We start from the raw sequence: 144,179 nt of genomic DNA on the forward strand, positions 1-144,179 counted from the left end.
AGGATCAAGGAAGGAAGTTTGGTGTGGGCTACTGGACTATAATAGGAGCAGCAAGAGTTGTTTAACACAAACAACGTAGCCAGAGAAGATAGAGGCAATAGTTAGAGACTTTTTATTCAAAGTCTCAAAGGCAAGTTTCTGTTCTATTCTTTCCCATGAATCTGTGTTCTGTGCATGTTTAGATGGACTCTAGGAGTTTAATAATTCTTATAAAATCTATATTGCATGCTTGACTAATAATTAATTTTGTTTAGCAAAACTGTTATTCAAAATTCTGTAAATCTCTGTTAGTTTGTTTTCTTCGATTTATGCGTTTTAATGTTTGCTATTTGAAATTAATGATGCATATGGGTGCCTTGTAAGTAGTCTAGAATGTTAATTAGATACTAGAAAAGGAATTTAATACAGTGCAAAGGGCTGGAACATCACTGGAGTTGAAGAAGACGAAGCTAGACTGGACGAGACTACTAGGAGGAGGGAGAGAAGGCTCCCAAACCTCTTAGAGCCGGCTCCCAAAGGGGAGAGCCGGCTCTTGGTGTCTTGGAGCCGGCTCTAAGAGCCTAGAGCCAGCTCTAGGTAGAAAAAATGGAGCAGGCTCCCATTTTAAGAGCCTGCTCTCTTTTGAAAATACTGTAACGGGTTGTTTTAAGGGGCTATTTGGTGTTTCTGGGTTTATACACTTAATATAAATTGTTTTTAAATGATGTGTAGGACTGAATAAGGCTAGTATTATGGTGAAAAAAATATAAATTCATAATTAGATTGAAAATTAGAGCAAGGAAAATTCAAGAGGAAATTGGTAGCTTGCACACTGTTTTGTTAATTTTATTTTACTGGAACTTGGTAAGGTTTTTATATATAATCTAATTATATATATTCATGTTTTTTTTTTTCCAGTGTTATAAGTATGGTGAATTAATTATATTTAACTATGCTTAGTTAGATTTAATTAATGCATAAATTGTCATAATTGTATCAGTTTATCGATTGTTTTGGAGAATTGGAATGCTATGATTTATTTTAGCAAATTAAATAATTGGAGCTTGATTTTTAAGGTGTGTAGTGAATACCTAATGCCATTATATATGTGTTAAACTGTACTGATGCATATTTGGAGAACTGTTGATAAATAAATTAAATGTTATTTTTATCAATTTTGTGGATTGGAGGACTGTATGCACCGGTATGGGACAGTGGCATACCAGGGATGGATTAGTTCAGACACTAGCCTACCTAATCTGGATTGGGGTTCTGATAAACAATAAAAGTTAAGTCCGACTTCTATCATTGTCAGGTTAGTAAATAACTGAATGACATAATTGGATTTCTGGAATGAACTGTTGTACAGATATCAAGCCACTATATCAGATGGATGATATTTTGTATTAGGAGGACACGGATTTTATATATTTATGTTATGATGCCATGGTATGAGTTTGAGTCTCACAACCATGGTTAGGGTGCGTATATCACCTAGGATGGATAACTAGACATAGGTGTTGTTCCCTGGTAGGTCTAGGTACACATGACCACGTAATGTGCGATTTGCATGGTATCTCTACTCAGGCTGAGACAAACCTATTGGACTAGTGAGTGTCCTATAGTGTGTAATATATACATATATGGACTACTCTAGATATTGTTGAGTCTATCTAGGATGTATTTGCGTATCGAATTCCTGTTTGGATCATAGTAGATCAGGACTTGCATGTGAGCCTGACATACTCTTTTATTTTTCAGGTGCTTGTCAGTTCCAGGGTTAGAGCTTGGTTGTGCAGAGCAGATACAAACTTCTATTCCACTGACTACGTAGGACTGCTTCTTTATTAGTTCTGGATTTTTGGTTATAGTTATGTTATTTTACAGTTGGAATTTTTATTAGAGGTCTACTAGGTGGATTCCCGAGTTGTTAATTAATTGGAGGTTTTTATTCTTTAAATTGTGTATTCTGTGTTCGCATTGCGTATTAATTGTTTGATATTTCCCTCGGGTTTGGGCCTGGGCCTGATCAACCCGTGTCTCGGATCCGAGAGGTATCACAATCACCTCTCTTTGTCGGTTCCCTACCTGGTTTTGTTCCACTTCGGTCTAATTTCAGGGAATATGATTATCCCGCTCCTCAAGATTCCCATTACCTTTGTTTGGGTTCGAGAGGTCTTGTCGTGGCAAGTTCTGTTGAACAGGTGGAACAAGATGTTCAGGAGCAGTGCATTTTGCTAGACCAATTGGTCTATACCCTAATTCAGAGTTTGGACCTGTAGTTCCAACGCTGCAAGCCGTTCCTGGTCGTTTGGGACGTCTAGGTTTTCACCCGACTCTTTCCCTTGACCAGATCCCTGCAACGATGTTCCTTCGGTAACCATATCGGACCGCAAACGCATATACCCAACTGAACAATATTTAAGGAAATCGTAGTTCCCACAGACGGCGCCAACTGTTAGGGAAGAAATCCACGCGGTACGATACGACACTGTTTTCCTGCAAAAAAGAGAGTAGAAGATCGATAAATCTTGACGGCACTAGTGTGGTGCCTGTCAAGAGCTCTCCAACGATCAAGTTAGTCACGGGATGTCTAAAAGAAAGGTAGGGATTTAATAATAGTTTTTTGTTATACCTGATTGACTGGTAGGATCTCATTCTTATAGCCGCTCTTCCTCCGTTCGTTTGCGAGATCAGAGGAGATCCGTTTGCGCGAGGTCAGAGGAGATCCGTATGTTGCCAGATTTGTTGGGGATATGATTTACCCCTTTGACTTTCAAATTGTAACAAGGTTATCCTTACCCTATTGAACCACGTCATCTAATCTTTCATTTAAATTCTCCTTATCCTAGATAATGAAATATTATCATTCTTATCCAATGGAAATATCATCGTTCGAAAGTCGAAGAGGTGTGGCGGCTGGTCAACACTTTGTTGTCTCTATCGTTAGGTCAAGGTAGATTAGGTTTATTTTTCCCTAACAATTATTATTGTTTCAAATTTTTATTTTTTTCATGGTAAGAATATTAGAGTAGACGGAGAGGGTGCAAGGTTCGAATACAAACTCCACAAGATAGTAACCCAACCACTCGGTAAACAAGACACTGGCACCGGTAGCCTCTCATTATATTAGTGCTGCACTTCGCAGTATGTTCACTCAAATTCTCATTGGTTTGAGTAATCTCGCTCAACTTCTTCTTCTTGATCATAGCATTGAACACTTGCACCACCCAATTTTATCAACCCAAACATATTGCGGGTAATTATTCAAAAAAATGTTCGAGGCCCAAAATTAATAAGCATTTTCATCATATTCTTTTGCTTATATATATACATACACAGGGGCGGAGCTAGGATTGCAAAGTGAGGGGGGCTAAAGATATAAAATTTAAAGATGAACACAATAATTTTTATGACAAAGATATGTTATATATATTCAAAAATAGCAAAAAAATTAATAATAATAATAATAATAAATAAGTGATGGGCTTTGTAACTTTGGTTACACTAAAAGAGCTATTTGTATGGAATGAATATTCTCTTATAAGATAAGTGAGATTTCATCAGCATGTTACTTCTTAATTTTGTTAAGAGAGTTACTCATTGCTGGGTTGGGCCATTTGCTATTTTTGTTTTATTATGGATTGGGCATGAGCATGGGCATGGGCATGGGCTGGGCTATGATTGATTGGGTTGGACTATGGCAGATAGAAAGCAGTAACACTAATTATTTTATTTTTTATTTTTTTATTTTTTTGAACTAGCCCAGGTTAGCCCACACTAATTTACGCCCTTGTACATACATAAATGGATATAAAAAACTAACATAAAACTTGTACAATTAATTACTCATGGAAAGATTTTCGTATAAGTCGATCAATAAATATTCTTCAAACCAAACTAACAAAATTAATAAGTTTGCAATTTTCAACCTGCCAAGACAAAGTACAAACCAAAATAATTTTCTTCCAAACCAAAAGAGTTCCATAAAAATCACTGTCGATCATGTCTGTTCAAAGTCTTTCCATGAATATTCCACGAGTTGTAGAGCTGAAAAGAAAATGATATAAAGGCTAGACCAAATTAAAGAGTTTAAATTAAAGAAGAACATGACTTGTTTAATTGCAAAGTATATATCTGAAAAAGAAAATTAAGAAAAAGAAAATAGAGAACTAAAAGAAGAGAGGCTAAACTTTACATATATTAGTAAATATAACATTCAAGCTAATACTACAGTATACTAGAGAGACCACTTGAAATTATCACAAGAAGAAGAAGAAGAAGAAGAAGAAGAAGAAGAAGGAGCACGCCTGACGGTTGTTAGTAAGGTTTAAGGGGTGGATTAATTTGGGAATGGGAGTGTCTCTAACAATTGGGGTACTGAGCATAAATATGAGCTGAGATTAGGATTTAGGTACCCAAAATCGGTACCTAAATTAGTTTAAATGGGGTGAGTTAATTTGTCATCCCATCATGTAACATGAAAAGTAGCCCTAAGCCCATCCCATGAATCAAACTAAACAAAAATCTTTAAAAATCATGTTTTAGATTAGCCCTTCCCAATTGGAAGTTTTCTAGGGTCCCATGCAACCTACTACATGATTTCTTCAAAACCACAATAAATTACATTAATTTAATACAATTAACCATGTTAAATGAGCACTACAACACTAAATTCATCAAATAATATAATCAATTATACAATCCTTTTTTTTTTTTTTTTTTTTGTCATTCAAAGGCTGAAAGGCCTAAAGCCAAGATGGCAGTACAGAGACATAAAGCCAAGCTAGAAAAGGCATATAAATCTTGAAGCAAAGTAAATAAATAAATAATAGACTCCAGATTTTGGAGAGAAAACAGAGCAAAACAATCTACAAATAGAACCACCATGAGAGAAAACAGCAAACTAGAGAGATTGAAAGGTCTGGCTATCAGCACGACAATCGCTCCAAAGGTACAATCACAAGGTGCTCCGACACACAAAACCCGGCACAAGATCCAATTAAGGAGAAAATGATCAAATCTAACCGGCCTAGATCAGAGATCTAGCTGTAAAAAAACAGCAGATCTGTCCAGGTGAGCCGAAAACAAAACAAACAAAAGCCGAACTAGCCGAACAAAAACAAAAATGGCGTAAAACAACATCCACGGAGCCCACTTATTTGAATACGTCGAGTTTATTGCAATCGTGCGAGGCAGCTAGCAGGTCCCACTCTCATAGATGAGAGCACAGAAAGAAGAAGAAGACAACTGGCATAAAGAGTGAAAGGTAGAGAGAGGTGGGAACGTTTCTGTCGGTGGCTTTTTTCCCAAAAGCATTTTATACCATCCTCATCAAATGCCTACAATTTCATCAGATCTAACAAGACGTACCACAAGTGGGTTATATATTTAAAAACCATGGTGTTGACTTGTTGCGACTTCTGATAATCGCCATGATCTTGTTGTACCCCATCTCTATATCACCGCGACATTTATAAATATGTTTTCTCAATTCCTCAAACACACGCAGCTTCTCCTGGATCTCATCTATAGTCCGCATCACAGCAACCTCTTTTTCACCATAAAAATCAGATGTATCTAACAGTGACTTCACCTCAATTTCCAATTCATCCACAAGTACTCCAATGCTGTCCAAGTCACATTTCCCAATGGAAGTCCCATAAACTTTTGAACTCGTTTTCATCTTGCTCTGTCCTTCCACCTCATTCTCATACTTCTTCCAAAGGGAATTAATCCATCCACCCATTGACGCCAAATTCGACCCAGCCGCAGCCACAGCCGCCAACGCTGTCACAACCAGCGGTGAAGTAAGCGCGGTCGCCACAACAGAACATATCAGCACAGAGGCAGAAGTCACCCCAAAAATGACATTGGATACAATCTTCCAAGCCTTTGTTTTGTTCAACTTCTTATCAAGCCTAATCTTCATAGCTTGCACATTCTTTAACATACAACTTTGCCTTTGATAAACTTTGTCTAACAAGGAGGACAACCCCCCTTGCGTAAATGGATCAGCTGCAGTCTTGAAATCCTCCAGCTTCTTTAGCGTCCCCGAGTAGAATTTTTCTTTTTCCCACCACGTGCATTTTCTGTGTTCATCGTCAAATTGAATCATCAAATGGCTGTTGAGGTACTCGTCCAGAGTATTACAGTCATTCACATCCTGAAGACTGTTTTCCAGGTAGCATTTCACGAATTCGAAAAGCTCTTCCTTATTGAACATGTCCTTTTCGTTTTCGAGAATGAAATTGACCACCTGTTCATTGGTTTTGAGGATGCAGTCTGTGAGCTTTCTCAGTGAGCCCAGAGAGACTGACCGAGCACCGACGTCCACTGCGATGGTGTGGATGACTCCGGTGAAGCGTTTTTGGAGGGTGGAATCGAATGACTGAAGAAATGGGTCGAGTTGACACGCGTCCATGTAGGCGATCAGATCAGACGCGATGTCTGAATATCGATGTTGTTGCTTTAGTTTGCTAGAATCACCACCCATTGTTGTTGTTGGCCCTAAATCGAAATTTGAAAGATTGGGTTAGATATATAGGTAGGGGCAGTGACGGACCCGGCTTTTTAATTTGTGGGTAAAAAATTATATGATGGGTTTATTTTTGTAATTTTAATAGGATTTTTTTCATAAATTTTAAAACTTTTAAAGTATAAAATGAAAAAAAAAAAAAATAATAATTAGTGGGGTAAATTATAATTCTAGTGAGAGCATCTTCATAAATTATCAAAATTTGATGTATAAAATGCTAAAAAAAAAAATCTAGTGGGGGCGAATTGTAATTTTAGGGGGGTATTTTCATAAAATTTTAAAAAATTAGGGTATAAAATGAAAATATTAAAAATCCAGGTGGGGCAGATCCCCCCCTGGTCACCTGTTGGGTCCGTGCCTGGGTAGGGGGTGTCTCTGTCATCAGTGAGGACTAAGAAATTTTTTTGAGTGGGAAGAAAAAAAAAAAATTGAAGATAATTTTTTAAAATAAAATAATAAATATAAAAATTTATTAGACAAATTTTAACCCGTCACCGATCCATTATCCCACGGATCGAATCCGTATAATAACAGAACGGATCGAATCTACGAATTAGGTTTTATCTAAATTATTCATTATTATTTTAATAATAAATATTATATATTTATCTTTTAACCATAATAGATAAAATTTTAATTTATTAATATTAATTCATATATTTAAATAATTATTAAGTAATACATCTTTAGAATCCATTAAATTATCATTAACTAATTAAATCAATATATTCTTTGAAAATATATATATATATTTCACGGATTGGACTTACGGATTTTTAACAGCCCAATACGTGAGTTACGGATTCGATTTTTTTGAATCTGTCACTAATCTGTGGGTGTAACAATCCGATCTGATTTGTACGGATCGGATTGAATTCGCGAATTCACGGATTATTTGCACAACCTTAATTACCATGGATGTGTATATGGGATGGAAAAAAACAAGAAAGTCGATTTATTTTACTTCATTTGAATCTAAAATGTAAGAATATATATAATGAGTATTTTAAAAAATTGAATGAGAATATCAAAATATGTGAAAAATAATCATAATTATCAAATCAGTACACGGGCATTTAGTCAAATACCTAAAATTCAAAGCAAGGTAATTACCCAACAAAGCTAATCCGATACTTCAGATTCCTCCCGAGTTAGTCGTGGGTACCTGAAAAAATGATAAGAGTGTGAAAACTATAATAAGAGACCTTTAAAGAGGGTGAAAATATAACAAAACATACACATATATATATATACACACACACATGCAGGACTAATTTGTTTTTAAAAATTAGATCAAATCAGTACACAGGCATTTAGTCAAATACCTAAAATTCAAAGCAAGGTAATTTCCCAACAAAGCTAATCCGATACTTCAGATTCCTCCCGAGTTAGTCGTGGGTACCTGAAAAAATGATAAGAGTGTGAAAACTATAATAAGAGACCTTTAAAGAGGGTGAAAATATAACAAAACATACACATATATATATATACACACACACATGCAGGACTAATTTGTTTTTAAAAATTAGATCAAATCAGTACACGGGCATTTAGTCAAATACCTAAAATTCAAAGCAAGGTAATTTCCCAACAAAGCTAATCCGATACTTCAGATTCCTCCCGAGTTAGTCGTGGTACCTGAAAAAATGATAAGAGTGTGAAAACTATAATAAGAGACCTTTAAAGAGGGTGAAAATATAACAAAACATACACACACATATATATATATACACACACACATGCAGGACTAATTTGTTTTTAAAAATTAGATGCAAAACCATTCCAAAAAATTCAAGCTATTGAGAAACCTTACCTATACCGCACACAACTCTCACAAATATATGCTACAAGCTTGAAACAAATATGTAGACTTAGAAGTTGACTTAGAAGTTTCGTCGCAACTTGATACGCGTAAAGACGGTGTTCTGAAAGGGTTTCCTACTCTTTCGTAGGAGCTTCCTCTGGATTGCTTAGGTCTTCCTTAACCAACACGTCCTCTGAATTGCTTAACAAATCTTATAGTCCTATTTAACGTTTATGACACTCCTTAAACCATACAAAACATTTAGAAATAAAATAAGGGTTTCCTCCTCTTTCATGGGAACTTCCTCTGAATTTCGACACTCCATCCTAATCCATACAAACATCTAGAAATCAAATAAGGTTGCAAATTGCAAATATAAGTGTAACGTTTAATGGACTAAAACCATAAACAAACATTTAGAAATAAAATAAGGTCGCAAATTGCAAATTTTCAACCAACATCCAAATTGCCTTTTGGACCCATGTTTCTGTCCTCTTGTTTGGGTTTGACTGTGCCTTTGTAAATGCTCTTTTAGGTGAAGACTTAAGTAGATTCTCCAAACCGCGTAGTTAGAAGTAAGTTTATGAGAAATTATACAAAAACTTCTATTCTAAACCAAGACGATAGAAACAAGTCCATATAACATTACTTAACGTGAAAGTTAATTGTTACAAAAATCAATATTTCAAACTACGTTTGTAATGATATAGAAAACGTAAGTGTAACGTTTAGTGGACTAAAACCATAAACAAACATTTAGAAATAAAATAAGGTTGCAATTTGCAACCAACATCCAAAGTCCATTTTGGACTTGTTTGGGTTTTCCATATTTTTATCCTCTTGTTTGGGTTTCACTGTGCCTTTGTAAATGCTCTTTTATTTATACAACTTGTTTAACTTTTGAGGAAAAAGAAAAACTAAAAACAAAAATCAATCTCCAATCCAAAATGCAGGAAATCTTAAGTAATCCTACATCAACGATTGTATAAGCTAAAATAACAAATGCACAAAAGTCATAATCACATATCAAACAAACACACACGCACAAACATACACTAATCGTACACGTATCACGAGTTTCACCTTTGATTAAGAGTATTTTAAGGCCAATTAGGCAATGAGCCCAACTAAAAACAGAGCACAAACCATTTATACATACGTCATGAAGATATTTATAATTTGGAAAAATCTATAATACGTCGCATTGCAAATTGTTGTTCAATACGATATTGAATGCACCTACAGTATTAAATTGAATGTATAATAATAAGTCGGTCAACAAAGCTTATATTACAAGCTTGTCAATTTAATTCTTTAAAATAACAAATGCTTTGCAAGATAGGATATATAAATTCTTTATATAATACTCTAAGTCGGTCAACACACCCAAACATACACTAATTGCATACGTGTCATGTGTTTCACCTTTAATTAAGTGTATTTTAAGGTCAATTAGGCAATGGGCCCAACTAAAAACAGAGCACAAACCATTTATACATGCATCATGAGGATATTTATAAATTAGAAAAATTTTAAATACGTCTTATTGCAAATTGTTGTTCGGTACTAAGATATTTTATGCACCTACAATATTAAATTGAATGTATTATAATACGTAAATACAAGACAGAATATAACAATCGAGAGGCCAATTAGGCAATGGGTTTTTACGCGTATTTCAAGCGTGGCGGCTGAGCCGGTGGGACCCACCTCCTCTCTCGTGGGAGTTTCCTCTCGATTGCTTAGCACACGTCCACGGTACGGCTTTAGATTTCCGACATTCTTAACGACAGTTTCTTTTTTAAATTTAGAATAACTAGTTTCTTTTTTAAATTTAGAATAACCTTAGTTTTTATGTCATGCTATATTAATACGATGACCCATCAGGTTGTTATAATCTCTTGAACCAATGAGAATTGGACAGCATCTAAATATGTCCGTGACCTCTTTGCACTCCAACGCATTTAAATATGTCCACGTATTAATATGACTGTGTATATATATATATATATATATTTAATATTTAATTGCAAAATATGAAAGAAATTAACAAAAATAGATAAATTTCAAAGGGATAATTTCATAAAATGGAATTTTGTGGGTCAAAGGAAAAAGAATGGAGCCAAAATTAAGTTTTCCAAATTAATAGAATTTTCTCAAAATCTGAGATGGACATGGAAATTAAATTTATATCATCTTTTTATTTCCAAAATACCCTTCTATTACTGTTATGGATCTCTGCCTTTGTATCGCCTGTGCTTAAATGCCTCGAGCTTTTTTCTTTTCTTTGGATGAAAAGCCCTCTCTCCATGTAGTGGACTAACTTTTAATGGTGACCAAAGGCCCGCAAGATTAGAAGTCTCAATTGTTCCAGAGCAAACCCATTAAATAGAAAATAGAAAATAAAAAATAAAAAATAAAAAACAACAACCTATTTCATCATCAATCTCTCTCACACCCCTAAACCAGCCCCTTTTGAATGTGTTCCTCTGTGATGGCAAAAATAATTCATTCTTTTTTATTGGCTATCTATTTCTTTCACCCACCTAACTAGCAAACCCATTTAAAAAAATAAATAGCAAATCCACTAAATCATTAGACAAATGCAAATGACCATAAGTTTTGGATGAATTTATCAAGTTTGTTGGTTGTTCGTTTGGGAAGAAGGATTGCCATATATGGATTTCTTTCTCTAGATATGAGGGGTAGTAACAGAATTTCATAACAACAAAAGAAGGGTATTTTGGAAATAAATATATAATATACATTAAATTAGATTTTGAGAAAATTTCATTAATATAGAAATTTTAATTTTGACTCCATTCTTTTGTCCTTTGAATTATCCGAATTTCAAATGGGTTAATCCATTTTAATGTGCTGTCACATCAATTGTAATAATAAATATTATTCAAACCAAACAATCAAATTAATAAGTTCACTAGTTTTCAAAGTACAAAGCAAAATAATTTTGTTCCAAACCAAAGTGCAAAAGTCTTAATTAAAAGGGAGATAAATAGTTAAACAAAAAACTTGCATAAAAATCACTCTCAAAATCTTTCCGTGAGTATTTCACTGAGTTGTAAACCTGAAAAGAAAATGATATAAAGGTTAGACCAAATTAAATAAAAGAGGTGTGGAGGGAAAAATTCCCACTAACCACAACATACCACGTGACAGTAAAGTGCAATTCATTGCAAACTAAAATCACCCAAAAGCCTACTATCAATTGGGAGCCCAATAGCAAAAACCACATTTCAAGTCAGCCATATTAACAAAGGAAGCTCCGTTCGACATAAAAATGGTCAGCCCGATCATGGTGAGCCCATAACTCCATAACACCCGCCATAAAAGAAATAAGCACAGGATCAGTACGCATAAATACCCACGTCTAGAAAAAATGCCAGAAAAGGGCTCTATGTTATTCTCTAAAAAAAGCTTATAAATAGAGAATGAATGAAAATGGAAAAGTATCGAATTCCTATCATTGTTCCTCTCTACAAAATTGTCTATTGTTTCCTTTATATTTCGCATATTTCTTTTCGATTTATTTCTTTAAGTGCTCGGGTGTGAGAAATTGCACCTACAAGAGGTTAAATTAAAAAAGAACATGACTTGTATGATTGCATAGTGTATCCTAAAAAAGAAAAGAAAATAAAAAGAAAACAGAGAAGTAAAAGAAGAAAGACTGACCTTTACATATATTAGTAAATATAACATTCAAGCTCGTATCATGCAGGGCCGGCCCTGGCCCAAGGCGACCAAGGTGGTCGCCTAGGGCCTCAGATTGTAAGGGGCCTCAGATTTTATAGGCCCATGCATAATGGACCACAAAAAAAAAATATAACCAAATGCACAACAAATCATTAAGAGGCCTCAATATTTGTAAGCCCGTTGAATGATAGGCCACCAAAAAAAATTATAATCTAGCAAATCATTTAAGAGGCTTAAATAAAATTAAAAAAAAAAAACAAAAAACAAATGGCAAATCATTTGAACGGCCTTGGACCTCCGAATCCTATTCCAATCTCTATTCTCGGAACTTTCTTTCTCAAGAATCTCAAGATACTCGCGCCTCTCCAAGACAAGACTGCAACTACAACAATCATTTTTTTTTCCTCAAAAATCAATAGTTCAAAACCCAGAAAATTGAAAACAATCACAATATCAATCATCATCGTCTTCACAGTTCATTGTTCATGGCTTCACACTTCTGTTTTTTTTTTTTTTTTTTTTTTTCTTGATTGAAAGTTCACACTTCTGTTCCTCTCTCTGTTGATCAAATCATTATCGTCTTCACAGTTCATTGTTCACGGTTTCACGCTTCTGTTTTTTTTTTTTTTTGGTTGAAAGTTCACTCTTCCGGCTTCTGTTCCTCTCTCTCTGTTGATCAGATTGTTCCAAACTTCCAGTTTGGGTTCGACGGTTCGTAACTTACAAGGGTTGTTGTTATTGTTCAAGTAATCAAGTTCAACACTTCGACTCTAATTCAAGTAATTCTTAAACCAAAAAATTATTTTAATTTAATTTGTTTTATTCTTCTGTCTGAACTGTGAATTAACTCAATGAATTTGTTGTAATACAGGAGTTCCAATCCAGCAATCTTTCACACTTCACTTGAAGACCATTTAGACATCTCATGAGGTATTTCTGTATTTCTGTAAATCACATCATTTAGACATCTCATAAGCAATCCTTCGCTTGAAGACATTGAGGTAATCCATATTTTCTCAACAAAGCAATTTTTTTTTTTTTTTAAAAAAAAATTAGTTTTATGTTGATTGTGTTTCCTGTTGTTTAGATTTCAAGATTTTTGACAATTATGTCTACAAGAAAATTTGAATTTGGGTATGGAAAAAGGAAAAAAAAAAAGATGAGAAGAAAAATTGATTCAATCTCAAAAAGGTGCTATTCATAAGTTTTTTTAGGAACAATGTTCAAACTGAGAATTTAGTTGAAGATTTGGTTAATGAAGAACATTGGAATAAAGAAAATCTTGAATATGGAGGTTTAATGAATGAAGATACGAATGAGAATCAAAATGAAGAAAATGTGAATGAACTTGAAGATTTGGTAAATGAAGAACATATGAATGATAATGATAATCTTCCTTTGAACATTAATGATCCAGGAAATTGGAAAGATATTGATAAAAAAATGAGGGATTTATTAGTTGAAAGAGGTCCTCCAAGAGATGCTAAACTTGAAAATTTTCCTAAAAATTCAAAAAATAGACATTTCTCTTTTACATATTACATTCGACACTTATCAAATGGTGAAAAACATGATAGGAGATGGCTAATCTATTCGAGTTCTTTGGACATAGTATATTGCTTTTGTTGTAAGTTGTTTAAATGTGACGAACAAAAAACTCATTTGGCGAATGAAGGAGTCAATGACTGGAAAAATATTTGTGACAAACTTAAAAGTCACGAGACTTGTCGTGAACACATTATTAACATCGGGAATTGGATTGAATTAGAAACCAGATTACAAAAAAATGCAACAATAGATAAAAGTGTGGAAGAAAAAATCAACAAAGAAAGAGAACATTGGAGGCAAGTATTATTGAGAATAATTTCTATTGTGAAAACTCTTGCTAAAAATAGTTTGGCATTCCGTGGGGACAATGAGAACCTTTATGAAGAAAATAATGAAAACTTTTTAAGCGTAATTGAAATGATTGCTGAATTTGATCCAATAATGAAAGAGCACATTCGTCGAATTCAAGATAGAAAAATTCATTACCGTTATCTTAGTCACAAAATTCAAAATGAATTTATTCTTCGGATATCGAATGAAATCAAATGTGTAATCATTAAATGGGTTAAAGAAGCAAAATACTTTTTAGTTATTCTTGATTGTACTCCGGATGCAAGTCATGAAGAGCAAATGTCACTTATATTAAGATGTGTTAATGTTTCAGCAAGTCCGATAAATGTAGAAGAGTTCTTTTTAGGATTTGTAAAGGTGGATGATACATTAGGGCAAGGGCTTTTTGATGAACTTGTAGATGCTTTGAAAGGTCTTGAACTTGATATTAGTGATGTAAGAGGACAAGGGTATGATAACGGTTCTAATATGAAAGGGAAACACAAAGGTGTATAAAAAAGATTACTAGATATAAATCCTAAAGCATTCTACACTCCGTGTGGTTGTCATAATCTTAATCTTGCACTTTGTGATATGGTAAACTCTTGTTTTAAAGCATCATCTTTTTTTGGAGTTGTGTAACGTATGTCTTCATTGTTTTCATCTTCCACAAAATGATGGAAAGTTCTCACAGACAATGTTAAAGGTATTACACTTAAGCCACCCTCACAAACATGTTGGGAAGGTCAACTAGAAAATGTTAAAGCAATAAGATTTCAAGTTCCAGATATAAGAAGTGCTTTAATTCACTTAGCAAATACTAGTAAAGATCCCAAAACAAAGAGTGATGCTGAGTGCTTAGCTACATATGAAATTAAGAATTTTCAGTTCTTACTTGGCATGATTATTTGGTTTGATATATTGAATGCTATTAACAAAGTAAGCAAAATCATGCAAACAGAGGACATGCAAACAGAGGACATGCAAATTGATGTTGCTATAGATTTCTTAAAAGGACTCATTTCATTTTTTGAAACTTATAGAGAAAATGGATTTAAATCTACTATGATTGAGGCTAAAGAGATTGCAACTGAAATGGAAGTTGAACCATGTGAAAGACGTGTCATTCGTAGAAAGAAACAATTTGAGGAGAGTGCTAATGAAGAGATGACACAATCGGTCGAAGAATCGTTTAGAGTTAATTACTTTATATACATATTTGATCAAGCTCTTTCTTCACCAAAGAGTAGATTTGAACAATTTCAACAATATGATGACTCTTTTAGATTTTTGTTTAATTTGGAGAGATTAAAGTCTGTAGATAATGATAGTTTGAAGTGTTCATGTCATAACCTTGAAAATATTCTAAAACATAAAATGGTTTCTGATATTAATGGGACTAAATTATTTTTAGAGTTACAAGTCTTAGGAGAAGCTTTACCAAAAGAAACAAAAAAGGCAATTGAAGCATTGAATTTTATAAAAAGGCTAGGTTATTGTTTTCCAAATGCTTGGATTGCATATAAAGTATTATTGACTATTACAGTTGCATCTGCTGAGAGAAGCTTTTCAAAGTTAAAGTTAATCAAATCTTACCTGCGGTCGACAATGACACAAGAGAGATTGAATGGATTAGCTATGTTGTCTATTGAAAAAGATGTGTTGGAAAAAGTTGATTTGAGCAATTTAATTAATAATTTTGTAACTCAAAATGCAAGACGATCACATTTACTTTAATAAAAATTTCTCACTTATATATATATATATACATATATATATATATATATACACACATACATATATATATATATATTTTTGCGCATGTGGAACTTATGTATAGAGGGCCTCACATTTAAAGTTCGCCAAGGGCCTCTCAAGATTTTTTCAATCTCAGGGCCGGCCTTGGTATCATGTCTTGACAAATATCTATAATGAGAGAGAGAGCACTCACCGTAAACTGTAGCATGGACCTCGACCGTCATTAGTAAGGTTTAAGGGGTGGATTAATTTGAGCACAACTGGAGTTAGAGAGGAACTTGGTTTCTGAATTTGTTTCTGTGCATGTCAATTAATAGGTTGAAGTGATTGCGGAGGAAAGAAATGGGTTTGTGAGAGAAAGAGCAGAGATTGGGGGAAGATTGCAGAAACTAGAGAGAGAAATGAGGGAAGTTGTGAGGGAGAAAAGTGAGATTGAGAAGGGGAAGAGGGAGAGTCTGAAATTGGTTTATTAGAGAAGAAATTGAGCAAGTTTCTTGTTGAAATTGAAAAAGAAAGAGATGTATCCAAACATTTGATGTTGGATGAAATTACTAGAGAGAAAATTGAGATTGATCAAGTGAAAGTCAAAAGGGAAAGTGAAATTGTTGAAATGCAGAAAGAGACTACTAAACTTAGGAATGTTAAATCAGTTTTGGAAGATTCGAGCAAGGATCAAGTAGAGAAAAATGGGCAATTACAATATGAAGTTATCCAATATAGAGATGAGACTAGAAAAGGACTTGATGAGGAGAAAATGAATGGTATAAGACATTCCATTGAAGATCAAACTGAGAGCTACTTGAGAAAGCTGGTATCGGAATGGAAAACGATGCCTTTAATGGCGACATTTTTGCCCGCTGATGAGCGCTCAAATGTGACGCATTTTAGCACTTAAGCGAGGGTATTTTAGTCTATTCATCTATCTTTATTTTTCCGTTTTAGTACTTATTTGTATTTTTGTCTATTTCAGGTCAATAAGGTTCAAACGGGCTAAAAATTGTTTATTAAGGTCTTTTTGGAGTCAAACTAAGTCTTGGTGAGAAGCTGGAGCAAAAGGAGGTTGATGCTGAAAACTGCCAAGTTGGATCGATTGAACCCTAATCGACCGAACTCTGATCGATCGAACCCTGAACGATCACACCATACCTCTGATCAATCACATTGTTGGTTAGATCGATCGGACTATTCGCAGAAGTTATAAAAAAGCAGATTTAAAGCTCATTTCAAACCAACTCGGGCTGTGCTTGAAAGGGGAGATCTTAGGGCCGAGTTCTCACATTTTTGGGCTCTAAAAGCCTTTTATATAAGAGGGATTGAACCATTTTTTAAAGGAGATTCATATTTTTACATTGTAATTTCTATGTTGTTGCAGTTTCTCATTCTAGAAAGTTAGAGATTAGGTTTAGAAGAAAAGAGGGAAGTGGAGGCACATCTCAAGAACACATCTCTAGATCCACATACTAGCTCTCTCTCTCTCTAGAGCTTTAAAGAAGAAGAGGAAGAAAAAGATGGAGCCATGTTTAAAGCTTGCCCCTGAGGGTTTCATGACCACATTCACCTCCTCCATGATTGGCTAGATCTACTTAGGGCTTAGATGAGCCCTAAGTCTTGTGTAATCTAAACACTTGTATTTATATTTTTGGGGATTTATACATATATTGTTGTGATTAGTGATTAGTATTGTGATTGTTGATTTAATTCTTCCTAGTGATTCTCTATTTTAATTACATGTTGTCTTATGTGTGATTATTTGAGAATTGATCTTTACACTAGATTATCTATGTTGGTTGCATATCTGTGTGTGATTAATTAAGGATTTAGTGATGGATAAGCATGATTTTCATTGAATGGGTTTGTAAATTAATTTGATGGATTATACTTACATTTGATGGGTTGTTCTACAATTTAATTCATGTTTGTAGGTACGTAGACAATCTATCTTTGATTTGATACTCCACATTTATTATTGCAAATTCCATGATTCTCTTTATTGATGTGTGCTCTCATTAGATACATTTGTTAATTAATTGATGGATCGTGCCTTTGTCTTGGTGAGTTGTTCTACACTTAGTTTACTTGTTGGTTAGGTAGACAATTCACTCTTGCATTAGATAGTTCACACTTTTACATGCAAATTATGTTTATGTTTGTGGCCACATCTAGATTGCAACATATATTCCCCATTAATGAAAAACAAGTGGTTAATTACATGAGCTTAGTGATGATTTTAACACCCCAAGGCCTCTCTTCATATCTCTTAAATCCATATATCTCATTAGTTTACTTACTTGCATTTTAATTTCATTGCACCTTAGTTTAAACAACCAATCTCTTCTTTGCAATCTTGTGATACACTAGAGTCGAAGTTAAATTCCAACATGTATAATCCCTACTGACGTTCCCTACTCACTGTACTTCATTAGTTGTAGAAGTGGTTTTTATAAATATAAATTTGACTAGAAAGACTTCCGAAATCAAATTCATATTTTGACCTTGCGAAGCAACCTCTCGCATTAAAAAGTCCATTTTCTAAACACATAGGAAAGGGCTCGTCAAGTTTTGGCACCGTTGTCGGGGATTAACGGTTTTCTTGAAATTAAACTAGACATTAGTGTTCATTTGATTGTTTCTATTTTTATTTTATTTTCCATTGTATATTCGTTTCTCATTCTTGATATTATTTGTTCAATTAGGTACTTGACTACAAGAAAGGCAAACTTTGGAACTTGAAGCAATAATTGGAGCTTAAAGCTAATATTAAAATTTGAAGTTGCTTAAGGACCTTTGTGAGCAATTTTTGGAACTCTTGTATTTTAATTGTACACTTCTTTGCATGCTTGTGATAGCCCTTGTTGAGGCTCATTATATTGTTTAGCATCTCAGCCACACGGCAATAGCTTGAGAGCCTCACGGCCTCAGGCACAACCAACGACAGCGACGAAACCAGCTTCTAAATTTTCAACCACGAATTCATCATCATTTTCAATTTAGGTAAGATTCAAGCTTATTTTAATTTCCAGGGTTTAGGCTTTGAGTTCTATCTCTCTTTGCCCTTGTTCTCCTCCTCTTTATATACCTATATGCAATAGACATATCTCCGGCTTTAAAATATATTTTTCAAAAAATGTTATTCATATAAAATCTTTTCAAATAAAATATTTTTTTTTATCTTTTATTTTCTGTTCTTAAAATTTTAGTTATTTTTATTATATTTTAATAAAATATTTTACTTTTTAATAAATATTTTACTGATAATCAAATACCAAAAAAAATTAAAAAAACTATTTTCTTAAAAATATTTTACATCAAACAAACAGATCATGGCCTAGATGAATAAGCTAATTCAATGAAGTTGTTCTGGGGTTTTGATTTGCTGCTGCTGCTAGATTTGTGTAAAAATCTTGTGTTGAAGGATATGATATCTTTGCTGTTTGTTGAGAGTTTTGAATTGAGGTTCCAATGCAATTTTAAAATATATATATATATATATATATATATAGGTTAAAATTATATAAAGTTGTAAAAACAATAAAATACTCATCCCTTTCTAATCTCCAAAATAGTAATTGTATTCATAAAATAATGTAGATAAAATGAGCAAAAATCAATTTTTTAATGTCATAAATATCAAATTATGTCTTCATTTTTTTAATTTGTTATATTGTGGAGTTTATATAGTACTGTCATCGTGCCTTATCGTATCCATGTTCTGGTATGCACAGTATGTCCAAAATAATATGGAAAAATATGAATCATCTCCACTGTTAGTTTATTTATTTATTAATTCATCCAATGATTTTTCTAATGGCATGTATGCTACTAGTTTTATCATGACAAAAATAAATAAAAAATAAAAAAATTGTGTAATTTTGTTTATGTAAAAAGAGAATGATTCATATTTGAAAAATCATTTTAAACCCATCACAAAATAAAATTTATGTGTAAAACGAAAATGCAAATAAAATGAATTTAAACTATCGAAATTTGAAAAAAAAAAAAAAATTTGTGATTAATTATTGTACTAAGCAAGCTCTTTCTCTCTGTCATTGCAGCCGAAAAGTTGAGCTGATTATGGTGATTATCATCATACCTGCTATCTATCTTCATGTCTAACACATCCCAAGCTTTGAAATTTCGCTTTTGGGTTTTTCTAATTTCACTTTGACTCCACAATGGGTCTCCTGTATAGCAAACTAAGGGAAGAAATGTAAGATTATTTATTTAATCGTGGCCAAAGGATCTGGACGTTAGACTTAATCTTAACAAGAATTGATATCGTGAATCGAGGTATTTATATCTAACTAGTATTTATTTATGCATTATAGATATGTGAAAATCATGAAGTTCTAAGATATGGGATTCATGTAAATTTGTGATTAATGGCTTAACACGAATTATTATAGTTTACATGTGGTATCAGAGCTAACGGTTTAGGAACTCATTATTTTTCATTAAAGTTGCATAAATAATATGTATAAATTTAAAATTAAATGATTGTATAATCCATTATTTTAGAATCGTATGTTTAGATCAGTCCATGTGGTTTTTGGATTTGGGTACCTCAATTTCCAAGCCAAAATTGAATTATGAAAGTTGATTACTGATACATAGTTTACATATGTGTAATAGTACAAACGTATGCATAATGTGTGTAAGACAAACAACTTCAATGCTTTAGGTTACTGATTTTCGTGCATGACTAATAAAGAACATTGAATTAAAATAATAATAATAATAATAATAATAATAATAATAATAATAACATTTGTCTTGCTATTGTTTTATAGAAACAGTTAGTTGTGAAAGGATTACAAAGACTCATTATTATTATTATTTAAAAATTAATAAATACATAAAGTTTGTGTATTTATTTATTTTATTAAAGAGGTTCAAATTATTGTTATAAATATTTGTCCAATGATTTGAAGATTCTGATTTTAATTTAAAATAAATTAAAATTAAAGTTATTGAATGCATAAAATATATGTATTGATTTATTTATTTCAGGAATTTGAATTTCTAGAATAATTTGTGAGTTTAGAAATTTAATCGAATAAATTAGACATGCAAATAACTTGCTGTTTCGTACCCAAACATATATACATATTGTAGAATCAATTTTAAATTGATTCAATTATGATCTTTAAGTCAGAAAATAAAATAATATATTTTATTACGTATATAAAATAAAAATATATTTTCTATAAAATTTCGGACTATTAAGTTTTTGAGATCGAAGTTGCTTAAACTTTAATCGACAATTATGAGTATGTGTGTATAATGTTAAATGGGTAAATTAATAATTAATTAATTACTAGTTAATTTAATATTCATATAATGTGTGGGTTAGTAGCTACCAAAGTGGCCTAACCATAATGGTCGATGAATATTAATTTTAGTAGTAAATATAACTTAATGATGAATTAATTACTGTCTAATTTAATATTCATATTATGTGAAGATTGGTAGTTACTAAAGTGGCCCAATCATAATGATTGATGAATATTAATTTTTGTAATAGACATAATTAATCATAAATTAGTTACTATCTAATTTAATATTCATATTATGTAAAGGTTGGTAGCTACCAAATTGGCCTAACCATAATAGTTGATGAATATTAATTTTAGTAATAAACATAAGTATAATATTTCATGAATTAGGATGCTTATAATTTTTGTGATATTCATGAATATTGACTTTATTTAATTATGAGAAATAATTCCTCAAAGGGAATTGATTTTCAAGTGATTAAATAAAAATTAAGGGGTTGTATGTACTTTTTAATTAGGTAAATATAGGATATCTAAAGGTAACTTATTTGTTTAATTAAATAATGCATCACCAATAAAAATACACATATAAATACATGTAAGCATCATTATTAGTATTTTATAGTTGCCACCCAAAGGAGTACTATACTTATACATTGTATTTATATTTTTAAGTTATACATACGTGTTGTTAACTCAAAGCATTATTGTTGTTAAGATTTTATCTTATTATGTTTGTTTTATTACATCCCTTAATGCGCATGTTACTTCTGTTCTGATTCTCAATATGACTAACTTCTCATAATGGAATGAGTAAGTTGAGTTCAAAATTTAGATGTGTTAAATCTTGATTTAGCATTTTAAATTGAGAAACCTACTGTTATTACTGATAAAGACAGTAAGCGAGAAAAGATTTTCCATAAAGCTTGGGAGATATTGAACAGATTAAGCATTATAGTTATGCGAATAATTGTTTTCCATAGTTATAGTGCTAAGGAATATTCTGATTAGAAGAATGTTTTCGTATTATAGATAAATATCTAAAACGAAAATTATTAATTGATATCACTACTATGCATTTTTTGTTGGTACTCTTACCATGTATGAGTATGTTCTTAAAATGACTAATGTTGCTACCAAATTGAGAACCTTATGGATGATTGTGGATAAGAATTTTCTTATTCAATTTATTCTCAATTTTTGTCTACTCGGTATGAGTCATTTCGAATTAACACTATTAAGACAAGTGGTAGTGAATGAATTGACTATTATGTTAATTTAGGAGGAAATAAGGCTTAAGTAGCAAGTAATCATTAAGTTCATCTCATGACTCAAGAAGTTAGAAAGAAATTTGGGAATAAGTCAGAAAAGGTATTAAGTGAGCAACACCCAAAATTAAAAGATTTAGGTCAATCTTCTAAAAGAAAGTAATGTAATAATGAAAAAGTGTCATTAATGTATTGAACACTTTTAGAAAGATTACATGACATATAAAGAATGATTCGAAAAAGAAAAGTACGCTTTTGGTTTTTGTATATTGTGAATTACTTGTTGAAATTCTTTTTAATACATGATAGATTGACTTAAGTACTAATATTTATGTTTCTAATAGATGCAAGAATTTTTTATGGCCTAAACCACAAATTCAAATAAGAATTTCTTATTTATGATAATTGGGAAAAAAATTTGTTGAAACCATTGTGACACTATGTTTAATGTTAGACAATGGATTTTATTTAAATTGTTTTAAAATTTTTATGTTTATTCAATTTCCCATAATTTCATTTTATTTCAAAAACTTTATGTTAATGGTTTTTCATTTAAATTTGGTAACGATATTTATTTAAGAAATTATAATTTGTGAGTTATGGCATTATTGTTGATGATTTCTGTAAATTCAAATTTGATGGTTTATTTATTAAAATCCTTTTGATCTTGTATCATAATGTTAGAATTAAGCGTAGCTCAATTAATAGAAAATTTATCTTTGGCATAAAAGACTAGGTCAATATCTAGTGAAATGTTAGGAAAATTAGTAAAGGATGTGATTCTTCTAAATCTAAACTTTACTGATTTTGATGTGTGTGTATATTGTATTAAGGGTAGACAAACTAAACGCACAAAGAAATGAGCCACAATAAGTACATAGCTTCTTGAAATTATTTGTAGACCTTCTGATGTTCCATCTTTTGGAGGAGAAAAGTATTTTATCGCCTTTATAGTTAATTTTTCACGTTATGGATATATCTATTTGTTGTATGAAAAATCTCAAGCAGTGGGTACTCTTGAAGTATACATAAATGAGGTTGAAAAACAACTAGATAGAAAGTGAAAATCATAAGGTCATATAGAGGTGGTGAATATTATGTAAAGTATGATGAAATAGGTTAATACTCTAACCGTTTGTTAAACTCCTTGAAATGTATGCCATTTGTATTCAATACACTTTGCTATACATGCCACAGCAAAAGCGTGTAACTGTAAGGCATAATCATATTCTTATGGAATTGGTTAGGAGTATGTTAAGTAATTCCTCATTACCCATAATGTTGTGGATATTAAGTAATATAAAGGGTACAAGTTTTACTATCCGAAACATAGTACGATAATTATTGAAACCGGTAATGTCAGATTCATTAAGAATGGTGAAATCAGTGGGAGTAACAAAAATAAGAATTTGATCATTCCAAAAGTTAGGGTACAAATGTCTTTACCCATAACTTCTAAGGAAATAATTGTTCCTTCAGTTGTTGAACCGTATAACAACGAAAAACAATTGAATGATCAACAACTCTATAATGAAATTGTCACCAATGAATAGATTGTAGAAGAATAATAAGGAATAACATTAAGACGATCTCAAAGAGAAAGGAGATCTGCTATTCCGGATGACTATGTGATATATCTGCAAGAATTTGTTTTTGATATATAGTGAGATATATACGGATCCGGTTACATATTCACAAGCCATTAACAGTAATGATTTTACTAAATGGATTAGTGTCATGAATGAAGAGATTATAAAGAAACCTTCTCTCTAGTATCTAAGAAGGAATCTTTTAAAATATCATGGCATTAGTAACTTATTATGATTTAGAGTTACATTAAATGAATGTGAATACAACTTTTATGAATGGGAGTTTATAAGAGAAAGTCCATATGGAACAACCTGAAGGCGTCATATTAGAGGGTAAATAATTCATGGTCTGTAAACTTAAGATGTCAATATATGGATTTAAACAAGCTTCCTAACAATGGTATATTAAGTTTAATAATACCATTATTTCTTTTGGTTTTAAGAAAAACACTGTTGATCAGTATATATATTAGAAGGTTAATGGGAGTAAATTTATATTTCTGATTCTATATATTGATGATATTTTATTTGTTAGTAGTGATCTTAGTTTATTATATGAAACTAAAAGTTATCTCTAAGAACTTTGAAATGAAATATATGAATGAGGCATCCTATGTGATAGGAATAGAAATATTTCATTATAGATCACATTGATTTGTTTTTATAATTGTCTCATAAAGCATATATTAAAAGAGTTCTAGAAGATTTGGTTGGAGGAACAATATTATGAAAAAGTACAAAGTAATTTATGATTACTTTGTCTATTATGAAATTTTAATTTGGAGCATGCTTTGAGGCTATAATTTATGGTTGCAGAATTTATTTCAGGACTTGGAGTTATGGGTACCATTTTCAGATTGCTGAAAATTTATGCTGCAATTGTTGATCTTCTTGTATGAAAAACGATAGGTATTCTAAAGTTGAAATACTTTATCATTAAAGAAGATATTTAGAAACAACGAATGTCTATTATAATTATAAGCACACAACTTATGATTGCAATCCATTAATGAATGGACTACCATCCAAAACATTTATGAAACATGTTGAAAGAATGGGTCTTAAATGTAGTCAATGATGATTATTTTTTAATTGCAGATTGCTTAAATATTGCTTATATATATTTGACATTTTGCGCTGATTAAATGTGTTTATGATATTTCCTATTAATTAATGTACATGTACGTATTGCTTTAATAAGTGGTAATAGGAATAGTCTTGAAAAAGACATTATTGTTAGATCATTGTTGATACTTCTCATTTATAGACTATGTTAAATAGATTACTAGTGTTGTGGTACATGGAAGGGACTGTGTCATTTAAGGATATATAACCGCCATGACTCGCATTGGTAATTTATTTACCATGGTATTTATGATGACCAATTTAATGAGTTAATCTGATTTATGGTGCACATTAATGACTATTTTACTAAACCACTACAGAAATCATCATATGTGCCAAGTGGGAGAATGTAAGATTATTTATTTAATTGTGGCCCACATGATTTGGACATGTGACATATTACTTAATGGGTAAGTAAATAGATATCAATTAATATTATTTATTTTTGGTCAACTTATAATTACCTTTTTGGTAATTACTTATTGGAGAAGTGTTTTCCTTTCTTATTTTTTACTTTGATGGAAAGTAGAATTATATTACTAAAAGGAAAACTGGTCCTCTCTCTGCCTTTATAAAAGTGCATATACTCCATCAATTATGTACAATTAATGAAACAACACGTAAAAGTTTTATGTGTGCAAAAGGCCAAGAGAGAGAAACCAGTTTCCACCTTTGCCTGTTGATCAGAGTTGCAGATTAGTTCGTGGCCAAAGGATCTGGACGTTGGACTTAATCTCAACAAGAATTGATATCGTGAATCGAGGTATTTATATCTAACTAGTATTTATTTATGCATTATAGATATGTGAAAATCATGAAGTTCTAAGATATGGGATTCATGTAAATTTGTGATAAATGGCTTAACACGAATTATTATAGTTTACAAGAAAATCCATATTCAAAGCTCACGTCCGTAGACTCATATCTTGAGCCCTCCAACAAAACAAGCAATGGAGTCATCAACACCCTCGGAGAGGGTGGCTCAATCTCTGTGGACTCATTGGGAGAACGCACAGACTGCATCCTCAAAACCAAACAACAAGTGGTGGAGTCCATTCACGAATGCAAAAAATTAGAGGACATGCATATGGAAGAATGAAGAAGACCTGTTCTTTATTGTGCAAGTCTACGTGGATAACAACATGCTGTTTTTGAAACTTTGCACTGTTTTCAACAAGTGCTTCCAAGACAAACAATTCAAGAATACTCGAGTAGCTTTAGACAAATTTGAGGAGGAGGGAGAGAATTAGGGTTCCATGGGAAGAAGATAATCTATTTGAAAATGCTTCACGAATTGAACAATCACAAGACTGTAGGTCACCTTTTAATACAAGAGTTCTTCTTCTTGTTTCAATCTATTTATACAAAGCAAATGTTAATGTTCAAGAAATTGAAAGCTAAGAAGAGTAGGCTTGTTAAGAAGTGGAAGAACTTAACTTATGCGGTGGCTTTTGATTCTGTTCTGATATTTTCTGTTGTGGCGGCGATTCTGATGGTGTTGACGGATGCTACTACTTGGTTGGGGCGGATGGGTGAATTGATTGATCCCTTTGTAACAAGTATGAGAACTTGGTGAAAGGACACGAAGAGATGATGACTCCTTCATCAAAGATTCAGAATCTAATTGAAATCGGGGACTTGGACGACTGCATTGGAGCACTAGTGTTGAAGAATACTGATTTTGATGTTAGAGAAGAGGAGGGTGTGATGGTAGCCATGGATGAGATCAAGAAGAAGCTTGGTGAGTTTCTCCAAACTATTGAGAACTTGTATCAACATACTACTACGCTTTACCTTACTATAATGACTGGAAGGGAGGAGATCTTAGGTCGGTTTACTTAATATTTTTACCCTTTTAAATTATCAAGAGATTAATTACTGTAATTTATATGATTGATGATATGCACAATGCAAGTGACTGTGGTCCATTCACTTAAATTATACGGCTATTTCTTCTTTTGTCAGAAAAGAGAGTTTGTTCTGCAACTCAGACATCAAGCCAAGGCTCTTGATGGAGGAGATAAGAGTAGCTTTCTTTCTCTAACTTTTCCAACCAATCAACTAGCCCGAGTTGTTGTCTGTATTTGGTTCTACCATGTTTGTACAGTTCTTTTTATATACAATATTCTTACCTTAAAAGGCCATATGAACACTTCCTGCTTCCTTTTGTTGGATGTTGAAAATTTTTAAAGTTGTAAATTAATTCATTAGTGATCTTCATGGACTTTTATAATTAATTTACACGATTGCCTGTTTTCCTCGAGTTCATAAACTGTTTTCAGTTTGTGAAGCCTATAATGAACTACAACCATCAAACTACTTCAGGAACACAGAAAAGAAGAAAAAAAAAAAACCCCGACTTTTCACCAGCTTCCTACCCTTGTGAAGATCCTCGGGTGTCCTCTGATGAGGTCAAGTTTACTGAGTTCTTCACCGGCTGCTCCCAAAAAGGCTCCAGCGGTGGTGCCTCATCCCAATACTACTGTAGTTGCCATAACTTCTTGTGCTGCACCATCAGTGTCTCCAACCGAGGCTTCCTCTTCTGTCACTTGGATTGTTAATGCGTTCGACCAAGTCCCTTAAGTTGTCTTTTGAACTTTTGTAATTATCGGCCATTTGTTGCAAGACTTTATCTGGACTCGTTAATAAGCTTGTTAATGGCATGTTTATGTTGGTGGCAGAGATCACTTCACAAATCACTTATGGTGATTAATATAACCCACAGGAGAGAGAGAGAGAAACAATCAATTCATTTATTGAAAGAAACACAAACACAAATACATAATTTTTTTCTTTCTCTCTGCCACTCTTTTTTTCGGTAAATCAAATTCAATTAACGAAAGGAGAAACTATACAAAGGAGGGGCAAAGGCCCACAGAGCAAACACAACAATAAAGCTTGGGCCGAAACCAGCCCAAGAACAAAAACAAAGCTGCTGCAATAGAAACAAGAAACACGAAACAGAAACAACCAGTTGCAGCAGCAACAACCCCAACACCCTCACTAATCACCATGGAACACTGAGCTTGGGAGACTCCAAGCCGCTGCAATAGACCTCGCAGCCTTTGAATCCCGCAACTTGTAAGACATGAGACGATTCCTAACATCAGTGTAAATCAATTTAGTAACCGGCGTGGTGGAAGCCATTTGATTCATGGCATTTCTCCTATTCCTCTCTCTCCAGATAAAATACACTGATGTTGTGAGGCATAGCTTGAAAACAAAAGCTTCCGGAGCCTTGGTACCATCCTTCCACATTGACACAATCCAATTTGTAATCTCATATAAGTTGAAGTCTCCAACATAAATACCACACAGATGTTGGAAGAACATCCAAATCTCAGAAGCAAATTTACATTTGAAGAAGAGATGTTGGTGACTCTTGGCATCGGCAAGGCACAGGGAGCAATAATTAGGAACAATTTTCTTAGCAAGAGCTGGACTATGGGTTGCTTCTTGGATGACCATATGAATGCTAGCTGTATTTCCCATGAAAAAAACAAATCCAGTTGTGCTTTTTCTTTCATCTAAATCTCTACCCCAATCACTATCTGAATAGCCAGTAAGACTAAGCTCATCAGTTGAGGTATATAATAAACCATCATTGATTGTGCCTTTGATGTAGCAGAGTATCCTTTTTGCAGCATCTAGATGTGATTGATATGGTTCTTCCATATATCTGCTGATTAATCTGACTCTGTAGAGTATATCTGGTCTGGTACAAGTCAGGTATCGTAAAGTTCCAACTAAACTTTTAAAGTATATTGGATCAACATTTCCTCCATCTTCATTCTTGTTGAGTTCCAGTCTGTTTTCTACTAGGGTTGATACTGAATTGCATGATTCCATTTTGAATTTCTTGAGGATCTTCTCTGCATATTTACTTTGGCAGATAAAAAATTCCTTCATCTCTTTGTATCACTTCTATTCCAAGGAAGTGTGCCATTAGACCAATGTCTGTCATTTCGAATTCTTGAATCATAGTCTTTTTAAATGCTTCAAACATAGCTGGGTTGTTACCTGTGAAGATTAAATCATCAACATACAAACATGCAAATAATACGCCTCCTTTTGCATCTTTCTTCATGTATACAGCATGCTCGTATGGACATTTCTCGAATCTATTATCCTGGAAATACTTATCAATTCTTGTATTCCATGCACGTGGAGCTTGCTTTAGCCCATAGAGGGCCTTTTTCAACCTGTACACCTTGTCTTCATGCCCTTCTTTTATGTATCCTAGTGGTTGTTCAACATAGATTTCTTTTTCTAGAAATCCATTCAGAAATGCTGACTTTACGTCGAGTTGGTAAAGCTTCCATCTATTCTAGGCAGTGACAGATATCATTAGTCTACTTGTCTCTAGTCGGGCAACAGGAACAAACACTTCACCATAATCTAATCATTTTCTTTGTTTGTAGCCCTTTGCTACAAGGCGCGGTTTGTATCTCTGAACTTTGCCTTTTTCATTCTTCTTTGTCTTGTAGACCCATTTCACTCCAATAGGCTTATGACCTTTTGGTAGACTAGATAGCTCCCATGTATCATTTTTCTCTATAGCTTTGATTTCTTTATCCATAGCCGTCTTCCATTTATTCTCTTGGATAGCTTCTGTGAAGCTAAAAGGATCAATATCTAGAAATAAATGTAACTAATTTTGATCTTCCTCCATTTCAGTAACTTCATAAAATTCCCTCAGGCTTCTCATTTTTCTGGGTTTTTCACTTGAACTCTCATCTGATGATGATAATGAGGGATCATTTCTAGAAGGTACGGGAGATTGGTATGAAAGAATTTGTGGCACCATTGCAATTTCTCTTACTGCATTTTCTTCATCTTCTTCAAGAACGAGCTCTATATTTTTTACAGCTTCGTCCTTATCCCAATTCCAAGCTTCATCTTCTTTAAAAATTACGTCTCTACTCATCATAACTTCTTTGGTGATGGGATTAAACAACTTATATCCCATTGTTCTGTCACCATAACCGACAAAGATACATTTTTGTCCATTGTCGTCAAACTTTGTTCTTCTGGGATCTTGGTGTAGGCAATACACCCAAAATTCTAAAATGATTAACGCTTGGTGTGTATGAACTCTAAGCTTCTTCAGGTGTCTTGAAACGAAGTCTTCTGGTTGGACACCTATTCAACAAGTAAACAGTATAAGATACTGCATCAGCCCAAAATTCTTTGGGTAATGACTTTCCTTTTAACATGCTTCTGACCATATCTAAGATAGTGCGATTTTTCCTTTCAGTAACACCATTTAGCTGTGGCGTATAGGATGGTGTTGTTTGTTGTCGAATGCTGTGCTCTTTGTAGTAGTTTTGAAATGCATTCGACATATAATCTCCTCCTTGATCTGATCATAGTGTCTTGATATAGTAGCTGCTTTGCTTTTCGACAAGAGTTTTAAACTCTTGGAAGATATTGAATACTTCTGATTTCTTCTTCAAGAAGTAGACCTACGTTTTTCTGCTATAATATCAATGAATGTAAGAAAATACTTGTTTTTTCCTTTTGACATTGGCTTCAATGGACCACACACATCTATGTGAACGAGCTCCAGTGGCTTTGTTGCTTGCCACTTGATTTCTTTAGCAAAGCTTAGTCTTTGATGTTTCCCAAGTACGCAACTTTCACAAGCTTCATCTAGATGACTATTATAAGGCAAACCTTTTACCATATTTTTGCTTGCTAGCAGCTTTAGGCTTTTAAAATTAAGATGTCCGAATCTCAAATGCCATAACCAATCTTTGTCTTTAACAACAGCACTTAGACATTTTGCTGAATCGTGCTGAATGTTAATAGCAAACATTCTGTTCTTGGACATCTTTATTCAAGCAATAAGATTTCTATTTGTATCTCTAATGATTAGATACAAATCCTTCATTCTGGTGTCGTATCCTTTCTCTAGAAGTTGTCATAGACTCAAAATATTGTTCTTCATATCTGGAACATAGTAGACGTTGGATATGAAGATATGATCTCCATTTTTGAGCTTGATCAGAATATTACCTTTTCCTTTTACTGGGATTTTTGTGAAATCACCAAATGTGCCTAGTCTCGTCAAGCTCGACAAACATGTGTCTTTTTCTATACATGTGATTACTGGCTCCTGAATCTAGAAACCATATATTCTCATCTTCAAGATATGAATCTTGAGTCATTAGTAGTCTTGGCTCATTTATATCTTTTTCTGTAAAATTCACTTGCTCTCCAACTTCGGTTGTAGGTTTTCCTCTGCATTCATTACTGTAGTGGCCGTATTTGTTGCAGTTATAACATTGCACATTATTTTTGTCATAACTTTGGCGATTATTGAAGCTGCTTCCTTTGCCTCTAGCTATTCCTTTTGATGGCTGACTTCTTCCACCTTGATTATTATTTCTTTCTCTATTGAAATTGTTTCTTCCACCGCCGTCTCTGAATCCAACACCTTGTCTTTGATAGCCACGGCCTTAGCCTCGGGCTCTTCCTCGTCCTCTTTGTGAGGTTCCCCATCGTTCTTCTCTATTTTCATTAATTATAAGCTTTGATTGAAGAGCTTGCTCTAGGGAACTTGAGGTGACCTTTTTATTGATATTCTATTCGTGGATTTCTAGTGTGGCCAATAGCTTGTCCACTGTCATTGCATCAAGATCCTTCGATTCTTCAATTGCAACAACAACGTGCTCAAATTTTGAATTGAAAGATCACATAGTCTTTTCGAGCACACGAATATCTTCAATCTTATCTCTATATTTTCTAATCTGATTAACGATAGTTAATGTTCTGGTGAAGTATTCAGAAATTGACTCGTTGTCTTTCATGTGTAACAATTCAAATTCACCCCTTAGAACTTGGAGTCGAACTTTGATTGTTTTTTCAATCCCTCGATGTGCTTTGCGAAGGATTTCCAATGCTTGCTTGGAGGTGTTGACGGCGAAAATCTTCTCAAAACTTGCTTTATCGACACTTTGATAAATCAGATATAACGCCTTCTTATCTTTCTTTCTTATTTCTTTGAGCACTGCCTTCTAAGCTTCGCTTAAGTCATCTACTTCCTTTTTTGAAGCTGGTTTATCGTATACAGTTTTAATCAAATCCCACAAATCTTGTAAGATAAGGACTTTCATTTGAATACACTAGTTCTCATAGTTGTCTTTGTCTAAACGCAGAAGTTGGGCTGGAAGAAATTGTTGGAGGATGCCATCAGATTTGCTTTAGCACTTTGGGTGCTTGATTCTGACAAATCAAAGTTGAATTTAAAAACTGGACTTCGCGGTTGCGTCCAGAACGGTCCGTTTAGATAAGAATGGGTTTTTGAACTGTCAAAAATGACCTCAAAATGACTTGAAACAACCAAAAACAATTCTGGCTCGGCTTTACTCAGGAACTGGCTCGGCTTGGCTTATGTTGACTAGCTCAACTTAGTTTGATCGGCTTGGCTTTGGTTGCGGCTTGTTCGGTTTGACCGGCTCGGCTTGATTGACAGCTCAGCTCGACTTTCGAAAAAATCGCCGAAATCAGATTTTCGCCGGAAAAGACGCGTTGACGCGCGTGACAGGAACATCAGATCTACTCTCAGATTTTCAGGTGGCGCGTGCGGGCGCGTGAGACCTCTTCTGGGTCTGTTCTTTACACCGTTATGTTCATCTTGGTTTTGTGGACCTTCTTCGGTGATCAAAATGTGGTTTTTATTGATTTAATTTCTGCGTTGGTGGCTTGGGTGCTCTGTTTTTCACCTTTTCCTCGCTCTGATACCATTGTTGGTGGCAGAGATCACTTCACAAATCACTTATGGTGATTAATATAACCCACGGGAGAAAGATAAATAGTTTATTTGTTTTGGCATGCCAATTGACTTATCATCTGTAGCAATTTAGGCATGAAACCCCATTTTACCACCAAATCTTGATTACATTTAAGCTCCTTTTTGTACTACTACTTTCTGAGTTTTCAGCTCCGGGGAACCTCGTGCCTTCCCTTTTTCTATTTCAAACAATGGTTATGGAAGAAGTTTCTGTTTATTTGAAGTATTGTTTTTTCTTGGAATAATTTAAAAATTGGTAAGTATTTGGAGCACCATTTAAAAGACCATAAATATGAAAAAAAAAAAAATAAGTATATTGCAACTTAACAAAAGCAATTACAAATACTAGACTTATACAAATATAGTCTAAAATGCCCCTAACTCTTTAAACATTTCTATCCATGCCATCTCATCTTTTTTCACCTTACCCCCCTTGAATCTATGAATTTGATTAAACTTGTTCTTTTTTTTTTTTCCGAAAGATATTCTCAAATCAAAGTTGTCATATTAAATATGATTATATTTGCCATTATGGGAAAAAATAACAATAATTGGGAAAAATGCAAATCAAAACCTATAAAGAAGCTCATTTACTCGAATGCCTATTTTCCTCTAGTTCAGAAACTATTTTCATATAAAGGAAATTTAGACTATCGAAATTTGAAAAAAAAAAAAAAAAAAAAAAATTCTTTTATTTTGTGTGATTCATGATATCTTCTTAGTCCGCCTGTAATCATTGTTGTACTAAGCATGCTTTTTTGTCTCAGTCATTGCAGCTGAAAAGTTGAGCTCATCATGGTGATTATCATCATACTTGTTTACACCCTTATTTTCTCCCAATGGAAAAGCAGATACGTGGAAGGAATTTTTAGTCAAGTCGGGTTTTTACACGTGGAAGAATTTGGGTCAAGCTGGTTTGTGATGGGTGAAAGTTTTGCTTAAGGAAGATTCTCAATAAAATCCGATTAAAAGTAGTTTGGTTATATTAAACTACTCTAATTTTATGAAGGCACGTGGAATAGGGTTTAACTCAAAGAAGCCCAAGAAGATAAGGACTTTAGCAGTTGAATTAAATCGCAGGAAAAGCCACGTAAGAAATGATTGGTTAAAGGAACGTGTCAATTATTGAACGTGGAGAGTAGAGTTCCTAAAAATATGGAGGTTGGTTTTCTTCAAAAGACACTATATTAGCCATAACCAATTGCATGTTTAGGGCCACTACTACCACCATTCTAGAAAAAATGAGTAATGGCCATTACTTAGACAAAAGAAGTCGTGCAATTTATTTAGGATAACGGCATCAAAACACGATCACATTTGATGGCACGATTGCATGGAAGTTCCAGAAGAATCAAAGCACGATTACATGAAGGCACGATTGCATGGAAGTTCTAGAAGAATCAAAGGCACGATGATATGTTTGGAATGTGGAAGCTCTAGAAGAATAAAAAAAGGCACGATTGCATGGCTTGGACACTTGGAAGCATTTGGAGGCATCAATGGAACTGCTTGGAACTGCTATTGTAACTGATTATATTTTCATTCTATGTAATACCCCTAATTTTAAAAGGATAGTCTCGGTATTTATTTATTTGTTTTAATTATATTGTTAATTATTTAATTGATTATTTAACTAATTACTTATGTGTTTAATTGAATTAGGTATTTCTTGATTATTTGATTACGTGTCTATGTATTATTTGTATTTGTCTATGTGTTAATTGTTTAATTAGATTATGTGCTTAAATGGTGTTTTGATTAATTGTGAATTAAATATTTTCTTTTATTTTATTATTTTATTTTATTTTTCTTTTATGGTTATGGTTAGTAGTAATGGGCTAACCAATTGGGTCCCATGGACTACTTGGATAGGAGGTTGGATGTGTGTGGATTATTACCCATGGATAGTTGTGTATGTATATATATAGATATATATTATATACATTTATAAAAAGGAAAGTAATTTATTAATTACTTTTATGGTAACTTGGGTAGTAATATTTAATCTAATGTATATGTTTTATATTTAAATAATAAAAATATACATAGATTTGATATGTGTTATGTTTTAAGTTACTTTATAATATTATGGTAACTTAAGTATTATTGGATAATCCATTAATAAATAATGGAATGTGTATAATTTATTTATTTAATAAACATATACATAAATTATATACGTAACATATTTTACTTACCTTTTTAATATATATAAAAGGGAAAGTAATTTATTAATTACTTTTATGGTAACTTGGGTAGTAATATTTAATCTTATGTATATGTTTTATATTTAAATAATAAAAATATAAATAGATTTGATACGTGTTATGTTTTAAGTTACTTTATAATATTATGGTAACTTAAGTATTATTGGATAATCCATTAAAAAATAATGGGATGTGTATAATTTATTTATTTAACAAAGATATACATAAATTATATATGTAACATATTTTATTTACCTTTTTAATATTTTAATATATATTTTTTTTAAGTTGACTTGAATTGGGAAAATGGTTAGGGTTATTTTATTTAACTTATAAATATATAGCTATAGGTTATAAAAAGGGGCTAGAAATATTCACGTGATATATTCTAGAGAGAGAGAGAGTTAGAGAGGGAAGGAGGAAAATGAATGAAGGAGGAAAAAAACCCTGTAGAGAGAAGATCAAGGAAGAAGAAGTTTAACTTTCGATCCGAAAGTTTAAGGCAAGTTCTTCTTCTATCTCTTTCCCTTTGATTCGTGTTTCTGTACATGCCTAGGAAATTTCAGAATTTATTAAACACATAAAATTATTTAATTATGCATGTTTAATTGGGTTAGAGCATATGTTTTATGAAATTGGTTCATATCTGTTCTTGTGTTATGAATTGATAAAATGCATGATTTTGATTTGATTTCTTATGTGAATTTTTACATGTTTAAATTATGTATTTTTCATATCTGTGGAATGATGGAACGTAGAAACATGCCTAAGATTCCTGAACATTAAATAGGGACTAGGTTTGGGTTTTAATAAATTTAAATAGACTCAATCATAATGATGCTTGCTATTTGAATGTTTTAAACAAACGAATGGATTTAATCTTTTAAAATATTTAGCAATTGAGATTAAATGTGTAGGATGAATTGGATATGGAGAATCCTTATTTATCGGTATAATAAAATATCATCATGTATAAGATTCAGTTTGTGTAGGACATATGATATAGGAAGTTTAAAGAAATAATAAGTCATTCCTATTATGTGATAACTTGATATCATATTTATCATAGTTATTTATGGAATGTTTGATGTATTTCTTTAATTGTTACATTAATTGTTGGATTGTGTGGTTTAATGCACCGGTATGGGATGATGGCATTCTAGGGATGGATTAACTTATCAGTTAAGTCCTACCTATTTTATATAAGGGAATAGATTAACTAAAATGTTAAGTCCTACTTATATTTAAGTCAGGTCAGCTGAACAAGTTGAATGACTTATGGAGGATTAATTTATTATATAAGGGAATGGATTAACTAAAATGTTAAGTCGTACTTATATTCAAGTCAGGTCAGCTGAACAAGTTGAATGATTTATGGGAGATTAATTTATACTGGATAGGATGGTTATTAGATTATATATATATAAGTATGGTGCCATGATATGAGCTTGAGTCTCAGGATCAATGGTTAGGGCGCGTATATCACCAAAGATGTGTAGCTAGATATAGTGTAGTTGTGTACCCTAGTAGGTTTAGGTACTCATGCCCACTATATGTGCGTTTTGCATGTTGCCTACTATTCAGGTTGAGACAACCCTATAGTCTAGTGAGGTTCCTTTAGTGTGTGTGTATATATATATACGGACTACTAGTTACTGTTGGATTGACTAGGATGTATACGTGTATCGGATCTCTGCTTGGATTATAGTAGAGTAGAACTTGTTTGTGGGCCTGACCCACCATTATTTTTCAAGTGTTCGTCAGGAGTAGAGGTTGTTCGTGCTGAGCGGGGATCAGTCTACTTCATTCTTCCGATGCTACATAGGAGTTCCTTTATGATTCAGTTTCCTGATTTAGATAGTTATTGTTGCCATTTGTTTAGTTTAGATTTTCTAGGGGTCCACACAGTATGGATTCCCGAGTTGTATTTTGGAGGATCAGTTGTATCAGAAGAGTTTATTAATTAATGGAAATATATTATGAGGTTTATTATTAGATTATCATTTTAGTTTCTTGTCAGCATTTTATTTATTCTTCTTTATTATCAATTTGTTTTGATATCCTCGGGTATTTGGGCGTGGGCCTGGCCAACCCGCATTCGGGAATCCGGGGGTATCACATTCTATAAATAGGTCATTATGTTATAACGTAATAGGCCTGCTCAACGCCAAATCAAATATGCATTTCAATACAATCTTCATTTTCGTTGCAATGCATTTTCAATATGATTAGTCTTAGTCCAGCACTTTACTTTTTATTAGATAATTTTACAGTCAATTCCTTTACTTTCATAAGTATTGTAGTTCTTCCTAACCAGTTAACTATCCCGAAATCTTTTATCAAAGGCAAAAAGAACCCTGAGGTGTTCATTCCAGACCTCATCATAATCTTCCTTCTGGAATATTGTTTAGATCTCTCTTCAGAACTACTGTAGTTCCTCGCACGCCGACCCGGTTCCATCGGAACTGCCCACTTTTACATGCCAAACATATTGGCACGCCCGACGGGACATTCTGAACGGAGTATTTCCATAGCGGGAGGAAATTCCTAATGAAAGTTCGCGTGCCGTTCTTGAAAAAAGAGAAAATATGGTCACAAAGTTCGTTGAAGCAATGACGAACGGACCTATCATAGATGCTATAGAGAAGAGTGCTCGTAGTCATGGAGAAGTCGTCTTTGCGCAAAACGTAAAGACAAATCGCATGTTGGACAAGTTAGCTTTGCTTAACCAGTCTTCTGCCAATCTTTCTCAAAACTTGGCCAATTTTCCTCAAAGCATGGCCAACCTTTCTAAAAGCATGGCCAATGTTCCTTAAATCTTGGCCAGTCTTTCCCAAAGCATGGCCAACATTTCTCGAAGCATGGTCAACAAGCCAAGTAATTCAGAAGGTTCTCAGCAATTGACCGTTCCAATGAACAGGTTAAGTACTTTTGTTGAGGAAAGTCCATCTCACCAACCTGTGAGTACCATACCACAGGCACAGACATTGCAGGTGCCATCTGTACAATCGATGTCCATTCCAGTGACCCAGCAAGTGCAGAATTCAACTCCTATGACTATGTCTCAACAAGTTTGCTTGTCATGATGTTTTTACTAATAATTTGCATGAATTTAGGTTTTATTATGGTACGGCTCAAGCTAGTCAATTAAGAAGTCAGCCGTACTTTCCACTTAACATTGCTAAACAATCAGCCGTTCTGGTGAACATACCAAGTACGTTTGTTGAGGGTAGTCATTTCCATCAATATGTGTATACCATACCACAAGTGCAGAAAATGTAGGTGCCACCTGCACAATCGATGCCCATTCCAGTGACACAACATGTGCAGAATCCAGCCTCGGTGGTTATACCCCAAAAGGTTTGCCATGATGTTTTTACCAATAATGTGCATGATTTTGGGTCCTATCAGGGTACGGCTCAGGCTGGTCAATCAGGAAGTCAGCCATACTTTCCACCTAATTTTACTCAATAGAATGTGCAGCCACATGTTGCCATTCCTCAAAAGGTGCCTTAGGTTTTTCCTATGGCAGGCGGGGACAACCTCTTCCAAAAATATCTCCTGATTAAGGAGTAAATCCAATTCGCTGGAGGAGTATTCCTTTGGCAGACCCAAACCCAATTCCAGTGGTGTTTGGGGGGTATCCAATGGCCAACTTACCCAAAGGTTGGCCAAAAAATACAAACTCATTACCTAACCTATTGTGTCAATTCCACCAGTAGTGAAGTCGATTCCGCCAGTAGTGAAGTCGATTCCAACACCACTTTCATCGCAGATGCAGGTTCCACCTAAGGTGCAAAACCCTTCAGCAATAGTGAAGTCGATTCCAGCAGCAGTGAAGTTGATTCCACCAACAGCAGTTCAGGTTCCATTTCAGGTGGAATCTTTAGTGTTGAATCTTCAGTCAGAAATAGTTTATTCCACGAGGAAAGCCGATAAACCTTTCGATATATCACTTCTTCCATTTGGAAGAAGCTTTTCCACAGTTAGATTTTCCTTCGAAAATGACACATGCTTCTCAATCGTTGTATATTCTTCCACCTGAAGAATATAATGATCATAGTATTTTGCTTCCAATTTTGGAAACAAATGCTAGTACTTTATTTGTCCCAAATTCACATCTTGTGATTTTTAGGGGGCAAAACTTGGCCAATCAACTATGTATTTGGCCTAAAAATGTACAAATTCGTTCTCCTCGTAAACCTCCAGACCCCGAGGGCAACGAAATTGGACGTAAAGCTTCAAATGTTCATCTTAGTTAAATAAAACTGTTTAAATTTTTCGGCCCAATGGTACATTCCGGCTGAAAAGTTTTAGTAGTTCAATTCCTCAACAATAAGAATATCACATGGCAAATTCTCACTCACATCTAAAATTTGATATACCTTACAATTCTTCAAAAAATATCAGACACATCAAATTTGGGGGGGCAATTTACACACTTATTTTCTCCCAATGGAAAAGTAGATACGTGGAAGGAATTTTTAGTCAAGTCGGGTTTTGACACGTGCATGGAAGAATTTGGGTCAAGCTGGTTTGTGATGGTGAGAGTTTTGCTCAAGGAAGATTCTCAGAAAAATTCGATTAGAAGTAGTTTGGTTATATTAAACTACTATAATTTTATAAAGGCACGTGGAATAGGGTTTGACTCAAAGAAGCCCATGAAGATAGGGACTTTGGCAGTTGAATTAAATCACAGGAAAAGCCATGTAAGAAACGTTTGGTTAAAGGAACATGTCAATTATTGAACAGGGAGAGTAGAGTTCCTAAAAATATGGAGGTCGATTTTCTTCAAAGGACATTATATTAGTCATAACCAATTGCACGTTTGGGGCCACTACTACCACCATCCTGGAAAAAAGGAGTAATGGCCATTACTTAGACAAAAAAAGTCGTGCAATTTATTTGGGATAACGGCATTAAAGCCAGATCACATGTGATGACACGATTGCATAGAAGTTTTAGAAGAATCAAAGCACGATTACATCAAGGCACAATTGCATGGAAGTTCCAGAAGAAGACACTTAGAAACATTTGGAGGTATCAATGGAACTACTATTGTAACTAATTATATTTTAAATAAGTCATTATGTTGTAACGTAATAGGCCTGCTCCACTCCAAATCAAACACGTATTTCAATACAATCTTCATTTTCATTGCAGTGCACTTTCAATATGATTATTCTTAGTCCTGCACTTTACTTTTCATTAGATAATTTTAATGTCAATTCCTTTACTTTCATAATTATCGTAGTTCTTGCTATCTAGTTAACTATCTCGAAATCCTTTATCAAAGGCAAAAAAAACCCTGAGGTGTTCATTCTAGACCTCATTACAATCGCCTAGTCTCGCAATTTTCATTCTGGAATATTGTTTGAATCTTTTTTCAGAACTACTGCAGTTCCTGGCACGCCCACCGGTTCCGTGGAACTAGCCACTTTTATAGGACAAACAATACGCACTGTCTATCTTCATGTCTAACACATCCCAACCTTTCAAATTTTGATTTAGGGTTTTTCACTACAAGAAAAACAGTTTTTTACCACGCACTTTTTACCACGGTTTTAAAATAACCGTGGTAGAAGACCCTTTCTACCAAGGTTTTAAAATAACCGTGTCTACCACGGTTATTTTAAAACCATGGTAAAAGATCCTTTCTACCATGGTTAATGAAAAATCATTGTAATAATTATATTTTTTACCACGATTATAAAAGAACTGTGGTAAAAAGTGCATTTATTTCATCACAGTTTTCTATTAACCATAATAGAAACTGAATTTATTTAACACATATTTAATGGGTTTTTTCTACCGCTCTTTTTATCATGGTTAATGAAAAACCGTGATAGTAATTTATTCTATCGCGGTAGAAAGTGAATTTAATTTCTCCCAACTCGGTTTTGTTCCCGTTAGTTTCTTAAAAAATATATATATTTTATATACAAAAATATATATAATCACACACGTACAGACCACACACGCATACAATTTTAGGGAAAATCATTTCAGCCTCCCAAATCGCCTCCGTCTCTATTCTCGGTCTCATCATCTCAGCCTCCCAAATCGCCTCCGTCTCTATTCTCGTTCTCATCATCTCAGCCTCCCAAATCGCTTCCATCTGTATTCCCGTTCTCAACTCTGAACTTGCCCTCTGTCTGTCTCTGCAACTGCAAATTACAAAATCTACAAGAATCAGAACCCATATCAGCATATCATTTCAGATTGTTCAAAAAATCAAAACCCATATCCTTCAGTTTCCAAATCCCGCTGTTCCAGTTTGATTGGGTTCGCCATTCGCAAGCTTCAGCCTCTGGCCCGCTGTCTCTCAACTCTCAAGCCCTCTCTCTGCAACTGCTAACTTGTATGTATGGGTTTTGTTTTAATTATTAATTTTCTTTCTAAATCAATTAATCAAGGTCTGTAATTCTTATACTTTTTATGCAATTTCAGTTTCTTTGAAATACTATAGTATATTATATCTATTTATAAATTAGTTCATTTTGCTTTCGGCAATCTTTTATCTAATCTGTGAGTATAAGCACAAATTTATGTCGAAAGACCTTTTTTTTTTTTTTTCCCTTCAAATTTGTTTAGAAATACATATATTGAAAATATTTTTTTTCCTCTTATTTTTTGATGGCTTTTCTGACCTGGAAGACTTAAGCATAAACATAAGCTAGGAGATGCGGTGTATATATATATATATATATATATATATATATATATATAGGGTAAAGTGCAATAAACCCCCCTAAATTATCAGTCAATTTCATAAAACCCCCCTGAACTAATTAATACCCCCTCAATTATCTGAAAAGTGCAGTTTTAGGACAAATTCAAAATCTCCGTCGCCGGAAGTCATCAGAAATATAAGATTACAACATTACCCTTCATTTGAACGCCACCGTTTTGGTGTTTTAATTGCTTATGTTTCTGACGTGTCAAAGGTAATCTCAGCTATCAATAACACTAAAAAAAAAACACCACCCACCATTTTATCAGTTGAATGCCAAACACCACCTAAGACTACCTCATGTTAGCACCAAACACATCATTACGCCACTAGTACAGATTACACGCTCTCTTTTTCTACGCTCTATCTCTGTACGCTCTCATTATCCTGCAGCCGATGATATCGCTAATGACCAAACCCAACCTCCGGTGACTGGCTTCGTCGATCAGCTCACGACTATCCCCAGAGACAACCACCGCCGACTTTTGGGACCCAATTTGGAGAATCAAATCAAACTAATCACAAAACCAACCTTAATTAAATCATTGACGGATTAAAGCTCTGGATTTTACTTTTGTAGTTGCTGCTTTTCCTCTCCCTGCAGCTATGGCTACCGAAATTCGACGCCGCCATGATTGCGTTGTCCACAATTGTTGGGTTTGAAGATTTGGGCAAAAAATGCTTTGTTTAGATAATTGTAGGTGATGACGGGTTGGTGTTGTCCGGGTAAAAAGTAACAATGCTTTGTTTTTTAATTGAAGGTGATGATGGGTTGATTTGGGAAAAAAATCTTTGCTTTTCAATTATTTGTTATCTTTTTGGTAGCCTAAAATTGTTGGAGTCTTTTTTTTTTTTTTTTCCTCCAACAATTAATGATTGGGCCATCCTCATCTTCTAATAAGCAAACAAACAATTGACTTCCAGCAAAATGGTTTGTATTGACCATAATATATATATATATATATATATTTGTATGCGTACATATATATATAAATTGTTATAGAATTATTCTGGCATATAATTGAGACTTTGATAACAGAGAGCTTCACCTGCTCTTGGTAAATTGTAGTAATTTCACCTACAAAACGAAAGTTAAGATGTAGAGACTGAGCCCTACGCAAGGAATAGATGGTGATTTGGTGTGGAATGAAACAAATGGAGTGGAAGTTAGGGTTAAGGGTTTCAATTTGGGGATTCAAGGTTGGAGCAGTAATAAGGGCAAAAATGCCATTTTAAAATTATAACATAGGTCACATGCGTGTCCAACCGCCAAAACCGACCGGAATAGTGTCGTTGGGTGTTGTTTTGCAAAAAAAGAGAAAGTTTAAGGGGTTTTCTGTTAAAATAGAAGTTCAAGGGGGTTTCTTGGAAGAGAGAGTAAAGTTCAGGGGGGTTTTTTGCACTTTACCCATATATATATATAGTTCTCAATTTGAAACTAACCTAGCTTCACTCATATATATATTACCTCTCAAATACCCAAAAGGAAAAAGGAATGAATAAACAAACTTAATTTCTCAAGATGTTTTTTGCCATCTCAAAATCAAATCTACTTATTTATTTGTGATATATTGAGCTAGTTTAATTTCATGACAGGTACCAATATATTTTTTTTTTATAAGTAACAGGTACCAATATTTTTGATATACACATCAGTGTTCATCTCAGGACTTGGATTTTCCACCTACTTTTCATGGAGGCTGTCCATAGTAGCTTTCCCAACATTACTTCTATAAATCATTTCTGGGATGATTTATGGCAAATACTTTCTGTATCTGTCCAAGAAGTCCTTCGGCGAATACGGTAAAGCAAACACCATAATAGAGCAGGCTCTTAGCTCCATCAAAAGTGTGTATTCATTCACTGCTGAAAAGAATATCATTGAGAGGTATTCGACAATATTGGATCGAACAACAAAGCTGGGAATCAAGCAAGGAATTGCAAAAGGACTTCCTGTGGGGAGTACAGGGCTTGCTTTTGCAATATGGGCTTTCCTTGCTTGGTATGGAAGTCGGTTGATCATGTACCACGGAGAGAATGGAGGAAGAGTTTATGCAGCCGGACTTTCCTTCATATTGGGTGGACTGTATGTGATTTCTTCTCATCAATTTTTACCTTAATTTCATAATTTACTTTTATGGTACTTCTTGATCATTACTGATTTCTTATAAATTCAAATTAAAGTTGGAAATATTATAGCAAAATTATCCAAATGAATGAATATAACTAGAAGTATCAACTGACTATTCAAAACATTGTGTTCTAATATATATAACCAATGACTAGGACAAGTCCCAATAGTTGCTACCTCAAGTTTTTTTCCTAATTAGCTCACCATATATATATATATATATATTTTTGGTGGCTTGGAAATTCTCTTACTAGTAATTAAGCAACTGTGTCTTTCATTTTGGTGATTCTTACACCATTGGATTGAAAAAGGAATTGAAATTGAAATTGGTGGAATTGGATGAAAATTTAGTTCAATTTTGTTAGTTGCTTTACTCCAATTCTGTTAATTCCAAGACTCCAATTTTGTGCAGCCGAACATAACAAGTCTTCAAAATGGTCCACCATGTCACTAGTCAACACATGGTGAAGTCATCATTTCTAGTCCAGCTAATAGTTCATGTACCATAAAAGGCTACCCCTCATGTTAATGATCAAAACACATTCTCTACAATTTCTATAATCATTGTAGTTGGACTCCATAAGCTTTTTAGCTACCTTCAATCTATAAAAGGCTAGTTGTTCTATATGTTAGTTGGGCAACAAAGCAATTTAGTAATAAAGCAAATATATATATATAAAGGGTGCTTTACACAGAGGATTTTTGCTTTGGTCTTGGTTGTTTACAGAAGAGAAGGGATGGTCCCTTTTCACACTAGCATATATAAAGAGAAGAGAATCTTAAGATCATGCATATATGAAGCTAGATTTTACTAAAAATAACAAGTGTCTACTTTTCACACTCACTTAAAATATAAGACTTATAAATGTTCATAATTAATCTTCAATACTATTATACTCCCCTTTAAAAAAATTGATTATGCTCCACTGTTTTTGCTGTATTTTTATATCCTAAGATTGCAACAACTACTATAATTCCTCTTGTTCTTGCAAATTTCTTTGCCATGAAGTTAAGCTTCAATAAAAAAAAAAAAAAAAAAAAAAAAAAACTTGAGCTTTTATAACTCAGATACCTATTGATTATAAAAAGATAAAATTCATCATTCCTCTCATAATCAAATGCAAATTTCTCATGCAATAACATAAGAGGGAAAACTTTATTTGCAACTCTTTTTTTTTTTTTTTTTTTTTTTTTTTTTTTTTTCTGATTCTTCTCAATAAGTATACATTTGTCACTATCAAAAAAAAAATTTATGCAGCAACTGTCTAACACTTAGAGGGTAAACCACAAAAAAGGAAAATATCAAATAAACAATTTTTTAGCTCCTTTTGTTTTCCTTCATCTCTTTTGCACATCACCATGCTTAACTTTTCAAGAGACTTCTACTTAGCTGTGTTTTGTCATGTAAGCTGTCTTTCAATTCCTTTTTCATATGATTAGTATTTTGTAATTCTTGTTGAACATTAATGTAGGAAGAAAATAACTAATGTGACTCATTTTCCTGAAAAATATATGCTTAATTCTTTACATTTTTAATTTTTTAACAAGCAATCCTTTGTGAATGATGAGGATTCTTCATCTTGTGCATCTAAAATTACAAATTTTGGACTCATGCCCCTACTTTTTTGCAATTTTATCATGGCGAATCAAAGTTTCCTCATAATTTCTTTGATACCCTTTTCTGCCTTTGTCCTTGATACACCTTTGATTTCCTCGACTTTAAGGTCTTAACCTAAATGAGCCTCTTCCTCTTTCTTATTTTAGTCTCATTCAAATTCAATTTATAGTCACGTAAATGCATGTCCAGATGGCGCAGACCAAACTATTACATCAATTGAAACTACTCACAGTTTGGTTGTGGAGCATTGGATTGATTAAAAAAAATAAAAATCCTTAGAACATTATGTAATACCCCTAATTTTAAAAGGAGAGTCTCGGTATTTATTTATTTACTTTTATTGTATTTTTTTAATTGTTTAATTGATTATTTGACTAATTGTTTATGTGTTTAATTGAATTAAGTGTTACTTGATTAATTGGCTACTTATCTATGCGTTATTTGTATTTTGTCTAAGTGTTATTTGTATTATTTGTTTAATTAGATTGGGTGCTTAAATAATGTATTTGATTAATTGTAATTAATTGTAAATTAAATGATTAAATGTTTTATTTTATTTTATTTTATGGTTATGGTTAGTGGTAATGGGCTAACTAATTGGGTCCCATGGACTACTTAGATAGGAGGTTGGATGGGTATGGATAATTACCCATGGATAGTTGTATATGTATATATATAGATATATATGTATATACATATATATAAAAAGGAAAGTAATTTATTAATATTATAGTAACTTTAGTTTTAATAAATAATCTGATGTATATATTTTATATATTTATATAATAAGGATATACATATATTTTATACATAACATGTTTTAAGTTACCATTTTAATATTATGGTAACTTTAGTATAAATAAATAATCTGATGTATATATTTTATTTATTTAATGAAGATACAGATATATTATATACGTAACATGTTTTAAGTTACTTTTTATTATTATGGTAACTTTAGTACAAATAAATAATCTGATGTATATATTTTATTTATTTAATGAGGATATAGATAGATTATATACATAACATGTTTTAAGTTACCTTTAATATTATGGTAACTTTAGTATTAATAAATAATCTAATATATATATTTTATTTAATTAATAAGGATATACATAGATTATATACGTAACATATTTTAAGTTACCTTTTTAATATTTTCATTTTTTATTTTTCTTTATTAAGTTGACTTGGATTGGGAAAAGGAATAGGGTTATTATTTAGCCTATAAATACACAACTATAGGTTGAAAAAGGAGTAAAAATATATCACGTAATATATTCTATAGAGAAAGAGTTAGAGAGAGAAGGAGAAAGAGGAAGGAAGGAGGAGAAAACCCTGTAGAGAGAAGATCAAGGAAGAAGAAGTTTAACTTTCGATTCGAAAGTTTAAGGCAAATTCTTCTTCTATCTCTTTTCCTTTGATTCGTGTTTCTGTACATGCCTAGGAAATTCCGAAATTTATTAAACACATAAAATTAAATAATTATGCATGTTTAATTGGGTTAGAACATAGGTTTTATGAAATTGGTTCATATCTGTTCTTGTGTTATGAATTGATAAAATGCATGATTTTGATTTGATTTCTTATGTGAATTTTTACATGTTTAAATTATGTATTTTTTCATACCTGTGGAATGATGGAACGTAGAAACATGCCTAAGATTCCTGAACATTAAATAGGGATTAGGTTTGGGTTTTAATAAATTTAAATAGACTCAATCATAATGATGCTTACTATTTGAATGTTTTAAACAAACGAATGGATTTAATCTTTTAAAATATTTTAGCAATTGAGATTAAATGTGTAGGATGAATTGGATATGGAGAATCCTTATTTAACGGTATAATAAAATATCATCATGTATAAGATTCAGTTTATGTAGGACATATGATATAGGAAGTTTAAAGAAATAATAAGTCATTCCTATTATGTGATAACTTGATATCATATTTATCATAGTTATTTATGGAATGTTTGATGTATTTCCTTAATTGTTACATCAATTGTTGGATTGTGTGGTTTAATGCACCGGTATGGGACGGTGGCATTCTAGGGATGGATTAACTTATTAGTTAAGTCCTACCTACTTTATATAAGGGAATGGATTAACTAAAATGTTAAGTCCTACTTATATTTAAGTCAGGTCAGCTGAACAAGTTGAATGACTTATGAATGATTAATTTATTATATAAGGGAATGGATTAACTAAAATGTTAAGTCCTACTTATATTCAAGTCAGGTCAGCTGAACAAGTTGAATGACTTATGGAGGATTAATTTATACTGGATAGGATGGTTACTAGATTTTATATATATAAATATGGTGCCATGATATGAGCTTGAGTCTCAGGATCAATGGTTAGGGCGCGTATATCGCCAATGATGTATAGCTAGATATAGTGTAGTTGTGTACCCTGGTAGGTCTAGGTACTCATGCCCACTATATGTGCGTTTTGCATGTTGCCTACTATTCAGGTTGAGACAACCCTATAGTCTAGTGAGGTTCCTTTAGTGTGTATATATATATATACGGACTACTAGTTACTGTTGGATTGACTAGGATGTATACGTGTATCGGATCTCTGCTTGGACTGTATTAGAGTAGAACTTGTTTGTGGGCCTGACCCACCATTATTTTTCAGGTGTTCGTCACGAGTAGAGGTTGTTCGTGCTGAGCGGGGATCAATCTACTTCATTCTTCCGATGCCACATAGAAGTTCCTTTATGATTCAGTTTCCTGTTTTAGATTACTGTCATTTATTTAGTTTGGATTTTCTAGGGGTCCATACAGTATGGATTCCCGAGTTGTATTTTGGAGGATCAGTTGTATCAGAAGAGTTTATTAATTAATGGAAATATATTATGAGGTTTATTATTAGATTATCATTTTAGTTTCTTGTCAGCATTTTATTTATTCTTCTTTATTCTTTTGTACTCTGTGTTCGTTTATTATCAATTTGTTTTAATATCCTCGGGTATTCGGGCGTGGGTCTGGCCAACCCGTATTCGGAAATCCGGGGGGTATCACACATTAAGAGTGAAATATTGAGTTGATTTCAGCAACATTGTTGTCATCTTCCTGATCATGAAATTTACTGAATTTAATGCAGATCACTGGGAATGGTGCTCCCTGATGTCAAGTACTTTACAGAAGCTTCAGTTGCTGCCTTGCGAATATTTGATAGGATTGACCGGATTCCTGAAATCGATAGTGAAGACTAAGGTAGATTCAAGTGTGCGTTGATCATTTAACCTGCCTAGTAATTTTGTTTCAATAAGAATGATGAAGTTAAAGCAATATTGTTTCTTCAATTTACTGGTGATCCTATTCAGAATATAGAGTACTGATATGATCAGATGTAACAGGTGGGTGAAAGAGGGGCTTTTTTTATCAGGTGGACAAAAGCAGCGGATTGCCATTGCTAGAGCTATCATTAAGAACCCTGTGATTCTACTACTTGATGAAGCAACAAGTGCACTTGACTCTGAATCAGAAACGATTGTCCAAAATGCTCTGGATCAAGCCTCCATGGGAAGAGCCACACTGGTATGTATTCTACTCTCCTTGAATAAATGTGTTGAAACACGATTTAAGTGCATTGAAAATCCCTATAGCGCCTTATAGCAGGGGCGCTACAGCTAAGGATCCGAACTCCTCAACATAACATGAAACCCTTTGGGTTTTTTATTATAGAAAAGAAAGAAGTAGAGAAAATCTAGTTGTGTTCTGCCTGAGAGGTCCTATGCCAATTGGTGAGAACTGAATATCTGAAAGAGTGTATTGAGTGAAGAAAATATATTCAGTATTGTCATTCTGGTGAGTTGATCTATTAATGGTTTGAGCTGTTCCAGCACTCATTTAGTATTGTCACCTCATAAAAGGGAAAAAGAATTCATGTAGAACAAATAATATACAATCACTGGGAAGGTTCTCGAGTAGCATCAAGTTAAAAATCAGTATAATTCAGTATCCCAATAAAGAACAGGAATGGATTACTTGAGTTAATGTACAAATAACAACCCGAAGCTTCTCTTGAAAATCCTGAGTCGTGTAAGACAAACATTTTTTATCCTACCTCAGTTCAGCAATGAACATGCAACAGAAACTAATGAATGGACCCCTATATAGAACTAACAACATCACAAGCAACAACAGAAACCTTTCCCACAGCCGGGGCATATATACTCCTGAACTGTGTTCTTGGATTATTTGTCAAAGCAGATTACAAGGTATATCTATCATACTGTATTATATATGTTCTTTGGAATGGAGTCCTTTCAACTCTGTTTTTCATATTATAATTTTAAAAGAACAGTCAACCAGATGAAAATTTTAACTATTTTTTGGTTTAAATTAAAATTTCATTTCAGAAAAAATAACAAACATTTCTCAAGTTTCTCTAAAAGTTCATAAGTTGGTACTTGTAGGGCGACCTCGTACTGAGGTATTAATGGTCTCAGACCCCTTGCCTAGTAGAGGACTTGATGTTTTCCTTGTCAATCATGGATGAGGAATAGAGATCTATTACAACCCCATTTTTTGTAGTTCATTGCAATGTGAAAATTGTTGTCTTGTAATTGCTTCATTTGTTTATTTTGTGTTTGACTGATATACTTAATTTGGGTTGTGTCAACTGGCAAGGCATCATGTTGACAAGCCCCTTGTTAGGAGATGTGCTACCAATTCTTGTTTCAATAATGTAAGAGAGATAGGAAGTGAAGATTTTGATTTTGTTTGTGTTTAAAGAAAGGGTAGTAAATCTGATGTGTGTGGGTAGGGGGAATGGAAGGTACATATTAAACGATTTCTTTCTTCATTCCTCGTATATCTGCAACATACATTTTACTTTAGGTCTTCCACATTTATAAGAGCCTAAAAACTCAATATATATAATTTTGGCAACTTTACAATTTGGCAACTTTACAACTTACTTTACATACTCTTACTTCAACTATTACATTTTGTAGGTCAAAGTTAGGATTGCGGGATTGCGGTTCCCATTACTTTTTTTATTGCCGTTATATTTTTTGTATGGCTCATGATCATGAAGTTGCATATATGGAAGATAGAGACTATAACAGAGCAAGAAGATATGAAGAATTTTTGTTTTATTTTGGTTAAGTAAAGATATAAGCTTGTGGATCATGTACTTCTTTGAAATTTGTATATATTTTTATATAAAATCATGATTTGGAATTGGTTATATATATATATATATGATGTTATTGCCAGTTGTAAGTTATTTTGGTTATGATGCTATTTTTTATTTATAGGGTTTGCTTCTTGGATCATTGCAAGGCTAGTAGTAGGGCAAAAAAAAAAAGGCCTCATAGGGGTTGTACGCTATTTTTTTTTAAAAAAATAATATAACACTTTTTACCACGGTTTTGCACCGTGGTAGAAAGTGGACTAGAAAGCCTTCTGCTTATTACCATGGCAGTTTCTACCACAGTTCAAAATCGTGGTAAAAAGCGTTTTCTACCGTGGTAAAAAGCTGTTTTTCTCTCTCTGATTGAATCCAAATCTTTCCCCACAATGGGTCTCCTCTGTAGCAAAACAAGGGAAGAACATCCATATTCAGAGGCCAAGTCGGTAGAACAGTACAGCAACCGAGTCATCATCACACTGGGAGTGGGCGTCAAGGGTGGGCCACTCTCGGTGGACTCACTGGGAGACCTCACAGACGGCATCCTCAAAACGAAACAAGAAGTGGGCGACTTCATTCACGAATCCAAGACAAACAAATCAAGATTCAGGACGCTTTAGAGAAATTTAATTGAGGAAGGACAGAGAGAATTAGGGTTCGATGGGAAGAGGAAAATCTATTTGACGATGAGTTGAAGAATTACAAGACTGTAAGTTACCCTTTGATACACGAGTTCTTCTCCTTGTTTCAGTCTGTTTATACAAAGCAAATGTTAATGTTGAAGAAATTGAAAGCTAAGAAGAGTAAGCTTGTTAAGAAGTGGAAGAACTTAACTTTTGCAGTGGCTTTTGACTGTGTCCTGATATTTTCTGTTGTGGCGGTGGCGGCTTCGATTCTGATGGTGTTGACGGGTGCTACTACTTAGTTGGGGCCGATGGGTGAATGGATTGATTCCCTTTGTAACAAGTATGAGAATCTGGTGAAAGGACACAAAGAGATGACTCCTTCATTAAAGATTGAGAATCCGATTGATCGAGATCGGGACTTGGCCGACTGTATTGGAGCACTACTGTTGAAGAATGCTGATTTGGATGTTAGAGAAGAGGATGAGGCATATTCACATGCAATGCTATGAGCTGATTCATATGCTTTCCTGCTTTCAATATTTCAATAACTAAAATTTGAATGATCCTGAGACTCTCAGAGGATTCTTTTATCGAAGGGAAAAAAAAAAACCTGGACTTTTCACAAGCTTTTCAAAAGAATGTATATATTTAAAGAAATAGGTTTCTTGTTCGGTGTTGTATCACAGATTTATAAAATTGTACTGTTTAAATCTTAGTTAACTTTTCTTTTGATGGAGAGTTTATACCATCTAGTCTTAATGCTATTGGTAATAAAATCGCCCTGGTTGAGTAAAACTCATCATCTGATTAATACATACTTTCTTTCAAATGTTTCTATATTAAATACATGTTTCTTTGAATTTTACATGTAGCATATTTATGTAAGAATCTGCATCTAATAATTCATCAAGAAAAATAGGAAATCCTACCAAGTATTCTGCCCTGCAACTTGGGGTGCACCAAAAAATGGTTGGAACGGATAAATCGGTACGAATTAAAAAAAATGGTTTGATTCGGTTGTTTATTTTATGGTCCCAAAATAGAAAAATAGGATAATAATCCATGAGTTTGTTCCCACAATTATGAAAATAATTATCAAAATAGGAACTGTGGCTTTGACAAGTTTCAACGGTTTTGGTTTCAATTTTAATTTTTTAAGAATCTTTGAGATCAATTCGATTTCGAAGCTTGGAATCGTACCAAATCGGGCGGTGTGCACCCGTACATGCAACTACTACAGTTAGGTTTTCTTGAAGGGCAAATTCAATATTTCTATCAACATTAAGAAGACTAATAGGTTCAAGTCTTCGTAGCCGCCACAAGTGAGTATTTGTTAATTGTCAAAGAAAAAAGAGAGGTGTTATTATTATTTCAAAATTTTCTTTTTTTCATGGGAAGAATATTAGAGTAGACAGTGAAGGTGAAAGGCTCCAATACAAACTTCACGGAGGAGTAACCCAATCACACGGTAAACAAACAAGACACGGGCACCGGCAGCCTCTCAATATATTATTAGTGCCGCACTTCGCAGCATGTTTACTCAAATTCTCATTGGTTTGAGTAATTTCACTCAGCTTCTTCTTCTTGATCATAGCATTGAACACTTGCACCACCCAATTTTATCAACCCCAACACATTGCTGGTAAGTTTCAAAAAAAACATCCCGAGGCCCAAAATTAATAAGCATTTTCATCCTATTCTTTTGCTTATACATACATAGATATAAAAAACTAACATAAAACTTGTACAATTAATTACTCTTGGAAATATTTTCGTATAAATCTATAAATATTCTTCAAACCAAACTAACAAAATTAAAAAGCTCGCAAGTTTTCAACCTGCCAAACCAAAATAATTTTCTTCCAAACCAAAAGAGTTCCATAAAAATCACTCTCATGTCTGTTCGAAGTCTTTCCATGAATATTCCACTGAGTTGTAGAGCTGAAAAGGAAATGATATAAAGGTTAAACCAAATTAAAGAGTTTAAGTTAAAGAAGAACATGACTTCTTTAATTGCAAAGTATATATCCGAAAAAGAAAAGAAAAAGAAAACAGAGAACTAAGAGAAGAGAGGCTAAACTTTACATATATTAATAACTATAACATTCAAGCTAATACTATGCCTTAAAAATGAGAATGATTAATATAATTGAAAGCAAACAAAAAGTTTCTCTTTTCTTCTTTTCCATAGGTGAAAACATATAAAGACACATAAATAGACAATAAAAAATACAGTATACTAGAGAGACCACTTGAAATTCCATATACTTGATTGAATCAGTCAATTAACGACCCAGAGAACATATGTAAATGCAATCAGTCAATTAAAGATGATATTCAATCTACTTAGACAACATATATAAATGTATGATTAGAAAAAAAATTAAATCTAATCACCAAATTAAGGAACCATACAGAGTGATATATATACACATACCCACACACACAGTGGATTAAAAGGAACCACACACTGTGATATATACACACCCACACACACTGTGGATTAAGAAACCACACAGAGTGATATATACACACCCACACACACAGTGGGTCTTTGAATTTGAAGAAGAAGAAGAGAGAGAGCACTCAACGTAGGCTGTAGCACGGACCTCGACGGTCGTTAGTAAGGTTTAAGGGGGTGCATTAATCTGGGAATGGGAGTGTCTCTAGCGACTGGAGTACTAAGCGTAAATATGAGTTGAGATTAGGATTTAGGTCCCCTAAATCGGTTTAAATGGGGTGGGTTAATTTGTTATCTCTACCTGTAACAAGAAAAGTAGCCCTAAACCCATCAAGTCAACCCAAATCTCATAAAAATCAACTTCCCATGAATCCAAGTAAACAAAAATCTTTAAAAAGCATGATTTAGATTAGCCCTTCCAAATTAGAAGTTTTCTAGGATCCCATGCAACCTACTACACGATTTCTTCAAAACCACCATAAATTACATTAATTTAATACAATTAACCATGTTAAATGAGCAGTATAACACTGAATACATCAAATGATATAATCAATTCTACAATCCTCATCAAATGCCTACAATTTCGCATGGGTTCATCTAACTCATATACCATTCATATGTGTATGTATATACATAGATACACATACATGTACTGTTATTTATCAGGTATTATTGTATTACCTAAACTTTGGATCAAAAATTTATTCTATAGATGTATTCTCTATTCATCAATCCTTCCATCGATCATATACAATTTGTATTCCTAATTGGTTCCATCATATACAATTATATATCCATAAATCAACAACCACATATTACCATTTATCTAATTTGTTTTTCTTTCATTAATTTTTTTTTTTTTTTGAATGGTAAATTCAATTGAAAAAAACCCCAAAACAGGGAAACATGGCCTTACGCCTAAGTAAGTTACAGAGAAGCCCATATAAGTGGCCCAAAGAAATACAAAAAAACATCTGTTGAACAGAAGAAAAGAATTACAACTCCGGTGAGGCTTAGGAAACAGACCACCATTGGGGATTTTGATCCTCATTCGGTGGCCTAACAAAGCTAATCCGGCGGCATAGGAGGAGGTCGGATGAAAGAGCCAGGAAGAACCCATTCATCCAAAATGAGTCTTGCATTGTGCGAGTCTTTAACAGAGAACGTTGATAGCTTTTGCCTAGCAGTAGTAAGAATGCGATTGAGTAAGGCATTAGCAGAGATGGAGGTTCCCTTGAAGTATCTACTATTTCGCTCCATCCATATGTTGTAGACTAGGGCTGAAAGACTAGTTTATGAATCATATTCCCGGGATCGCATCTATCTTTCCAAATTTGACTTGCCCAAATAATGAAAGCATGCCATGAAGAGGGCTGAGTATAGAAAGCACAATATGTTTGTAAAAATGACCATAAGGGGGCGATGAAGGAGCACTTGAAGAAGAGGTGGTGGTGGGATTCAGGCTGAGCTGAGCAGAGACTACACAGATTTGGTGTATTCCAATGAGCAACTGGCTTCCTATCATAAGTGGGGAGCTTTTGAAGGATAGCAACCCACAAGATGAAATTGTGTTTGGGGATGTCATGTGTAAAGGATGTAAGATGGAACCATGGGACTATTGGAAATGAAGAAAGGGATATAATGGTTTGTGAAATGGAGAATTGCCTATTAGGAGAAAGTAACCAAATGATGGAGTCCTGTTGGTTAGGGGAAGGTAATGAAAGGACATTGGGAGAGAGGAGCTGTGGTAGAATGGCTGTGATGGCAGGAGGAAAAAACCATGAGGTTCCATTAATAAAAGAGCTCACCTTAGTATGAAGATCAATTTGTGTGCTTTGGATTTGAACAGATGATACATGGTGAAAAATAGGGCCTAAGGGACACCAATTGTCAAACCAGAAATTAGTATTGAGACCATTGCCAATTTCTGATTTGACAAAGGATTTGAAGGCAAATCTGAGCTGTAGAATCTTGCGCCAACTCCAAGAACATGGTTGTGGAATTTTGAGTGTCCAAATGCATCTATCCTTGATCAAATGAGCCATGATCCATTGGGTCCATAGAGAAGAGCAGTTTAGAGAAAGGATATACCATAATTATTTTATGATGACTGCTCTATTCCAAGTTTGGAAGTGTGGAATCCCCAAACCACCTACAGAAATTGGTTTACAGACAGTTGACCAGGCCACCCTAGCACCACCCTTTTTGAGTTTTTGCCCTGTCCATGAAAATTTCCTGAGGATGCAGTTAATGTCCTTTAGTGTGCTGATGGGAATAATGAACTTGGTTGTCCAAAACATCAGCATACTACATAGGACAGACACGATAAGTTGAACTCTGCCAGTAGGAACCTACTTGTCCAGGAGCTTATCCGTGCTGTGATTTTTTCTGTGAGAACCTTACAATCCGCTGGCTTGAGCCTTGTGGAGATGAGAGGAACTCCAAGATAACAAATTGGAAAAATTCCCTTTAAGATCCCAAGAGAGGAAAGTATTACAGCTTCAAGGCCAGGAGTAACACCAGAGAAGATGTTACTTTTGAAATTGTTGATGGAGATTCCTGACAGCAAACTGAATTGATCAATAGCATTTTTAATAACCTGCACTGAAATCATATTAGCATGTGAAAGAATGAGAAAATCATCCGCAAAGATGAGATGAGAAAGAGCAAGGGTTTGACATCTCCAATGATATTTCATCGTCAACCCATAACTTTACCTATTGGCTACAACCATATAATTTTGAAAAAAAAAAAAAAAAAAATCAATAATAAGATAACATATAATTGATCTTACTGCCACGATTCTGAGGACTCCATAAATAAATGGATCTTATTTAGTTGCAAGTCAAGTGCTATAAGGAAGTCAGAAATGGTAGCCAACAAAATGCTATTTGTACGAAACGTGCAAGTTTTTAAAAACTTTCTAAGGGATTTTCATACATAGATCTTGATTCATCACATAGAGACAAGTTTTATGCAAAAATAAAATATGATGTATTATTCAATTTAGGAATTAAATAATTACATCAAGGTTTGAGTAAATCTTAAATCTCTCCTCTAAAGTGAATGTTCTCACTTATTGTAGATCCCTTTCCTAGCTACCTTCTCCTTGGATCTCCATCTTTTTGGTAATGGTTTTGCTTTAGGAATTACCCATAAGCCTCCATGAAGACCTTAGAAAACGAGACTTGTAGGATCCTCCATTAGATAAGAACACTAACCCTAATATTTTAGAAAAAGAAAATATATTCCTTTTTCTTTCTTCCAAAAGTATCACCTAAAATATACATAGATTATGTATATATAGGCAACATAAAGATAAGAAAAGGAAACAATAAATCTCTCAATCTCTAATTCACATGTCTCAAATTTAATAGGATTTCAATATCAAGTTGGGTTATGAGTGAGAATCATTTGGGCTTATTATTTTATTGGCTACAATAAATTAATAATTGGCTCGATCTATGGACCCAATTCAATTAATTCATAAATTAATTTCTACTCCACTAAAAGAAATTAATTGAACTCCAATTAAATAATAAATAATCTCTAAGTCAATGTTGCACTTTGACTCCTCTATGCATAATTAGTTATCGGATAAATAAAACAATTAATCCAACTACTTAATTAATATATTTATTTTGGTACCTTTGATTATTTACGACTTGATCACAATAAAACATTTGTTTGACAAAAATAATAATTTAAATAAATAAATATATAATAAATCATTTTGTCTAAAAACACACGATAGCCTTCAAATTTACTTTGTGATCAACCATAATCAATACAAAATAAATACAAATAGTAATGATGCAAATATTGAAAATATAACTTTGTAACTATTAGTTACATAATTACCCAAAGTGCCGGTCTAAGGATTCCGAAGATTTCGCCGAATAAATCAAAGTAATTACTAATTAATAAAAGAGTCTATACTTCTCTCATGCTTAAGAATCAAATGCCATGACGGTGATAGGGAGCAATTGCATACGACGGCTCTCGCAACATATCTCAACCTAACGCAGATCCAGTTCAAGTCTTAGTTAATAATGAGTGCATTCATAATTACCGACTATAAACTATTTATGATTACTATTTATATTCATGTATTAATCGCCATCACATACATATATAAATATCTCTTGTAATCAAGTCGACACTATCAATTCTATAATGAATCGAAACATAATATATTAAATTCATCAATTGTATAAAGTATAAATATTTTAGATATATCAGGAACATATGTCACTATAATCCAAATAGAAATTTGCTATGTCAGGGCATATAAATCCCACTATCTTCATTAATTTCTTCTTTTTACTTTGCCATCTTCATTAATTTGTTCAATTTTGGTTCGTTCTCAATCCTCTCTTTTTTCTTTTCTCGAAGATACATTTATTGTTTTCAAAAAGAAAAAAATTCAAAACAAACGCAGACACCCACAAGGATTAAAGACTGACAAAAACAAAAAAAAAAAAAAATTCATACGATATACCAAACTAAACATATCAAAATAGACCATCCAAAATACATTCTTTCAACGTACCAAAATAAAGAAACCAAATTATATTATTTCAACATACCAAACCAAACAAACCAAATTATTTGACATACCAAACCAAATTACATTATTACAAATACAAACTAAAGTACATAACAGAGATAAATCACTCTGAATCGTTCAACATAAAATTCCATAAATATCACCCTGAAGTCTCTTCAAATTTTTTCCATGGGTTGTAGAACTGAAAAGAAAATGATATAGAGGTTAGACTGAATCAAAGAGTATAAATTAATCTTGATATAGGGTAAAATATTAAGTAAATAAACTAAGCCAATTAACCCCCCCCCCCCCCCCCCCCCCCCCAAAAAAAAAAAAAAAAAAAAATTAAGCCATATAAATTATGTAAATGATGGTTAATTGCATGCCAAGGTGGTGTTATTTCAGTTGTTGCGATGTTTGATATCACCCGGCTCAAGATCTCCTTGCTCCTCGAAGCTTATTCGAGATGTCCACCCTGGCCTGCATTATATTACTGCTACAGGAATCAGTATGTTTACTCAAATCTTGTATGGTTTTTGTAAACTTACTCAGCTCCTCCTTGATAAAATCCATAGCATCAATCGCACCATTCTCGTTTGCAAGGACGGATGCAGGGGTGGACTCTGGTGGGCTTGAGTCCACCCAAAAATATAAAAAAATTTGTTTTATTTCATCCCATAATAGATTAGCCCACCCCGTTACGAGGTTCCACCCTCTCCTGTTTGTAAGAGCAGAATCAGCATTCTCCAACAGTGACTCAATCTCAGCTTCCAATTTATCCACATAAATTCCAATGTTTTCCAAGTCACGGATCGTATATTCTGTTTCTTTCTCTAATAAACTCATTATCTTGCACTGTGCTTTCAGCTCATTCTCATACAAGGTTAAAAGGGAATCAGTGGTGCCCGCTGTCCCCAACCCCAAAGCGATAGCTGAAAAGGCCTTCACAACCTGCGGTGCATGTGCAGCGGCAGCCGTTGTCCCTGACTTTGCTGCGACTGCCGTTGTCCCTGACTTTACAGCGGCCGCCGTCCCTAACTTGGCAGAGACCGCCGTTGTCCCTGACTTCGCTGCGACTGTCGTTGTCCCGAACTTTACAGCTGCCGCCGTCCTGAACTTTACAGCCCCCAACTTTACAGCGGCCGTTGTCCCGTACTTGGCAGCCGATGTCATCCCCAACTTGGCAGCGACCGCCGTTGGCCCCAACTTGACAGCGGCCATCCCAGCAACCGCAGCCGTTGTCCCCAACTTCGCAATCCCCAACTCAGCAGCCGCAGCCGCCACAACATGCGGTGCAGCAATAACCACCGCCACAACAGAGCATATCAGAAAAGCAGAAATAGTCACCCCCAGAAATACACTCGACACAGTCTTCCAAGACTTCACGTTCTCCAACTTCTCATCAAGCTCTCTGTTCTTAACTTGAAATTTCTTTAAGATTGACTCTTGCTCTTTATAAACAGAATTTAACAAGGAGAAGAACTCTTCGGTAAATGGGCTACCGGCAGTCTTGAAATTCCTCAATTCCTGTAGTGTCTTCAAATAGAGTTTCCTCTTACCATCGGATCCTAACTCTCCGCCTTCTTGCTCAAATTGCCGTAAAGCAGCTCGAATCATCAATTGGCTGTCTCGGGCACGCTTGAGGCACTTCTCCAGAGCATTACAGAGATGCAAAATCTGATTACTGTTATCGAAGAAGTCATTCACAAGATCCTTCAGCTCATCATTCTTCCGTATGTCAATTTGGCTTTTGAGAAAGTCGGCCACTTCTTGATACATTTTGACGAAGTAGTCTATCACTTCTCCCAACGAGCCCAGAGAAAGTGATCCATTCTTGGCGTCCCCTTCGAGAGTGTCGAAGACTCGTCTGGTTCTTTCATTAAAGGATTGAAGAAATGGGTCGCATTCACAATCGGCCTCGTAAGATTTCAATACGGGCACTATGTCTAGAGGCTGTTGCTTGCTGGAATGACCACCCATTGTAGTGCCAAACCTGAACTGGATCACAGAGAAATTATAATAATATCTAAAACGAAACTTGAAAGCTTAGCGATGCATTAGATATGAAGATAGTGTGGATAGTAACCGAAAAATGGATAGACAGTGGTATTGACGATGATCACCGGCAGGATGAGCTTAATTTATAAGCTGCTACGTAGTAACTCTCATCAGAATTTAAGATCGTTTGAAATTGTCGAAAATTCGTGGAAAGTTACCGTTGACCATTTGGAACTTAGTTAACAACGTGACAATGCAATTAATGTATTCAAGTTTATGAGAGAACATTGGGTACCCCCAAGGTACCCGTCCGTCAGCATTGACACCTGCTACCCCCAATCCAATAAGAACCTGACATGTTGCTAACTTTCCACATCAACATCACACTCAAACATAGCAGCAAGCCACTAACGGAGACATCGTCAACTTTCTTTCTCTCTCCTCAGCCCTCCATCCCACTTTCTTTCTCTCTCCTCGTTGCTTTTTTCAGAGAACCAAGTTATCTTTCTTTTTCTCTCCTCAGCCCTCCATCCCAGTTTCTTTCTCTCTCCCCATTGCTTTTTTCAGGGAACCAAGTTATCGGTTGGGGCTGAGATGAAATTCTTATTTCCCACTTAACAATGGTTACAATGAGTCCAGTTCTCTCTGTTATTTCTCTCATGAGTTTTTGAGGTTGATTTGCAAGACTTCCCTGTAGGTTCTCTGAAATTAGCTTTATACTATTTTTGGTATCACCTACAGGGTAATCCTCGCTTCTCCTGTGGGGCAGCGAATTCCAGGTTGGACTTCTGGGACATTATAGCATGCTGCTCGGAGTTCTGGACCAGCGGCTCTATGTATGGCTATCTAAGGACACCCAAAATTACGGTAGAGTTCATTGAAGACAAATTCATTAGGAAGATGTTAAAAATATACCTCCATCAGCACCACCACCTCCAAGCATTGGCTCATTTCCTGGAGCAACCTATATAAAATATCCATCCAATTTTTTTAAAAAAAACACACACACAGACAAACTTATACTCGCCTTTATTATGTAGCATTTGTTCTCGTTGATTTACCTGGTGTCATCAAATCAAAATACAAATTTTGGAAATAATTTTACTTCACTGACTTGAATTCGACAGAATCCTTGGATAATATTGGCCAAGAAGGTGATATTTTAAATTTTTATTCCGAGCTAAATTTGGGAATTCAAACCCCAGTATAACTCCAGTATCTGAATGTACCCTCATAGGAGTATAATTTTGTAATCCCATGTTGTGCAATTAACTAATTGCAGTATCTATTTGAGGTGTATTTGGAAATCCCACGAACATTGAATGGTTCCATTATCTTTATGCCATGTGCAATTTCAGGCAAGGATTTGGATGATGGGCCATCCTAGAAGTACGTTGATTGCTGAGAATCCGGCGAAGAACGATGATGGCTACGGCGAGAGAGAATCGGCGACGAAGACTGAATCGGCGATGTGCAATTTCAGATAAGGATTCCTGGTTCGGCCGGCCGGTGCAGCGATGGTGGCATGGGCCGGCGATGGGCTGTGGAGAGGTCGGTTGTGACCTTGCGGTGCGGCACCGGCAGGCAAGAATTGGCCGGCTGGCTTTACCGGTCTTGACACAAGCGGCCGACAACCGATTTACTTACGAAACCTATACTGGTTATACCTAGCCTTGTGTTCAAAATCCTCATTTTTTTTGTTCATTGTTGAGTGATTAAAAAGGGTTTGGATGGAAGTTATTGGGTCTTTGTTTGTTCGCACAGGGAGTCCAATCCGGCTTTCTTGTTGTGCATACGAGCACGTTTGACTTGGTACTCGTTGATGGTGATTTCGACGACGTTAACGCCGGAGTGGGCGGCGCTGGCCCACATAGGCCCTCCGACTTGGTTCTCTGAAAAAAAATTTACTTTGACCAATGAGGAGAGAGAAAGAAAGTGGGATGGAGGGCTGAGGAGAGAGAAAGAAAGTTGACGACCTCTCCGTTTAGTAGCTTACTGCTATGTTGAGTATGATGCTGACGTGGAAAGTTAGCAACATGTCATGTTCTTATTGGATTAGAATAGCAGGTGTCAATGCTGACTTATTCTCTCCAAGTGATGAGAGTTGAATAATGAACTATCTTGCATCATGGCCTTATGTCAGATAACCGACCATGCTTGAAACAATTTAATAAAGGAAAATGGTATTTTAGGCTGCAAAAAGAAATCGACAAAATGACGATTTCAACGGTAATAAATAAATAGTTCTCTCAAGCGCTCCCACATCATATTAAATACAGTAAGTTTCTTTAGACAAAAATACCATTTCAACCATTTTCTTCTAGGCCTTCTTCACTTTTTTCTTTCTTGACTCTTATATGATTAATTCATTTCTTTTTTTTATTATCTTATCTTTTTCTCTATGTTAATCTTTTTTATATTTTTCTTTGAAATTTTGCTCATTATAAAATATTTTTTTTCACTAAAAGACTCGTTATAGTGAATAAGATTTTTATCATAATCTACTATCTTAATATCACATAAGATTTCCATCTAAGAAAAAACACATGAAAAAAAAAAAAAAAGAAGATGATTTTTGAGTTGCGATGGAAGATTTTTAATTTTCTTCCACTTCCAACTTTAAAGCAATTAAGATATGGGTTTGCGGGATTTTTAATTTTTTTTTTTCTCATATTTCATATATACACACTTTGAGAAAGAAGAGTATAGCAAGATGACAGAAAATAATTACTCCATCCCTCTCACAATACCTATATGGGGAATTCAACTTTTTATGGTAGTAAAGTTTTATTGTATTGATAGGAGTGAATTTTCAAATATGCCCTTACTAAAGGACAAAATCGTGTTTAGTTAAAATGATAGTTTGGGAATGTTATAAAAAATAGTACATTCAAATTTGGAATGGGACATATTTTTTGGGACATCCCAAAATGAAAAGATGGATAACTATTTTGGGACGGAGGAAGTAACAGAAATCCCACAAACCCAAATATTTAAATATTCAATTTCATCGTAATTTAAATAAATTTTGCAAATTGGGCCGTCAAATTGGTGCTCGATCCGCGGTAGATATTCACGGTTTGGGCCATATCTTCGATGATGATTGCAGTTTCACGGCGTTCCAAAGAGAAGATGATCATTATCTCTTTATTTGGAAGGAGATAAAATAAAAAATAAAAATCTTCTAACTTTTGTTAACTGCTGTATTGATATATTTAGATTTTAAAATAACTCATACAATAACATATGTGTGGAAGTCATAATATATCGATTTTTGTTAAGTAGGGTGAAATAGCAGTGTTCACTTAATAAATCAACAAATACTTGTTAGATGATAGATACTTGTCAATAGGATGATGTATTCTCATGCAAATATAATACAAAAAAGACTTTTGCAAAAATAAAAATAAAAATAAAAAGAAGGAAACAGAGGTAACTGTTTGGAGTTGCTTGTGAGCATTGAGTAATCGAGGAAGATCCGCACACCATTGTTGAGCAAATCATGTTCCCCGTAAGCAACAATTTATTTATTTATTTATTTTTATTATTATTATTTTTTTGGGTAAGTCTCATGAGCAGCATCTTGCCGACTTACCCTACGTCATATCTGAAAATTATTATATCGTCCTCCAACATTGGACTCTGGCCAATTATTAAATTGACTTTCAATTAAATGTTTTTATTCAATTTTTTTAGCTGCGTGTCAATTAGTAATAGATGAGACCATGTCCTAATCTCTCAAAGTCCCTTTCTACGATAATAAAATGAGTTCCATCCAATCTTTGCTGAGTGTGAAACTAATTACTAAAGCCCGACCATTTGTAGCACAGTCTGAACAGACAAGGGGAACTGTTGAAATTTTATATATATAAATAATAAAAATTATTTTATGATTTTATATATTACGTTTTTAAAATAGAATTATAATATGATTATTAATACTTGATGGATTGGGTTTTTAATTTTAAACATTTATATTTAAGTTTTCAGAATAGGAATGAAGATTTAAGTATGTTTATTTGTAAAGAAGTCATCACTCCTGTTGTTGTTATATATAAGGGTTTTAAACCCTTATTCAGCCCTATCGAATGACAACTCTCAGAAGGGATAAAACACTCTAATGTTTTGCAGACCCACAAAGAATTCTAAGTCTATTCTTAAAGGTATATGTGCTTTTAGCATCAATCAAGTACGAGACTAAATTATCTTTTAATTAATTGTAATATTCTTGATTTCTACATATAAATTATTTAATTAAAACCCAACAATTGGTATCAGAGCCAAGTTAGGGTTTCAAGAAATAAAAAATAGATCAACGGGCCAGTGGCTTAGTGGTATCAGCCTTTTACTTTCCAAAGGGAAGTCATGGGTTCAAGTTTCAAAATAGACATGTGTGTGTGAGTACCAATTAAGAAAAAAAATAAAATAAAAAATAGTAAAGATTAATTTATGATTTAGTATACTTGAATTGGTGTATTTGAAATCGCATTGATTGCCTAATCTGATCTACACGGGTGATTAATCAAATGTAAGGCTGAAAAATTATGTGTGTATGTACTGATACATACATGGATAGGTAATTGATTTATATATAAGCAAGGTTTTGTTTTAAAATATTATAATATATTATTCACGCTGAACGAGAACCTTTTTAAGCATGAGTTTGTTATGCAATGTATCAGTTCGTTTCCTTTACAAATTGTGCACACTCGTTTCCTTTATAAATTGTGCACGCCGAACGAGAATATTTTAAGCAATCAGCTTGTTATGCAATGTATAAGCAATCAATTTGTTATGCAATTTATAATTTGTTTCCTTTATAAAGTGTGCATGCCGAGCGAGAAGACAATGGTATAAGTGTGAAACATATATACATGTTTACTTCTGTTGTATGGTTTCTTTTGAAACTAAATCGAAAAGAAAATTATAAATACTTGGATTTATAATTTCAATTTGGATTTGCAGTTTTCTATATTGAATGAATTTACAGCTATTTATATACATGTGAATATGTGATTGTATATATATATTCTCTAAACTATTTGAACATATATTGAAAGAAATCAGGATTGAATATTTATTTAATTTGGTATTCAATCATATATTCATATACATGTATAGCAACTGATGTAGTAATGTGTGGTTATTTAACCATTCATGAGCAATACATCATTATACCCAATTAATTTGGCATGGATGTACAATGAGACTAAATGTCTTGATTTGTGTGAATTATATATTAATATGTATGAAGATTAAAAGTTTTTATCAATATGTGTATATGAATTAATGTTTGCATGAAAAGAAAATTATCAAGTATTTGTCTTTCGTTCAAAATTAATCTAGAAGATTGATTTTGGTTTGAGAACTCAGCGTTGCTTGTATGCAATTGTATATATATATATATAGATAATATTTATATAACACACAGATCTCTGGTACATAACTTATTTAAGGCAATCGAAGGTTTATCCTTTTATTATATTAATTCATTTAATGATTCAAAAAATATATATTTTTTGAATTGCTTCTTATGAAATTATTCATGTAGAGAGATTATAGATCTTAGATTACGTGTACCTAGTGTATATTATGTATGGATAAACTATTTCATGTAATACACACATATAAAAGACCGTGAAGTTGCGTGGCAGACTAACAGTCTAGCCACGCCTTATGTTCAATATTTTTATTAAGTAATTCATAATACTTGTCTAATTTTAAGTTGAAAAATGTATGGGGCTTGTGTGCCATAAGCAGACAGTATTAACCTAATTAATTTAAAGATTTAAGTACTTTAAATTGTTTATCGAATATATAATATACATGCATCAATTATTTTGTTATTTTATTTAATTTAAAGAATAGAAAGAATTAAGTTTTTTAAATCTTGATTGATGTTCATGTTATTATATTGTTCATAGTAATTTCTTGATATGTATGAGGAGACTTAATTTTATTTATATTAAAACCATTTATATTACAGTGAAATCAAGTGTTCCATAATATTTGGGTTTAGTTTATGTGCATTATAAAGAAATTGTTGAACTTAAAATAAATGGAACTTCTACAGCATTGATTCTTCCTTGGGGTTTTGGAAGACCGGTAAAGTGACCGTTTTAAAAATGGTATTCCAAAGTGGGTGATGCTTGCCAAAAGGTGACACGCTCACATAGGTTATTATTTTTTAAAATTTTAAGGCATTAGTTTTATTGAGGTCAGTACACTTACCTACATGAGGACATTAGTTTTGCCAAAAGGTAATCAATGTCTTAGTATAGGATAAGTGAGTAGAATATTTGAGAGTGCTTATATTATAACTAAATAACCTTTTTGCCAAAATATAGTGGAAATGTTTAGCAACATTTTAAGTATAATCAAATAGGTCTATGCGCGATTTTATCGCATGTTTGGAGGTAAAGTAAAATCTAAAATTTTGCCAAAAGGTGATTTTTTGATGGCATTTTAGGGTGGATGGTTTTTGCACATACTAAAACACTTAAGAAATTCGGCTTAAAACACTAAACATGAATTAAAGTAATAATCCCTAAAACTATGTCATATTATTTTATATGTTGTTTATGTGGTGTTATTCAATATAACATTTGTTTAGGTTACAAACGCTTCCGCAATTTAAAGATAGCTCATAGGGATTGAACCATTGAATGGTTAAAATTATATTGCCTACAAAACAGGTTTTGATATTATATTGTGTTTCTTGGACTACGGGTCTGTATTTTTTTTAGGAAGAAACCCATATATCCAGTGTAAAGTCTTCTTAGGGAGAAAAGTTGTTACATTTTTATGTGGACTAAAGGTACCACCATGTCATTAGGTTAATTTATGTTTCTATTGGTGATACTATTCAGGGTGGTATTCTGGTTTTAAATACTGCCAATGAGCTTCTTGATTTTATTAAGAAAAAGTTAATGGGCATTAAGAAGTAACTACAATACTATTATCTGACATAGTTTATATTAGTCAGATATGACTGCAATGGTTCAGTGAGAGAGTACATTTATATGATGTGCAAGGTAGTTAATGATCTGAGGTAGTAGGAAATCATATTTGATGATAAGTTATTGGTCCACATGGTGATCTATTCTCCACTTAGACTTTTTTTCAGATTTTTCAAGGTGAATTATACTTCACAAGAAGTTAAATGTGGCATTAACCAGCTTTTAGCACTTTGTGTGATTGAAGGGGAGCGACTCAAGGGTATTAAAACTGAGTCAGCTCATTTTGTCGTGAGAGTAAGAATAGTTTCAAGAAGAAACTAGACGGCAAGAAAATGTATAAGGCCAAATAGAATAAAGAAAGACAGAACAATACATGAAAAAAACATTAATGATAGAATGATAAATGTTGGTTTTGTAGAAATAAAAGGACATAAAAAAGAAAAAAAGGCTATTGTGGTGAAAAAGAAAAACAAAGCATGAAAGAAAATTTTCATGTTAATATTTGAGCCTAACTTGATAAAAGTGTAGGTATAGACATGGTGGATGGATTCGGGTATGTTCCTACTGTTTCTTGTTTTTCTATAAACTCAATACCTTCTGAATAAAATCGTACTTTGGTTAGAGATGATTCATCTATGATATGCATAGGATATTGATGAGTACTGAATATTGCATATTCAAACCCCTAAATACGCATATGTTAAGACTTAAAGTAATACTTTTATTCAGTTTTATACTGATTTATGTTTATTTCATATTTTTAGGTGTTTCCCCAAGTAAATGGTTAAAACCGAGCTTTTATGATCAAAAGACTGACATTGGAGATTATAGTCATTGCCGATTGATGTGTCAATAATAATACATTAACCACTCGTAATAGAATGAATCCTTATACAATAGGGCTATGTTGAGGGTGTCGAATCTCAAGAACTGTGGTAGTTCATCGAGTCTTCAATTAATACTATTTTAATTTAGAAAGAGGATTTGATTTTATGTGTTGTAATAATATACACAGAAAATAAATAAAGTAAAAAAGAAAAGATCAAGGGTAGAGATACTTAGGGATTGACTTCACCACGATCCTCCTACTACGGTCAACTGTTCAACCTTGAGATTTCAACAATTTATATATCATATGAATCAAACTCAATAACATTCATTTAATTCGATTTTAAATAAAGATGTTTCATTGAACTTAGCTAACTATAACCTATCAAAAGTTGGCATGAATTATCCGCCTACCTACTTCTAACTAATGTTGCAGTATAACTCGTCTTTCCTAAGCATAGATTATGAAAGAGTTCATTCAAGAAAAACGTTTGAACACCATTACATGATCTCCATTCTTATGTTCGGCAGGGCTCCACCAGATACCGTCCAATAAGAATGGGTTGAGAATAATTTATAAGCAGTTATATCTAAGATAAGGTAATAACTATTCAGAAACTATTAATTCATTAAAATACCAATTGAGTTGACTCAATTGCTCAAAATCATGTAATCAAAATATATAAACTATTAAATTCTCAAAGTATAAACAATCAAACCATAATAATCGGATCAGGTTACATCAATGCCTTAAAAGAGGAATTAGTCACTCATGACGACGCCAAATATCATCTGTGTTGGTGTAGTCTTCAAGGTCCGTACTTCTCTCTTGGGGACTTCCCTTGAAAACCCTAAAAACCGCTGTGAGAGAGAGATATGAGAGATGGATGGATAAGAGATCTGAGAGAGATGATATGATGGCCTTATGCCTCCTTTTATAGAAGAATTAACTTCTAATAAGGGTTAGATGGGCTTTTAGGTATTTTAGGGTAATCTGGGCCCATAAGGAAATAAAGAATGATGATTTTTGGTCATTCTCGTATGTTTTTATGACTTCCAGGACGTCTATGCTTGAGCATCAGAGACAGATGCTCGAGCATTAAGGTTCCGGCTCGAGCATCACCTGTCAGCAACTTTATCCGAATTTGCAATATAATTTTGACCCATTTAGAGTACGAATCTGGAGATGGCTATTAGAGACAAAAACGTTAACATTTGAGTCTTCTTTCCAGAGCCACTGAGTTTGCTTAATTTGAAGTTCTGAGTCAAAAGTTATGACCAAATACTAAAGTGGGTTTAGAGTTTTCAACCATGCTCGAGCCTAAGTATTAGTGCTTGATCCTTTGATTCATGCTCGAGCATCACAGCTGATGCTCGAGCTCTGGGAGAAAAAATTGTCCAGAACGTTTTTTTATTGATGGTCCTCAATCCTCTTTTCATGGTGCGTGATCCCAAAGTGTTGGGCTCGAGCATTGGGGCTATATGCTCGAGCTTTAGGTATTAGTGCTCGATCTTTGAGTTGAGGCACGAGGTCTGGGAGCTTGGATCAATTCTGATGTATCAAGTGCTCGAGCTTTTAGGCAAAAGCTCGAGCACCCTATTGTCATGCTCGAGCATCCTTATGGCAATGCTTGACCATCAAGGTACAATGCTCGAGCATTTGGCCCTGAATTATTCCAAACTTCATAATTTTGACTCTTGGCTTGCTTCGGATGACCGGCAATGACGTGGTAAACTTCATTATCATTCTTTTCATCATAAAAGCCCGATTTTAACTGCTTCTTTGGAAAAACACCTACAAACATGAAATACATAGAAATCAATCTAACAATAGATAGAAGTATCATTTTAAGTCTTAACATATGTATATTTAGAGGCTCGAATATGCAATATTCAGCGCTTATCACACCCCCAAACTTATATATTGCTAGTCCCATAGCAATACAGAACTAAAAAGCCGCTTTCGTGGGAATCACAATTTCATTTAGCTTATGCAACAAGCCTTTAAACCGCTAGGTTACCCCTAATGGACGAGTTATAGTCTCGTAAGGGTTTCCAGTGAAGATACCTACAAACTTCTCAAATCAGTGTCTTAATTGCACGGTAAGCTCATTCAAACTTGTTTTCATATCATAATATCCAAGCAATGCATCAATTAGTCAACTACAACAAGTATAAGGAACTATATTAAATATGAAAAACCTCCAACTCTCAATGTCGTATCAGCAGCCATGGTCCCCATATGTCAGTTTAATCATATGTTTAACAATCTCAATCCCCAAAATCCTTTTTAATAATGAACTTACAATTTTAAACATGTGGCTTACTATCCATACTTACATTTAACTCATGTTATTCCTTAATTCACAAGTAAACCTTTCAAATTCTGATCCCCAAGGTATTTTTCCTAATTTTCTACAAGTATGCATTTATTTCATTCATCACTCAATTTTTTTTTTCTTTTTTTTTTTCAACTCTTTTTTTTTTTTTTTTTTTTTCCAAAAGGGTACTGTGCAATACTCATGTCTATTAAGCTTTCTAAATCACTCTTGTAACGAGTTTTCAGCCAATGACTCCCAAACCAGATTGCTTTAGGGTATTAGGTGTTAAAACACCCCTACGGACCTAATTGCTCAAGTAATCTAGGCAGCCTAAACTTCTTATGTAATGAACTTTCAGCCAATGACCCCCATACCAATTGGTTTTAGGACATTAGGTGTTGAGAAACCCCGAAGGACTTAATTATTCAAGCAATCTAGGTACAGACCCAAACTTAACCCTTTTTCTCTCTTTTCATTTGTTCCTTTCACATTGGTGAAGAACCCCTTTTTTTTTTTTTTTTTTTTTTTTTCAATTGCATACATACCATTTTATTTCTTTCATCATTTTTTTTCTACCTTGGTTCTCAAATTCATTAAATTCACCTGCTCATTTTAGTTTAACATAAATCAGAATAAGATTTCAAATTTATATCCCACAGAATTCATGCAAGTGTGAACATATGCAAAGTGAAGTATTCTATCATGAAATTGTAATCATCTTGACAAAGTGGATCACAGGCCACTAACTAATATCAAAATTTTTCAAAAATCCCTATTTAGCATGAATTTAGCATACAAGTCATCTTTAACCAATATTAGACTGTATATAGACATCACAACAATCAACAGATCCAAAATCATGCTTAAACAATCAAATTGCATCTTCTTGTGCACAATATATTAACAAAATTTTAAAAGGCACTGCCTTACCCCCAAACTTAAGATGCACATTGTCCTCAATGTGTGAAAACAGATGTAGAGTTAGAAAGAAATTACCAAATATGCAGAACCAGCAAGGATCAAGAATTGATAGCTCAAAGGAATGAAATCGTCACCTCACCCCCAAACTTAGTCCTTTATATCTGACAAAACAATCATACTCCACAACACACATCAGAGTATCAAGTACATAGAGTAAAATAGATATATATCATTATGCACAAGTCAAATTTTTTTTTTTTTTTTTTTTCAAAACTAACCTAATCTAAAAATAAAAGAAAAATACGCAAAGAAACTAACCTAATTTTTTTATTTTTTTTTATTTTTATAAAAACAAACATAAACTAACCTAATTGAAAAATAAAAGAAAAATACAAAAATAAACTAAAAACCTAGAAAAACAAAAAAGAATAAAAATAAACTATGGTACAAACATACAAATGCTAAGTTTAACGTCGCTAGCTCGACTGTACACCACTCCTTAGCTTGTATCCAACAATTCAACTACTTCCTTCATCCCAAAATCAGTCCTATGGGTGATTATGAAATTAAAAATAGGAGGAACCAATGTGGTTCCATCAAGACCTATGAACGAATACTCAAGCTTATCCGGTGGTGGCTTAGGCTCAAGTTTATGAGAAGACTCACAAGAAGGATAAGAAGTATTTGAAATTAAAGGAGGAGGATCTTTTGTTCGAAAGACGGTGTCTGAATCCTCATCAATAATATTAATAAAGAAGCACTCATCTTTCTTTGAGGAATATGGAATGGCATTGAAGATGTTTAATTTGAGCTTCATGTTCCCAAAAGAAATATCCATAACCCTAGTCCTACAGTTAATGTCGGCATTTGCTGTAGCTAAAAATGAACGACCAAGGATCACAGGAATATATCTATTAGGATCGTAAACAGGTTCTGTATCCAGGACAAGAAAGTCAACCGAAAAATAAAACTTGTCCACTTTAATGAGAACATCCTCAATGATCCCACGTGGTTGCTTGATAGATCGATCAGCAAGTTGCAACACCATTGACGTGGATTTAAGCTCTCCCAAGCTTAATTGCTCATACACCGAGTAGGGAAGAAGATTAACACTCACTCCAAAGTCAAGAAGTGCTCGGTTTATCACATTGTTTCCAATAGTGCAAGATATGGTAGGAACACCAGGATCTTTGAACTTATGAAGAGTGCTATGCTGAATGATTGCACTGACTTGCTTAGTGAGATAGATTTTCTTAGAGACTTGGCTTTTTGATTTTCTCTTTTGAGTGCACAAGTCTTTCAAAAATTTAGCTTAGGCAGGGATTTGATTGATAACATCTAGGAGAGGAATATTGACTTTTACCTGTTTCAAGACATCCATTATGTCTTGGATTTTCTCTCCTTGCTTACCAAAGTAAGAAGGTCCTTGAGACGTTCAGGAAAAGGTACTCTTGGCTAATAAGCTGTCTCAAGGTTGGGAGTAGATGAAGAAATGACTTCACCTTCAACTCCTTTGGAGCTTGATGGATTAAGATGTGAGGGAACATCTGTGGGATGTGGATTATGAATGATTGGATTAATGGGAATCCTATACCTCTCTTTCCTCAACTTTATTATCAATGATCTTTCCACTCCTCAAAGTAGTGATGGCATTAACTTGCTCATGATGAGAACTTGAAGGATTAGTCTCATCAATCATGTAAGTTTGCCTGACTTGAAAATTTCCCTTCCTCTTTTTTATTTAACACTTTTACTATTTCCCCAACTTAAGTAGATAGTTGCCCAACTTGAGTTTCTAGATTGAATATAGATTGAGAATGGAAATTCAACAATTCATTGTTAGACTTAAGGTTACTAAGTGCAGCCATGACATTCTCTTCAAATGCAGACAAGTACTTAGGAGGAGGAGGATCTGGATTAACTTGGTTCCTAAATTGAGGAGGACAGTAGATGAAAGATGGATTGAAAGAATTATTTAGCAAAGGATTGGATGAATTGTGGTACTGTCCCTGAGATTGGGGAACAGTATTGCTTCGGCTTTGATTCTGCCATAATATATTGGAATGATCTTTCCAGCTAGGGTTATATGTATTGAACTTTGGATTGTAACCCAAACTGGAGAATGCAGCATTGGTTTGCACTTATGGATTTTTAGAAGATTGACCCAAGATAGGACAACTATTAGCATAATGATATGGATTAGCACAGACAGAACACACCTCTTTTGGCAAAGAGGGGTGCTGAGAAGAACTAAGATTACTGACAACTGACAATACTTGGTCAAACTTTCGATTCAACACTTCCATTTGAGTGGCAAGCTCTCTAGATTTTTTTGCTTCATACAAGCTTTCAACCTGATGGATACCAAGAGTGGACCTAGACCTAGAGGAAGATGCATGTTGAACATAATTTTCACTTAGGGCCTCAAACAGTTCCCAAACGTCTTATGCAGAAAACCACCATTACTAGAAGCATCTACCATATTCCTATGTGGATCATGTAATCCATCATAAAAGAATTGCACCAAATGCCATTTAGGAATATCATGGTGTGGACACTTTCTCAGAAGATCATTGTATTTCTCCCAAGCATCATAGAACTGTTCACCCGAGATTTGGGAGAATGCCATGATTTCTCTTCTCATTTGTGTGATTTTACCCACAGTGTAATATTTTTTTAAGAATTCTTGTTGCAACTTATCCCATGTGCTTATGGAATTATGAGGTAGGGAGTGCAACCAAGTTTTAGCTTTTTCCTTGAGAGAAAATTGGAAGAGTCTCATCCTAAAAGCATCATCAGAGAGAGTGGACAACTTGGTAGTTGAACACAATTCTAGAAATTCATCTATATGCTTATAGGGATCTTCAGTAGTAAACCCATGGAAAGTTGAAAGTATTTGGATCATAGTTGGCTTGATCTTAAAGTGGGTTGCATCAGATTGTGGAAATTGAAAGCAACAAGGGGATGTATATGAGGTAGGAATGAAGTGATCCCTCAATTGTGGTCCATTTGGATTAGCACCATTATTAGCCATGTTTAATTTAAAGAATTCTCCTAACAATTTAGGCTAAGTTCAATGGTAACAAATAGGAACAAAAAGAAAATTTTCAAGTGAAGAAAAATAACAAAAACTCACAAAAGGTCTCGAAACCAAAGCTTTTATTCCTTAGGCGTATTCATACTCGCTGCTAGATTCCTGCACTTGAAAAGAAAAAGAAAAAAGGTGAGATATCAGAAAGTCCTAAAACTATAAATTAAAATAAAACTAATCTCAAACTCAAAAAATCTGTGACACAGTCCCCGACAACGGCATTAAAAATTGATGTGTGTCAATAATAAATTAACCACTCGCAATAGAACGATTCCTTGTATGATATGGCTATGTTGAGGGTGTCGAACCTCAAGAACTGTGGTGGTTCATCGAGTCTTCAATTAATACTATTTTAATTTAGAAAGAGGATTTAATTTTATGTGTTGTAATAATATAAACAGAAAATAAATAAAGTAAAAAGAAAAGATCAAGGGTAGAGATACTTAGGGATTGACTTCACCAAGATCCTCCTACTACGGTCAACTGTTCAACCTTGGGATTTCAACAATTTATATCTCATATGAATTAAACTCAATAACATTCATTTAATTTGATTTTAAAGAAAGATGTTTCATTGAACTTAGCTAACTATAACCTATCAAAAGTTGGCACGAATTATCCGCCTACCTACTTCTAAGTAATGTTGCAGTATAACTCGTCTTTCCTAAGCATAGATTTTTTATGAAAGAGTTCATTCAAGAAAAAAATTTGAACACCATTACATGATCTCCATTCTTATGTCCGGTAGGGCTCCGCCAGATACCGTCCAATAAGAATGGGTTGAGAATAATTTATGAGCAGTTATATATACGACAAGGTAATAACTATTCAGAAACTATTAATTCATTAAAACACCAATTGAGTTGACTCAATTGCTCAAAATCATGTAATCAAAATATATAAACTATTAAATTCCCAAAGTACAAATAATCAAACCATAATAATCGGATCGGGTTACATCAATGCCCTAAGAGAGGAATTAGCCACTCATGACGACGCCAGATATCATCTGTGTTGGTGTTGTCTTCAAGGTCTGCACTTCTCTCTTGGGGACTTCCCTTCAAAACCCAAAAAACCGCCGCGAGAGAGATATTGGAGATGGATGGATGAGAGATCTGAAAGAGATGATATGATGGCCTTGTGTTTCCTTTTATAGAAGAATTGGGTTGGATGGGCTTTTAGGTCTTTTAGGGTAATCTGGGCCTATAAGGAAACAAAGAATGATGATTTTTGGTCATTCCCGCATGTTTTTACGACTTTCAGGATGTCCATGCTTGAGCATCAGAGACAGATGCTCGAGCATTAAGGTTCAGGCTCGAGCATCACTTATCAGCAACTTTATCCTAATTTGCAACACAATTTTGACCCATTTAGAGTGCGAATATGGAGATGGCTATTAGAGACAAAAATGTTAAGCTTCGAGTCTTCTTTTCAGAGCAGCTAAGTTTACTCAATTTGGAGTTCCAAGCCAAAAGTTATGGCCAAAATATTGAAGCAGGTTCAGAGTTTTCAACCATGCTCGAGCCTGAAGTGGTAGTGTTTGATCCTTTGATTCATGCTCGAGCATCACAACTGATACTCGAGCTCTGGGAGCAAAAATTGTCTGGAGCATTTTTTTATTGATGATGCTTGATCCTCTCTTCATAGGGCTCGATTCCAAGGTGTTGGGCTCGAACATTGGGGCTCTATGCTCGAGCTTTAGGTGTTAGTGCTCGATCCTTGAGTTGAGGCACGAGGTCTGAGAGTTTGGATCAATTCTGACGCATCAAGTGCTCGAGCTTTTAGGCAAAGGCTTAAACACCCTGTGGTCATGCTCGAGCATCCTTATGGTAATGCTCAAGCATCAAGGTACAATGCTCGAGCATTTGGCCCTAAATTCTTCCAAACTTCATCATTTTGACTCTTGGCTTGCTTCGGATGACCTGCAACGACGTAGTAAACTTCATTATCATTGTTTTCATCATAAAAGCTCGGTTTTAATTACTTCTTTGGGAAAACACCTACAAACACGAAATACATAGAAATCAGTCTAACAATGGATAGAAGTATCATTTTAGGTCTTAACATACGTATATTTAGGGGCTCGAATATGCAATATTCAACGCTCATCACCGGTCATTTGAAGCAAGTTCAGAGTCAAAATAGTGATTTTGGAAAAGTCCAATTGCTAGGGCTCGACCCTATGTTCCTTAGGCTCGAGCTAGAAATATACTGAAGCAAGTCTTTACAACTAAGGCAAAAAGGCTCAAGCTTAGATCTTAAGGCTCGAGCCATAACTCAAGGTGCTTGAGCTTTGCTCGAGTCAGAATTAGGTAGGAATATGAAAAAACACTTTTGAAGTTCCATATTGGAGTTAATTGAGGTTGTAGTTAATTTTGCTTCTACACATATTTGATATTTTTGATTTAAATCAATATTAACTTTAGGTATAGAATCCATGTTAATTAATCTATGAATTGTATCATAATTAACATGTCCTAACCTACTATGCCACACATCATATGACTCAATCATATAAGCAGAAGCATTAGCTTTATTATTATTAATAGCTTTGGTTACAATAATCATTACATTGAATTTAAATAATCTATTACTTAGGTACCCTTTGCCCACATGCACCCCATTCTTATTCAGCACAAACTTATCAGAAACAAAGACCAGTTTGAACCCATTCTTGTTTAGGAGAGATCTAGAGACCAAGTTCTTCCTGATGTCTAGGACATACAATGCATTATTCAGAGTAAGCTCCTTCCCCGATGTCATCAGTAACTTAATATTTCCTTGTCTTTCAACCTTTACAATAGAAGAGTTCCCCATGTAAAGTTATTCTTCATTATCTATACCTTCATAGGTAGTGAACATCCTCTTTTTTGTGCAAACATGACGAGTAGCCCTTGTGTTCAACCATTATTTTCTATCGTTACTCACAAGGTTGATTTCAGAAACCACAACTGAAAGATTTAACTCCAACACATCAACTATCAACCTATCTTTCTTGGCAATGTGCATCTCAGTGGTCTTTCTTTTGGAGTTATGTTGTGCTTTGCAGCTATGACAGTCTTTAGCTCGGTGTCATAACTTTCCGCATATGTAGCACTTCCCATTGAACCTCTTGTAGTTTTCTTGGCTGGTACTTTCTCTAGAGTGCTTTCTCTTCTTATTTTTCTGCCTAGCTTCCACTACATTTTCCTTTGACACCATTGAAGAATTTCTGATTTTTTTTTTTAGATGTGTGTTTATCTTCTTCAATCCACAACTTGACAATCAGGTCTCAGAGCCCCATTTCCTTGCGCTTATACTTCAAGTAATTTTTGAAATCTTTCCAAGTAAGTGATAATTTTTTAATGATTGATGCCACTTGAAAAGATTCACTTAAAGTCATCTTCTCAAATGTAACTCATGTAGGATCAGCTAGAGCTTCTGCACTTGGCAAATGATTGTCTTGGAGTGTGATACCCCTCGGATCCGAGACACGGGTTGATCAAGCCCAAGCCCAAACCCGAGGGATATCAAACAATTAATATGTAACCGAACACAGAATACAAGATAAAAAAAGAAATAAAAATAATAAGCTGAAAGAATGCTATTTGAAAATCCTTAAAATAATATAATTATTGAAATCTGTTAAATCCAAACTCCATAGGTTTACAACTTGGGAATCCATCCATTGGACCCCTTATTAAAGATTCTCAAATCGAAACTGAAATAATAGAAATAAAGTCTAAAGCTAACATAAAGAAGATTCCTACATAGTCGGAGGAATGAATATCTGTATCTGCTCTGCACGTCCAAGCTCTAACTCTGGAACTGACAAACACCTGAAAAATAAGAAAGTGGGTCAGGCCCACATGCAAGTCCTGATCTACTACAATCCAAACAGTAATCCGATGCGCAGATATATCCTAGGAAGACTCAACAATATCTAAAGTAGTTCATATAAGTATATAGTACACACTATAGGATGCTCGTTAGTCCAGTAGGTCTGTCTCAGTCTGAATAGAAGGCAACATGCGAATACGCACCCTAAGGTGGGTATGAGTACCTAGACCTACCAGGGAACAACACTTATGTTCAGTTATCCATCCTAGGCGATATATGCGCCCTAACCATGGTCCTGAGACTCAAGCTCATACCATGGCACCATATAATAGATATATAAAATCCGTACTACTCCTAATACAAAATACCATCCATCTTTGTAGTGGTCTGATATAATGTATAACGCATTCATCCTGAAACCAAGTAGGTCATTCAATTCTCAATTGATATGACACAAATAGGAGATGGACTTAACCTAAATGGTTAATCCATACCTTAATCCAAGTTAGGTAGAACTTAGTGTTTTAACTACTTTTATTCCTAGTATGTCACCGTCCCATACCGGTACATACAATCCTTCACATAACATAGTTGCAAAATTTAATACTATGTACGCAACAACCATCCCCCAAAATATGTATCAATATAAATTCATGCATATATAATGTCATTAGGTAATCACTACAGAACCTAAATATCATGCTCCAATAATTTAAATAGCTAGAATTAACCATAGCATTTAAAATTCTCCATAAACTCGATAAATTGATAAAAATAGTAATAGGTATTTATCAACCATTCCCAAGATATGCATAAGTGCAGTTTAACATGTATATAACTAGTTTATGCATCCAATATAAGACTTAGAATCCTCATTACCGTCCATTAAATTGACAAAGCAAAAGTAAGCAATTTACTTCACCAGACAATACCATAACTGATGCAATCTATATCCAGCTTAAACCATCCGTTAATTCCATCCATGTATACACCTAATTATACTACTATATGCTTGTATCACAACAAAAACATGAATAGCAGTTTAAGACTCTGCAGAGAAATTAAAATTCCAAAAACAGTAAACAATAGAAGATTAATTCTCCAATTATCCTCCTACAGGTTCTCTGTTTAAACTCGGATTAATTCCATCTTCAATACCAAAATGTAAGCTTGCTTGCCAACATTTTTATAAGTCCTAAACATTTAATTATAACATTCAGTAGCTTTTAAACAGTCCTAGAAAACCCAGTTTCAACCAAACAACCCTTAAAACTCAGTTTCTGTGCATTTTATAAGAGAACAGGCTCTAAGATTTTGGAGCCTACTCTTTTTTTTCCTAGAGCCAGCTCCATAAGACCAAGAGCCGGCTCCAACCTTCTAGGAGCCGGTTCTAAGAGTTTTGGGAGCCTACTCTCCCTTCTCTTAGCAGCCTCCGTCCATTTCATCATCGTCTTCTTTGATTTCTGAAATTACCAGTCCTCTGTAGTACTTTTAATTACATGTTTTAAGGTCCATCCCAGTCCCAGATTGATCACAAGACAGAATTATCCCACCAAGAATTTAATTAAACGTCAGTTTTTTTAAAACAACGATAGTAGGATTCAAAACTAAAATTTAAAACAACTGAGAAACAGATTAATTCAATAAATTTAAATACTGATTAACATGCATACAAGATGTATTTAAAACTTAGTTTAATCCCTGGAGTCTTCCTAAACATGCACATAACACAGATTAAAGGGATAGAATAGAGTAGAGACTTGCCTTCGAGACTTTGGTTTAAAATCTCTAACTATCGTCTCTGAAATTTTCCGATGAAATTCCTAACTGATGTTCCACCTCTGTTGCCCTTGGTGTCACCAACGAACAACCTCTCCTTCCTCCTTCTTGGTCCAACCTTAGTCTAGACCAAAACCCTAGTCTTCCTTCCCATCTCTCTCTGTTTCTCTCTGTAATCGTTTTACAAAATTACGTTTAATTTCTTTAAAACCCTAAACCACAGTAACATTATATATTTATAGGCTCAATACTCCAACCCTAATCCTTGTATAATTAGAACCCTAATGCAACTCTTAGTCGGCCCATGAAACTATCTAAGTTGGTTAATGATTTTAATTTTTATACGTGCTTGCCAAAAGAAAACTACCATTAATAGTTAATGAAAAAAACATAAATTAAAACAATTAATTAAAGAAAAATACACCGTTAATTGAATTAAAATAAAACAAAACAATTAACCAAAAAAACAGAATTTAAACACCCAATTAGACAATTAAATCAAATAATTAAAACAATTAAGTCAACTAAAAACAAAATCCAATTAAAAACTCAAATTAATTAAAACAAGCACATAACCAATTAACTAATTGAAAAAATATTTAAAATACTTAAATAAAATTCCAGGACTGTCCTTTTAAAATTAGGGGTGTTACATGGAGTTTACCATTTTGAAGTCCATAAATCGTCCGACCACGAACTTCTTTAAGCCAGCATCCTCTGTTTTATACTTCTTGCCTAGTGACTCCCATAACTCTTTAATAGTATTTATTAGACAGTACACATTATATAGAGTGTTGTCCAATCTATTGAGGATATAGTTCATGCATAGGAAATCCCCATGCTTCCATATATCAACAGCTCCTAGCTTTGTAATGTCAGTCTCACCTTGTTTTAGCACTAGGGGAATTTGTGTAATACCCCTAGTTTTCAAAAGAATAAAATTGGAAATTTTATTTTATTTTTCACTGATTAATTAATTTTGTTTTGTGACTTGGTTGTTTTGTTTTTTCTTAAGTGATTAATTGTGTTTGCTTAATTGATTTAATTTATATTTGTGTGCATTTAATTTACATGTTAATTGAGATTGTTTTAATTATAGTATTTGATTTTATTTAAATTAATTGCCTTAGTAATATGTAACTTGGATTTATTACCTGTTTAATTACTATACTTATTGAATTGTTTTATTTAATTAATGTAATATTTATTTATTTTCTATACGGTAACTTAGGGTTATAGTTATATTTTTTGGCTTATAATTCACGTATAGGTGAGCCGCCGTAGGTTAGAACTGAGATGGTTTCATGGGCTGGTTGGGATGGGGATTAGGGCTTAGTCTCTGATTATTCATGGACTAGGGTATTAATATACACCTATAAATATAAAGCAATACATGGTTTAGGGTTTGGAGAACAGAATAAACGTATGTTCTGTAAACTACAAACAGAGCCCTAAATTGGTAGTGAAAACCAGAAAGATACAGAGAGAACCGGAGTGGGAGTTTGGGTGGTTCACAAAACAGAATCAAGGAGGGAAGTTTGGTGTGTATTACTGGACTGCAGTAGGAGCAGCAAGGGTGGTTTAACACCCAGAGACGTGGAATTAGCTTTGCAAGTTTGGGTTTCAAAGGCAAGTCTTGTTCTTACTTTTTCCCTTTTAATTCGTGTTATGTGCATGCCTAGTTAAGACTCTAGGGATTAATCAAAGATTTAAAATAGATGAAACTAATTCTGTATGCATGTTTAAACAAGTTTCTAGTTCCATCGTAGTACTCTGCCTTATTGTTGCTTAAAAGTATTAACTAGAAACTTGTTGCCGATTGCTTTCAAATCTGGTGTTAGATTCCTATTGTGATCGTATATTAATGTCGGAGGATTAGTCTGAGACATTAAACGAGCTCTAAAATAAGTACTTAAAACAGTGTTTGAATTCACCAAAATACTCTATTGTGGGTTGCTTACAAATTTCAGACTAAGTTTCTATGATCAGTGATTCTAAACCTATTTTTCTATGCATGCTATCATTACATATAAGTGATTTAAAATTTATCTAGGACTGAGTTTAAACCTAGAACAGAGATTTAAAAGCATCACAGAAGCTCTGTTAATCACCGGAGTTGGAGAAGAAAACACAGAAACAGTCGACGGCGTCTAAGGGAGTGAGGGCAGGCTCAAAAAGGGGACAGAGCCGGCTCTGTAACCCTTAGAGCCGGCTCCCTAATGTTGGAGCCGGCTCTTAGAAGCCTTAGAGCCAGCTCTTAGGGCCATAGAGCCAGCTCAATCATTTAAAGAGCAGGCTCTATTTTTCTAGAGCCTGCTCTTGTTCAGTTTTTGCATTTCTGTGAGGTTTTGGGCGTGTTTGGGCTATACAGTGTTTTCAGAAGCTATTTTAAGGCTATTGTAAGGTGTAATTAAATGTTAGGGACTTATGTTAAAGTTGAAAACACTTAGTACAGTAGTGGATTAAGGAAAGGAGTAAGGAACAACTCAAAGAAATGTCTAAACGTTGCACTGTTTGGCTAAGGAAATTAATTACCGGAACTTAGCAAATTGTTGGTATATGAATTAATTATATTTAATCCTATTTTCCACCAGGTAATGAACGTAGTGAAATATCTGTAAATTCAACTATGATTGGTTTGGAATGAATTTGGTACTTAAGGGCTGTTAAAAGATATCAGCTTATACACTGTATGTAGAATTTAAATACTATGAAATACTTTAGTTATTTAAATTGTTGGAGTATGATAATTAGGTTCTAAAGTGAATACCTAATGTTGATATGTATGTATGAATTCATATGGGTGCATAGTTTAGAGGATGGCAGTTGATTATATAGTGTTGTTTTAATAACTGTGCTATGTTGGAGGATTTGCTAGTTTTAGATATTGGAGCTTAACAAGGTTGTTAAATATGATTTGAATATATATAATAAATCATATGACCATATTGTTATAAGTATAGTGAATTAACTACAATTATCTATACTTAGCTTGGGTGAACTTGATACTTAAAATATTTATTCACTGTATCAATTCGTGGACTATAATGGAGTATGTGAATGCTTGACTTTATTGTAGCACTTTACATTATTGGAATTAGATTTTAGGCCCGTAATGAATGCCTATTATTTATGTATATGCATTAAATTTATCTTGTGCATATTCTGGAGTGGGGTTGATGACTACTTAATATTGTATGGTCAACTGTGTTAATTAGAGGATTGTATGTACCGGTATGGGACGGTGACATACTAGGTATGGGTTAATTCAAACACTAAATCCTACCTAAATTGGAATGAGTTGGATTAACCATAAAATGTTAAGTCCTACTTATATGGATGTATATATATGAATCGGTATGGGACAGTGTCATATTGGGGATGACTTAGCTCAAAATACTAAGACCTATCTAAATTGGATTAAGGTATGGATTAACCATAGAGGTTAAGTCCATCACCTACATGTGTCATATCAATCGTGAATTGAAAGACTTACTATGGTTTCAGGATGGATTTATTATACAGATATCAAACCACTACACAGATGGATGATATTCTGTATTAGGAGGAGGACGGACTTTATATATTTATTATATGTGCCATGGTATGAGCCTGAGTCTCAGGACCATGGTTAGGGTGCGTATATCGCCTAGGATGGATAACTGGACATAGTTGTTGTTCCCTGGTAGGTCTAGGTACTCATGCCCACCTTATGGTGCGTATTCGCATGTTGCCTTCTATTCAGGATGAGACAGACCTACTGGACTAGTGAGCGTCCTATACTGTGTACTATATATACATATATGGACTACTCTAGATATTGTTGAGTCTTTCTAAGATGTATCTACGTATCGGATTACTGTTTGGATCATAGTAGATCAGGACTTGCATGTGGGCCTGACCCACTCTATTATTTTTCAGTTGTTCGACAGTACCAGGCCTAGAGCTGGATCGTGTTGATACAGATACAGACACTCACTCTTCCGGTTTCATAGGATTTCCTTTCTATTTTAATTATGGATTTTAATTCTGTAAATTTATTCAAGGATTTGGGATTAAGGGTCTATTAGGTGGATTCCCGAGTTGTACGGTTTTAAATCATATTATTTTATTATTTCAAGTTTGAGGATTCTTATTTTAGATTTCTTTCAGCGTATTATTAATTTGTTCTTAATTCAGTTTTATTTCTACTTGTTTACATATAAATTGTTTGGTATCCCTCGGATCTGTGCTCGGACTTGATCACCCGTGGCTCTAGAATCGAGGGGTATCATAGTTTGATTTTGGAACTTGCTTAGATTCAGAGTCGTAAGGTAGAACATTATTTTTTGTTGCCACCTTTTAAACTCCGTCCTATTAAATTTTTCAGGCTTCTCCCCATGACAGACAGGAATAATAGGCATAGTAGTACTCGTACTTGCCATTCGTCTGTTATATATTAAATATATAGACCACAAGTCAATTTACAGTGATATAATAACAACAATAATGTTTAAATAACAAGTACTATAGTAAAAGCAGAACTTTCTTAAGATTGTTGTCCAAAAATATATGGTCTAACTAGACTATATACTATAGTACTATTATTTAGTTATTATGAAAAGATATAATATATATAAATATATATAGTAATTATTATAAAACAATAATATATATATAATTTTTTATAAAATATAGTTATAAGAAATAAAATAAAAACAATAAAATAAAAGAACCTGAATAAAAGTCGAGGCTAGAATTTGATTCTATGTCCTTAAGATAGATTTGTCCCGTTATGGTACTAACGGACTCAGTGGCGTCTATCTTCCAAGATACAACGACTTGTCTTCCTTTGGTAGTAGCACTACAAACCGAAGAAATAGGCGAACTGGTTCAGTGTAGTACTCTCTCACAGACTAAGACTCGAACTCACAAATGATTATAGAAGGAGAGAGAATGAGCAAGAGAATTCAGAATTAGATAAGAGAATTCTGAATTGGCGTGCTTTGGAAATGAACCCAAGGGGGGCTTATAAAGGCATCAAGGTGCCTTTTCAGATAGCTTGAACCATTACTTACATGGGATGTGATGGTTTAGTTCAAATGGTTTAAACTGAATACAATGGTTTAGTTAAAAATAAAATGGGTGCAACATTTTTGGAAAAAAACTGAAAATTGGTTTTTAATTTAAATACCAGCCTATCTGAATAAAGCCAGCAAACAGGCCCAATTTCGCCCATCTTAATAAGCCGAGCAAAGATTAAAAATAAAATCCAACACAAACCCAATTTCATTTAATAAAAAATTAAACGGATTTTATAATCAAGCCTAAGCCCGGACCGGACCTGGCGGGGCGCGCGCATGTGTGGTAGATGGTTTGGACCTAAGCTTGCCTAGGTCCTCCCCCTCTTAAAAACTTGGGTGCCCTTGGGCCCAAACCCAAATCCCATACTTGGCTTATTTAAACTTCAAATGGTTTCAATATTTTTTCCATGTGGGACAAGTACTTCTCACATTTTGCAAACCCATTTAGGCTTATCAAACACCTCTGAAAGTACAAAGAATTTTCCCCAATTATAGAAAGAGAAATTTTACACTCCCAAACCACTTTTCCCTCTTGATTTCCCTTATTTATAGACTGTTACAACCTCATCTGGCCTGGGCCTTATTTGTTCTCTTTTTCCTGGACTCAACTCCTCTCACTTTAATATGGGCTTCTGCAATGACTTCATGGAAGTGGGCCCATCCAGTGTCAACTTGCTCCATCCTGGCTATCCATACCCGACCCGTCCTTTGCAATACTGATCAGACCAAGCCCGGGTCATTTTGGTGTCCTCATCTGCCCCCAATAATCTCTCCCTTCATTAATGAGGGTGAGATTATTGAAAAGACACGATCTTGGTCTGACAGCTCGGAGTGATGACACGAGGAATCGAACGGCTGGCACAAAAACGCAAACTTTGAGATCTACAGCGCCACTTTTTGCCTTGGCCTTTTGAGTTCCATGTCGCCTTTACTTTTTCTCCTTATAAATTCCAGTTTTTCAACCTTCATCTTTCTTTTTATATCTTGCTTCTACTCTCCGCTGCCTTCCTGCACATTCCAGCGATCCTTCTTCAACTTCTCCGGCGATTTTTTCCTTTTCGGTTTTTGGCTACTTTGTTGTTGCTGTGTTCATCACAAACTTCCAAGGTCAATTTTTTTTACCTCTCTCTTTGAAAAAGACGCCTTTATTGCCTAGGACTCCTCCCCTTATCTATGGCTCCCCCTAATCTGAACGCCATTCGATCCAAGAATAGCATTCCCCGTGATGTTTCTCTCAGAGTCTATCCAATAAACTTAGATGGGAGATCTGGTGAGGGTCTCCTTCTTGGGGAAGTTTTATTCTCCGTCGTTCATTTGAACGTCGTTAGGTTCCCCTTACACCCATTCTTTTGTTATGCTTTCAACAAATTGGGGCTCTGCCCTCTGCAGGTTAACCCTAACTTCCTTAGGGTAATTTCAGTCCTCCTGCTCTTGAATTGTGACAGGGGTCTCAATCTTGACATTATCGATCTTCTCATCTGTTACCGGATTAATAAAATTTCACAAAATGATTTGTACTATCACTTCTTCCCTATTGACAAACGGTCGATCTGCACTGATAATAACTCATTTGAAAAAGGTTGGAGACAAAACTTAATTGTGGTTAGTGGGAATTGGCAGACTCCGTTCGACCAATCTTTCTCTATCCCTTCTTCCTTTAGAACATGCTCTGTCTTTGGCTACAAAAAGCTGAAAACACATCCTACTGAGTGCCACCGTGAAAGTTGCCTTCCCCGTTTTTGCACTTTTCTTTATAGATGCCTTCAAATTCCTCATGATGAACTGGTTTATAGCATCTACAGGGCTAGGCTAGACATCTTGCAAGAGAGTGTGTTGAACAATGTCCCTTCAGCTACTGATTTGCTTACATCTGACAATCTCTCTGACGTCTCTCTTTTAGAGTCCACAATGGAGAGTATTCAGATCCCATCTTTCAGCAAGAGGAGGCGTTTTGCTCCCACCTCTTCTAACGCTCCTGCTACCACATCGTTATCTACACCTGCTAGCACATCGTCTACCCTTACTGTCTCTGCCCCAGAGCAAGCTATGATTGCTCCAACTGTGACTCAAGTTACAAACCGTTCTGCTGTTGAGCCTTCTGAGCTCACTCATGCTGAGAACCATATTGTGGATCACACTGCTGAGATTCGTCCTGCTGCTCCCATCATTATGCCTTCCAACATCTTATCTGATACTTCCTCAGAGAGCACGCAGGATGCTAGAAATTCTCAAGACAATGGAGGACCAGCAATTGCTGGTCTGTCAGAAAAAAGTTTAGGAAAAAGGCCAATACCTGAGGGCGGTCATGACCGGAGTGATATCCCACCAGTCTAGAGGATCAGGATGGCTTCCTTCAGGGTTACTGAACCATTGCCCCCTGCCCGGTTCTTCATTCCAGAGGGCGAATCAGCCAGAACCTCTGGTTCGACTCCATCTGTTCTTCCATGGCGACCTTTGCTCAGCCGTGAAGATGGCTCGACCATTGGCCCTACCGACTCTATGTATAAGGACCCCCTCATATCATTTGCTTTCTACAAGGGTTTCTGGACCCCTAAGGACCTTGAGATTCAGAACAAGCTATCTTTTGGCGAGATGTTCCAACGGTTCCCAGCTGCTACTATGGAGGTAACTTCTCTTTTTATTGAAATGCGTTTCCTTTCTGCTATAACTCTTTTGTAGCTAGTTTGACCTGAATTTCCCTTCCTTTATGCAGACTCTATTTGGGATGTTCACATTCCAAAAAACCATTGAGACTCTGAACAAAAAACTTAAATCCCTCTCTGTGGGCCTTAAAAGGTCTGTTGAAGCAGAGAATCGCCTTGAGGCCAAGGTCGCTGACCTTAAGTCTAAGCTGAGTGATTCAGAGAAGGGGGTTGCTAACTTAAAGGCAGAGAAGGATGGTCTGGCAAATGAGAAGGACTCCCTCAAAGCTAAACGGGATACCCTGAAGGCTGAACGGGATTCTTTTCAGGATGAGGTTGATGTCTTGAAGACTGAGAAGAGCGTTACTCTGACAGAAAGGGACTTTCTCAAAGCTAAAAAGGGAGACCTTCAGCGCTCACTCATTGCTGATCATTTGTCTCATGCCAACTCACAGGAGAACTCTTAAGCGAACGCTTTTCCTTGCTGAACATGATTGGCAAAGTCGAAGGGGGTATGAAAGCTTTCCTTGCTCGCTTCACCAGAACCAGTGCCATCCGATATGCTGAAGGGTACAGAGATGGTTTTATTGACCATTCTCCCCCTGAGCGAATCAAGCTCTTGTGCTGGCCCATATGAATTAGATGCTTCTCTGGACATCCACCCCCCAAACAATTATCAAAACCCACCATGCGACCCTGCTGAGAATATCTTCATTGAGTGCATAGAGGTTGTATCCTTAGGAATTTTTCACCCTTTCATCCCTTAAATATCCTCCCCTTTCTACTATTGTGCCCTCTTCCTCAGTTGTTACTAACAAACTTATGCTTGTTGAGGGGGTGATTCATCTTGACTCCTCCCCTAAGGATGATAGGGCAGTTGAGAATGGAGAAGACCTCAATGGTCCAGAGGATAATGGTGGGGAGAACGACAGGTTACAGCCTGGAGAAGATCATAAGAACTGACATCCTATAGCAGTTTTTATATATATATATCTTTATGTATCCTCAGATCATCAAGCTATGTACCTTAGGACCTTTTTGTAATGAATGACAATGCTTTTGTTCAGCATGACTTCCATTCGTCAAGTTTTCCATTTTCAACTTTGTTGTGTATTTTCACAAGTGTTTGGTGTTCGGCCTGGTTACCATTCTAGCTTTATTTTATTTTGAGTAAGTGTTCGGCGTTCGGCTCGTAGTGCCAGCTGCTATTATCTTTACTGAATGCCTGGCATTCGGCTTGAACGCCACTTGCCACTTGGCTTTATTTTTATTTTTGAGCAAGTGTTTGGCGTTCAGCTCAAAGTGCCAGCTGCCACTAACTTTGCTGAATGCCTGGTGCTCGGCTTGAACACCTCTTGCCACTTGGCTTTATTTTTATTTTTGAATAAGTGTTTGGCGTTCGGCTCAAAGTGCCAGCTGCCACTAACTTTGCTGAATGCCTGGCGCTCGGCTTGAACGCCTCTTGCCACTTAGTTTTATTTTTATTTTTAAGCAAGTGTTTGGCGTTCAGCTCAAAGTGCCAGCTGCCACTAACTTTGCTGAATGCATGGCGCTCGGCTTGAACGCCTTTTGCCACTTGGCTTTATTTTTATTTTTGAGTAAGTGTTTGGCGATCGGCTCAAAGTGCCAGCTGCCACTAACTTTGCTGAATGCCTGGCGCTCGGCCTGAACGCCTCTTGCCACTTGGCTTTATTTTTATTTTTGAGCAAGTGTTTGGTGTTCGGCTCAAAGTGCCATCAGCTACTAACTTTGCTGAATGGGAAGGATGTCAATTGATTTTTGAGTAAAGAAAACACTTCTTATAAAACTCAGGAATTTCGTACACTTGCACGTATGCAATTTACAGTGTGCATATTGTTTGAAATTAAACTCTACTTCTACTAGTAGTACCTTTTTAGGGACATAGCATTCCATGGCTTATTGACCACCCTTCCTGCCATAGTTTCCAGGATGTACGCCCCCTTCCCTATGACCTCTACTATTTTGTATAGACCTTCCCATGGGGAGAACATCTTTTTAACTATTCCCACCTTCCTTTTCAGAACCAGATCGCCAAGAGCGAAGTCTCTGTGCCTTACCTTCTTGTTATGGCTATTCACAAGCGTCTATTGATAAGAGGCAAGCCTTACTGCAGCCGCATCCCTTTTTTCCTTCGGCAAATCGAGATTAAACCTTAGCATTCTATCATTCTGCTCTTGATCCCACACCAAGCTTTTTATAGTTGGAACCAAGTGCTCGACTGGTATCACCGCCTCGATGCCGTATGCCATAGCGAATGGGCTTTCTCCGGTCGGCCGTCTTGGGGTTGTTTTGTAAGCCCACAAGACGTTCGGAAGCTCATCTAACCATTTTCCTTTTTCATTTTCCAACTTTTTCTTAATGCAGGCAAATATTGTCCTGTTTGTGATTTCAGCTTGACCATTAGCCTGGTGATAAGCGCCAAATATTGCATATTCAAGCGCCCCTTTTTGCATTAATTAAGTCCATTATTAGAGGATAATGTAAAGTTTTAATCCAATTGTGTATTTCTTTTGGATTTCAGGTGTTGTGCCCGAGAGTGATCAAAGAAACGGTTTTGACATCATTTGTGTTGAATTGTAAGCGCCGTGTCGGGAAATCACCTTTTTGATTAAGCCTCTTCTATTACCGTTTTTGTGGCAACATGGCTTAGTGTTTCATAAGGGACGTGTGTTTTCGCTTTAGCCCGAAGAAGACTGTAGAAAATTTAGAGTTGAAGTGCAGCTGCAGCCTTCGCGGGCGCCCGCGGAGCTCCCGCGATGCGCTCGCCAACCCCAAACTCTCTGGCCTCTTTCGCGGCACCTTGCAGACCAGCCGTGGGAGCCCCCGTGCCCTTCCGCGGGCACCCGCCAAACACTCCAGAGACATCCTCGCGAGCTGCAGCTTCCGTGGGTGCCGGCGGGCGCCTCGCGGGCGCCCGCCGACCCTCTGCAGGCAGTTCACCTGCCCCTCTTTTTCAACACTTTTGTTCCCTTATCTTCATTTTATGTGGTGGAGAATGAACCAGAGGGGGAAGGTCTAGATTTTCAGCATGGGGAGTAGGTTTTGAGTGTATATAGGAGGATATCTCATGATAGAGAGAGGAGATCTCATCTTAGCAAGATTGGTAGAGAAAGAAGGAGGAGGAAAAGATTGAGTTCTTGAAGCTACAACAAAGGAGCTCAAAAATGGAGGGATCTTCCAAGCTTCTTCCTTTCTTTAGAGCTTCCATGGGTAACTAAAACTCCATCTAGGGAGGTGATGAAGCCCCTCCCTTGTAAGCATGTCCTAGTATAGTTCTATTTTGGGGATTGCAATGTATAATCTTTGGTCCTTTCATGGCCTAGAGCATTTTGCCTCTTGTAATGGATCTTCATGTATTTAAATGATTAATGTTGAGTCAATTATCTATCTTAGATGGTTATTCTTTTAATCATATTGCTTGCACTCTCATGGTGACAATGGTAGTGAGATCATGGAATAGTTTTAATGGCATAAAGTTGGAGAACTTTGATAGATCATTGCTTAGGTGATGCCTTTGATGGTTTATGCTTATTTCTTACCTTCATATGCTTCATCATTTTATCTAGGGCTTGATAATTTTTCATTTAAGTAAATGTGGTTGAGCTACACCTTAGTTAGGTAGTTTAAACATGTTCACCTTTGATGGATCATGCTTGCTTGAGATTTAATGTACATCTTGTTGATTATATGACAACTATGTGTTGCTATGTATTTCTTGACCATCATATATTGTTTTTCCCCCAATTTAGCTCTAATCTAGCATGTGTATAGGGATGGAGGCGGATTCACTTCCCTAGTCCTCTTTACTTGTATTTCATCTCCTTTAAATTCTTGCAAGCTTTTAATTTATGCATCTTAATTTCATAGCTTTAGTGACAACCAACAAATCCTTTATGAACACCCCTATCATTCTAAAAAGACTCTAGACACTTAGGTTGCCATAGATTAGCGCAGTCCCAGTGGTTCGACTTACCCGACCAATAGCCCTATTTTACAATGATTCGTACTATTGCGAAGGTTGATTTATTATAGATCGAATTCTCAACCGATCACCTGGGGATGACTAATTGCTGCTAACTTCTGGTTGATTCCATATTCTTCTAGCAGCTCTTTCACTTGTTTGTTATCGAGGTTGGTCCCATTGTCCATCACGATTGACCTTGGCACGCCAAAATAACAGATAATATTATTCCAGATGAAGCGTCTTACTTGAGTTTGGGTGACACTAGGGTACGGCTTTGCTTCTATCTATTTGGTGAAATAATCAGTTGCTAGCAGAATGTATTTATTCTGCGATCTTGTGGTCGGCAAAGGGCCAACCACATCCATCCCCCACTGCGCGAAAGGCTATGGGGTGGCCATTACGTGCAGGTCTTCAGGTGGTTGGTGTATTAATGGCTTGAACCTCTGGCATTTATCACATCTTCTAGAGAATTCTTCTACTTCTCGTTCCATGTTTGACCAGAAGTACCCTTATGTCATTGCTTTGTGTGCTAAAGATCTTCCTCCTGAATGATTTCCGCATACTCCCTCATGAATGGTTCGCATAATCTGTCTAGCCTCTGTTGGGGTAGCACACTTCAAATATGGACCCGAGAAGGAGCGTCTATACAACTGATCACGCACAATGGCATACTTTGCAGCGTTGGACCTGATTTTTCTTGCCTCGTCCTTCTGCTCGGGGAGTACACCATTACGTATGAAAGCCATGATCGGATCAATCCAGCTCAGCTCATATGGTATAAAATTAACATGTTGAGCGCTCAGACTAGGCAGCTCATAAAAAATGGAAGGTTGGACCAGCACGTCAACCGGGATGACCCTAGCCAAAGTCTCTCCAGAACTGGACGCATTACAAACCAAGCGGTCGGCATCTTCGTTATACTCTCTCGGTAATTGGATGAACCTGATCTGATCAAAGCCTTTCGCCTCATGCAGAACCGCAGTTCGATATGCTTCTATGGTCTTATCCTTGGTCCCATATTCCCAAGTGACTTTCCAAATGACTAGTTGTGAATCACTATAAGCAATCAGATTCTTGATCTTCAGTTCTTTAGCCAACTTCAGCCCAGCTATTAATGCCTCGTATTCTGCCTCATTATTGGTTGCGTTGAACTCAAGTTTTATCACTTGGCTCAGCATGGTGCCTTCTGGTGTTCGCAATTGGATTCCAATCCCTGCCCTCATTTGATTCGAAGAGCCATCCACGAAGAGCTTCCACAAGGAACAAGTATAATCCTCCACCAAATCTTCAGCATCACATTCAAGTAGGAAATCCTCCACCGCTTGACCTTTGATTATCGTCCTGGGCTCGTACGCAATATCAAATGAACTCAATTCAATGGCCCACTTGGTCATTCTCCCAGATAGGTCTAGTTTGTGTAAGATCATCCTTAAAGGGAAAGTTGTTAAGACGACGATCGGATGAGATTCGAAATAATGTCTAAGCTTCCTTTTTGCGTTGACCAGTGACAAGATCATCTGTTCGGCCCTTGAGTACCTTCTTTCTAGTTCAGACATTGTTTTGCTAACATAAAACATCGGGAATTATTTTTCGTCTTTGCAACGGATCAGAACGGCACTAGTCGCTATGTTGGATACCCCAAGATACAGAAAGAGCTTCTCATTCGGCTCTGGAGCAGATAGAACCGGAGGGTTACGCATGTATTCTTTCAGGCTGGTCAGCGCCTGCCGTTGTTCATCCCCCCAGGTTTGCCTTCCGTGCCCTTGAATTGTATCAAAGAAAGGTTTACAGTGGTCCGAAAGCTTGGAAATAAATCGGCTCAGCGCAGCTATTCAACCTGTGAGTGCTTGCACCTCCTTAATTGTCTTTGGCTCTGCATTTTTGATTAGGGCTTCTGCCTGCGCTGGGCTGGCCTCAATTCCTTTATGATTGACCACATGTCCCAAAAATTGACCAGAGCTCATGCCGAATGAACATTTGGCCAAATTAAGCTTCATCCCATATTGGCGCAACACATCGAACACATCTTGCAGGTGCGCTAAGTGATGGTTCTTCTTCTTACTTTTGACCACCATATCATCAATATAAGCCTCGACAGTGCTTCCCATTTGGCCTTTAAAAATCTTGTTGATCAGCCGCTGGTAAGTAGCTCCAGCGTTTTTTAATTCGAACGACATGACTTTGTAGCAATAAGTCCCTCGTTCAGTAACAAAAGAAGTTTTCTCTTCGTCAACTGGATCCATAGAGATTTGATTATAACCGGAATAAGCATCTAGGAAGGTTAATCGCTCGTATCCTGTGGTGGCATCTACCACTTGATCAATCCTTGGCAATGGGAAACTATCCTTTGGGCAAGCTTTGTTCAGATTAGTGAAGTCGATACACACTCTCCATTTCCCATTCTTTTTCTTCACTACAACAACATTGGAGAGCCAGGCCGGGTACTAAACTTCTCTGATAAATCCTGCTTCAAGCAACCGATTAACCTCCTCAGCTATAATCTGATTTCGTTCTGGAGCAAATCTTCTCTACTCCTGCTTCACTGGCTTTGCAGTTGGGGTTACATTGAGGAAATGACAGGATACAGAAGGATTTATCCCTGGCATATCTGAATGGTTCCATGCGAATACATCTGTATTCCGAGTCAAGAAATTAGTTAACTCTAGTTTTTCCTCTTCAGTAAGTCTGGTTCCCACCCTTGTTGTTCGGTTCGGCTTCTCATGGTTAATCTTTACTTCATGAAGGGGTTCTGTGGTCAGAACTGGTGGCTCCTCCTCCCCATCTTTGCTGGGAGGAGGTTCCTGTAATTGCTATTTGGGACTGGCAGAATGGATGGGATTTTTTCCTTTTCTAGCAGATTTCAAAGTCACTGAATAACATTCTTTAACTGCAACCTGGTCCCCATATATGTCTATCACCTTAGTCCCATCTGGACCCAAGCATCGCATCACTTGATGCAAGGTTGATGGGACGCCCTGAACTCTGTGAATCCACCCTCTGCACATCAAGAGGTTATAGGATGGATGAATTTCCACGACCATAAAACTCTCAGTCAAAACTCGGTCAGCAGCTTGTACTGTCAATTCCACCATTCCAATGGATTCCACTCACTTCCCATCAAATCCTAGCAACGGATTTCCTGTGGGTTTGAGTTTTTCGGGTTCGATCTCAAGTCGGTCGAACGTCACCCTGGGCATGACATTCGCATTACTTCCTGGATCAATCAAAACTCGTCGAACCAGGCATTCTGCAACCGTCAGACTGACGACTAATGGGTCTTCATGAGGAATCTGAATGCGTAGTAGGTCTATTCTGTCGAACTTTATCGGTATGGATGCGTTCTGCTGGTGTAAAGCATGCACACTGCCAATCCTTTTTTTCAACTGGGCCTAACGTAACCGCATTCTGAGCAACTCTTCTGACTCCGTCGTTTGTTCAGGTTGGCCATGAATTGCATTTATAATCTGAACAGGCTGAGAGTTGTGTTGGTTTGGCCTCTGGTTCCACTTGATCTGCTCAGCCGGTCGGTTCTGCTCTTGCGCCGGACCCTGAACATAGCTTGTAAATTCCCCCTTTGCGATTAGTATCTCTACCTACCTCCTTAGGTTCCTGCATTCGTTAGTCTAATGTCCAAAATCACTATGGAAAGCACAATGTTTAGTTTGATCCCTCTGTTCAAGAGGTTGTCTGATCGGTAAAGGAGGGTGAAACTTATCTTTGTTTTCTTGGTATAGCATTGCTAGGTGACTTTGAGTGGAGTTACTGATTCCTCCTCCCTGGGCCTTTTCTCCGCCTTCCATGAGTTTTGACATTGCGGCTGGGCTTGTTTTTGCCAGATCTTGGCTTTGGATTTCTCTTCCGTCGAAATAATTGACATCTTCCTTGAATTAGCCGCCTCTTCCTCCTCTAGACGAACAAAACTGCCAGCTCTCTCGTTCAACTCGTCCATGGTCTTTGGAGTATTAACCACCAAGCTGGTGTGGAACGGCGTCCCTCGGTTCATTGCGAGTTTAAATACTTGGACCGCTGTGGATAGATAACACTCCATTACTATACTTTTACCAGGTTGAACCGGGTGAGAAAAGCTTAGAGCCGTTCATCCTCGTGCTGCTTCATTGTGAAAAGGCTTGATACATCCTTAGCCGGACGTTTATTCCCGTAGTACTGGCTTATGAACTTATCGCACAAGTCCTGGAAACTGGCGATTGAGCCTTGAGCCAGATTCTTGAACCAATTGAGAGCTGGTCCAGTTAGACTCGTAGGGAAGCATTTACACATCAAAGGATCATTGTTAGTATTTAGAGCCATTTTCAACTGAATGTGGTAGATGTGATCGATCGGATTGGTTGTTCCATCAAATAGAATGAAAACCGGCATGGAGAACTTCTTCGGATTCGGCACGTTCAGAATTTCATCAATGAACGGAGATGCAACCGTCCTTGCTAATGAGCGTAACGCTTCGTTTTCCCTTGGAAACCATGACGGAAGCCCCGATCGACAGATTTCCTTTCTGAACTGTGGTAATCAAATGTTGCTATTGAAGGTCGGTAAGGCGGATCGAATGACCTGTCCTCCGCAAACTCACTTCGCCACGGTGACGCAACCCTATGCTCAAACGCCGGTGCTTCCTCCCTCATGATCCGTTCACGATGTGGTTCCAGATGAATAGATCCTTCTCGATCTTCTATTCGACGGACATTCAGAAGCAGATCACCGATTATAATTTCATCACGACGTGGATCAACATGATTGACACCTTTCAGATCACCTTGATAATTAACTTGGGATGGTAAGGCTCCCTCTCCTTTAGGAGGTGGCCTCGGAATTGCAGGAGCCTCATGACGTTCCATTCCAGCTCGTAGCTCTGCATTTTCTTTCCTCAAGGCTTCGATCATGTTCATCAGTTCATCGAGCTTCGTCTACTGGCCGTTCTCCAAAAGATTTGAGTTCGCCTCTCCGATCATCATTCCAGAACGGAGCAAAGTCATCAACTGCAGATTTCTTGACCAGATCGGAGTTTCGCTAATGCACTCGCACCAGATCTGAACTCACACTTGCTGAATTATGTCCGCTACTGGCTGGATTCAGTAATTACGACAGATCTTAATTGTGCAGTTCGCCGGATCAAGCACAGATCTGATCTGTGTGGATCGGACGCCAATTTCTCGAAATCAACCAGAGCCTGGACTCATCGAGACAAATCATATTATCACCAATGTTGATTCAGCTTTCGCAGATTAATCGTCTTCTTCGCAAAGTGTTTTGAATCGAATTGATCTGGAACAACCGCAATCAATCCTCCCTGTTCTTCCCACATACGGCGCCAATTGAAAGTACAAAGAATTTCCCCCAATTATAGAGAGAGAAATTTTACACTCCCAATGATTTCTAACCACTTTTCCCTCTCGATTTCCCTTATTTATAGACGGTTACAACCTCGTCTGGCTTAGGCCTTATTTGTTCTCTTTTTCCTGGACTCAACTCCTCTCACTTTAATATGGGCTTCCGCAATAACTTCATGGATCTGGGCCCATCCAGCGTGAACTTGCTCCATCCTGGCTATCCATACCCGACCCGTCCTTTGTAATACGGATCATACCAAGCCTGGGTCATTTTGGTGTCCTCAACCTCACTTTAGAGCTAATTTCTCATCCACCAGGAAACGAATTTGAGAAAGTAAATGTACTACGTTCATCTTCTTGTGAAGAGGAACGTGCTCGTCTATAAATTCGTAAAAATCTCTTCAGCGGAATCTATTTCAAATTTCATCCAAGTATCTATTTTATATGCCCTCATTTCCAATAGTATATATATATATACACACATATGCAGGACACAATTGTTTCTCAACAGAAATGGAACAAGAAAGGATGAACAATAGGTTGATTTAAAAATAAAAATAACCCATTCCATTTTGAGTAAACCATAAGCAAGTTGAGCAAAACAAATATTTTGAAAATTAGATGCAAAACCACTCCAAACAATTCAAGCTATTGAGAAACCTTACTGTTTTTGTATGCATGAATTCTTCTCTTCCTCACTGGCCGTGCGGCCCGTGCACAACTTACTCTTTCGCTTGACACCCTATATGTAACACTTTAAAGTGGGCAAATCTTATATTACAAAGCTTTTCAATTTAATGTGAAAACCGTGTTAACGCGGGGTGCAGAAGTTTTTAGTTGATTTTAATTGTGATTAACTCCTTTAATGACCTAGATCTGATTATTAGGTCAACTTGCTCAATTAATGATTGATTAAATTATCTTAAATAATATGATCAATTTAAACATACACAATCACAAATATAAATACTGAAAAGTAAAACAAGTAAGGTTAAAGAGAGTGCACTAGGATTTTTAACAAGGAAACCCGAGTTAGTAAAATAGGTCAACTGTTTACATGGGAAAAATCTCATGGACTATGCAGTTCAAAGTAAACCGATCCAATATGTTTGAAACAAAGTACACTGAACTTTGATTATATCTTACACCCTATCGTTCTACCAAATACCAATAGCTGACAATCATCTGGCTTTGCGACGTCTCATCCAACAACACTTGACCTAAGGCTTATGCTTGATCTCTGTAGAATAGTAACAGGTAGATCAAACAACACTTTTCGAATGCTTTGACCCTTTCAGAGTGTGATCGCTTTTACTTCTGTTCTTCAAGATCTGAACTCGATGTAGAATAATTAAATCCTGATTTTTTCGAAATTTTTGAATCTTCAATTAAGCTCCAATTCTAATGAGATAGAGAACAACACTACTTAAATCACTCATGAATATATTTGTGTACAAAATAATCAGATTTGATTTTCTGAATTTTATCTCTCTAAAGGCTTTCTCAAAATATAGAATTGATGTTTCTCAAAACCATACCTCAATAATGAATGAATGTGGCATTATATAGAAGTTAGGAAAACCTAATAACACTTCTAAAACAATTAGAATTTGTGCATAGGATATGGAAAGAAGTTGGGTTCAGAAAGGAATAAAAAAGAAATAAGGAAACTAAAGTTTCTAAGCTGTTAGGACTTCTTAAACTCATTCAAGATTCTTTGAACCGGTTCACGAAGGCTAGCAAGGAATTCGAAGAATCCCTAAGATTCTTGAACCGGTTCAGGAATTCTTAAACTGGTTTATGATGGCCAGTCTTGAATTTTTCTATAGAACCCTAAAAGTTGAACCTGTTCAAATATTCTTGAACCAGTTCAAGTTGGATAGAATGTATTTCTTCCAAGGAAAATTTCCAAACTCTTCATAAGTATTCTCACTACCTCACAAAACATCCTAAAACATTATTCTCATCATCCCGGAGTGTAGTAAACCTTGAACACTTGAACTTCTTCAAATCCGCATCTGATCTTCAATCTTAAAATTTTGAATCGAAAAATTACAACTCGGTCAGACTTGTTTTGATAACAAAATTAGCCAATTACAAAATATATATCTCACAATCTCCCCTTGTAACAATTTCGTGACAAAGCCCTAAAAACAATATGTAATCTACCCAAGTAAAAAAAAAAAAAAAACAAATTACAATGATTGTTAAAGGAAATAAACCGCGGAAATTTTCTAGAACCTCATTAAGCTTCAACACTTGTAACAACCTATAATCTACACATTTAGTTCAAACATAACTACCTGTGAAGCTTAATCGAGAAAATAAACACAAGTATAAAATAGCCATGCTAATAATGCCTGAATATTAATGCAATGTAATGCAATGAACAAATTGTTCTCCCTCTCAATGCAAAAATATCTCTCCCCCTGAATGATAAGTCTCTAAACTCTTCTCCTCCTTTTTGTCATAAATTAACAAGGGTCTTAAGGAAGAAATATCCTAGAAGTAGGAAATAACCAACCATATAGAACTTGTAAATTGAATCCAATGAGAATGTAGACTCCACAAAACTATATGTATCAACACAAATAACCAAGATCAATTCAATGAAGTTCCACAAACTTAGTAAGTGTAGTAAAATCACCAGCAAGTTCCAAAACTTATGATCTGTCAACTGTTTAGATTTCAGACAATAAATCAATAATATCACATATCCATAGAAATCAAACAATTAACATTTGCAAAAGACATTTTTTTTCTCTCTCTCTTTGTGTTTCATTTTTCTTTTTGCACATTGGCAGCTTTCAAACTTATGGGTAGCCAGTTCTTTCCGTTATTCCCATTTGTTTCGAGTTAAGGTAGCTTTAGACAATTCCAAAAGGTAGCCTTTTCCACCTCTTTCATTTTTTTCAAAACAACAAATATTTTTCATTCTTTTTCAAAAACTTTTCATTCCAACCTGTTTTTCAATTTTCTATTCTTTTCACTTTTTTGGTCTAAAACACATCAAGTAAGTTTAAATTCCAAGACAATATTCAATCATATCAACATTATCTTTAACCAAAACAATGACATCAAACATAAGTAAATGTATTATCAAAATTCATTTATTATGCGAAATAAGTAAACAAAACCAATTTCATCAATTCATAACCATAGTATATTTTACACAGATAATTCATGTGTCATAAAACACATTTTGTGAGTCATGATTCTCAAAATAGGACACTTAATTTGGAACAAAGGTAGTATATAAATTTCACGAATTTTTAACAGCTCAATTCGCGAGTTATGGATTCGATTTTTTTGAATCCGCCACCAATCTGTGGGTGTAGGATCGGATAGAATTCATGGATTTACGAATTTTTTGCACACCCCTAATTACCATTGATGTGCATGTGAGATGAAAATAAATAAGAAAACTAATTTACTTTATTTTCTTTTGAATATAAAACGTAAGAATATATATAATGGGTATCTTTAAAAATTGAATGAAAATATTAAAATATGTGAGAGAGAATCATAATTATCAAATACCTAAAATACAAAGCAAGGTAATCTCCCAACAATCGCTACTTCAAACAAACACACACCCTCAGAACCCCAAACTCTCCCCTCCCCACATACACCACCCCTCTCCCCACATACACTAATCGCACACGTGTCAAGCGTTTCACCTTTTGATACGTCATTGCAATGACGCGGAATTACCGCTTGAGACGATGTTTTGGAACGGTTTTCTCCTCTTTCGTGGGAGCTTCCTCTGGATTTAACGTTTATGAGACAAATATTTAGAAATAAAATAAGGCTGCAAATTGCAAAGTTGCAACCAACATTCAAAGTGCATTTTGGACCACTTTCAGTTTCCCATGTTTCTGTCCTCTTGTTTGGGTTTCACTATGCCTTTGTAAATGCTCTTTTATTTTTACAACTTGTTTAACTTTGGGCAATTACACAAATCATTCACGAGGTTTCGATATTGTGCATGTAGATAAAAGTTATAGCAATATGACACAAATGTCTATATTGACAGTTTGACAAAAAAAAATCAATACAAATTTACACTTTTAACCTTAAAATTAAAGTATTTATTTTTTATTAAAAAAAAATATTGTATTTGGGTCTGTGGTTAGTTCTGTTACAGATAATTTTGTGATTTTTGCAATTTGGTGATGGAGTCTTAGGGGCAAAACTGTAACTTTAACAATACACAAAAAAATTTAGATTTTTTTTATTAAACAAACAGTTTAACTCTAAGGACAAAAATGTAAATTCATATCAATCCACTAACCACAAATAATTAATTTGGACTTTTCTATTATATTGTGGCCATCTTCTATCTACATGTACAAATTAAAAACTTAGGGGGTCTTTTGTGTAATTTGCCCTTTAACTTTTGAAAAAAAAAAAAAAAAAAAAAAAAATCTCCAATCCAAAATGCATGAAATCTTAAATAATCCTACATCAACGATTGTATAAGCTAAAATAATTTTGCATTATATATATATATATATATATATATATATATATATATATATATTATCAACCAAATTTGAATATTCTTGATCGGTTAAAACCTTTAAATCCAAAGAGCCTACTATAATTCTCTCTCTCTCTACAAATGACCAGAAAACATTCCGCTAAATTAGGATTTTGGTCTTTTCCGACATTCTTAACTACAGTTTTATTTTTTTAATTTAGAGTAACCTCAATCTTTATGGCATGCTGTATTAATACGATGACTCATTAGGTTGTTATAATCTCTTGGACCAATGATAATTGAACAACAACTAAATATGTTCTCAATCTCTTTGCACTCGAAAGCATCTAAATATGTCCACGTATTAATATGACATATATATATATATATATTTTTCATAATATTTAATTGCAAAATAAGAAAGAAATTAACAAAAATTGATAATTTCAAATGGGTTAACCCGTTTTAATGTGGTTTAACTATATGTTGTCACATCAATTGTAATAATAAATAGATTAATTAACTAACTAAATGTTTCTGATTAGTTATATATGCACAATATATGTAAGTGGAGGGTCCCATTTCTTTATTTATGCTATTTGTTGTAGTGAATTGACAGACATATTTCTTTTAATGGATCCCATTTATGCATAAATAAATAAGTGGACCCTCCACTTGCATGTATTGTGCATAAATAACCAATCAACAATATTCGGTTAAGTAATTCACTACAAGTGTTCGGTATAAATATCCAAAAAAAGAAAATAAAATAAAAAGAAAACAGAGAAGTAAAAGAAGAAAGACTAAATTTTACATATATTAGTAAATATAGCATTCAAGCTCATACCATGCCTTGACAAATATCCATAATGAGCTCAGGTTTTAATTACAAAATATAACACTCAAGCTAATTCTAAGCCTTAAAAATGAGAACGATTAATATAATTGAAAGCAAAAAAAAAAAAAAAAGTTTCTCTTTTAAGGCATATAAATAGACAATAAAAAATACACTACATACTAGGGAGATCACTTGAAATTCCATATACTTGATTGAATCAGTCAATTAAATATTCAATCTACATATGTAATAGCAATTAGTCAATTAAAGATAATATTCAATCTACTTAGGCAACACATATAAATGTATGAATAGATAAAAATTAAATCTAATCACCAAATAAAGGAACCACACAGCGTGATATATACACCCACACACACAGTGGGCATTTGAATTTGAAGAAGAAGAAGAAGAGAGACAGAGAGAGAGCACTCACCGTAGGCTGTAGTATGGACCTCGACAGTCATTAGTGAGGTTTAAGGGGTGGATTAATCTTGGGAATGAGATAGTCTTTAGTGACCGGGATAGTAAACGAATATATGAGCTGAGATTTGGATTTAGGCCCCCTAAATCAGTTTAAATAGGGTGAGTTAATTTGTCATCCCCATATGTTACAAGAAAAGTAGCCCAAAACCCATATACCATTTATATGTATCAAATGCCTACAATTTGTCATGGGTGTAGAACTGAGAAGATAAATATCAGAGAGGATAAAGAACGGAAATTGCTACATCTTCTTATTGCATTCACCTAATTAAATAGAGGTGTAAAATAACAAACTGAACACAAAATATGGAAGTGGTTCCGTATATCTGTAACAGACTTGCATCACTACTAGGATACTCCTAAAGACTAGATAAACCAACAGACTCCTAAAGACTAGGACAAATAGAGACTTATTCAAAATTAAACTCTTAACACCCTCCCTTAAACTAAAAACGTATTGCTAACATTTAGTTTATAGAGTTACATCACACTGGATCCTCCATCAAACAGACACCAAGCAATTGCCGTAGCTTCATGAAAAGGGGTAACTTGAGAGCTTTGGTAAGAATATCTGCAAATTGTTCTTCACTTCTACAGTAGATCAGATCAATGTCTTCATTGTTAACAAGATCACGTAAGAAGTGGTACCGCACATCAATGTGTTTACTTCTTCCATGCATAACAGGATTCTTTGACAACTTGATTGTAGAACTATTATCACACTAGACTGAGGTGGGGCGATTTGGATGGTAGTGTAGTTCTTCAAGTAGCCTCCTCAACCAAATAGCTTGACATGCACAAGAAGCAGCAGCAACAAATTCAGTTTCGGTAGTGGACAAAATAACAATTTGTTGCTTCTTTGATGACCAAGACACAGCACCAGACCCCATCTTAAAGACATATCCTGAAGTGCTTCTTCTATCATCTGGATCACCTGCATAGTCACTATCAGTGAAGCCAAGTAAATCAGATTTTCTTCCAATCTTGTAGAGTATGCCAAAATTGATGGTCCCTTTCGAGTATGGGAAGATTCTTTTGGCAGCAAGAAGATGCAATTCTGTAGGATGTTCCATGTATCTACTAATGAGACTGACTCCATACATTATATCTAGCCTGGTCGTAGTCAAATACATAAGACTTTCCACGATCTGCTTATATAGAGTGCTATCAACCTTCTTACCTTCATGATTTTTACTTAGTTTCATGCCAAGTTCGACTGGTGTAGCAACCGAATTGCAATTCCCCATTTGAAATCTGTCCAAGATTTCTTGAACATATTTCTTCTGTGAAATAAAGATTCCAATAGAAGTTTGTGCTACTTCAATGCCAAGGAAGTAGTGCATAAGTCCAAGATCAGTCATATCAAACTCAGTCATCATTGACTGTTTGAAATCAGCAAACATAGTACTATCATTACCAGTGTAAATTAAATCATCCACATATAAGCATACCATTATCAACTCACCAGCAGATCCAGATTTCATAAATATTGTAGGCTCATATGGACATTGTTGAAAGCCTGACCTTGAAAAATATGCAGCTATGCGACTGTACCAAGCTCGAGGAGCTTGTTTTAGTCCATATAGCGCCTTCCTTAATTTGTACACTTTCTTCACATTCCTATCTTACTCATACCCCGGGGGTTGATCAACATATACTTGTTCTTGCAAATCGCCATGTAAGAATGCAGATTTTACATCCAACTGGAACACGGGCCATGAGTTTTGTGCTGCCAATGCAAGTACCAATCGAATGGTATCAAGTCTTGCAACTGGAGCAAAAACCTCTTTGTAGTCAACGCCAAATTCTTGCTTATATCCTTTTGCAACTAGGCGAGCTTTGTACTTGTCAACTTTTCCTTTCCCGTTCAGCTTTGTCTTGTAGATCCACTTGACCCCAATTGACTTTTCCCTTTAGGAAGATCTGTCAGTTCCCAAGTGTTATTTCTCTCAATGGATGCAATCTCCTCATCCGTTGCCTTCTGCCATTTTGGGTCTTTGATAGCATCTTGGAATGTAATGGGATCACAATCTGAAAATAGAGCACAATGGGTAATGGGGTCATTAAATTGATTAATCCCAGTTACCTCATAATCTTGCATCCATGCTGGTAAACTCTTGGAACGCTGAGGTCGTGACTGGTGTGACAATGTAGGTTGATCTCCTCCGGATGAAGATGCTGATAAATGAGGTGAAGATGGAATTTGTTGTTGTTCTGTAGGAGAGGACTGTTGTTCTGAAGGAGAGGACTGACTTTCTTCATTCTCAACATCAAAATTGACTGGAATGGACTGCCCAGAAGTATTAACAGCCCATGTCCATGTTCTTTCTTCATCAAATACAACATCTCTACTGATGATGATCTTCTTGGTGATGGGATTGTATAATTTATAGGCCTTTGAATGTTCGCTAACACCGAGAAAGATACATTTTTCTCCTTTGTCATCGAGCTTCTTCCTCTTTTCATCTGGAATATGAGCTTACGCTATGCACCCGAAAATTTTGAAGTGGTCGATAGTTGGTGTGCGTCCAGCCCATGCTTCTTCAGGTTTCATGTTTTAGACAGCTAATGTGGGACTCCTATTCAATATATGAATACTCCAATTCACTGCCTCAGGCCAGAAATTCTTTGGGACACTTTTCCTTGTCAACATGCTCCGCACCATGTTTAAGATTGTACGATTTTTCCTCTCGAACACACCATTCTGCTGTGGTGTGTAGGCTGCTGTAAGTTGCCTTTTAATGCCATGCATCTCACAGAAATTTGCAAATTCTCGTGAGGTGTATTCTCCACCACGATCAGTTCGAAGAGTTTTGATAGCTCTCCCAACTTCTTTCTCAACAAGAGCTTTATAATTTTTGAATATTGAAAAAACTTCAGATTTGTCCTGTAAAAAATAAACCCACGTTTTGCGACTATAATCATCAATGAATGTAATAAAATACCTCTTGTTACCATTAGATGTTGGATTTATAGGCCCACAAATATCTGAATGGACCAGCTCCAAAGTCCGTTTTGCTCTCCATGCTTTCCCTTTCGGGAAATGATCACGATGTTGCTTGCTAACAACACATTCTTCACAAACTTGTGAAGGAATATCAATCTGTGGAAGGCCCGTCACCATATTTTTCTGATATAGAGTCTTCAATCCAGTGAAGTTCAGATGCCCATAGCGAAAATGCCATAGCCATGCTGAATCTTTCACCTTAGCAGAGAAGCAAGAATGAAAAGCATTCTGGATATATATCGGAAACATTCGATTTACCGTCATGTTGACCTAAGCAATTAGACCCTTATTTGGATCTTGAATTCGATACGTTCCTGCTTTAATGACGATCTCATATCCCTTCTCTTGTAGCTGCCCCACGCTAAGTAAATTGTTCTTCAAATCTGGAACATAGAAAACACTAGAAATTGTTTGAAAAATGTTATCTTTAGTCCAGATTTTGACATTACCTTTTCCCATGACACAGACTTTTGACTTATCTCCAAATTTCACCGTATCTCGAAAGGATTCATCCAAATCAGAAAATACTGACTTGTCGCCACACATATGATTACTGGAACCTGTGTCTAAATACCATAAGTTATGGTGTATTTCTTCCACGGTATGACACGCCATCAGAAGAGTGACTTCATCTTCCTTCTCTACAAAAATTGATTTTTCACCAATTTCTTTTTGTAATTTTGTCCGACATTCATTACGATAATGGCCATACCTATGACATCTATAGCACTCGACATTTGATTTGTCAAATGGCTTTGATTCTTGATTAAGTGATTGCAGATTATCACGCCCTCTGCCTCTGCTTCGGGAATCAAAAACATGGTGATCTTCTGATTTGTAATGTGTGAGTCTGCCATCTCTGCTACCTCTACCTCTTCCTCGTCCTCGTCCTCGGCCTCTTCCTCTGGATGTTGAAGAGTGATTGTTGGTTGTGACCTGCAATGCTTGCTCCTCTTTGACATCATGATTGATTCTTTGCTCATGAACCAACAGTGAACTTTGCAGTTCATCAATTGAAAGTGCATCAATATCATTCGATTCCTCAATAGAACAAACGACTTAATTGAATTTTGAGGTCATCGATCGAAGAATTTTTTCAATTATTGTAACATCTTCCATCTTTTCACCATGGTGTTTGCAATCGCCATCGTTATTGAGAAATAGTCAGAAACGGACTCTCCTGGCTTCATATGAAGTGTTTCAAAGTCAGTGCGAAGTGCTTGAAGGTGTGCACGTTTCACCCTTGCATTGCCTTGATACTTCTTTTTCATCGAATCCCAAATTTGCTTGGAAGTATCTTACGAGATAATAGTTTCCAAGATCGAACGATCAATTGCTTGGAATAGATAATTCTTCACTTAAAGATCCTTCACTTTTTGTTCTTCCAGCTTCGTTTTCTGCGCTTCCATCAACGGTGCTCAACTCGACGGTTCAGCAACACCAATTTCCACAAGATGCCAATATTCTTTGGATCTCAGGAAATTCTCCATCAACATACTCCAATGGTCATAGTGACCATCAAAGCGAGGTATAGCTGGTTGCACGAAATTTTCAGATGCCATTAGTGATTGCTGCTGTAACACAAGAGTGAGTAGAGAGAGGTTGCTGCTCTACTAAGACCCACTGCACTCTTTTGAATGTATGGCTCTGATACCACAATGTAGAACTGAGAAGATAAATATCAGAGAGGATAAAGAACGGAAATTGCTACATCTTCTTATTGCATTCACCTAATTAAATAGAGGTGTAAAATAACAAACTAAACACAAAATATGGAAGTGGTTCTGCATATCTGTAACAGACTTGCATCAGTACTAGGATACTCCTAAAGACTAGATAAACCAACAGACTCCTAAAGACTAGGACAAATAGAGACTTATTCAAAATTAAACTCTTAACAATGGGTTCATCTCACTCATATACCATTCATATGTGTATATACATATATACAAATACATGTATTGTTATTTATCAGATATTACCGTATTACCTACATTTTGGATCAAAAATGTGTTCTATAGATGTATTCTCTATTCATCAATTCTTCAATCATATACAATTTGTATTCCTAATTGGTACCGTCATATACAATTATATATCTATAAATCAACAACCACATATTATCAAAATTTCATCAGATCTAACGAGACATACCACAAGTGGGTCATATATTTAAAACCAAGGCGTAGGCTTTATGGGAATTCTGATAATCGCCACGATCTTGTTCTTCCCCATCTCTATATCACCGCGACATTTATTAATATGCTTTCTAAAATCCTCAAACACACGCAGCTTCTCCTGGATCTCATCTATAGTCCGCATCACATCAACCTCTTTTTTACCATAAAAATCAGATGTATCTAACACTGACTTAACCTCAATTTCCAATTGATCCACAAGTACTCCAATGCTGTCCAAGTCACATTTCCCAATGGAAGTCCCATAAACTAATGAACTCGTTTTCATATTGCTCTGTCCTTCCACCTCATTCTCATACTTCTTCCAAAGGGAATTAATCCATCCACCCATTGACGCCAAATTCGACCTAGCCGCAGCCACAGCCGCCAAAGCCATCACAACCGGCGGTGAAGTAAGCGCGGTCGCCACAACAGAACATATCAGCACAGAGGCAGAGGACGACCCCCCTTGCGTAAATGGATCACCTGCAGTCTTGAAATCCTCCAGCTTCTTTAGCGTCCCCGAGTAGAATTTTTCTTTTTCCCACCACATGCATTCGCTGTGTCTATCGTCAAATTGAATCATCAAATGGCTGTTGAGGTACTCGTCGAGAGTATAAAAGTCATTCACATCCTGAAGACTGTTTTCCAGGTAGCATTTCACGAAATCGAAAAGCTCTTCCTTATTGAACATGTCCTTTTGGTTTTCGAGAATGAAATTGACCACCTGTTCATTGGTTTTGAGGATGCAGTCTGTGAGCTTTCTCAGTGAGTCCAGAGAGACTGACCGAGCACCGACGTCCACTGCGAGGGTGTGGATGACTCCGGTGATGCGTTTTTGGAGGGTGGAATCGAATGACTGAAGAAATGGGTCGAGTCGACACGCGTCTATGTAGGCTATCAGATCAGACGCGATGTCTGAATATCGATGCTGTTGCCTTTGTTTGCTAGAATCACCACCCATTGTTGTTGTTGGCCCTAAATCGGTTAGATGATATTACAAGCTTCAAAAAAACAACCCCAAATCTATATATATATATATATATATATTTTATTATAATAAATAACAGAAAAACCCAATTCACTGTATTTGGGTTCCGTAATCTTCTGTTTTCATTTTATATGAAGTTCGGGCGTGTGAGGAAATGTCTCTGATTTTTCCAGGAATTTAAGTTGTATTTCAATAAAGCGTGTTTAAAGTTACCGAGTAAAAGCATGTTCAAGTAAGGTTCTTCTCTCCATCATGTGAACGATCCTTATGGCAGAAGATCCTAATAAAATATATTCAATTAATCCAAATGCAATGTTGGTAAAATTTACCAAATTACCCCTAATCCAATCTTCATATCCATACCTTTGAATTTCCACATCATGATGGAGAATTTTTGACAACGTAGTCTTACCGCATCTATGTCATTCAATTTCACCATAATCGTCTTCGATTGACTCCTTTAATTCCACGAGCTTGCTTCTTCTTGCAGTAACTTCACAAATTTTCGAGCAATTTTCAAGCATTTGAAGACAAGCTTCTTGGCATTTTTAATCGATTCAACGATTTGTTCAGCTAAATGATCTCAGCAAAGAATGGTTCTATTGATTTGTTCAGCTTAATGATCTCACCAAAGAATGGTTCTAACGATTTGTTCAGCTTCAACTTGACGGCTATGTTCGTCAAATGATTCAAAACAGCTTTCACCAATTCATTGACTGCTGCTGCTCCCAAAACAGCTCTTCCAAAGAGCTCATCCGCCATCTATGTAATGTATTGTCTTCTTCACAGAAACCCTAGTCCCTTGAACTCTGGAGAGGGGAAGTAAAGGAGTAGCATTGGGAAAAAAAAAATTGAAATATTACATTAATATTTTATTTTGTTATGTAGATGCTAAAGGTTAATATTGTAAATTTAATAAGATAGTTTTTTTTTTTTTGATGGAGAAAAAAAATAAAAAAGACCCAATTGATTTACTCTGTCCCTTCTAACGCCATGGATTCAATTTCAACCAAACAAATGTTCACTCTGTCCCATAAAAGAAGTACAAATTTACGGGACATGTAGTCCCTGAAAAGTTACCAACTTATCTTTTTAAGTTTAAAATTTTAAATCTCAAAACATATAAGAAAAAATGTCAAATATATTATTTGAAAAAAGAAAATAGACAATTATTTTAAGACAACCCAACAAGGAGAAAAATGGACATTATTTTTGAGACAGAAGGAGTATAAGAATTCTAAGGAGTAGGGGGGAAAAAAAAATAATGCCAGACTAAGAAAAACAATTTGGGCTAATTTTAATTGGGCTCGAGTCATAAGTGAATTAACACGAATAATCAGTTTAATTAATTGTATCGTGTTAAAATTGTTTAACTAAATACGTCATAATCGTATTAAAAGGACTCATATAACTTGTTATTTATGTAGGCACAATTACTATAGATAATTAGGTAATTTCAACGTAAACCCTTAACAAAAATTTGTATTAATTCTTTAACTATTATTTCTTTTCCCTCTCATTCTCGCTACACCTTATGATTTTAAAATTATTAAAGTTATTTAAACATTTGTCTTATTTCTACTTGTTTATGGGGATGTGTAATGATTTCTTCTTACTCTGAATGTTTGGGTTCTATAATAACTGAGTTAAAATATAAAATTTGAAGAGCTTTGTGATATAAAATTTGTCAACACAAACATACCCACCGTAACATACACTAACCGTTCACGTCTCACGCGTTTTACCTTTGATAGACCTAGCTAGGCCAGGCCTTGAGCTTAATTACGTGATTAAAGTAGGGTCGATCCTGAGATTGATAAAATTTTGAGAGGCTCTAATCGAACTTTAATGTGAGATTTTTTAATTATAGAAATACACAATAACATATACATAAAGTAATAAAAGGTTATATTTAACTTTGAATTTAATCACCAAATTTTTAAAGACCCTACTTTTGAATGAGCTATGAATTCGTTTAAGTGAAAGGCTTTAAATTTTTTTATTTTTTATTTGGGCTTATCACTCACGGAAAGGGGTCTAATTTTTTATTTTTTATTTTTTTTATTTTATTTTATTTTATTTTTTTTTGTGGAACCTATCACTAATGGGCCTAAAAATTTTGAGGCCCTGGGCGACCGCCTTGGTCACCTTGGCCAGGGCCGGGGCTGGCCTTAGACTTTTTTAAGATGTTTATATGCAGTGCACCACCTTGGTACAAGAATATCATGTAAAAGCATGACAACAATTAAATTTAGGAGGATATTTCGTCAAATCTAACAAGACATACAAGTGGGTCGTATGTTTAAATGAATCTTTTTACATTTTACCTTTTTTTTCCCTCCAAAAAATGTTGCACAAGAATATTATAGTTAAGTGAATATATATGGTTACCAATTAATGATTCTTGAATCAACCAACTACCAAAGTTAACAATTTCCAAATTTAGTGAAACACTTCGTAATAGTTCAATTAAATGAAGCACGTGAAATCAATCTACTAAAGCTAGCAAGTAATGGTGTTTTCATATACAATCTGCACATCTCACTCGTGTTGGATTGGATAGAGAGAGACTACAAAATTGGGGACGGTTTTTATGCGTATTTCGCCGGTGGGACCACCTCTGGATTCCTTAGTTAAGCGCACGCGTCCGCGGTCAGCTTGCCATATATTCATTCTCACATGCTTTTGGGGAGAGAGTATTGCCATTTAACCTGGACCCAGTTACACCAAAGCTCATTGGTTCATTAAAGCTTGAGAATCACAATGGGAGGTGGGAATTTGGCGCCTTTTTTTATAAATTGGAAACTAAGATTGGATGATGAAAGTACAAAGAATTTTCCCCCAATTGTAGAGAGAGAAACTTTACACTCCCAACAATCTTCAACTGCTTTTCCCTCTCAATCACCCTAATTTATAGGCAGTTATAACCACCCCTAAGCTGGACCTTACTTGCTCTCTTTTGTCTGGACTCGACTTCTTTCATCTTAACATGGGTTTTCGCAATGACTTCTTGGATCTGGGCCCATTCAGTGTGGACTTGTTCCATCCTGGCTACCCATATCCGACCCGTTCTTAGCAACATGAATCATACCAAGCCTAGATCATTTTTAGTATCTTCATCTGCCCCCAATAATCTCTCCCCTCATTAATGAGGTTGAGATTATTGAAAAGATACAATCTTGATCTGACGGCTCGGAGCGATGACACGAGGAATCGAACGGCTAGCACAAAAACCCAGACTTCGAGATCTACTGCGCCACTTTTGCCTTAACCTTTTGAATTCTATGTCGCCTCCATTTCTTCTCCTTAAAAACCCTGATCCTCTAAACTTTTATCTTCCTTTAACATATCTTACTGTTATTCTCCGTTGTCATCTTCCTGAGTTTCGTCCGTCACCTTCCTGCACTTTCCGGCGATCTTTCTTCAGTTCTTCCGGCGAGTTTCTCCTTTGTGATTTTGGCTACTGCGCTGTTGCTGTGTGCATCACAAACTCTTAAGGTTAGTTCTTTTTTACTACCCTTTTTGAAAAAGACACCTTTATTACCATAGATTCCTCCCCTTCTCCATGGCTCCCCCAAATCTGAACGCCATTCGCTTCAAGAATAGCATTCCCAATGACGTCTCTCTCAGGATCTATCCAATAAACTTAGATGGGAGATCTGGCGAGGGTCTCCTTCCTGGGGAGGTTTTATTCTCTGCCGTCTATTTAAACGTCGTTAGGTTCCCTTTACACCCATTCTTTTGTTACGTTTTCAACAAATTGGGGCTTTGCCCTCTGCAGGTTAACCTCAACTTCCTTAGGGTAATTTCAGTCCTCTTGCTCTTGAATCGTGATAGGAGTCTCAACCTTGACATCATCGACCTTCTCCTCTGCTACCGAATTAATAAAATCAAACAAAATAATCTGTATTATCACTTCTTCCCTATTGACAAACGGTCGGTCTGTACAGATAATAACTCATTTGAAAAAGGTTGGAGACAAAAATTGATTGGGGTTAGTGGGAATTGGCGGACTCCGCTCGGCCAATCTTTCTCTACCTTTTCTTCCTTTGGAGTATGCTCTGTCTCTGGCTACAAAAAACTGAAAACACATCCCACTGAATACCATTGTGAAAGTTGCCTTCCCCGTTTTTGTACTTTTCTTTGTAGCCTTCAAATTCCTCATGATGAACTGGTTTATAGCGTTTGCAGGGCCAGGCTAGACATCTTACAAGAGAGTGTGTTGAACAACGTCCCTTCAGCTACAGATTTGCTTACACTTGACAATCTCTCGGACATCTTTCTCTTAGGGTCTATAATGGAGAACATTTAGATTCCATCTTTCAGCAGGAGGAGACGTTCTGCTCCCATCCCTTCTGCTGCTCCTGCTACCATATCATCCTCTACACCTGTTACCACATCATCCACCTCTACTGTCTCTGCCCCAGAACAAGTTGCGATTGCTCCAGCTGTGACTCAAGTCACAAGTCGTTCTGCTATTGGGCCCTCTGCGCTCACCCATGCTGAGAACCCTGCTGTGGATTATTCTACTGAAGCCCGTCCTGCTGCTCCCATCATTGTGCCTTCAAACATTCTGTCTGACACTTCTTCAGAGAGCACTCAGGATGCTGGAGATTTCCAGAACAATGGAGTACCAGCTAGCGCTGGTCTGTCAGAAAAAAGTTTAGGAAAAAGGCCAATGCCTGAAGGCGGTTATGACCGGAGTGACGTCCCACCAGCTCGGAGGACCAGGATGGCTTCTTTCAGGGTTACTGAACCCTTGCCCCCAGCACGGTTTTTCATTCCAGAGGGTGAATTAGCCAGAACCTCTGGTCCAACATCATCCGTTCTTCCATAGCGACCTTTGCTCAGCCATGAAGATGGCTCGACCATTGGCCCCACAAACTCTATGTACAAGGACCCCCTCACCTCCTTTGCTTTCAATAAGGGTTTTTGGACTCCCAAGGATCTTAAAATTCAGAACAAGTTGTCTTTTAGTGAGATGTTCCAGCTGTTCCTAGCTGCTGCCATGGAGGTAACTCTTCTTCTTATTGAGATATGTCTCTTTTCTACTATAACTCTTTAGTGGCTAGACTGACCAGAATCTCCCTTCCTTTGTACAGACTTTATTCGGGATGTTTACCTTCCAGAAGACCATTGAGGCTCTGAACAAAAAACTTAAATCTCTTTCTATAGGCCTTAAAAGGTCTGTTGAAGCAAAAAGCCGCCTTGAGGTTAAAGTTGTTGAGCTTGAGTCTAAGCTGAGCGAGTCAAAGAAATGGGTTGATGCCTTAAAAACAGAGAAAGACAATCTGGCAAATGAGAGGGACACCCTCAGAGTTGAACGAGATACCATTAAGGCTGAACAGGACTCTCTTCAGGATGAAGTTGATGTTCTGAAGACTGAGAAGAGCGTTACACTGACTGAAAGAGATTTACTGAAGGTTGAGAAGGGAGACCTTCAGCGTTCACTTATTGCTGACCGGTTGTCTCATGCCAACTCACAGGAAAAGCTCTTAAGTGAACGTTCTTCTTTGCTTAACATGGTTGACAAAGTTAAAGGGGGTATGAAAGCTCTCCTTACTCGCTTCACCAGAACCAGTGCCCTCCGGTATGCTGAAGGGTATAGAGACGGCTTTATTGACCGTTCTCCCCTTGAAGGTGAATCAAGTTCTTGTGTTGGCCCGGATGAGTTGGACGCTTCTTTGTATATCCACCCACCAAATAACTACCAAAATCCACCCTGCGACCCTGTTGGGAATATTTTTATAGAGTGAAGAGAGGTTGCATCCTCAGGAGTTGTTCCACCCTTCCATCCTCCGAGCATTCCTCCCATTACTACTATCGCGCCCTCCTCTTCAATTGCCTCTGACAGACTCATACTGGCTGAGGGGGTGATTCATTTTGATTCTCCCCCCAAGGATGATGGTGTAACTACGAATGGAGAAGACCTCAATGGTCCAGAGGGTAATGATGGGGAAAACATCGAGTCACAGCCTGGAGAAGACCATGAGAACTAACATACTGTAATTGTTTTCATCAGTTTTTTTTTTTTTTTCTTTTCAAAAGTGTACCTTCATGTATCCTCAGATCATCAAGCCCTGTACTTCAGGACTATTTTGTAATGAATGTCAATACTTATTTTCAGCACAACTTCCCTTCTTCAAGTTTTCAATTTCCAACCTTGTTTTCAATTTTCACAAGTGTTTGGCGTTCGGCTCAAATGCCTCTTGCCACTCAGCATTAATTCATTTTTAAACAACTATTTGGCGTTCTGCTCATAATGCCAGTTGCCACTAACTTTGTTAAGTGCCTGGCGTTCGGCTAGAACGCCACTTGCCACTCGGCATTTAGTTTACTTCAAGCAAGTGCTTGGCGTTCTGCTCATAGTGCCAGCTGCCACTGACTTTGCTGAATGCCTGGCGCTCTGCTAGAACGCCACTTGCCACTCGGCTTTTAGTTTACTTCAAGCAAGTGTTTGGTGTTCAGCTCATAATGCCAGCTGCTACTGACTTTGCTGAATGCCTAGCGCTCGGCTAGAATGCCACTTGCCACTCGGCATTTAGTTTACTTCAAGCAAGTGCTTGGCGTTCGGCTCATAGTGCCAGCTGCCATTGACTTTGCTGAATGCCTGGTGCTCGGTAGAACGCCACTAGCCACTCAGCATTTAGTTTATTTTGAGCAAGTGTTTGGCGTTCGACTCATAGTGCCAGTTGCCACTGACTTTGCTGAATGCTTGGCGCTCGGCTAGAACGCCACTTGCCACTCGGCATTTAGTTTATTTTGAGCAAGTGTTTGGCATTCAGCTCATAGTGTCAGCTGTCATTGACTTTACTGAAGCCTGGCGCTTGGCTAGAACGCCACTTGCCACTCAGCATTTAGTTTATTTTGAGCAAGTGTTTGGCGTTCGGCTCATAGTGCCAGCTACCACTGACTTTGCTAAGTGGGAAGGATGTCAATTAATTTTTGAGCAAAGTAAACAACTTTCATAAAACTTGAAAATTTCGTACACTTGTAAGTATGCCATTCAAAATGTGTATATTGTTTGAAATTAAACTCTACTTTTACTGGTGGTACCTTTTCAGAGACGTAGCATTCTATGGCTTACTGACCAACCTTCCTGCCATGGTCTCCAGGACGTATGCTCCCTTTCTTATGACTTCTGCAATTCTATATGGACCTTCCCATGGGGAAAACATCTTTTTGACTATTCCCACCTTCGTTTTTAGAACCAGATCGCCAAGGGCAAAATCTCTGTACTTCACCCTCTTGTTATGGCTATTTACGAGCGTCTGTTGATAAGAAGCAAGCCTTATTGCAGCTGCGTCCTTTTTCTCCTCCAACAGATCAATATTAAACCTTAGCATCTTATCATTTTGCTCTTGATTCCACGCCAAGCTTTTAACGGTTGGAACTAAGTGCTCGATTGGTATCACTGCCTCGGTGCCGTACGCCATAGCGAATGGGCTCTCCCCGGTCGGCCGTCTTGTGGTTATTTTATAGACCCACAAGACGTTTAGAAGCTCATCTAACCATTTTCCTTTTTCCTTTTCCAGATTCTTCTTGATGCAGGCAAATATTATCCTATTCGTGATTTCAGCTTGACCATTAGCCTAGGGATGACTGATTGCTGCTAACTTCTGATTAATTCCATATTCTTCCAGCAGCTCTTTCACTTGCTTACTATCGAGATTGGTTCCATTATCCATAACAATCGACCTTAGTACACCAAAATGACAGATAATATTATTCCAGATGAAGCGTCTTACTTGAGTTTGGGTGACACTAAGGTACAGCTCTGTCTCCACCCATTTGGTGAAGTAATCAGTTGCTAGCAAAACGTACTTGTTCTGTAATCTTGCGGTCGGCAGAGCGCCAACCACATCCATCCCCCACTGTGCGAAAGGCCATGGCGTGGCCATTACATACAAGTCTTCAGGTGGTTGGTATATCAATGGTCCGAAACCTCTGACATTTATCACAACTTCTAGAGAATTCTTCTGCATCCCGTGCCATGTTTGGCCAAAAGTACCCTTGTGTCATTGCTTTTTGTGTCAAAGCTCTTCCTGCTGAATGATTTCCGCATACACCTTCATGAATGGTTCGTATGATCTGTCTAGCCTCTGTTGGGGTAACACACTTCAAGTTTAGACCCGAGAAGGACCGCCTATACAATTGATCATGCACAATAGCATACTTTGTGGCGTTGGACCTGATTTTTCTTGTTTCATCTTTCTGTTCGGGTAGCACACCATCACGTATGAAATCCATGATCGGATCAATCCAGCTCGGCTTATATGGTATAACATTAATGTGTTAAGCACTCGGATTAGGCAGTTTGTCAAAAATGGATGGTTGGATCAGCACGTCAACCGAGATAACCCTAGCTAGAGTTTCTCCAGAACTGGACGCATTGCAGGTCAACCGGTCAGCGTCTTCATTATACTCCCTCGGCAATTGAATGAACCTGATCTGATCAAACCTTTTCACCTCACGCAAAACCGTGGTTCGGTATACTTCCATGGTCTTATCCTTGGTTCCATATTCCCCAGTGACTTGCCGAACGACTAGCTGTGAATCACTATAAGCAATTAGATTCTTGATTTTCAGCTCTTTAGCCAACTTTAACCTCGCTAATAATGCCTCGTATTCTACCTTGTTGTTGGTTGCGCTGAACTTAAGTCTTATCGCTTGGCTCAGCGTGGTGCCTTCTGGTGTTTGCAATTGGATTCCAATCCCTGCCCCTATTTGATTTGAAAAGCCATCTATAAAGAGCTTCCATAAGGAGCAACTATAATCTTCCACCAAGTCTTCAACATCACACTCAAGTAGGAAATCAGCCACCGCTTGACCTTTGATTGCCGTTCTGGGTTCGTATGTAATATCAAATGAGCTCAACTCAATGGCCCATTTTGTCATTCTTCCTGATAGATCCTGCTTATGCAAGATCATTCTCAAAGGAAAGGCTGTTAAGACGATAATCTGATGGGACTCGAAATAATGTCTGAGCTTCCTTTTTGCGTTGACCAACGACAAGATCATCCGTTCGGCCTTTGAGTACCTTCTTTTCGGCTTGGCCATTGTTTTGCTGACATAAAACACTGGGAATTGCTTTCCGTCTTTGCAACGGATCAGAACGGCACTAGTCGCTATGATGGATACCCCAAGATATAGAAAGAGCTTCTCATTTGGCTCGGGAGCAGATAGAACCGGAGGGTTGCGCATATATTCTTTCAGGCTGGTTAGTGCCTGTCGTTGTTCATCCCCCCAGGCTTGCCTTCCATGGACTCAAATTGTATCAAAAAATGGTTTACAACGGTCCGAGAGCTTAGAAATGAATCAGTTCAGCGCAACTATTCGACCTGTGAATGCCTGCACCTCCTTGATTGTCTTTGGTTCTGCATTCCTAATCAGAGCTTCTGCCTGCGCTGGGCTGGCCTCAATTCCTCTATGATTGACCACATGTCCCAAGAATTGACCAGAGCTGACGCCGAAAGAACATTTGGCCGGATTAAGCTTCATCCTGTATTGCCTTAACACATCGAACACATCATGTAGGTGCGTTATGTAATCATTCTTCGTTTTACTCTTGACCACCATATCATCAATGTAAGCTTCTATAGTTTTCCCTATTTGACGTTTGAAAATCTTACTGATCAGCCTCTGATAAGTAGCTCCAGCATTTTTTAATCTGAACGGCATGACTTTGTAACTGTAGGTCCCTCGTTCAGTAACAAAAGAAGTTTTCTCTTCATCGATTAGGTCCATGGGGATTTGATTATATCTGGAATAAGCATCCAGGAAGGTTAATCATTCGTATCCTGTGGTGGCATCCAACATTTGATCAATCCTTGGCAATAGGAAGCTATCATTTAGGCAAACTTTATTCAGATTAGTGAAGTCAATACATACTCTCCATTTCCCATTCTTTTTCTGCACAACAATGACATTAGAGAGCTAGGCCGGATACTGAACTTCTCTAATGAATCCTGCCTCGAGCAATCGATCAATCTCCTCAGCTATGATCCGATTTCGTTCGTGAGCAAATCTTCTCTGCTTCTGCTTCACAGGTTTTGCATTCGGATCTACATTGAGGGAATGGCTGGACACAGAAGGACTAATCCTTGGCATATCTGAATGGCTCCATACGAATACATCTACAATCCGAGTCAAGAAGTCAATCAACCCTAGTTTTTCCTTTTCAGTAAGTCTGGATCTTACCCTCGTTGTTCGGTCCAGTTTCTTATGGTCGATCCTCACATCAAGAAGAGGTTCTGTGGTTAGAACTGGTGGCTTCTCCTCCCCACCTTCGCTGGGTAGAGGCTCCTGTAATTGCTATCTTGAACTGGCAGAACGGATGGGATTTTTTCCTTTTCCAGCAGATTTCAAAGTCACTGAATAACACTTCTTAGCTGCAACCTGGTCCCCATGAATGTCAATCACATTGGTCTCATCTGGACCCAAGCATCGCATCACTTGATGTAGGGTTAATGGGACACCCTGAACTCTGTGAATCCACCCTCTTCCCATCAAGAGGTTGTAGGATGGATGAATTTCCACGACCACAAAATTCTCAGTCAAAACTCTCTCGGCAGCTTGTACTGTCAATTCCACCATGCCAATAGGCTCCACCCGCTTCCCATCAAATCCGAGCAATGGATTTCCTGTGGGTTTAAGTTTCTTGGGTTTGATCTCAAGCCGGTCGAACGTCACTCTGGGCATGACATTTGCACTACTCTCTGGATCAATCAGAATTCTTCGAACCAGGCATTCTGCAACTGTTAGACTGACGACTAGTAGATCTTCATGAGGAATCTGAACGCGTAGTAGGTCTGTTCTGTCAAACTTTATCGACGCGGATGCGTTCTGCTGGTGCAAAGCATGTAGACTGCCAATCCTTCTCTTCAACTGGGCCTGGCATAACCGCGTTCTGAACAACTCCCCTGACTCCGTCGTTTGTTCAAGTCGGCCATGAATTGTATTTATAATCCAAATGGGCTGAGTGCTATGGTGGTTTGGCCTCTGGTTTCGTTTGATCTGTTTAGCCGGTCGGTTCTGCTCTTGCGCCGGACCTTGAACATAGCCTGCAAATTCCCCCTTTGCGATTAACATCTTCACTTGCCTCCTTAGGTTCCTGCATTCGTTAGTCTGATGTCCAAAATCACTATGGAAAGCACAATGTTTAGTTTGATCCCTCTGTTCGAGAGGTTGTCTGATTGGTAAAGGAGGGCGAAACTTATCTTTATTTTCTTGGTACAGCCTTGCTAAGGTGACTCTGAGTGGAGTAACTGATTCCTCTTCCCTGGGCATTTTCTCTGCCTTCCATAAGGTATGATGTTGCGGCTGAGCTTATTTTTGCCGAATTTTGGCTTTGGACTTCTCTTTTGTCGAAATAATTGACATCTTCCTTGAATTAGCTGCCTCTTCTTCCTTAAGACAAAAAAAATCGGCAGCTCTTTCGTTCAGCTCATCCATGGTCTTCGACGTATTGACCACCAAGCTTGTGTAGAACGGTGTCCCCCGGTTCATTGCGAGCTTAAATGCTTGGACCGCTGTGGATGGATGACATTCCATTACCATGCTTTTAACCAGGTTGAACCGGGTGAGGAAAGCTTGGAGTCGTTCATCCTCGTGCTGCTTCATTGCGAAAAGGCTTGATACATCCTTAGCCGGATGTTTATTCCTATAGTACTGGCTTATGAACTTATCACACAAGTCCTGGAAACTAGCAATTGAGCCCTGAGACAGATTCTTGAACCAATTGAGGGCTGGTCCAGCCAAGCTTGTAGGGAAGCATTTGCACATCAAAGAATCATTGTTAGTATTCAGAGCCATTTTCAACTGAATGTGGTAGATATGGTCGATCGGGTCAGTTGTTCCATCAAACAGAATGAAAATTGGCATGGAAAACTTCTTCGGATTCGGCGCGTTCAGAATTTCATCAGTGAACGGAGATGCAACATTCCTTGCTGATGAACGCAATGCTTCGTTCTCCTTTGAAAACCGTGACGGAACTCCCTGATCGGCAGATCTCCTTTTTGAACTGCGGTAGTCAAATGTTGCCATTAAAGGTCGATAAGGTGGATCAAATGATCTGTCCTTTACAAACTGACTTCGCCATGGTTATGCAACCCTATGATCACACGCCGACGCTTCGTCTCTCATAATCCGTTCGCGATGTGGCTCCAAATGAATAGATCCTTCTCGATCCTCTACTTGACGGACATTCGGAGGCAGATCGTCTATTATAACTTCATCACGACATGGATCAACACGATTAACACCTTTTGGATCACCTTGATGAATAACATGGGACGGTAAGACTTCCTCTCCTTCTAGAGGTGGCCTCGGAATTGTAGGAGCCTCACGACGCTCCATTCCAGCGTGTAACTCCGCATTTTCTTTCCTCAAGGCGTCAATCATGTTCATCAACTCATCGAGCTTCGTTTGCTAGCCATTTTCCAAAGGATTTAAGCTCTCCTCTCCAATCATCATTCCAGATCGGAGCAAAGTCATCAACCGCAGATTTCTTGATCAGATCGGAGCTTCGCTAACGCATACGCACCAGATCTGGACTCACACTTGCTGAATTCTATTCGTTACTGGCCGGATTCAGCAATATCAACAAATCACAACTGTACAGCTCGCCGGATCAAGCACAAATCAGATGTGCGTGGATCGGACGCCAACCTCTCGAAATCAATTGGAACCAAGACTCATCAAGACAGATCACATTGCCATCAATTTTGATTCAGCTTTCAGAGATTAATCGTTTTCTTTGCAGAATGCTTTGAATCGAATCGATTTGGATCAACATCAATCAATCCGCTTTGTTCCTTCCCACAGACGGCGCCAATTGAAAGTACAAAGAATTTTTCCCCAATTGTAGAGAGAGAAACTTTACACTCCCAACAATCTTCAACTGCTTTTCCCTCTCAATCACCCTTATTTATAGACAGTTATAACCACCCCTAAGCTGGACCTTATTTGCTCTCTTTTGTCTGGACTCGACTTCTTTCATCTTAACATGGGTTTTCGCAATGACTTCTTGGATCTGGGCCCATTCAGTGTGGACTTGCTCCATCCTGGCTACTCATATCCAACCCGTTTTTAGCAACATGAATCATACCAAGCCTAGATCATTTTTAGTATCTTCAGGTGACTGTGGGTGGTAATTCGGGTTCGCGTATCATAATTGTGTTGTGTTGACTTAGGGATATAATGCTAAACATGTCAATCCGAACATGACACGATTAATCGTGTCACATATCCTAAACCCGAACATGACATGTTTATTAAACGGGTGATACGACACGACACGACACGTGTAACCCGTTTAATAAATGGGTCATGTTAGACACACCAAACACGACCTGTTTAAAGACCTATTTAACACGTTTACCTGTTTAACCTGTTTAACAATTTAACCTATTTAATCTGTTTAACAACTTAACCTGTTTAATCTGGCCAAAGATTAAAATAATAGCAAACAAATAAAAACAACAGAAATTAATAGAAATGTCTGAAACTGAGATAAGTCCTAAGTTATAACAAAAGACATTACTCTAGTCCAAAAGAGATTAATAACAAAAGATAAGTCATAAGCTGATAAAGTTATTAATTATTACAAAACCAAATAAAATTATTTAATAGAAATGTCTTAAACTGAATCTTGAGGCAACGAGTCCCTAGATTTTAATTTTCGGTCATGCTAACACTGGTGGAACATTGGCCTTTAGCAGGATCATCATTGTTGATATTTAGTTTCATCACATCATCAATCAAGTCATCCATTTGAAGCTTCATTGTATCTATAAAAAATCATACACAAAAAATTTATTAGTTCACTATTTTCTGCAATAAAAATATAATTTGAAATTTATTTGAAGCTTCATTGTATCTATAAAAAATCACACACAAAAAATTTATTAGTTCATTATTTTCTGCAATAAGAATATAATTTGAAATTTATTAACAGTCATTTACCTTTCAAACCAAAAAGCCAGTCCCTTGTGCATACCAAAGCCTCCACATTTTCTGGTTTAAGTGCACTACGATATTGATCAAGAACCCGACCACCAACACTAAACGCAGACTCAGAAGCAACTGTAGTGATTTGAATGCTTAATATATCACAAGCCATTTGAGCAAGCACATATCACGAGCCATTTGAGCAAGCACAGGATACCTAAACTTATTGTCTTTCCAGTAGGAAAGCACATCAATGTTCGCATTCCTATTGATTTTTGGTTCATCTAAATAAAGTTCCAACTCTGATTTTTGGGCATTTCCAAGCAATTTATCACTCTCAAATGAGTCAAATTCCTATATGAACTAATTTATTTTTCAGTTCTTTAAAAATAAAAAAACAAAATCTGTTATTAGAAAACTTAACTTATATATTTGAAAATTACTTTTAGTTAGATAGCATGGCAGCTTCAATAGTAAAAGATTTAAAATCAGAGAAAAATCATGGTAGGAATAGAACAGAAGAAAAATCAGAGAACAATGCAAATATAGTCATATACTCCATGTGGACACTTAATAAACCCCTTTGGAGCACTTCTAAATCTCATCAATGATCAATTGATTAATGATCAATCCATGGAGTCATGGAGAGGAAAAGAAAGATGCATTGATGAGATTCACAGAGGAAGCTTCCCTGCGCTGCAAGTGGGCAACCAAACATTGATTTTTCAACTAACCTCAGTATGGACAAAATGAAGAGTTGTAAAGAGCATGTGAATTTTAAAAGGTTGATGTCATAATTCTCATTACAAAAAAATAAATCCGGGAGGCTTGTAGAAGATAAAAAAAAAAAAAAAAAAGATCGAGATGATAGATCGATCAAGTCTCAAACGTGTTTTTGTATCATTCAATGGACAATATGGCAGTACAGTTGTTTGTCTTTGTGTTTGGTTACTCCTCAGAACATAAATCCCAGGGATAATAAGTTCTCTTTTTAACATGAAGTCGTCTATTTTTTTTTCCCTCTCTTTCTACATGTAATGACTGATAAGAAAGTTTCTGGTTCTGGGTTGATTTAATTTAAGAAAAACATTCCCATTAGAATAAATCAAATGAAAAAGGCATTTTATTATTATTTATTAATAAGTAAAATTCATTAAAGAGAGCTCAAGAAAGGAGTGCATCTGAAAACAACTGCACAAAAGCCAAAAAAAATCAACTATACACTCACCCACAAAAATAACAAATTCAGCAAATCAGCAATCAAGAAAATTAAATCGATCCCATAAACAAAATCTAAACGAAAACCATAAATAATTTTAGATAAACCATAAAGAGAGAGAACCAAAACAATATTTAGATAAATCATAAACCATAAATAATTTTAGTATTTTACCTAAACAAGAAGATAGATCCAGGTGAGTTCACTGAGTTATAGAAGAATCAGGTGCGTGCAACAAGAAGATAGATCTGGTTGAGTTCACTGAGTTATACAAGATGGAGGACTGGAGATTGGACTGAAGATAGAGATTCGATCATCTGGGTGAGTTCATAATGATAGAGATGGAGGATCGAGGATTTGAAAGAGAAAGGAAGTCGTCTCTTCACTCTTGTCTGAACTCTGAAGAGGAAAGGGGAGAGACAGAGACTAGAGAGAGATTGAAGAGAGAAAAGATTAGAGAGCGGCATATATTTTTTAATGACTAAAGGATGGTGATAATGTGATATGTAGGGTTTCTTATGTATAGTATGAAATGACCTAAATGTCCTTTATCAGGTCAAAACAGGTTATACGGGTTCACAAGTGACACATTTAATTAAATGGGTCAAAGGGTTGAACTCTAAAATCCGAACACGACACATTTAACTTAACGGGTTAATTGTGTCAACCCGTTTACGACACGAACCCGTTTATAGTAAATCCATTACCCATTTAACTCGTGTCGTGAACGTGTCGTGTTGGTGGGTCGTGTCGATCTTTGACACCCCTAATCACTATTGGGATGGGTGTGACACAAATCTAATCAATATACCAAAGCACGTTCCAAGCCCGAGCCTAATGATAGTAAGCCCAAGGGGTGCATCTAGATTTCTTGAAAGGATCCGGCTCTTCTTAGTTAAAAACCCTTTCAGAGCATCCATGAGTAAGTATTTCATCCAACGGTTGAAAGAGTTGCCACATCATCATTTTAAAATAAGGCCTAAAACGCTAACGCTTTCTTCAAACAGAGTCATTAACAATTTTTTTTTTCTTCCTCCAATTCTTCTCTCTCATCTGTTTCTTTGTTCTCTCTCTTCCTCCTCTTATCGCCCCCAATCACGGCAGCCACTAATTCCACCAAACCACCCCAATAGTAGGAGACCACTGATAGTCGCAAACAACTGGACTCACTCTGCCAGGAAAAAGGGTCTTTGGAATTTGGAGCTAACACAGTCTCATACAGAAAAAAAAATGGGGTCTTACAGGGCAAGTTGACTCAGTTGCAGGATGGTATAGCACAACTGGAGTTGGAGAGGAACTTGGTTTCTGAATTTGTTTCTATGCATGTCAATTAATAGGTTGAAGTGATTGCAGAGGAGAGAAATGGGTTTATGAGAGAAAGAGCAGAGATTGAGGGGAGATTGCAGAAACTAGAGAGAGAAATGAAGGAAGTTGTGATGGAGAAGAGTGAGATTGAGAAGGGGAAGAGGGAGAGTTTGAAATTGGTTTATTAGAGAAGAAATTGAGCGAGCTTCTTGTTGAAATTGAAAAAGAAAGAGATGTATCCAAACATTTGATGTTGGATGAAATTGTTAGAGAGAAAATTGAGATTGATCAAGTGAAAGTTAAGAACGAAAGTGAAATTGTTGAAATGCAGAAAGAGACTACTAAACTTAGGAATGTTATATCAGTTTTGGAAGATTCAAGCAAGGATCAAGTAGAGAAAAATGGGCAATTACAATCTGAAGTTATCCAATATAGAGATGAGACTAGAAAAGGACTCGATGAGGAGAAAATGAATGGTACAAGACATTCCATTGAAGATCAAACTGAGAGCCGCTTGAGAAAGCTGGCATCGGAATGGAAAACGGTGCCTCTAATGGCAACATTTTGGCCCGCTGATGAGTGCTCAAATGTGACGCATTTTAGCACCTAAGCGAGGGTATTTTAGTCCATTCATCTATCTTTATTTTCCTGTTTTAGTACTTATTTGTGTTTTTGTCTATTTCAAGTCAATAAGTTTCAAACGGGCTAAAAATGGTTTATTAAGGTCTTTTTGGAGTCAAACTAAGTCTTGGTGAGAAGCTGGAGTAAAAGAAGGTTGATGCTGAAAACTGCCAAGTTAGATCGATTGAACCCTAATCAATCGAACTCTAATCGATCGAACCCTGAACGATCACACCATACCTCTGATCAATCATATTGTTGGTTAGATCGATCGAACTATTCACAGAAGTTAAAAAAAAAACAGATTTAAAGCTCATTTCGAACCAACTTGGGCTGTGCTTGAAAGGGGAGATCTTAGGGCCGAGTTCTCACATTTTTGGGCTCTAAAAGCCTTGTATATAAGAGGGATTGAACCATTTTTTAATGAAGATTCATATTTTTACATTGTAATTTCTATATTGTTGCAGTTTCTCTTTCTAGAAAGTTAGAGATTAGGGTTAGAAGAAAAGAGGTAAATGGAGGCACATCTCAAGAACACATCTCTAGATCCACATACTAGCTCTCTCTAAAGCTTCAAAGAAGAAAAAGAAGAAGAGGAAGAAAAAGATAGAGCCATGTTTGGAGCTTGCCCCTGAGGGGTTCATGACCACATTCACCTCCTCCATGATTGGCTTAGGGCTTGGATGAGCCATAAGTCTTGTGTAATCTAAACCCTTGTATTTGTATTTTTGGGAATTTATATATATATATATATATATATATATTGTTGTGATTAGTGATTAGCCTTGTGATTGTTGATTTAATTCTTCCTAGTGATTCTCTATTTTAATTACATGTTATCTTATGTGTGATTATTTGAGAATTGATCTTTACACTAGATTATCTATGTTGGTTGCATATCTATGTGTGATTAATGAAGGATTTAGTGATGGTTAAGCATGGTTTTCATTGAATGGGTTTGTAAATTAATTTGATGGATTGTACTTACACTTGATTGGTTGTTCTACAATTTAATTCATATTTGTAGGTACGTAGACAATCTATCCTTGATTTGATACTCCACATTTATTATTGCAAATTTCATGATTCTCTATATTGATGTGTGCACTCATTAGATACATTTGTTAATTAATTGATGGATTATGCCTTTGTCTTGGTGGGGTTGTTCTACACTTAGTTTACTTGTTGGTTAGGTAAACAATTCACTCTTGCATTAGATAGTTCACACTTTTACATGCAAATTGTGTTTATGTTTGTGGCCACATCTAGATTGCAACATGTATTCCCCATTAATGGAAAACAAGTGGTTAATTAAATAAGCTTAGTGGTGATTCTAACACCCTAAGACCTCTCTTCATATCTCTAAATCCATATATCTCATTAGTTTACTTACTTGCATTTTAGTTTCATTGCACCTTAGTTTAAACAACCAATCTCTCATTTGCAATCTTGTGATACACTAGAGTCGAAGTTAAATTCCAACATGTATAATCCCTACAGACGTTCCCTACTCACTATACTTCATTAGTTGTAGAAGTGGTTTTTATAAATGTAAATTTGACTAGAAAGACTTCCGAAATCACATTTATATTTTGACCTTGCGAAGCGACCTCTCGCATTAAAAAGTCCATTTTCTAAACACATAGGAAGGGGCTCGTCAAGTTTTGGCACCGTTGCCGAGGGTTAACGGTTTTGTTGGAATTAGACTAGACATTAGTGTTCATTTGATTGCTTCTATTTTTTATTTTATTTTCCATTGTATATTCGTTTCTCATTCTTGATATTATTTGTTCAATTAGGTACTTGACTACAAGAAAGGCAAACTTTGGAACTTGAAGCAATAATTGGAGCTTAAAGCTAATATTAAAATTTGAAGTTGCTTAAGGACCTTTGTGAGCAATTTTTGGAACTCTTGTATTTTAATTGTACACTTCTTTGCATGCTTGTGATAACCCTTGTTGAGGATCATTATATTGTTTAGCATCTCAGTCGCACGGCACCAGCTTGAGCCTCACGGCCTCAGGCACAACCAACGACGGCGACGAAACCAGCTTCTAAATTTTCAACCACGAATTCATCATCATTTTCAATTTAGGTAAGATTCAAGCTTATTTTAATTTCTAGGGTTTAGGCTTTTAGCTCTCTCTCTCTTTGCTCTTGTTCTCCTCTTCTTTATATACCTATATGCAATAGACATATCTCCGGCTTTAAAATATATTTTTCACAAAATGTTATTCATATAAAACCTTTTCAAATAAAATATTTTTTTTTATCTTTTATTTTCTGTTCTTAAAATTTTAGTTTTTTTTATTATATTTTAATAAAATGTTTTACTTTTTAATAAATATTTTATTGATAATCAAATCCCAAAATAAATTTAAAAAAATATTTTACATCAAACAAACAGAGCATGGCCTAGATGAATAAGCTAATTCAATGAAGCTGTTCTGGGGTTTTGATTTGCTGCTGCTGCTAGATTTGTGTAAAAATCTTGTGTTGAAGGATATGATCTCTTTGCTGTTTGTTGAGAGTTTTGAATTGAGGTTCCAATGCAATTTTAAAAAATATATATAGGTTAAAATTATATAAAGTTGTAAAAAACAATAAAATACTCATCCCTTTCTAATCTCCAAAATAGTAATTATATTCATAAAATAATGTAGATAAAATGAGCAAAAATCAATTTTTTAATGTAATAAATATCATATTATGTCTTCATTTTTTTAATTTGTTATATTGTGGAGTTTATATAGTGCTGTCATCGTGCCTTATCGTATCCATGTTCTGGTATGCACAGTATGTCTAAAATAATATGGAAAAATATGAATCATCTCCACTGTTAGTTTATTTATTTATTAATTCATCCAATGATTTTTCTAATGGCATGTATGCTACTAGTTTTATCATGGCAAAAATAAATAAAAAATAAATTTTTTTTTGTAATTTTGTTTATGTAAAAAGAGAATGATTCATATTTGAAAAATCATTTTAAACCCATCACAAAATAAAATTTATGTGTAAAACGAAAATGCAAATAAAATGAATTTAAACTATCGAAATTTGAAAAAAAAAAAATCTGTGATTAATTATTGTACTAAGCAAGCTCTTTCTCTCTGTCATTGCAGCCGAAAAGTTGAGCTGATTTTGGTGATTATCGTCATACCTGCTATCTATCTTCATGTCTAACACATCCCAAGCTTTGAAATTTCGATTTAGGGTTTTTCTAATTTCACTGTGACTCCACAATGGGTCTCCTGTATAGCAAACTAAGGGAATTCAAAGCTCACGTCGGTAGACTCATATCTTGAGACCCTCCAACAAAACAGCAATGGAGTCATCAACACCCTCGGCGAGGGTGGCTCAATCTCTGTGGACTCACTGGGAGAACGCACAGAGTGCATCCTCAAAACCAAACAACAAGTGGTGGAGTCCATTCGCGAATGCAAAAAATTAGAGGACATATGGAAGAATGAAGAAGACCTGTTCTTTCTTGTGAAAGTCTACGTGGATAACAACATGCTGTTTTTGAAACTTTGCACTGCTCTCAACAAGTGCCTCCAAGACAAACAATTCAAGAATATTCGAGTAGCTTTAGACAATTTTGAGGAGGAGGGAGAGAATTAGGGTTCCATGGGAAGAAGATAATCTATTTGAAAACGCTTCACGAATTGAAGAATCACAAGACTGTAGGTCACCCTTTAATACAAGAGTTCTTCTTCTTGTTTCAATCTGTTTATACAAAGTAAATGTTAATGTTCAAGAAATTGAAAGCTAAGAAGAGTAGGCTTGTTAAGAAGTGGAAGAACTTAACTTTTGCGGTGGCTTTTGATTCTCTGATATTTTCTGTTGTGGCGGCGATTCTGATGGTGTCGACGGGTGCTACTACTTGGTTGGGGCGAATGGGTGAATTGATTGATCCCTTTGTAACAAGTATGAGAACTTGGTGAAAGGACACGAAGAGATGATGACTCCTTCATCAAAGATTCAGAATCCGATTGAAATCGGGGACTTGGACGACTGCATTGGAGCACTAGTGTTGAAGAATGCTGATTTTGATGTTAGAGAAGTGGAGGGTGTGATGGTAGCCATAGATGAGATAAAAAAGAAGCTGAGTGAGTTTCTCCAAACTATTGGGAACTCGTATCAACATACTACTACGCTTTACCTTACTATAATGAGTGGGAGGGAGGAGATCTTGGGTCGGTTTACTTAATATTTTTACCCTTTTTAATTATCAAGAGATTACTGTAATTTATATGACTGTGGTCCATTAACTTAAATTATAGGGCTATTTCTTCTTTTGTCAGAAAAGAGAGTTTGTTCTGCAACTCAGACATCAAGGCAAGGTTTTCTTGATGACGAGATCGAGTAGCTTTCTTTCTCTAACTTCTCCAACCAATCAACTAACTAGGCCGAGTTGTTGTCTGTGTAGGCCTATGCCTTGTTTGGTTCTACCATGTTTGTACAGTTCTTTTTATATACAATCTTACCTTAAAAGGCCATATGAACACTTCCTGCTTCCTTTTGTTGGATGTTGAAAATTTTGAAAGTTGTAACTTAATTCATTAGTAATCTTCATGGACTTACTTTTATAATTATTGGTGGCCTAGTAATTTTCAATGCTTTCCTGCTTTCAAAATTAATTTCAGTAACTAAAATTTGAATGATCACTGAGAGAAGGGTTCTTGAACCCTCTTTTATCTCGAAAAAAATAAAAATAAAAATAAAAAAATAAAAAAATACCAATCCGTTTGTTGGCATCTACGAAGCACGGACACCGACACGGGACATGGGTACGATACGACACAGGTACGGCGATACGACAAATTTTAAAAAAATAGGACACGGACACGGTATGGATACGGCGATAAAAAAATAATATAATTTTTATTATATATAAAAAATATTTATTTTTACTTAATTTTTTATATATATTAATTAATACAACCCATATAAATTAGCCGAATCAACCTTTTTTTTTTCAAAAACATAAAGTCAATAAGCACCTTACAAAAACCGGTGGCCGGAAATCAGGTGAACAAAGTTAGAATCATCCTCAATACTAATACAGAACAAAGTTAGAATCATCCTCAATACTAATACAGAAATAACAAATATATATCTAGAGCACTATTTATAAAATTATATATATATATATATATATATAAGAAATATTACTGATATGACGTCTCACCTAACCCACTCTTTTTCTCCCCAATCTCTCATTTTCCAATGACCCACGTGACCACTACTCAGATCCCCCTAATCTTCAGTTCTTCACACACAATTTGAATACAAAAGCAAACACCACCGTTCACAGGGCCATTCCCATAAGGCGTCTCTGCTTCATTGATTCCCCTTCTATGTTCACAATTTGAGATCAAAGCAAAATCAAATTTACCTCTTCGTGTCCCCTATCGTTCCGACATTCACTTATTTCTCTCTATCTTCAAATTTACCTCTTCGTGTCCCCCTTATCTTTAGTTCCGATCATTCACTTATGGTTCTCTTCCTCCCCTTCCTTCACTGCTTCAGGCAAAATATCTCAGTCCTGAGATGAGAATGCAAAAGAGGCACAGTGGAATCAGATCGGTGCGTGTCTGATCGGTGTCCGGTGCGTGTCCAATCAGTGTCCGGCTACATCAAGTATATTAAAATATGCAGGACACGGTTAGAGCGTATCGGACATGTGTCCAAGCCTTGGATACGCGTGTTCGTGTCAGACATGTGTCCGACACTGGTACGTCGACCCTTAGAGCTATGTCGTTGCTTCATAGGTTGGCATATATCTCCACTTTTTGACACACTGCATTGCGGCCTCTATGAAATTGACAAGAGTCTCTATGAAATTGACAAGGGCCTGCTCACCAGTTTATACTATAAAGAAAAGGGAAAATTTCACCTACACCACCTGACGTTTGACAATATTTCATTTACATCCCCTCTAAGTTTTAATATTTTACTTACCTCCCCTGAAGTTTTGATTTGTGTAGCAAATTACCCCCTACAATTAAGCAACTGACGGTATGTGCTGACGTCAGCAAAAAAATTGGTAAAAGGTCAATTTTGCCCTTCTATTGCATGAAATGACATCTTTAACCTTATTAACCAATGCAAAATTATAAAACTACCCTTGATTTATTAACTTAAAGGACAACAATGTCCTTCCCTTAAATATGCATAGAGATTGTTAGGTGGGTCGGTGCTGGAGTGATTCCGGTGGTGGATGACGGCCTGAAAGGAAGTGGGTCAGAAGGTGAGTTGTTGTGTGTGTGCGTGTGTATATATATGTGTGTGTCTGTGTGTATATAGATTATATGTGTCACAGCCTGTTTTTTTTTTTTTTATTTATTTATTTTTTTATTGAACTGGGTCCTCTCTCCCTCCTCTAATATTTGCTCTTATCTTTTATCAAATCCTTTACTTACTGAAGAAGAACCATAGCCAAGTTGAAATCTTTGAAGAGGAGAATGAGAGACCCATATATATACGTAAGTGTGTTTATATATATATATATATATATATATATATATAGAGGTTGTGGAATCAATTGTGAAATTTAATTTGGTCCTTGCAAATTGTTCAAGGTGGTTGTTGCCCCCTCCTGTGGCAGGTGCTCATGAACAGACCCAAAATGGGCTTCTACCAAGACGAGAGAGAAATTATGTTTTTGTTATTATATATATAAATAAATGTATATATGATTTGTTGTTGAGAGATGAGAGGAGAGCAGAGAGGTATGGTGGTGGCGGCGATGGGTGGAGGTGGCGGCGGTTGGAGAAGGTGACGGTGGGAGTAGGTGAAGAGGAGAGAGGAAGATGTTTATGAACAATCTGAAAATGGGTTTTGACCCAGAAGAGAGAATTATGTTTTGGGTATTATATAATAATAATAATAATAATAATGCATATATGATTTTGTGTTAAGAATTAAGAGTGAGGAGAGGAGAAAGAGGTGGTATGGTGGTGGTAGCAACTGTGGGTGGAGATGGCAGTATTTAGAGTAGGCGATGGTGAGAGAGAGTGGGAAAAGAGAGAGTGGAAGAAGAGAGGGGAAAGAGAATACACCGGGAATTCACAGGAAGTGGTGCATACATTTGATCGTCTAAAATTCACCGGAAATCAGTCTCCTTAGGTTTTATGCACTGTCGGCGTCCATAGATGTTGAAGTTCTGCGCAACGTCCTCCACGTGTCAGTCACCATTGACTATGGGTTTGACTTTGGTGGGTGACTGAATCAGGTGTTTTTCAGTTTATTAGTCTTAAACGATCGTTGGACAAGAATGAAGCACGGCACGATGGGCGTGATGAACGGCAACATGACTGTACCGGCGGTAAAGCCAGAATGAACTGCAGTTCCGACGTCGGAATGGTGTGACTGAACGGCGGTGAAGCGGGTCTGACTTTCCTGGCGATATGAACAACAATCAACAAGTTGTTCTTACCGGCGGGACAGGCGAACGGCGATAATGGACGACGGGAAGCTAGGAGTGAAACAAGACGGGGTGATCTATTATAGATTTGGAACAATATTAAAGGACATTTTGGCCTTTTAATTTCATATACAATTTATGTATAAAAATATTCATATACAATTGGTGGACAAAATTGTAATATCACACCATTCCGTTAGTAAGAAGACGGCAGTTACACTGAGGGGAGGTAAGTGGAATATTAAAACGTAAAAAAGGTGTAAGTGAGATATTGCCCAATGTCAGGGAGAGTGTAGGTGAAATTAACCCTAAGAAAATCAGGGGGTGCAAAGAAGCTCATTTACTCGAATGCCTGTTTTCTTGTGAGTTCAACTGTTTTCAGTCTGTGCATGAAAAGCCTATTATGAACTACAACTCATCAAACTGCTTCAGGAACATAGAAAAAAAGATAAAAAAAAACCCAGACTTTTCACAATTAGCTTCCTGCAAATAACATCACCTACCCTTGTGAACTTTTGTAATCATCGGCCATTTGTTGCAAGACTTTCTCTGGACTCGTTAACAAGCTTGTTAATGGCATGTTTATTTGTTTTGGCCGGCCAAATGACTTAGCATCTGTAGCAATTTAGGCATGAAACCCATCTCTCAATCGAAAGCTCAGCTCTCTCTCTCATCGCGGAATCCAGCCTGCCCGTCTCTCTCATTGCAGCGGCGACAGCTTCTCTTTCTCTCTCTCATCGCAGCAACGCGCGTCCCTCTCTTTCTCATCGACGTTTTTTTTTTTTTTTTTTTGTCTCTCTCTCTCTCTCTCTTATTGTAGCAATCGTGAAGCTTTTCCGTGGATTCAATCGTACTCCTCTATTCTCTCTTTGATCTTACATATATATCTATGTTTTCTCTAGTTAGGGTTTGTCAAGTCATGCTCGTGGTTTCAGATTTCACGATGTTCAAAGTTTTATCAGAAATTCTAATCTATCTTCCTATGATATGATCTCTTGATTGTAGTAATTATTGGGTATATGATGAGTTGATTGATAAACCTACTATGCTATGATAAACCTGTTATATGTGTGAGTTTGTATTTTATTATTGTTGGGTATTTGGTGAATTCTTTATTTGCCATTATGGGAAAAAAAAAAAAAAAATCAAATCAAAGTTGTGATATAAAATATGATCATATTTGCCATTATGGGAAAAAATTTCAACAATTGGAGAAAAAGCAAATCAGTGCCGGCAAAGAAGCTAAAGTTCAGAAACTGTTTTCATATAAAGGAAATTTAGACTTTATTTTTGTGTGATTCATGGTATCTTCTTAGTCCGCCTATACTCATTGTTGTACTAAGCATGCTCTTTGTCTGTGTCATTGCAGCTGAAAAGTTGAACTCATAATGGTGATTATCATCATACCCACTATCTATCTTCATGTCCAACTCATCCCAAGCTTTCAAATTTCAATTTAGGGTTTTCTAATTTCTCTGTGATTGAATCCAAATATTCCCCCACAATGGGTCTCCTCTGTAGCAAAATAAGGGAAGAACATCCATATTCAGAGGTCAAGTCGGTAGAACAATACAGCAACCGAGTCATCATCACACTGGGAGTGGGCGTCGAGGGTGGGCCACTCTCGGTGGACTCACTGGGAGACCTCACAGACGGCATCCTCAAAACGAAACAAGAAGTGGTCGAGTTCATTCACGAATCCAAAGAATTAGAGGACATATGGAGGAATGAAGAAGAGCCGTCGATAACAGAATGCTGTTTTTGCAACTTTTCACTGTTATCAACAGGTGCCTCATTCATGTCCAAGACAAAAAATTCAAGATTCAAGACGCTTCAGAGAAATTTTAGGAAGGACATAGAGAATTAGGGTTCGATGGGAAGGGGAACTGCAGGAGTTGAAGAATTACAAGACTGTAAGCCACCCTTTTTATACAAGAGTTCTTCTCCTTGTTTCAGTCTGTTTATACAAAGCAAATGTTAATGTTCAAGAAATTGAAAGCTAAGAAGAGTAGGCTTGCTAAGTAGTAGAAGAACTTAACTTTTGCGGTGGCTTTTGATTCTGTCCTGATATTTTCTGTTGTGGCGGTGGCGGATTCGATTCTGATGGTGTTGAGGGGTGCTACTACTTCGTTGGGGCCGATGGGTTAATGGATTGATTCCCTTTGTAACAAGTATGAGAATTTGGTGAAAGGACACAAAGAGATGACTATAAAGGTTCAGTCATCGAATCGTCATCATGTGTTAGGATAATTCAACAGACAATCCAGAATCTTCATCGTGTGTTGGGATAATTCAACAGACAATCAAGCAGAGTATGAAGCTCTGATAACCGGCCTTGCTATTTTGTTAGAAATGGCCGTGAAAAATGTGCATATTATTGGATATTCCAACTGATATGACTTGCGTGGGTTTATTTAATATTTTGGACAATATTTAGATCCTTACTAGTAAGGATTTATAATATCCTCACTTCTTATGTGGTCCAATAAAAATAAAACACCTCATCTTTTATTAAATTAATAAAAAAAAAATAAAGAAAGATAAAATAAGCTGGATCCTACCAGAATGAAATCGGATAAAAAGGGTTGAGTTTTTTATTTTTATTTTTTATTTTTTTTATTTTTTATTTCTAGGTTCTCTTTCCGGCACCGGACAATAGTCCTCTCTCTCCGCCATCTTCCCTCGATCTCTCCACCATCTTCTTCCTCTCACGTTTGCAGTCATGGACATCATTATTCAATTGCCAAGAATATTTTAAGGAGGTATGATATATATTTTTTTTTTTTTACAAATTTAGGATTCTTTTTTTTAGAAAAGGACTTTTCATGAACAATCATGTGTTAGATTTTAGGATTCACATACATATTAACACAAAATTCAAAAACCCCTCCTAAGATTATATTCCTCGGTTTTGATATGATATTGAAACACCTTACCAGTGCCATCACAAAATTACCACCTACCCTTCGGCTGCTTTGTGAACCCACACTATCCTGACTGCCACCTCCCCTGGATTGCAAATTTCATGTAAACATAATACTGCACTATATTCAGTTCCTATTTAAAGAAAATGAACATGTTCCTTTAGGAATAATAGACCAAACTCTTGATTAATTGAGCCCCTTAATTTACAGACACTACACATCAACGTGGGCAACTCTTGGAAATATCTTCACAAACCCCCTCCCCACCCCCCACACATCAACCTGCAAAGAGAACAGAACATTCAATTCTTTTTGGTTGGTAACATTAATTCTAGAATGAAACAAGAGTTGTCGCCACTTCTAATAGTGTGCAAGTGTGTAAATTCCATATAAAATTTGGTACTTAAAATAGTCTACATAGCAGAATCAGAACCCTCAATCTAATGTAGAACCCTAAATCTAATGTGTTTCTTTCTCTCAATTTTTCCCCTTTTTTTGGGTCATTTAAATGCTGGATTTTTATTCAGGGAAAAAAAATCAATGAAATTTGAAAGAAGCTGAATAAAGAGGCCTAGGATCAGCCTGTCGCTTTTGATCCTCGAAACTGTTTCTCTCTCTCTCTCTCTCTATTCCCTTTCTTTTTATTTATTTTTATATAGTTGGTTATTTAAATGTTGATTTTTTATTCAGGGAAAAAATGAATGGAATTTGTAAAGAACCTAAACAAGGGGCCAAGGATTAAGTTGCCACTTTTGATCCTCCCAACTGGTTATTTACAGGGCCGGCCCTGGCCCAAGGACACCAAGGCGGTTGCCTTGGGCCTCAAATTTTAGAGGGCCTAATGAGGCTCACAGAGGATGGAAAAAAACTGGTCGCCTTGGGCCTCAAATTTTGAGGCCCAAATTTTGAGGCCTATAGGGTATGGAAAAAAACATAAAAATAAATGAAGTTAGGGCAAGTTTCAGACGACACAAACAATGTCACAATCTTCTTCGACACTCCGCAGGGCGCAGCCTCCGCTATCGCCTCAGGTGACAAGGTATGTTCATCCTGTTTCTCTCTTCTTTCTCCTTTTGCATGAATCGATCTTTTATATTTGTTTCTTTCTTTCTTTCATCTCATCATTTGATTTGTTCTAACTTTTGGTTCGTTTGATTCGGGCCTTTACCTTTGTTCCAATAGTGAAAAGTAGCTTCCAAACTAGGGTTTTTTTTGTGTGTGTGTGTGTCACTGTGTGTGATGTGTATCAAAAGCTGAATGAATATATTATGGTTCTCTTAGTATTTTAATAAATGTGTGCCTTTCTACATGTGTCTTTCATGGCGATCGAGTCCATTATATATGGCAGGCACTTTTTTTTTTTTTTTCCCTCTCCCTAATTTCACTCCAATCTCACAACAGCAGCAACCATACCCCTTTTCCTCAGAAGTTTTTGCATTTTCACATTCAATCCTACGAAAATTAAGGATCCCTTCTAGTGGGTTGAACCGTTTTTCGATCTCTAAATTATGCTGATACTTAAAAGTGCCAAATTAAGGGGTTTTTTATATTTTATTTTTATATGAAGATACATACCACCATTATTGATGTTATTTGAAGTTAGCTCAGCTAGAATTTCAGTTAATAATACTGTCAAAACACTTGCCATCAGAATGTACAAACACATGGAAATCAAGAGCAGGCTTTAACAAAACAAAAGTTAATGGTTTTTTCTATTAATATGCACAGGTCTTCTGTAGCAATGATCAATCAACCACTGCTACTAAAGTTGATTCCTCATCCTGAAATCAAGAAAGGGGTAATTGGCTCCCAAAAAAACACACACACAAAGTGTAGTTAATATAAAGAGTGAAAGACAAAACTATATATGATAGTGGATGCCACATATAACCTAAAAGTCCCACTACTTCTTTAGCACTACAAGTTCAGCCTCCTATATATATATAGTCACCTCATCTTCACATATTTTTGTCATCTGTAATCATCAAATTTTAGCAGCTATATAAACAATGAATGTAATAAAGAAGCTGCAGTTTTTTGTTCCTCATTTCCACTTTTGGACTGTATTTTGGATACTCTGTTTTGTCTTCTCTCCTCTCCTCTCCTCCAGATTCCAGTGAAAACTCCAGCCAGGAGATCATTCAACCAAACTGCTTGATTTTAGATTTTTTTTTTAATTATATTTATTGTATGATCGGCAATGCTTAGTTATTATTGTTTCTGTTTGATTCTCCATCCGTTTTATGTTAATTATGATCTTCTTTCACATGTTGGCAGGACACTCTTCTTAGGATCTCGTGAGGTTATTTGCCTTGAACTTGAATCAAATCATTGCATATTGAGGTAATATATATTTTCTTTAAACAAAGCAAATTATTATTATTATTTTTTTGAAGTCTAGTTTTATGTTGATTATGGTTCCTGTTATTTAGATTTCAAGAGATATCATTATATATACAAGAAAATTTGAATAAAAAAAAGGAAAAAGAAAAGAAGAGAGAAGAAGAATTGATTCAATCTCAAAAAGGAGATATTCTTAAGTTTTTTAGGAGCAATACACAAATAGAGAGTTTAGTTGAAGATTTGGTGAATGAAGAACATATGAATGCGAAAGCAAATGAAGAAAATCTCAATAAACGTGAAGATTTAATGAATGAAGATCATAGGAAGTTAGTCAATGAACATGAAGATTTAATGAATGAAGATTGTAGTTATTAGTTAGTTGTCTTGTGCACAATGCACATGCGTACAATTATATTAGCTATAGAATTTGAAAACATCGTGTGAAAATTCCGCACTCCTATAATTTTTTTTGCGCGTGTGAAGCTTAAGGGCCTCACATTTGAAAGTTCGCCTAGGGCCTCTCAAAATATTTGGAATCTCAAGGCCGTTCCTGGTTATTTAAATGATGGTTTTGATTGAAGGGAAAAAAAAAAAAAAATTCAATGGAACTTGCAAAGAAGTTGAACAAAGAAGCCAAAGATCAACTTGCGGCTTTTGATCCTCACAAGGGAGCACCTCTGCCAAAGAAGTTGAGAGAAGCGTTCATTTAATGAAAACTGAATAGGTTCATTTGATGAAAACTGAATAGGATTTTAGATATAATATTAGTATGTACCTACAATAATATTGACCATGGAATCCACCAGGGAGTTGTAAATGAATTCTGTGATCCTTTTGTAAATCTCCATGCTTGATGTCAATTTGTCACCAAAAAGGGGCAATTTTGAGTATGAGTTTGTTGAGAGTTGTAAATTTGTTCCATTGAATCTTTTACTTTGTTGTATGTTAACATCAATAAAATTTCATTTTTACTGCAATTGACCTGACTCACTGCGCAACTCACATAAACTTCTAGCAATCATTAGTCTCATTATAGATTACCACACGATACAACCAAAAATTATATATATATATATATATAAACTCCAAAGAAGAGCAAAACACCACTATTCTCTGCTTTTAAAAAGATGAATATTGCTATCGCAAATACATCTGATTAAATAAAGTACCAGTAGCTAATAATCGAATCCTAAAATGCCAATGACAATAAAAAGTAACAACTCTAACACCTCTCCAAAAACCAAGTAGAATGGTGTTCTTAATGAATTAAATATCTTGGACTGACTTTTGCTCAATCTCTCTTCCTTTTGCCTTCTTTTATACTTTGTGGGAGGTGACTAGAATGTGCCAAAGTCTCCTACAAAACATTTAAAAATTATTATTAAGACAAAGTTAGCATACATAAAACTTAAAATATATCCAAGAGAATAATTACCTGAAGTCGTCAAGTAAAATGCATATTGGCATTCCCATTTGTGTTTACACCCAAATTGTCATGCATAGAGATCATCGTCGAAGGAGTTAAAACTGGAGCTTGAATACCTTCCATTGTCAAAATATAATTCCTGTTACATGTAAAGAAGATAGTAATTCAACATTGAAAAATCATTATGAGTAAAGAAAAAGGAAAATTAAGGATTTTTCGTACATGATTCGGTATCACTTTATTGAATTCTAAGTCCATCCCAATTTGTTGTTGTGAACTACCTCCAAAAATGATAGATTCCTATGCATATTAATTAAGATGTTAACTAATATTTTTACCATCATTAGTTAAATAGCAACAACTAGTAATTTGGTAAGAGTGTTTTACTTGAGTCGGAATATCAAATCCTTGAACTCCATATCCAAGTTGTTGCTCATGTGAACCACCATTGCTAAGAGTAGAGTCCTGTATGAGAAACATAAGAACTGATACAAAAGGGTAAATGTCACTTGTTTAATCAACTAATAAAATTTTAAAGACTTGCCTTTTTAGATACTTGTCTTATTGGAGCCTTGGTATTTTTAGCACGAGATTTATACCTCCGTCGCTTAAGTACATTTTTCAATCAACCACGTGGACGTCCAACAGTGGCTTTTCTTTTAACCCCACAAACCCCTACTGATGTGCAATTTCCTAGTGCAGATGTCCTTTTAAATTCATCGTGGCCACCAATTGAACTTTCAACTGGTGATATTTGACCAAAATTTTCATTGTCCATATAGACATTTTTCTTAATTTCCTCCAATTCATTGAGCAACTTGATGGCACGTTGATTTGCATGTGTGTATAACATCTCATGTTCTGCTGCTATTGATGAAATCTCACGAAAATTACGACACAAATAACTATACCGCTTTCCCATGGACTCAATAGGATTATCATTGGTCTCACTCCCCAGATAGTTAGAGATACTTCTAGTTTTTGCGTCTCTCGTCCATCTCTTCAAGATATATTGGTGTGGGATTCTTTCACATTCTTTTTATCCAGCACCTTTGGTGCATGAGCACATAAAATACCAATAAAAGAAAATTTCATGCAACTACATATATGATTGTTTGCGATGGTTTCGTCATAAAGTAAAACTGCACCAAATACAAGTGTTTGCTTATGATGATTAACCCTAACAAATGATGCAAAAGGTCGTCCACACTCATTTGTTCGATAAGTTGTGTCAAAGCAAACAACATCACCAAAACGAGCATAATCACTAATTGAATGTGCGTCTGCACAAAAAATATTGGTGATCATACCATCCTCGTCAAGTTGAAATGAGGAAAAGTATGATGAATTTTCAAGCTGTTTCTTTTGAAAATATTGTAGTATAGCTCCAGCATCTCCCTTTTCCATTGCTGTCTTCCGTTTCTTATGTATGTAATTTCAATAATCTTTATCTAAAAATCCAAGATGTTCTCGCCCCCCAAGTTCTCCACTCATCAATTCCACAGTTGCTTTAATTGGTATTCCCGACTTTTCAGCATTATCAGCATGTTCTTTTTGAGCTTTAGATATGCTTTGATTAACTTTTAACATATGCTTCATTGGTGTTCTAATTAATTCATGATTATGCTTCCCATTAAATGACACCACCTTGTATTTGCCATTTTTTTGGAGGAGGCATGTCATATGAGCTTCACAACCAACCCGTGAAATAGGTTTATGATATGATGAATTTTTACTTCGTTGATTCTCCTTTTGATGACCTTCTTTTGAACAACAAAAGGTAACCCGGGTCAAAAATCCATCTTTATTTTTTTTATTATGTTCCTTCCTCACATCGAAACCTTATTTCCCACCATAATTAACATAAAACTTATATGCACCCTCATCCGAACTAGACTCCAATCCAAGTGTTGGTTCTTCATTTCTTTCTTGATATGTAGTTTTTGAACAACATACCTTAGTAGGGGAGGGACAGTGATCATCTACATGCAAATCAACTTTATAACCATCTGAAGCCTCATTGTTTAAGCTTTTATAATCTACGCTCTCCATTCACCTGCAATAAAATACATTACAATAAGAATTAATAATAATGATTGTTTAATTATGACCATCAAGAGAACGGTAATCAAAGCGGGACAACACTCAGTATGTTGATGTGTAGTGCCCGTATGTTAATGTGTAGTACCTGTAAATTAAGGGACTCAATTAATCAATAGTCTGCTATATTATTCCTAAAGGAACCTATTCATTTTCTTTAAATAGGAACTGAATATAGTGCAGTACAATGTTTGCATGAAATTAGCAATCAAGGGGAGGTGACAGTCAGGATATATAGTGTGGGTTCACAAACCAGCCGAAGGGTGGGTGGTAATGTTGTGGTGGCACTGGTAAGGTGTTTAAGTAACTTATCAAAACCGAAGAACATAATCTTAGGAGGAATCAGGTTTTTGAGTTTTGTGTTAATATGTATGTGAATCCTTAAGTTTAACACATAATCGTTAATGGAAAGCCCTTTTCTAGAAAAAGAATATATCCTAAATGTATAAACCAAAAAAAAAAATAAAATCATACCTCCTTTAAATATTCTTGGCAATTGAATGATGATGACTAGGACTAGAAACTTGAGAGGAAGAAGATGGTGAAGAAAGAGGGCTGAAGGCTGGTGCCGGAAAGAGCCTACACTTTTTCAAACCCAGAAAATAGATAAACATACGTTGAACCCTAGAAATAAAATAAAGAGAAAAAAAAAATACTAGACCCTTTTTACCGGATCTCATTCGAGTAGGATCCGGTTTATTTTCTCTTTCTTTATTTTTCTAACCTATTTAACAAAAGATGACATGTTTTATTTTTATTGGACCACATAAGAGGTGAGGATATTATAGATCCTCACTAGTGATGATCTAAGTTTCTCTCTAATATTTTTATCCTTGTTATCAAGAGGTGGCATTGCATCTTCGACTCTATAGGGTTCCCAAATATTTAGATAAAATTGGTGACTCACATGCAATGCTATGAGCTGATTCATATGCTTTCCTGCTTTCAATATTTCAGTAACTAAAATTGAATGATCCTGAGACTCTGAGAGGATTCTTTTATCAAAAGAGAAAAAAAAAACTTAGACTTTTCACAAGCTTTTCAAAAGAATGTATATATTTAAAAAAATAGGTTTCTTGTTCTGTATGTATCACAAGTTTATAAAATTGTACTGTTTAAATCTTAATTAACTTTACCATCTAGTCTAAGCCTATTGGTAATAAAATCACCGTGGTTGAGTAAAACTCATCATCTGGTTATTACATACTTTTCTTTCAAATGCTTCTATATTAAATACATGTTTCTTTGAATTTACATGTAGCGTTTTTATGTAAGAATCTGCATCTAATAATTCATCAAGAAAAATAGGAGATCCTAACAAGAATCTGCATCTAAAATGTTGATAGTTAGGTTATTAGCATTCAAGGGCACATTCTTATAACACCACCCTGCTATAGAGCAGGGGATCCGTGCTTTCACTAATGAAAAATCTCAATATTCTATCATGCTCATTTATTTATACCTTTAAACTTAAGTTGTTTAAAGGTATCATTGCATCCACATAATACAAAGTGAGCTCCATCCCATGCATCTTTTGGCTGGTCTTGCCCAGCAATGACAATGATATATTATGAAAATTACCGTTGTTCCTTTTTCTATGAGACATTTACACAAATTTGATTGTAATTGCCTTAACTAAAAAGACTTAACAATGGTAACCGAATTGCCTTGAAATAGGTATTTGGAAACTATAATTAAATCAACGTGAATTTAAAATGCTGGGAATTAACAATAACAGTAACAGAGGCAACAAACTACTTAAGGAAATAGAATTGCAGAAGGAATACGATAAGAGAGATCTAATTAATTGAAGAAACAAAACTTGGCTAGAATGACTACATATGAAAAATTAAATTAAACTAAGAGAGTTGAATTAAACTAAGGAAATTGAGCTTAACTAGGAAGAGAAATTGAATTCTTGTGAATAATTC

At 35.8% G+C, this 144,179-nt stretch overlaps 5 protein-coding genes and 1 long non-coding RNA gene across 10 annotated transcripts; 1 reads left to right on the plus strand and 5 right to left on the minus strand.

Moving 5' to 3' along the window:
* Positions 1 to 3,576: 3,576 nt before the first annotated feature.
* On the minus strand, positions 3,577 to 100,512 carry LOC132266752 (UPF0496 protein 1-like). 5 transcript variants are annotated; one of them, XR_009468705.1, is made up of 5 exons: positions 8,331 to 8,401; positions 8,080 to 8,155; positions 7,843 to 7,919; positions 7,606 to 7,682; positions 3,583 to 4,029 (listed from the first exon to the last, which is right to left on the minus strand). XR_009468705.1 is itself a non-coding variant. In XM_059767737.1 (5 exons), the coding sequence occupies exon 5, from the start codon at positions 6,473 to 6,475 to the stop codon at positions 5,363 to 5,365; it is 1,113 nt and encodes a 370-aa protein (XP_059623720.1). In that variant the 5' UTR covers positions 6,476 to 6,489; positions 7,606 to 7,682; positions 7,843 to 7,919; positions 8,080 to 8,155; positions 8,331 to 8,396; the 3' UTR covers positions 4,582 to 5,362. The 5 variants fall into 5 exon arrangements, 3 of the variants coding, with proteins under 3 accessions (XP_059623720.1, XP_059623721.1, XP_059623722.1); XM_059767737.1 differs by lacking the exon at positions 3,583 to 4,029 and adding an exon at positions 4,582 to 6,489 and having other exon boundaries at positions 8,331 to 8,396; XR_009468706.1 differs by lacking the exon at positions 7,606 to 7,682 and having other exon boundaries at positions 3,577 to 4,029; positions 8,331 to 8,402.
* A 2,963-nt stretch (positions 100,513 to 103,475) lies between these two features.
* On the minus strand, positions 103,476 to 104,237 carry LOC132316384 (secreted RxLR effector protein 161-like). Its single transcript, XM_059814865.1, has one exon. The coding sequence runs from the start codon at positions 104,235 to 104,237 to the stop codon at positions 103,476 to 103,478; it is 762 nt and encodes a 253-aa protein (XP_059670848.1).
* Positions 104,238 to 107,932: 3,695 nt separating this feature from the next.
* On the minus strand, positions 107,933 to 108,901 carry LOC132316385 (UPF0496 protein 1-like). The gene has a single exon (XM_059814867.1). The coding sequence runs from the start codon at positions 108,899 to 108,901 to the stop codon at positions 107,933 to 107,935; it is 969 nt and encodes a 322-aa protein (XP_059670850.1).
* A 10,341-nt stretch (positions 108,902 to 119,242) lies between these two features.
* LOC132316386 (uncharacterized) lies at positions 119,243 to 120,019 on the minus strand. Its single transcript, XM_059814868.1, has one exon. The coding sequence runs from the start codon at positions 120,017 to 120,019 to the stop codon at positions 119,243 to 119,245; it is 777 nt and encodes a 258-aa protein (XP_059670851.1).
* A 237-nt stretch (positions 120,020 to 120,256) lies between these two features.
* On the minus strand, positions 120,257 to 120,973 carry LOC132316387 (uncharacterized). The gene has a single exon (XM_059814869.1). It carries the CDS (start codon positions 120,971 to 120,973, stop codon positions 120,257 to 120,259), a length of 717 nt encoding a protein of 238 aa, XP_059670852.1.
* A 16,192-nt stretch (positions 120,974 to 137,165) lies between these two features.
* Positions 137,166 to 138,726, plus strand: LOC132266754 (uncharacterized). Its single transcript, XR_009468707.1, has 2 exons — positions 137,166 to 137,418; positions 138,657 to 138,726. It is a non-coding gene; the product is annotated as an uncharacterized LOC132266754 (long non-coding RNA).
* The last annotated feature ends 5,453 nt before the right edge of the window (positions 138,727 to 144,179 follow it).

This window comes from Cornus florida, unplaced genomic scaffold, assembly GCF_030987335.1.
Source record: "Cornus florida cultivar Cherokee Brave unplaced genomic scaffold, ASM3098733v1 CherokeeBrave_3.0.0_Hap2_Chr07, whole genome shotgun sequence".
In the NCBI taxonomy this organism is placed as follows: domain Eukaryota; kingdom Viridiplantae; phylum Streptophyta; class Magnoliopsida; order Cornales; family Cornaceae; genus Cornus; species Cornus florida.

Coding starts and splice junctions, on each gene's coding strand:
- LOC132266752 (XM_059767739.1), bottom strand. CDS start 6,475: ATGGGTGGTGATTCTAGCAAACTAAAGCAACAACATCGATATTCAGAC.
- LOC132316384 (XM_059814865.1), bottom strand. CDS start 104,237: ATGAAATCTGGATCTGCTGGTGAGTTGATAATGGTATGCTTATATGTG.
- LOC132316385 (XM_059814867.1), bottom strand. CDS start 108,901: ATGGGTGGTGATTCTAGCAAACAAAGGCAACAGCATCGATATTCAGAC.
- LOC132316386 (XM_059814868.1), bottom strand. CDS start 120,019: ATGTTAATCGCAAAGGGGGAATTTGCAGGCTATGTTCAAGGTCCGGCG.
- LOC132316387 (XM_059814869.1), bottom strand. CDS start 120,973: ATGGCAACATTTGACTACCGCAGTTCAAAAAGGAGATCTGCCGATCAG.